The sequence below is a fragment of the Siniperca chuatsi genome, linkage group LG2 (genome assembly GCF_020085105.1).
Source record: "Siniperca chuatsi isolate FFG_IHB_CAS linkage group LG2, ASM2008510v1, whole genome shotgun sequence".
NCBI classification, from domain to species: Eukaryota; Metazoa; Chordata; class Actinopteri; order Centrarchiformes; family Sinipercidae; genus Siniperca; species Siniperca chuatsi.
The window spans coordinates 28,194,298-28,338,476 of record NC_058043.1 but is presented as its reverse complement, the minus strand read 5'-3'; the positions used below and the strand labels follow the sequence as shown (position 1 = coordinate 28,338,476).

Here is a 144,179-nt window from a genome sequence, read left to right as displayed (position 1 = left end):
CAGCCTGTGCACTAACGAAGGGAGAGCTAAGTCTAAATCACAGCTCCTCCCCACCTCTGTAGAAACCTATCAGATAGTTGTACATTCTCATTTAAAACTCTGCGTAATGCTAAAGAGAGGACTCTTTCCTAGGATGTTGGCTACAGACTAACAGCTTGCTGACTGTGGTTTACTGAATAGAAAAGATCCTTGGACAAGATGCTTTTGATCCTCCAATGCTTTAATTAAGAAACAAATTAAGAAATAGCTTCTCTCCAGACTTTTCTTTTGCAAATAAACGAACATGCTGACATAAACCTGAGCATTTCTGAAGCTCAAGCAGCAGAGCTTTCTCCTGCAGTCTTAAATAAAAATGCTAAGGATTGGTAAGTGACGCCACCGTCATACACAGACATGAATGTGTAGCCGACAGAAGCACTTCCGTATGACAGTGACATCACGTACCAATCCTTGGGCTGATGCCTATGACATCTCTGCTGCAGAGACACACGATCTTGAGTTTACACCTATGTTTTACACATTGTGTGATTCCCGAATAAGCTAACACAACCATTGCCGACCAAGATAACCATCACATTTCAGTGCAGTCTGCAAACACCAGCCAGCAACACGTCAACAGCTACTCACTAGCTTGCTACAATTTTTTGCAATTTCTGTTGACAGAAAGTGAATAAAATTAATAAGCGTGGTTGGTTTTGGAACTGTGAGAGCAGAGAGCATAGCTTATTGACAGTTTCATTAATCACTGAGATAGCACTGACTTGGAATGAAGTTGGTTCAATGTAAAAACAAAAAGATTTTATCTAGTAAGCTACTTTTGCCATGTTGCTGTAGCTTAGCTTGCTATATTTCTCTGGGGGGTAGCTTCAGTGCGGATTTGCCAACTTGGTGACTTGTCACTAGATTTAGCGACTTTTCAGACCCTCTTAGCAACTTTATTTCTTAAAAGCGACTAGATTTAGCGACTTATTCAGAACATCAGGGATAAGGCGAGAAAGATATTAAAATATATGATATTCTCATATAAATTTCCATGCATGCTGTGGCTCTTCTGCCAACAGTGTCTCTCTTTCTCTCGCGCAGTCAGTGTGTGACATGTGGGACAGCTTCACTCTTTCTCTCGGGATCTCTGGATTAGGATGTTATAGCTTGTAAATTTTCAAACAGTTTGTTTGTCTTTCTCTCTCACTCTTTCTCTCTGGATTAAGATGTTGCTACAGGTTTTTTACTTTTTTTAACTTCAAATACACAATGTCCCCGTAATTTGTGATTATTTGGCCAAAGATTTCTCTATCTACGTTTTATGTCTTAAATAAAGGTGATCTCTCCCTTACTGCACTAAGCTTTATGAAAATGAGCACGTTATCTGGCGACTTTTAGCGACCTTTGGAGCTAGTGCCAGCTATTTTCATTGGAAAAGAGTTGGCCAATGGCTTCAGTGTAGTGAAGCTTCATTTAATGTAGATTAACTGGTAGCTTAGCTCACTACAATTTCCAAATAGCTTGCCTAACATGTTAAATGTGGTGTGTGTGGTACCCTACTTGGCGTTAACTAACTAGCAAGGCTACATATTGAGAAACGTTATGCCAATTACAGTAATGCGTTGGATTACGGCCCGCAACAAACAGTGTACGTTAATTCTTCCCAATTTACAATGTGTTTTTTTTTTTGTACTGACAGCGTACCAGTACAGTACATACTGGTACATCCATGTAGGTACAAGGAAACGAGCTGTGAGGTTAAGGAGTAAGGAGGTAACAATCAGGGTATAATCATATACTGTTTGTATTTTTTTTAACTATTCTGTTATAACTAGATACAGTATGACAATTACTGAGCAACAAAGCTATTTAAGTTTTGGGGGGTGGGGTGGGGTAATGAGTTCTATGTAGTATTTTAGAAATCTGCTGTGATTTATTTCAATTTCACAATATCAAAATTAAAATATGATACAGTGAGCTATGGGTCATTGCATAACTTTCAAACTCAGTGATGTCACATCTCTTCTAACGGTAAACTAACTTCAAACAATCAACTTGCATCCAAACCAGAGCAGACCTAATGCCAAAACCACAGGCAAGCATCTCTCTAGCATCCCTTAACAACAGCTCCATGGAAGACAGTCACAGGTGCCACTCACTTGTGACCTGTGCACAGCTCTCAAGGATGGCAAGGCTCATATTAGAATGGCTATATGGATAGTTAAAAATACTTAACAGTAAATTATTTTTAAATTCCTTCCTTTTAAAGGTCATACTGTACCTTCATATGTTCCCTTGTACCTACATCAGTATGAACTGTACTAGTACACCGTTATATTGTTAATTTAGGAAGAATTAAGCTGTCTGTCGTGTGCTGTGATAAGTAAAGCGTTACCTCGATACTGGCAACAGAGCTGTAACGATAGTAATCCACATAAAATGAAGGGGGAGGGGGGTCCACTAACAAGGCGTATGGTTTTTATTTACCCACAGGCAATGCAGGAAGAGGGAGACAAGGGAAGCTGCAGGGAATTCACTCTGAGAACTTGCACCCTGGCTTCTGCCGTCAGTTCTGACAGTTATGTGCAAGGTTTTTTAAACAAATGGGTTTTAGATTGGTGGGTGAGCATTTTTCTCCCAATAAAATAAATGTTTAAAGTATGTATTGGTTGTCTTGGTTTCTTTACCTTAATGCTGACTGAAAAAAATTTGTAGTCAAGCGTCTTTATTGTGTAACATACCATATATACTATATGTGCGATAATTAGTGCTGAGTTGTACGAAAAAGTTAACTTACCACTCTATAATCTACCACTATAAAATAATTACGTTTTTCAGAGTTTCTCAGTTGCTGTAGCAGGATCCTCAAATGAAATTCATTATTTTAAAAGCACTGTGTGAAATTTTCACATCTATAGCCAGTGGTGGATAAAATACTCAGATCATTTACTTAAATAAAAGTAGTAATACCACAGTAGAAATACTCAAGTAAAAGGCTTGCATTCAAAATTTTACTTAAGTAGGCTAAAAGTACCAAAGTGTTAGCATCAAAGTATACTTAAAGTACCAAAAGTAAAATTACTCATTATGTAGAATGTATTTTAGAATAATGTATATTGTATTACAGTTATTGATGCATTAATGTGTACATTACTTAATGTTTCAGCTAGTTAAGGTGGAGCTTTTAATTACTTTCTATACTGCTGGGTAGCTTGTAAATTTACCTCCAGGATCAATAAAGTCCTATCTTAAAGTAACTAGCAACAAAAGCTTTAAAATCAATGTAATGGAGTAAAAAAGTGCAATATTTCTCTCTGAAATGCTGTGGAGTAGTAGTATAAAGCAGCAGAAAATGGAAATACTCGTGTAAAGTACCTCAAACTTGTACTAAACTACAGTAGTTGAGTAAATGTACTTAGTGACTTTCCACCACTGTCTATAGCTAATTTTGTCACAACAATGTCTGCATTTCTTGTTTACTGTTTCAGATTTTCAGAATGATAAATAAAAATGATATCATATAATGGGATAATATTTGGTAAAAGTTGAATTTTGAAATTCAATTAGAAGCAAGTTCATCCTCATATTTAGCTATCATGAAGTAATGGGATGAGAATGCGTACAGATGGAGAGGGAGAGGAGGAGAGAGGTGCATAATGGGAAGTCAACCGACAGTCTAGTCCTATAGCAGCATAACTAATGGATGGTTCAAGGTTCACCTGAGCCAGTCCTAACCACAAGCTTTATCAAAGAGGAAAGTCTTAAGCCTACTCTTAAAAGTGGAGATGGTGTCTGCCTCCCAAACCCAAACTGGGACCTGATTCCACAGGAGAGGACCTTGATAAGGACCTTGAGAGCAACAGTCCACTTGGGAAGGAAGTACAGCAGGACAATGGCATTTCTATAGTTGGACTTTCTGTAATTATATAATTGTGTTGTATTTGAACATTTGTTGTTAATGTACAATTCTATAACAGCTTAGTTTTTATTTTAATGTACTATTAATATTACAATACTGACTGTGAATAGTGGAAATACTGCAAAGTTTTGTGACAGCAAGAAAGCAGAGGATGTAGACTTTGTTAAAATTGGTGTTTGTACGCCAATGAATTTTAATGGATACTATCCAGTTGGTGTTCTGGTGCAAATTATTTGCTATACTGCTCAATATAAACTGCTGTGGTGATTGCACTTAATGCTTTGAGAACTGTATGTCATAGTGTACAATTTCTTGAACCCACACATGCAGAACACATTAGAAGTTTTACAAATCAAGTCACTCTTTATTTGAATGTATGCAGTTTCAGTGGGAAAGGGTGTAGTTCTCCTGAGTGAAAGTAGCGATGGTTCCGGAGTGGAGACTGAAGCAGTGGTTACCCATCTGACTCAGGTTGGATGCCGTGTGGATCTGGACAGGCAGACAGGTCCGTGAAGTGAGGAACCGGTGGTGCAGTGTAGTCCTGGACTGGCCGCGATGTGGAGTTGGCGGTGAGGTGTGGAGACTGACGGTCAGCGGAACCAGTAGCATGGAGCAGGTCGGGTCCAAAAGGTCTGGCTCAGTGGTGGAGTTATTGGAAACAGGCAAAGCAGTGTGTTTGGAGAGGCAGGTAGACAGGCTGGCAGGAATCCAGACGGAGACAGAAAACTGCGATCACCGGCACAGGATAATCCTGAGGCAAAGTAGAACAGGATCAAACACAAGGTAACAAAACAACACTAGCAAATGGTACTTAACTTTCAAGTTAGGAGCCTTGACGTTGTAGTCGTACAAGTGTACGGAGACGATCTGGCATTGGTGTTGTGGGAGAGCCTGGTATTTGAGCTGTGGAGACTGATGGTAGATTGAGGACAGGTGTCCTGGTGATCAGCAGCAGGCGGGAAACCACAAAGCCAGACTGGAAGACAGACACACACATGCGCACACACACACACACACACGCACATCCAGAGACGAGTCGGGGACATACAAGACACACCAGAGAAGGGGAGTACAAAAGAGAACACAGGGCTGGGGAGGATAAGGTGGCTGACTGCCACACTGTAACAGTGTTTCAGAAAATGTGTTTAAGCAAATGAGGAAAAGAGTAATCTGGCATTTAGGCCTACTCTTTTTTTATTTGGATGGAATAATGATGTATGCGTATTTCCAAATACAAATTAATTTGACTTGGTTTTGTCTGATATAATTCTAGATTTGCCATTTAGTTTTATACGTGACAACATTTGTGTAAAGGACATGCTTAGGTTTTAACACTTTACCCTGGTGACTGCCTAATAGCTGTTTTATAACGACAATGCAGACCTCAAAAATACATGCTAGAACGAAATACTACAGTTCGCAGGTGTCGTAAATGCAGAAAATACATATGACATTGGTAAGCATCCAAAGTTCCCACTTGTCCTGAACGAAGCATGGTTGACTTTCTGGATGTGGGCGGGGCTGGACGTCCAATCCTGCCTTCCTGCTGGCCACAGCCGGTACTACTTGCCAGGATCCTGGCTTTTTTCTTTTTTCAGATAGTCTGTATTGGAGTTTCAGACCACAGCGAGACCAAGGTGGGTGTTGTAAAGTCAGCTCTGAAAAAACAGTCTGCAATACGAGTGCAAATGTACAGCCGCAAAAGTTTCAAAATAAAGATTCGTCCTTTCGAAACTCAAGTTTCAAGGTTTCTAAACTTTTTACCCTACATATATGCACCAGTTTTCAGATCACCATTTACAAGGTTTCAAACCTGGAAAACTAATACACCGGCAGAACAGTGAGGGGTTTATTTTGTGGTGTGTCACCCCAGCCTGCTAACCTTCAGTCTGCACCTCATCATGCTTCTCAGCTAGTTAGTTTCTGGCATGCTAGCCTCCAGCCTTCACCCTTGCCTGCTAGCCTCCAGCATGCTAGCCACCAGCATGCTAGCCTTCGGTCTGCACTTCAGCCTGCATCTCAACCTGCACTCCAGTCGTTCCAGTCAGCCACCAAGCCTAGTCACCATCCCCACCGAAGCCCTGCCTGAACCATCCTTGGCCATTTCTACCAACGGCCAACATTGTTTCTGGTCCCCAGTCGACCCACAACCAGACCTCCAGATGGCCGTCTCCACTGAACCACAGCCAGACTTCATAGATCATCAGTCGGCTGTCTTCGCCAACACCCAGCCAGACCGTCAGCTGCCTGCCTCCTTCTCTGCACTCTAGTGGTCTGCCTGTCCTGCACCATGCCCTTACTCTCAGCTGTCGATTAAGAAGCAGGTCCTGCACTTCGTCGCTGACCTCCAAAGCGGTCCCGCCTACGTCGCCTCCAGGTCTGGTCATCCTTCTGCCGTCCTCCTGACTGCCTTCTCTGGTTTTGACCCTTGTCTGCCTCACCATGCCGTGAGCCTTTGTACCTCAATTTTTGTGCATCAAATTATTGAATTGCATCAACTCTATCTCAGTCGCCTGCATTTGGGTCCAATTACAATTACAATTTACAAACTTGATTTCTGTGGCAATGGGGCAAAATCATCTGTGACTCGTCAAACCCTCTGAACTCCTCCAGGTCCTCCAGTGGCCAGCACCTCCAGACAGAACCACAACATTTAGGCACATTCCAGAATAGTTTGAAAAATTGAGTACCTGTGTTCAGGGATGCTTGGAGCTGGGTGCGGGACGAGAACAATATGAAGGGATGAAGGTTGGGGTAGTAGTACTGGAAAGAACTTCAATCTACTTTCACCCCTGTTCTACACCTATACTTTTTTTACACATCACTGGAGACATATTTTTTGTGTGTATTTGTGGTAAGCTGCACACAGTTTGTTGTGCCAAAAGTTCAAATGTTCTGAACTTTGAACTTGCCATGGGCTGATGTCTTTAAGAGTACAGTCAATTACTGAAGGCTACTGCTTCCATAAATAATGCCCTGCTCTCAATAATGGAAGTGAAATTAGTAGTCTGAAGGGTTTTTGTGCTATATTGTGCTGTGTCACGATAATGGTTTTGAAAGGAAATCCAAGTAGAAAGATTTATTTTCATTATTGATTTTTACTGTTTTTGATTAGATTTTTTCAAGCTTATGTTATTGTTTAGATTTCGCTCATACAGTGTATACATTACAATTTGTCAGTTATTTACATAGTGTAAATTGCTTTTTGATCGATTTCTTTTTTTAATGGAGTTTCGGGTAACACGGCTGGAAGACATTTGCCACTGATTTAAGTTTTGCCCAATTTTAAGATAATAAATTACCAGTTTTGCAAACATATACAGATACTAGTAATAATAAACTCCCTTCAGAAGACATTTTTCAAGTTGCATAACATGGTCTAGTGGTATCTCCAGAATAATAAATAAATAAATAAAAACACAAGTCCTCCAATTTCCATGCCCTCTAGAACGACACATAGAAGTGTTTTCTAATGTGAAGTTCCTGTCGGCAGGATGACATTTGTCTGTGCCTTCTACAACCATTACAAATCACTGTTGTAAAAATGTATCCATTTATTGATGTGACAACACTATGGTTAAGGTTTGGCTAGGTTAAGGGAAAGATCATGGTTTGAGTTAAAATCAGTAGGAGTTAAAATGAGTACTAGGTACTACTACTAAAGGGGAGGCTCTGGCTCAGGAGGTAGAGCGAGTTGTCTACTGATCACAGGGTTGGCAGTTCAGTCCCCACCTCATGTTCCTGACACTGAACCCCAAATTGCTCCTGATGGTTAGCTAGCGCCCTGCGTGGTAGTTTGCTGCCATCAGTGTGTGAATGGATGAATGAGCAAAAACCTTGAAAAACGCTTTGGATAAAATAGCTGCTGTCATTAACCTGTATTTATGTTTATTTTGTCTGACAATGTTGTCACAATAATGAGAAATACTTAGAACAACATAACCACTGAATAGGCAGGAGTAGTGGCAGAGAGAAGAGGCAGCAACAAGGACAAAGGAGTAAAAAAACATGGTGCCTTACAGGAAAATTGAACAATGAGAGTATTTTGACATTTAACAGTTCCTTTGGAGGCTCAAAATTCTCCTCAGTAATTTTATTTTCCTGAAATTGTGTAACCTGAGAAGAAACCAACAAGAAGACAAGTTGTTTGGCAGCTAATTGAGGAGCTGTAAGGTTGGGCCAGAGCTGTGTTGAGATACTCATTCTGGTTTTAATTAATATCAGTGGACCTCCAAAAGCCTTTGAGTGAGAAGTCATGGAAGACAGGTGCTCATTCAACCATAGAGTTACAGAGGTCTGCACACACCAGATAATTGTATTGATGTTTTGGTAGAATATACTGTATATATTTGTGTGAGTATACTGTGTTGATGTTTGGGTATTAGAACAGGATTTTGTTGTTGTTGGTCTTTTAGCATTCTTACACTGTCCTCTGTCAAACACGTGTTTGCTATCTTTTGATGAATTGCATAATTGAACACTATTATTTCAATTGCTGCTGAGCCCAAACCATTTAGCAGTTGAGCTCCACATTTGGTTTTTGTTGGTTCCATGTGGTTTCTTAACTGACAAATGTGCTGTTTCCAGCATGTTCCATGTTCTACTGTTATTGAGATTAATGTTGTTGTGATTGGTATTACAGTACCTGTAACATTGTTACAGGCTGAGAGAGGACTAAGGTGGATAGGCAATGAAGAAAGCAATGCTACAATTTACTGCTAAGCCTGCGGGAGGTTTTGTAAGACTGGCACTGTTCACTTGTTAACCCCGATTGCTGACCCTGACACCCATGCTGCGTCTTCCAACATGCAAGCCAGGTTTCTACATTTGTACACCACTGGAGAACCCAGTGACAGAAGGAATAATTAGTTAGATTGATCCTTTGTGTCCAGCTTTGTGATATTGTCTTGGCTGACTTTGGCCTAGATCAGTCAGCTTTGCTAAAGGAAAATGTGGTGTAATGACTGTCTGATCAGTTTTTCTTCTTCTCTCCTACAGTTGGACACCCAAATTATACTTTTAATTAGAATTTATTTCAGTGACTGATTAGAAACAAGATCATTTAATTGCCACTATGTTAGAATGCTGCCTGCTGCTTCTCTATAAATGAGAGTGATGTATTGGATTCTTGCAAGTTACTCTTTGAATTCTTGTTTTTCAAACTTTCTTGCTGAAGCTACACATACCAAGCCAAGCAGAGATCGTGGATAAATCGCTATCCTCAGCTCACAGAGAGCACTGAGGCCCGGGGGTGAGTGTGTGCCTTAATAGATGGGTAGTGATATACATAATATTTCAGTTTTGACAGCAAATCTGTTCTTAAGTTGCTGTGACAGCCACTCAAATTCATGCCAGAGAGCTATCAAATGGAATGGATTATTCCCTGTGTTCCCTGTCTACAAACCAAACTGAGTGGGGCATGACACAGTTCCTCTGGCAGTGGTTTATGCGGTGGCATGCTGCCAAGGAACAAAGGCCCCAGCTTGGCAGGGCCATGTGACGGAACAACGGGAACATCTTCATAGCCCCGGCTCAACCTTCAAAATCGTACAGGTAAAGAAAAACAGCTGTGCACAGTCGCAGCCGCAGAGGATCTCAGTCTCACTCCAATGTGAAAACACAGCTGCTTCTATTGCCCAGCACTGGAGTGAATCATATCCAATTAATGTCCTCATGATCCTTCCTTCCTGGCAAATTTGGATAAATGCCGCCATCGGTTCTCTTTCTGAATCGCTTACAGTACATCTCCGAATATTAGTGTATCAACATCTGCAGAAAAGGCCATGTGTGATCACTGAGAGGCTCTCAGCTTCATGCACTATTTATATTTCCCCCTAAGAGGTCTCTGCTCTTCCTTACCATTCATGGAAATAAACATCCAGTTCATACTGTTATGTGTTTCTGTGCTGTAGTCATGATTTGACATGTTCTATCATTGCCTGTACAAGACAGTTTCATTAACATATGACAAGATTGTGGACAAGACTTCGGTTTCAATTCAATTCAATTCAATCTCAAAGTTGATAGCCTGCCAAAGAAAGTTTGCAGACAGAATTTACAGCACACATGAGCAGAAAAAAACCCAATGATAAAAACACGGACCAAATGCGAGTCAAAAAGATTAACCAAAAATACATCACTCATTAATGTGAAATGCCACATACTTAAAAAACAAGTATGGAAAACCACATCCCTGCATGTTAGAATGAAGCATTCTACAAGGGTCTTTTAGTCCTGTATTAACACCTAAATTGGCACCCAGGGACTGTCAGTGTATAAGAGAATACCATTAGGTTTCCTCACCACCACCATGCTCCTTGAAGACTTACTCACACCAGTAAACATAACTGACTATTTTCACCAAGTTTCCCAATTTGTTTGTTAGTGTCTCTAAGTGAAAGCAGCCATAACAGAAGACACTGCTACTTAACAAATGCATATACAAATAATTTCCTCATTGTCCCTTTCCTGCAAGGATGTAGGAATCATAACATTAACCACAAATGTCTATCTAAATATTAAAATATGCAAGCATGTGGAAAGAGCACAACCCAGAGGAGAGGCCGTAGATTAAATGAGCCACTGAGAGGACACCACTGACCCAGATACAGTGAAATCTGTCAGTACAGAACCCTAATATCCTGCCCATGATGATCATATCTAACTTGACATCTTTCTGATTTATTACTTGAAATAACATGTGGCATCTGATTTATTTTATCCTGAACACTTTTTATTTATCCCTCAGAATTTTCTCAGCTCTCCATAAAATGTGCTCTTGTAAATGTCCAACTCTAAAAGCTCTTTTCCAAACTTCAGTGATATTTTCTTCATGCATTCCATCTTTACAATCTCCCTCCTCTAATTCCATTGTCTGCCTGCAGTGAATTAGTTTGTCAAAGGCTGCTTGGAAGTGTATAATGGCTGATGTTTTCCAGACAGTCTAATTTGTTCACATTTTATCTCTGTCTTTATGCCTCCCTAACCTCCCTCTGTAACCTTCCAGCCAATTTCTTTCTACTTCTTGCTCTTTTTGCACTTATTAGGGATGCAGCGTTTGATAGGCATGACTCTGCAGCACTTCATCAGTTCACTGGTTATAACATGGCACTGAAGTTCATGTACAGGTCAGTGAAAGCAGCAATATTACTGAATTAGAGTTGAACATGAGTATATTTTAGATTAGAGGTTGAGATAGAGACAGCACTCAGCTTATTGTCTCTACTGTTCTGGCTGTGCAATACTATTGTTTATTGTTAGAAATGTGAAATCTAATGAATTATTATTATTATTATTATTATTATCGTCTACAAAGGAAAAATGCAGTAACACATTTGCTATTAATTAAGACCAGAATCTAACTTTGATATTGCTTTTACCATATAAAAAATGGTGACGCTAAATGTATAATGTTTTGTGAAAATAGCATGTAAAATTTGCAGTAACAACAAAACAGAGCCAAAAAAAACAAAAAAAAAACAACCCACAGTAAATACACTCTGGCTTGGTAATCTTGGTAAACCTACCTACTAGGTAGGTTTCTGTAAAAAAGGCCATGCCTCTGTGCATGCACCTCCCACCCACCCATTTCCCATGTCTGATCATGCTCTGTGGATTTGAACTCAGTGTGAGACAGGCAGATGACCGCAGAATTAAACTCGGATCACGGTGATGCCGATGAACATTATTTAGTTTGCTGTTTGTTACTATGAAAACCGTGAGTTGAATATTCTTTCATGTTTATGTTATACACTGTTGGTGTTTGGATTCAGCCACAAGTGCATTATTCTATTCAGAGTTAGCTGCCAGCTTGTCATAATCTGAGAGTTGTATTGCTACTTTTGCTATCTAGTGTTTCTGTGCATTCCAGTTACTATTCTGTCTGTTGATTAATGCTTATTTTGTGCTGGCTAGATTATTATGCCGTTATTGGCCTTTAGCTCTGTATGCTGGTTGCTGTTTGTAGAAGCCTATAGCTTGTTTTACATTTGCTGTATATGCCAGAGTTTCCAGTGTTAATCAGCCTGTACTGGCTGTACAACTCATCTGTGATGGACCTTTGCATTTTTACACTTATATTTTCTCATTAGGCTCACATCACAGACCTTCTTTGTGTACCTTCATTTGAGCCAGATAAGCAGCCTAATCTGTATACCTGGATTTTGCATCTCCTTTCTTTCACCCTCACCTAAACATCAATATAGTGTTCTGATCCGACATCCTGAAGTGATTGAAGTGATTATAGATCCATATACCTTCTCCATCCACCGTTTTTAGGAGCATTTTCAATTTGCACATAAAAAACTCAAAATATTGAAAAAAAAAGTATGCTTGGCTAAGGTGGAATAGTTGGTGTATTGATAAAAGCAAATTGCAACAAAGTGTAATGGAAACAGACTTACAATAAATAAATCATGACGTACATTAAGCATGTGACTTAAACATCCACTGACGCTTCTGCTTCACCGAGGAGACTAAAAATAGCGGCAGCCGGCAGACAAAAATATTAAATCTGTGTGGCGCGATGAGGATTCTGACATTCCTCAAATTAATACATGAAACTAACAGAAATGCCATATTTCTATCACATTTTCTACATAGTTTTTCAACGTTTGAGGTTTGACTTGCGCTCTGTTAATTCATCTTGTTGCACCCTCTTCATGGGCAATGGATTAATGGCACCTGACTGGAGAACTGTTTGACAGTTATGGATGGAAACGCACATTAATTAGCATTTTTTGCCGATTTTCTGTAAAGTCGGTTAAAATTTGCGTTACATTTGGATGGAAACCTGGCTATAGTCACACTTACTGTACTCTGTCACTTAGAGAGCAAAAAGGCTGTATCAAGTGTAAGCTAGCTGTAAGATAACTCCGGCTAGCCTATATCTAAAGCTAAAGCAAAGTTTACATACTGATTTTTTCCTAACTGTAATTGAAAAATATAAATTTTGATTAACTGACATCTTGGTACTGTAATGCAGTTTGTTAACAAAATGAGGCAGACGCTAAATCCAATCATGATGGAGAAAAACACCCAGCTAAATGTCTGCTAAAGATAAGAGGAGTAGCAGTAACTGCTGTCTGAGTTCTTGACTCCAGTCAAATTCATGCAATTTGTTTGGTAAAGCTTCCTCTAAATCACATATTTAAATACATTAAACTGTAAATTAATTTATTATCAATATAATTATTGTAGCATACATTATATAGTATGTAGTATAGTAGGTGGACAGACAGACGTTTAGCAAAACAGAGATAAGAAGACAAGAACACATTTTGTTTGTAGATACTCCATTTTCCCCTTGCCTTCTGTTGAAAATGATCCAAAGGCAGAGTGCAGTATCTGCATTTTTTTAGGAATTATGGAGATTCTATGGCAATATATAAATAATAATGAAATGATGGCATTTCAGCCTCTCTATCTCACACAGTTTGCCGGCCAGCCTTAGAACTCTAAATTATTTTTTCTCAACATCACTGGTTTGCAGTTATTGCTGCCTTTGTAGTGCAGTATGGTAAAGCATGATTTATGAAATCATTTGTAAAGCTGCAACATTATATGACTGAGTAATATTTTGCCATAATCACATAAATAAGTAGTTGCTACATGTAGGGAGCATTATATAATAAAAAATAAGACTGTGTAATTAAAACAATTAACATATTAACTGCCCAGGGACATCAAAAACATATGAATTAACAAGCTTCAAAATGGTCAATGACTCAATGCAGCAATTTCAACCTGTACATTTATATGTTCCTGTAACAGGAATTGAGTCTACATAGATTTTGATTCACTTTCTCTATCTATTGTATGTAGATGTTCAGAATTCCTAAAGCTCACTACTGTATTGTACACATTACTAAATACAATTTGCATGACTAGGACATGTTCAGCATCTATTGAGCAATTGTTGGCTAGTAGTGATGGATAAGTAATGACAATTAAGCTGCCTGTATAGTATAGTGTTATTTTACAGTCTGGCATAGCCTGTTTCAAAATGATGAAGATGAGGTTGCATGTCACACAGTTCCTTATGTTGATTTGACTTTCACATTTTTAACAGAGGTCATAATGAGTAGTCAAAAAAAATCATTGGCAATAATCACATGATCAGGGTCTGGTGATAGTCTAGGGACTGTAGTGTCCCAGATATCGCAGTTGTTTCTATCTTTAAAAGGCTGGTAGGTCATATGCCTCTTTTAGGGGGAAAGCTTGAATCTTGTGACACAAAGTGGAGTCATGTAACAAAAAAATTAAAGTTTACAGGGTTTTTGGGGGGCAGTATTTCTTTGCTGGGAGCAGCAAAGAAGTGTCCATTGGTTGCCAGGCAACCGCAAGGCAACAACAAGACCCCAAGAACTCACTGCGCCCAGAGAGAAACCATACCAACATGTAACTCCTCGTAAAACCACAAATTGTTGTTTATTACACTTTGTTTGGTTTTTGTACGGATTAGACAAATGAGATATATTGTGTTAATTAATGAGCTTTGGAGGTGCTGGTATGCAGCTTCCTTTGCTTCCAGTTATTGTGCTAAACTAAACTAATTGTCTGCTGGTTGTTGCTTTATGTTTTAGCGAATGGAAATTTGTGTGGTATCAATCCTCTCATCAACTCTCAGGAAGAAACTGAATAAGTTTATTTCTCAAAATGTCAACCTATTCCTTTAACACGATCATGATGTTGGGTCTACAGTTGAGTCCCAAAGCATTAGAGAATATGGATCTTCTATACCTGCTTGCTTTTTAAATGATAAATTGCATCAGTGGGCAGCAGACTGCTCAGCCCAAAATCGGCTTTCCGTTTATTCACTTCAGGAAATGAAAACAAAACATCTAACAATTATACAGAGAAGCAGAGGTGTCTCACAGGATCACATTCAGAGATGAAAATATTCAGCTGAACTCGAAGAACTAATAAATATGCACTAGTTCAGAACTAACAATGTTTAACAAGGTTTAACAGAAAGTGGCACAATACCTCAAGCACTAACTGCCATTGTTTATGCAAACTGAAATAACACAAAACACATTCTCAAATCTACATACTCACTGACAGTCAATGCAATACAATATGTGGAAATACAATGTGAGCATTCAGGGTATTGCAACACCAAACAGACTAGATTTTCTACTAGAGGCAAAAACCCAATGAGAGGTATTGCCACAGGTGGGGTGTTAATGACACGGATCGTGACAAATCCTGGTGGTTTCAGGCTTATTCTGGGCTAACTAACAATATGACATCTTATTGCAGCCTGAGCTGATAGAGCTGTGCACTTGCAGTCTCTCTGTCTTTACATACAAACACAAACACATTATATGTTGGAGAATAAATGAGTGACCCCTCTCTAAAATGGACCTTCCAAAAGTCAGCAACTAATCAATTTTGGCAGTATTCTATGCATGACAGTGAAGAGCTAAACAACAGGAAGGAATAGAAGAAAGATAGCCTATAGAAAAAGAAGATATTGATTAAAAAGAAAAGAAAAACAAAACACTGCAGCAAGATGCAGACAAGTACTCTTTAATACCAGATTTATTTTTGTATTTACAATGTCCACAAATACAATATCATGTCACAACTGACTAATATCAAGGCTGCTCCATACCTCCTCTACTGAATGGGCAGTGTCTTAAATTCAAGTGCAGATATTTAAGCCATTTTAAATAGTTGACATTTTATTTACCTGAATCACTATAAACAAACTCAGAAACATTTATCAATGATCATAGCGAGTGTATTATATATAACTAAACTAATATCAGCTATGGCCAATATGTTTTGTATGCTGTTAAAGAAAAGGCTGTTAGCTAAGTAGGTCTTTATCACATTATGTATGTATTCTATGTACAATTACTGTATATCTTTATACGTATAAATTGTGATTACATTTACCTAAAGTATTGTATACATTTAGATTTTCTTCCTAAGCATTCTTTGCATTGCATGGGAAACATCATACAGTATGTAGCAATGTTGATTTCTTTTTCTTTGTGTTATTATTTTTTCCCTACTTTTTACACTTGTTCCACCTTTGACAAGTTCACAGTGAGGTGTTACCCACATCTCTTGGTTTTTCTTTGCAGCACAGACCCAAAGTGCACCAATAAAACATAAAGTATTATTCTCGCCAGTGGATGTTGTTATACCTCCAACTTTAGAGAACTGGCAGTAACAACAATGAGAGCAGTATTGTATGCTGCCAAGCCTCAAGCTCAAAAAACTCACCAGTCTCTTAGTCGAAGCTGTATATTTTACTGGAAAGCACTGTACACCTTCAGGTGAATTTCATCTTTCTGATCACTTTCCACTTGTTTTCTTTTCCTCTAACTTCTCTGCTCATACAGTGTCCTTTCAGTAGAACAAGTTCAGTCCTAAGTATGAAAAGAGATAGAACGTGCAATGTAGCATGAGCCTTTAATAATTAGACCATGTGCACTCCCTGCTCAGGGGGGTCAGGGGAGCCAGTCAGCTACAGAGCAGCATGGGATTCAGTGTTGAATTTAAGAGCAGCAAGCTTAAAGCTTCCCAGCCTCATGACCTCTTTTTAAGAGTTTTTTTTAATTTAACTAATTTGCATATGCTTATGCCAACATGTGGCTTCTTAAACAATCCCTCAATTTGGCCATTATCAACCCAACAGTTTGTACAGAAGTTAGAAACACATATGTCTTGGCAATACACAGCAGAGGAACCCGACTGTAAAATTTGCATCAAAAATCCAATTCCTTTTTGTCAGAATCATAACTCAGTCAAACCAGAACACACATCATACACATACTACTAGAATCAGTGATATTCAGTGATCCCTGTTTCTCTAAAGTCCACTAAGTCTGTTATCCTCTTAAGAAATAATTTAAAAAGACGCTCCATGTAACTTCTGATCTTGCCTCATGATCATCAAATGTACACCTTTACTGTACTATCAAGCATCAGCTGTAACCCAGGTGATTATTGTACCTCCATTGTTGCAGTTTTATATAATATTATTTATCATTAGGGTAAAAAATGGGGCTACCCACACCCACACACAGTATTTACCAGTGGTCAAGTACCTACTTGTGTGATGTATTTCCAGTTAATGCCAGCAGTGCCCAAGAGGTTAGTAGGCTGTGGCTTGGAGGTAGAGTGGGTCGTCCACTAAACGTGGGCATTACAGGGCCGTAGTTTGCCCATGTCTGGTGTAAATAGATTTATGTCCCCACAACATTAGTAATATCCGCCCACACACACACACACACACACACACACACACACACACACTGACACTGTTCATAGGCCTGAGAAAACAGGAAGGTTTTGAGCTTAGCTTTAAATGTAGATGAAGTTTTTATAAATCGCAGCTCATCAGGCAGAGCATCCAGAGGGCAGGTCGACACTAACTAAAAGCACCTTTACCAGCTCCTGATCTTATTCTGGGTACAACCAGAAAGCCACTGTCTGAAGACCTGAGAGGTCTGATGGGTGTATAGTCAGTGAGCAGGTCAGAGATATACTGGGGAGCTGTTTTTGTTTTCTTCTACCGATAAGAACTCTGGCGGCTGAATTCTGTATGAGTTGAAGTCTTCCTATCGTTGTTTCTCTCCTCTTTCCTTCTGTCGCTTCTTGCAGGTATTTCTGCCTCCGAAACCGAAGAGTCTGGATCGATGATTGGAAGCCACCTACTGCCCCCATGTTCCTGCTTGACAAACGCAACTACAAATATTATTATTAGTCTTATTATTATTATCATTATTATTCCTATCAATATTATTACTATTGTTATTTTATTAATATTAATATTACCACTGGTTCCGCTCGAGGTTTCTGCCTCTTAAAAGGAAGTTTTTCATTGCCACTGGCGCCAAGTGCTTGCTCTTGGTGGGAAATGTTGGGTCTCTGTAAATACTATTATAAAGAGTATGGTCTAGACCTATAGGAAAAGTGCAGTGAGATAACTTGTTATGAATTGGAGCTATATAAATAAAATTGAATTGATCTGAATGTTTTGATAATCCAGTGAAAATTCCAGTAATTTAACCTGTTCAAAATGAATGCATGAATCTGTGCAAAAGGAATGTTTTGTGATATGAATCTTTTTACTTTTGATATATTTCTCAGGTAGTAGAATGATCTTGTATTATTTGATATGTGATTTTCGAAGTTAAGGTCAGCGTCCAACATGACACCCAGGTTCCTGACCTGCTCACTGGCTTTTAGGGTGCATGATAAAAGGTATGAGGTTATTTTCCTGTTTTTTGGAGCCAGCAAAAATAATTTAATTTTAAAGTTTAGCTGTAAGAAGTTTTTTACCATCCAATACTCTATGTCTGTAATGCATTTTATCAGGCTGCTAATTGGGCTAAGGTCATTGGGAGAATGAGGGATATAGAGATTTGTGTCGTCTGCGTATGAATGATATGTTATGATTCTTAATGATATTACTAAGTGGGATCACGTATATATTAAAAAGTAGTGGGCCAAGGATTGTCCCTTGTGGTACTCCAGAGAGAATTTGGAATTCTTATGATTTAAAATTGTGAATGGACACAAAGAAACTCCTGTATTTGAGGTAGGAGGAGAACCAGTTTAAAATGGAGCCTGATAATCTGATGGTGTCATGGAGCCTGTGAATTAAGATTTCATGTTACATGGTGTCGAAGGCAGGTGTGAGGTCACTGGCTGCTTTAACTAGAGCTGTTTCACTGCTATGATGTTATCTAAGACCTGATTGGTACATATCAAAGATATTGTAATAGCTTAGAAATCAGAGGAATTTACACATTAAAAAATTTGTCCTACATTGTTTAAGAGGTGAAGATGAAATGTTGTGTGAAGTTAAAGTACTATTTCTAATCTGAGAGACTTTGGCCTGAAAGAAAACAACAAATTCATTACATTTGGTTGAGCAAACAAATTCTGAGGGAAGTGATCTTGTGGGATTAATCAGTTTATCAATAATGAAAAACAGAAAGAAGTCCTATTTGGATTATTGGAAATTAACTGTGAAATATAAGACTGTCTGGAACATTTTATTTCATTGCTATAAGAGTAGATTGCATTTTTATACATTTCAAGATCAACCTACAGATTGGTTTTTCGCCACCTGTGCTCAGCTCTCTGACAGATTCTCTTCTGTGATTTATAGGGCCGACATATCCATTTGGTTTTCACAGGTGCAAGTCCAAAATTTGAGATAATGTAGCAGAAAATGCGTTTACCATGTCATCACAGGAAGACAAGGGGTTTAAGGTACACTGGAAATACCCTTGGATAAACATGTTAGCAGTATTTTCATTAATGTGACGCTTCTGAACCAATTTGTTCATTTTGCTCGTTCACAGTTACAGCACACGTTAAAAAAGATACAATAATAATCAGAGATCGCAACAACAAGCACAGCTGTTATGGTGACATCAGAACCTTTGGAAAGCACTAAATCTAATGTATGACCCAATTTGTGAGTAGAACAGGAGACATGTTTGATAACATAGTTGATGCTGTTGTCAATATGTATGTTAAAGTCACATGTGATAACTATGCTGTCATAGTCAGTTCTGATTTTAGATAGCAGCTCCCCTAGTTCTTCTAAAAAACCCTGGCTCATTTTAGGAGGGTGGTATACCATGAGAGTAAGAGTTACAGGAGATGTAGAATTTACTGCAAGATATTCAAAGGATGGAAAGTGACCAAAAGAAAGAGGTTTACATTCATACAGTCATTATATAAAACTGCAACCCCTCCACCTTTTCCAGTAGACCTAGGAAAATGAAGGAAGCTGTAGTTAGGGGGTGAGTAAGTTCCTTACACCCAGTTTGATTGAGCCAAGTTTCTGTTAGTAGGACGCAATCCAATTTGTGAGAGGAAATTTGCGATGGCATCGGCTGCGCATATAGATGCAGCGGCCAAGTAGCTCCTTTAATCTGTTACTTTTTTTCGGCTTTATTGCTGAAACATAATTGAATGATGTCTGATTGGATTTGATTTAAAGGGCTACCCAAAATTGTTCAAATCGACTGGATCAGAAGATTTTGACTATGGCAACAGCTGCGCGTGTAGATGCTGCGGGCTGTAGCTCCTTTAAACTCTGCTAACAAAATTTTTGTTTTTCATCTGTAATTTTTTTTTTCGGCTTTATTGCTGAAACATGTAGCACATATGACACTAATACATCATCATTGTCATCAGAAAAGGAAGCCGGGGTTTGGATTAAAGAGCAGCGGACCTTGAGTCTGATTGACCGGACCAGGCAGGCACCACGGTGGCTGTTGTGAATGCCCAAGTGGATAGGAAAGACAGCCACGATAGGCTTGGACTTAAGGGTAGGACTAAAGGCTGCTCCTGGCTAATGTCCGGTCTGGACAAAATGGGACTGCCAGTAACGGGAACGTTTTATGGCGGTTGGCATCCATAATTGTGCATTACCGCCAACTACTGGATTGTAACAGCTTCACAGTGTAGCCTATTTACAGTGTCCACCCAAAGTGATCCCATGACATTAGTCCATTCTATAACCCAGACCCAGTTGTCTGAGTTGGTGCAACTCCTTCCCTCAATGTATCTAGATCCTCTCCAGATATGTCCACAGCATTCAAGAACCTTCTTGCAGCACCCAGCACCATATTAATCCTTTCTGTCTTCCCCTTTATTTCAGCAGCACAATTAATAACCATGGCAATGAATGCCTGAAATCATCTCCATTCCCTTTCTCCTCCTTTTCCTTTTGCAAAGGACCATTTCATCGTTTCTCTCCATACTCTTAGCAGCTTCAGCATATGACAATCCCTTTTCTGCTCTGATTTTATTAACTTTTACTTCCTTAATTCTTTACACTGTGCTGATCCCGTATGGTGATTTTCCTCACAGTGCAGGCACTTTGCTTGCTCTTTCTCCACTTTGCACTCCTCCACATTACAGTTATCCTTTCCACATCTCCCACATCTTCTGCCTCCTCTACATAGTGCAGCAACATGTCCATATTCTTGACAGGAGAAACATCTGAGAGGAGCTCTCTCACATGGCCTCGCCCTGTAACACACATAATCTAGATACGCTCTTTCCGGCAATTCCCCCTCGAACGTCAAACACACTGAGTTACTCACCCCCTTCTCCCCTTTTCTGAATCTTGTAAGCCTTCTTGCCTCACACACATCTTTAACCTCCCAAAATGACTCGGCCTCTACTGTCAGTGGTACGCCGCTTACTGCTCCCTTCTTCTTCACTTCTGATCCAAGTAGGAAGCAATTCACACTGCTATGATCTCTAAATGCACAAATCTTCAGGGCTATATCTCTCTGATGCTTTGATACACAGTCAATGATAACCATCCCACTTGTTATCCTGACCGATCTTACGTCTCCAAGCTTTCCTCCTACAAACTTTCCGACCTCATGTGCATCCTTGAAAATGCTGTCTGTTTGTGTCACAGCTACCATCCCGACAAGATACTTCTCCTCTTTCTTCATTGTCTGACTGGAATCACTTGCATTACTCTTCTTCCTTTTCTTTTTATTTTCAAATCCTCTCGAGTCCTCGTTTCCAATTCCGCGCTCCGATTCCTCCTCTGACTCCATTGCCGCCACCCTGAAGCTCCTTCCGGTCTCAGTAAACATCCTCCTGCATAACTAACATATAAGAAAACTGCATTAAAGGGCTTTCTTCCGCTGTGTGTTGTTACGACTTTCCCGTGCCGGAAAAATCCCCAGCTTTACAGAGACCTGCTCCATCAACATCCCGGCTCCAGCACTCGAAGGATCAGCTCGGAACACGGCAAGATTCCGGCAAGCTGAAAAGAGGAGGACTCTGTGTTTACATCAATGATGCTTGGTGCTGAAACGCAGGCAATGGTGGATGGACACCATATTATCATCACTATCTCTGTTTGCTGTTTACATTCCACCAGATGCAAATGAAAAAAATGCGCAGATTTTTGCAGATTTTTTTCCCGGGTGTATACATGTAGACTATGTATAGTGGTGTGCAAAAGTGTTTGCCCCCTTCCTGATTTCTTATTTTTTTGCATGTTTGTCAAACTTTAATGTTTCAGATCATCAAACAAATTTAAATATTAGTCAGATAACACAAATAAACACAAAATGCAGTTTTTAAATGAAGGTTGTTATTATTAAGGGAAAACAAAATCCAAACCTACATGGCACTGTGTGAAAAAGTGATTGCCCCCTAAACCTAATAACTGGTTGGGCCACCCTTAGGAGCAACAACTGCAATCAAGCGTTTGCAATAACTTGCAATGAGTCTTTTACAGCGCTGTGGAGGAATTTTGGCCCACTCATCTTTGCAGAATTGTTGTAATTCAGCCACATTGGACGGTTTTCGAGCATGAACTGCCTTTTTAAGGTCATGCCACAGCATCTTAATAGGATTCAGGTCAGGACTTTGACTATGCCACTCCAAACTCTTCATTTTGTTCTTCTTCAGCCATTCAGAGGTGGACTTGCTGGTGTGTTTTGGATCATTGTCCTGCTGCAGAACCCAAGTTCGCTTCTGCTTGAGGTCACGAACAGATGGCCGGACATTCTCCTTTAGGAGTTGTTGGTAGACAGCAGAATTCATGGTTCCATTTATCACAGCAAGTCTTCCAGGTCCTGAAGCAGCAAAACAGCCCCAGACCATCACACTACCTCCACCATATTTTACTGTTGGTATGATGTTCTTTTTGAAATGTGGTGTTACTTTTATGCCAGATGTAATGGGACACACACCTTCCAAAAAGTTCAACTTTTGTCTCGTCAGTCCACAGAGTATTTTCCCAAAAGTCATCAAGATGTTTTCTGGCAAAAATGAGTGGGCCAAAATTCCTCCACAGCGCTGTAAAAGACTCATTGCAATACTTGCTAAGGGTGGCCCAACCAGTTATTAGGTTTAGGGGGCAATCATTATTTCACACAGGGCCATGTAGGTTTGGATTTTGTTTTCCCTTAATAATAACAACCTTCATTTAAAAACTGCATTTTGTGTTTACTTGTGTTATCTCTGACTAATATTTAAATTTGTTTGATGATCTGAAACATTTAAGTGTGACAAAGATACAAAAAAATAAGAAATCAGGAAGGGGGCAAACACTTTTGCACACCACTGTACATATGTATATAAATAATAACTGTATATTGTTTCATGTATTTTATATGTTACCCTATTTTAATATGAATTTAATTGTCTGTTATATTCTATGTGTATAGCATGAAGGGACTACAAACTTTTATTTCATCAACCTTGTGTGTTGTAAAATGATAAATAAATTACCTTGTACCTTGTTTATAATTAAGTATATAAGTTTTTTTAGCTAATGATTAGGGCAGCACAATTAATCGAAATATTATCAAAATCAAAAAGTGCAATATCCAAATCAAAATTTTTGATAAAGGTAAAATGTGTGACAAAACAGCATTATAATACTGTAGTGCTGCAGAGATGCCCAGGCCTACAAATCTTGTTCTCCAGATGTAAGAAAACATTTTTGTTTGGTAAAGACCCCAAAAAATGTCACATCATCATGATTTTAATAGTTTTTCAGTGAAAATTAAAATTGTGATGCAAAAATTATCATTCCCACTAATTGCGAATCATATCGCAATCGTAATATCTGTCAAAATAATCACAATATCATTTTGTTTTTTTATCGCGCAGCCCTTCTAATACTGAATAAGGCCACCTTTTAAAGTAGAAGGAGATGTCACAGTGGTGGGCTGAAATTTAGAGGGCTTTATGTCTATGAGACATCTGACTGGTCTCTTACATTTAATTATATGTGTGGTGTTGTAACTAGTTCTATGATTCACTACTACGCTAATGGGAATTGTTAATGAACTTTTGATATCAATAGGGGTTGAACTCACAGTCTGTCAGGAGATGATGCCTTTGCCAGACTGCAGAGTCAGTTCAATGTTCATGGATAATAGGCGTGATCCCGCAATGTTTGGATGCAGAAGGTCATGCCTGAAAAGTTCACTCCTGTTCAGGAAGGTCACAAAGTTGTCTAAAAGGGGATGTCCATAGTTTACATTAACCTTTAAACCATATGTGAATTTGTATCACATGGCTAAATTTGACATCACCAAAACATGTTTGCCAGTGTCAAGTAGTGTGTCCACAAGATTGATGATATCCCTCTTCAGTGTTTCTGATTCCTGGTGTTTTGAATTGTTTATCCCTGCATGTAAAACCACAGCAGAAGCTGCACGATTGTGTTACAGCAATTTTGCTGAACAGTTCTTAATGTCCTTAACCTTTGCACCAGGATAGTCACCAGCAAGTCAATGTGCCTTTTTTCCATTTTTTTGTTTTTGGTATGAAACAAAAAAACAAACTATCAAAACATACACGGACCAAAATTGGTTAAAAGTAGTTAAGATCTATCTAAAACCAAAGTTTCTTAAAAAAGTAAAATCCTAGTGGATTGTAAAGCATTATCTGGGGTATGTGGTGTCTTCCTTTCATCAGCGCGGGACAACCCTAAGAGCCTTCATTTTAGAAAGTAAAACTAACTCCTACACAAAAGGTGAGCTTAGACACTTAAAATAGGTTTAGGGACAAAACATAGACATACTGTGGCAAAATGGTTTAGGCTGGTTTGTTGATATGTGACCCTCGCATTTGATGTCTTAATTGTACCAAAAAATGATTGTGCTCATCTGTATGTGATGGGTAACTTTAACCATTGGTTATTGTCATCACTCTGCAGAGTATATTGTGCCCTGCTTTAGTTAGCCGTATTGTATCATACTTGTTTGATTTTGATACCAATGTGGAAGTTTTATATGGTCATTAACTGATTATTCTAAATCAGATGCATCAAAGCAAGTAGGCCGACATGCTTGCAGCTATGAATGTTAGTTTGCAATAAGAGTCACAGTCAGTCCGCGAAAGCACCCCCCCACCCCCGTAAATACAGTGAACTCCCCCAAAAGCAATGCTATTGGACATGGACCTTGAACTGTCATTTTTCCAAACACAAACACCCACTCCTACACACCTCTCCACAACCAATAAGAAACCAAATGACCTTAATTAATGGCATTTCACCTCTTCTGTATTTTCCATCAGTCTTTCTGAAAACCCCCTGGAGTTCTCATTTGCCCAGAAACATTAAATATTCATATCTCCATCATTTTAATATTTAAGTCAATCAAATCAATCGCCCCAAATAAAACAGCAATTATCTATGCAGTGATAAGAGATTTATTTAGTGTGATGAGTGACTGTTGGTGAAACATGAGGCTAAATGTCTGCCACTCTCCCTCTTCTTTGCCTATTTTTTATTTTTTTGACGTGCGTCTTTCAAGGCTCCCCTTCACTTGAAAGAGAATCGCTGGCATGGCTCATGAAGAGTTTTGAAAGTGAGATATCCACTTTTAGCAAAAAGTGACAGACCTTTTCACAATGGCTGACAACATAAGAATTACAAACTGTAGTGCCATCCAGTAGATTGTTGTGAGTAAAATGGCTAAAAGTATTTTAGTAAAATATTTTGATTGAGATTTAATGCTAATGAGCCTCACGTTTGATTCCATTATTGTTTGGGCTACTTGGATACAGAAATCAAAGTCAGTCATTTTAATTGTGTGTACTTCTTCTTCTATGAGACGATGTAATATATCTCCATTGGGAGGAAATCTTGGTCAGTTTTATCAAGTGGCCCCGAAAATAACGGCCTAAATCAATTATTCAGTATAATGATGAATTATACATATTGGTTATCAGCATCAGATGTATTTCAGTATCTGTATTGATGGTGAAAAGTCTTGTTCACTTCCTTACAGCTATAAATCAGGGATATACATGACATATCATGTTGGATTAAATAAGGAACCTACAGAATGTGATGTTTTTGCAGGACGTACTGATCATTGAGATTATTTGGCATTTATGTTCACTAAACCTATTACATACATTTTTTAGATACAGTTAAAGCAGCAATATTTTTTTGGCCACTTGGAGCAGCACAACAAGCTGTAAACACAATATTGATATATTATCATATCAGTATTGTTGCTTCTGCTGCTGGAAACAACACTGATAAGACTGGTGAACAGTGACGTGGTACAAAAATCTTAGCCCTTTATATATGTATGTAGCCTCAGGCCCCCTTCCCCTTTTAATACATCCATTGTCATGCCTGTACAAATAACTGAATCAACAGGTAAACACTAGGGCTGGACCCGAACAGTCGACTATTCAAATATTCGTTCATTAGGTATGTATTCGATTTTCAATTTGGGATTCAGATATTTGGACACACACACACACACACACCGGCTGTATCATACAGGGACAGACACATCCAAGCTGTTGACTTTATTTGTCAGCAGCATGTTTTATAAAGTCGCCCAAAAAGCACAACTCGCGTTTTGGATTTTTTCAACCACATTTCTGTTTTCACAACTGCAGGTGAGCTGCGTATGGAGATGTTGAGGAGGCTTGTTGTTAATGACGTAGCGTATTGAAACTAACCACTAACGTGGTACTAAAGACATCTGCACCAACCAGGTGTGTTCACTGTTATACCTGGTCCGTACTTGTAAAATATCCACTGTGTCTGCGTAATACCAGAGAAAGTCTCACTCTCTCTCTGTTTCTCTGCAGAGCATGTGTGATTGTCAGTATACCTGTGTGGGAGGGGTAGAGCGAGGGGAGATTGTCCACTAGATCATGGATGCCGTCGGTCTCTTATAGATAATAAAAAAAAAAAGTCAGATCCCAACCCCCACCGCCGCCGCTATAGCTTCGTATTGCTATGGACAGGCAGGAGACACCGATATGGAGACAGATGGTTCTTTATTAGGTTACAGAAGGTGAGGACAGGTGTTCAGGTATGGAGATGGTGAAGACTCACTGGCGGGAAGACTCGCGGCGGGAAGACTCGCTGGCGGGAAGACTTGCTGGTGTGGAGATCGCTGGAGAGGGAGACGTAGGGACTATGCAGTGTCGCATGGGGAGTCCTTGTACCAAACGAGGTCGGGCAACTGGCTGAGGTGAGTGCTGGGCTTCTTATGCTAGCTGTGATCAGGGGCTTATGGGGAGCAGGAGTGTGATAATGAGCAGGTGTGCTTCATTAGCAGCCGGTGGAGCCTGGCGTATCCGTGACACGTATATTCGCTGTTGATTACTACCAAAGCTTCAAAGCCCAAAAAATGGTATTCGGGACAGCCCTAGTATAGACATATTACTGTATTTCATAATAAAAGACAACAAAATAAGACCTCACTGGAATCATGTTTTACTGGCAGAATTAACTGCTAGCCTTATATTGCGTAGAAAAATTGCACGTGTGTGGTCTGTATATAGATAAAAATATAGAGAGCTGTGTGCCTCTGTGTCTCTTTTGGATCTGGATCTTCATCCTCCAGGAGATTCCACCATCATCTTGTCTCTCTCTCTCCTTCTGTGTGTGTCTATTCCTTTCTCCTGTCTGTGTGAATGGTGTGCTTGAGCTTTGCCTCGCCTGTTTGTGTAGTTTGTCCTTTATCAGGTTCCATGATGGAGAGCAGGTTGAGTGGCTCAGCTCTCTTTGGTGACACCTGAAGTTGTTCAACGTCTTCTTGGATCATGCCAATTTACAGTTCTTTCTTTTGTCAACAGTTGCTTTCCCTCTGATTGCTTTCCTTCTCGCACCTGTCTTTCCTTTCTCTTTTAGAAGCTTGATTTTACTAATTACCTACTGCAGGAGTGGATTAAACCATGTGCACTTTTCAGAGGGGGGAGGCCCTCTGACAGGCTCTAATATTGTTTTCGATACAAGAAATAGTCAGTCAAACTATTTATTTAGCCAATAGAGGTACTCATATTAATAATGTAAATTTTCAAAATTATAGATAAAAATAAACTTTTAAATCCAGGCTTTTTAAGGGCCCTGGGTAGTTAGATCCTCTATTCCCCTCACTACAAACAGTAAAGTTGTGGCCATAAAAACCAAAACAAGGAGCTGAAAGGTGCTAAAACGCAATTCTCTGTGGGTTCGTCACTACAAGCAACTTTCACGTTAAACATATAGTAATTTGATCCACTGTTAATATGAAAATATTGATAAGTGCATCTCTAAGAGGACCCGATAACAGTTTTAAATGGATCAAAAATACATATTTTCTATCTCACCTGTAGTGCTACTTATCTAGCTAGATTGTTTTAGTGTGAGTTGCCAAGTTTTGGAGATATCGGCCGTAGAGATGTCTGCCTTCTTGCAAATATAATAGAATACTAGATGGCACTCGGTATGTGGCGCTCAAAGCGCCAAAAAATTACATTAAAAAAACTTAGCAGCAATGTCTCTTTCCAGAAATCATGACCCTGTTACTCAAGATAATCCATAGACCTTGTTGTGAGCAGTTTCATGTAGGAGATATTTTCTTTCTACCTAACTACACCCAGTGGATAAATAGCACTACAGGTAAGACAAAAAATATGGATTTTTGATTTTGGGGTGAACTGTCCCTTTAAGGTGCATGGCCATCACAATAATCTACTAGCCCAAACAGTTACAAAAATCCCATATTATATGCCCATTTGTTTATAATACAGTGGTGTTCATAAGTGTTTGCCCCCTTCCTGATTTCTTATTTTTTTGCATGTTTGTCACACTTAAATGTTTCAGATCATCAAACAAATTTAAATATTTGTCAAAGATAACGCAAGTGAACACAAAATGCAGTTTTTAAATGAAAGTTGTTTTTATTAAGGGAAAACAAAATCCAAACCTACATGGCCCTGTGTTAAAAAGTGATTGCCCCCTAAACCTAATAACTGGTTGGGCCTCCCTTAGCAGCAACAACTGCAATCAAGCATTTGTGATAACTTGCAATGAGTCTTTTACAGTGCTGTGGAGAAATTTTGGCCCACTCATCCTTGCAGAATTGTTGTAATTCAACCACATTGGAGGGTTTTCGAGCATGAACTGCCTTTTTAAGGTCATGCCACAGCATCTCAATAGGATTCAGGTCAGGACTTTGACTAGGCCACTCCAAAGTCTGTCAGCCTCACTAGAATGCTGTATCAAATTCACAACTGAATCCATATAAGGTTCGGCTATTATGCAACAGATGTTAAATAAACATTCGCAAACAATTGTCACTAGGCCACTCCAAAATCTTCATTTTGTTCTTCTCCAGCCATTCGGAGACCCCACAACAACATCCAAAGAACTGCAGGCCTCACTTGCCTCAGTTAAGGTCAGTGTTCATGACTCCACCATAAGAAAGAGAAAATGGCCTGCATGGCAGAGTTCCAAGACGAAAACCACTGCTGAGCAAAAAGAACATTAAGGCTCGTCTCATTTTTGCCAGAAAACATCTTGATGATCCCCAAGACTTTTGGAAAATACTCTGTGGACTGACGAGACAAAAGTTGAACTTTTTGGAAGGTGTGTGTCCCATTACATCTGGCATAAAAGTAACACCGCATTTCAGAAAGAACATCATACCAACAGTAAAATATGGTGGAGGTAGTGTGATGGTCTGGGGCTGTTTTGCTGCTTCAGGACATGGAATCATGCTGTGATAAATGGAACCATGAATTCTGCTGTCTACCAACAACTCCTAAAGGAGAATGTCCGGCCATCTATTCGTGACCTCAAGCAGAAGCGAACTTGGGTTCTGCAGCAGGACAATGATCCAAAACACACCAGCAAGTCCACCTCTGAATGGCTGAAGAAGAACAAAATGGAGACTTTGGAGTGGCCTAGTCAACGTCCTGACCTGAATCCTATTGAGGTGCTGTGGCATGACCTTAAAAAGGCATGCTCGAAAACTCTCCAATGTGGCTGAATTACAACAATTCTGCAAAGATGAGTGGGCCAAAATTCCTTCACAGCGCTGTAAAAGACTCATTCCAAGTTATCGCAAACACTTGATTGCAGTTGTTGCTGCTAAGGGTGGCCCAACCAGTTATTAGGTTTAGAGGGCAATCATTTTTTCACACAGGGCCATGTAGGTTTGGATTTTGTTTTCCCTTAATAATAACAACCTTCATTTAAAAACTGCATTTTGTGTTTATTTGTGTTATCTTTGACTAATATTTAAATTTGTTTGATGATCTGAAACATTGACAAACATGCAAAAAAATAAGAAATCAGGAAGGGGGTAAACACTTTTGCACACCACTGTAAGTATGTGGTTGAATGCCCTTGCAGAGCCACGCTTAAGACTTCACAAAGAGCTGTGAAGAAAAATCCCCCAAAAAACTGTATGATTTCAGATGGTTGCATCATGAAAATGAAATTTCAATTATGTGCCACCATACATATAGATCAAAAGGCACTAAAACACCTGTCTGTGTGGTCTTCTACCGCAGATCTACTTTGTAGCTAGTAGTAGTAGTGCTTCAGGACGAAACCCTTTCAAAGGCTCTGGCTGAAAAATATACTATGTGGGCTCATTCCAAATCTAATAAAGATGATTATTGATTTCTTGTGGGTCAGTTTCACTAATGCACATCACTTTTTTTGGTAACACTTTACAATACACAAAATTGTGAGTAGTTACTCAGAAACTAATCTACTAATAATGAATAGTTAATAAGTAGTTAGTGAATAACTCTATATAGACTATATAGTAGATAATGATGATTTACTAGAGAACTGATTGAGAGATACTACATTAATGAATCATCAGGTAATGACTAATTAATAAATATCTGTAAATCGACATACAGACCACTTTCTTCATGAGTCATTTATGATTAACTCTGAACCAACCGGTGAACGGCACAAAACCAGTAATGACTCATTCATTACTAAATACTTAAACATTAGTTTCCCTTTCTGTGTCCCTTCAAGTAAAGTATACTGAGTGGTTACTGAGAACTGAATCATTACTTAATTATTACCTGCCCATTAGTTAAACATTTCAGCAATAAGAGCAACAGTGTCCAGGAGTTCTTCATTGTTTTCAGATACGAGAACAGCGACTATTTGGTTCCACAACCATTTATTTATCTGCAGAAATATAAATGTACATATGAATATGATCATGTTATGAAACTGATGATAAAGGCTATTAATTATATTCGCTCCAAAGCCCTGTGCCACCGCCAGTTTCAACAGTTTCTACTTGACATCCAGGCTGAATACGGAGATGTTGTGTATCACAACGACGTAAGATGGCTCAGTCGGGGGTCTGCACTGCAGCGCTTCTACTCTCTTAGGGAGGAAATCAGACAATTCTTGGCGAAAAAGGGACAACTGATGCCAGAACTATCTGATCCTGTTTGGCTGGCTGATTTTGGATTTTTAGTTGACATAACACGACATCTGAACGCGCTGAACACGAACCTTCAGGGGCAAAATGCACTGGTAAGCCAACTGTATTCACACATCAAAGCCTTTGGAACCAAGCTACTACTTTTCCAAAGGCACCTGTCACAAAGGCAGCCCAACACCACACACTTCCCATCGCTGCAGGAAATAATGACCAGTTTTCCACAGAACAACATCAGTGCGCAAATGAGGAGGTATGCAGCAGACATCTCATCTCTGGCTGAGGAGCTTTCGGGATTTTGCAGCTATTGAAAAGGAGATCACGCCTGATGACGCTCCAGACCTCCTGCAGCTGGAGCTCATTGAGCTGTAGTGTGACGTTGAGTGTCGCAGTCGGCATCAACAGCTCCCTCTTGTCAATTTTTACCACCAGCTGGATAAAGGTAGGTTCCAAGAGATTCGAACATTTGCTAAGAAAACGCTGAGCTTGTTTGGCTCAACATACTTGTGCGAGAAAACATTCTCGGTTATTAACAAGAACCACGTGAGGATGAGACTAAGTGACTCTCACCTGCGTGACATCTTGCGCCAGACCTGGCCTATTTACTGCAGTCAAGATCCCAGTATCACCCTTAACTTTAGTGCAGGCAAGTTATTTGTAGGTGAATAAATTCTAAAATCTCAGTGAATTGATTTTTTTTTTGTGATGATCAAAACCACAGTTTTGAATATGTACTGAGTCTTTTCAATCCGTGTATCATTTGTTCTTTTGTTTTTCAATTGACAATCAAATCGGGTCTCGTAAACCTGACAAATTAAATACTAAAATCAATGTTTTGTACTTCTGAATAAGATAACTGTTAGTGTTATTTTCACATATAGTGTTATAGTGTTCACATGTTTTGAATTTAGAAGTTTACAGTGAGCATTTAATAGTGAATAATATGTAATGTTTCAAATGAACCTAGATATGTTTAATCTTCCCAAAAGTTTTTTTTCCAGACAGACTTTTTCTTCATTTTATGTGGTCTTGAAATATAAAAGGCAGAGTGATTTTGGTAAAAACTTTAATTTGTGTTCTGTGTGAAGAAATGAAAAGTATGCCATTTGCAATAAAAATTTCACAAAATAGTTAATTTGTTCAAAGAATGTCAGGCTGAATGGTCGGCCCCCACACATTTTCACCTCACCAAATCTGGCTCTCTTTGCAAAAAGTTTGGACACCCTTGCCCTAGCACTACACCTGTCTTCTCTGGCGCAGCGGCAACAACAAAAGACTCAGCTCCTGCACTGTTGGAAGCCATGGTTGAAGACACGGAAACAGATGACCAGTCGGTTGAAGGCAAATCACATATGGCCCACATGATGCTTGTTAAATGGTATAATGCTAACTGATGTCATACTATTGTTACCCTAGCTAAAAGCTAATGTTAGCTACATGTTAACGTCAACCACTAATGCTAACCGCTGCAGGCTGCAGACACTAGTGTGTTTACTTCTGCAACCACCAGCAGCCCATGTCTCCTGCTGACACTGTATTTTGCACATAAAAAAATAGTTGTGGAACCAAAAGCGTGTATAATGGCTGTTCTTTTATCTGAAGACAATAAAAAGAACTCCCACACACTGTCTTGTTTATTGGTGTAATGTTTAACTAATGGACAGGTAATATTTAAGTAGGGGTGAGCCGGGACGAAAGAATCAGGGGGACGACTGCAACATGGACCTTTTCTCTTGTAACACGGAAGTCAAGAACATGCCATGAAGTCCACAGGAGGTATACCCATGGATGTATTATTAGATAACTAATTATTATATTAACTGGATACCGCACCCCAAGATGGCACCTATTCAGTCCAATGAGAATTGCTCACCTGACACATACGCCAAAAAGTTTCTAGCTTCCAGGTTTACTTCCAGGGTATGTGGCCCACTGAATATGCACAGTAGTAATTCTCCCAGTGGCCCCGCCCACAAGTTTCTACTCGGCTCATAGACTTTACATTGTGATGACGTCGCAGATTTTTAAATCGATTTTCTCGGCTCAAAGAACCTCCATGGATCAAAAATTCACAATAGAAAGAGTCAGAATTTACCTTGTTTTTAGTTTGAGGTGTCCTGTCAAAAGTTTTACAGATGTCTCTTTTATAATGGTGATCTATGGGGAAAATGCTAGTGAAAATGCTACTCTTGGCTATTTGCAGGAAATACTCAAGGTTAGGGTGAGGAAGACCGACAGAGGGCTCACCAGTCCAGATGTGTATGCTAGAGCATGCCAGGCTGTTTTATCTGAGGGACTGTCTAAAAGAGGCATGCATTGTACCAATTTCATACAACTGACACATTTAACACTATAAATTGATTTGAGAGTAACGTTGTCATTTGCTTGGCAACCCAGTATCACCAATCTGCATACAAATAACACGGGTTTACACTTTCAAATTGTGTGCAGATGATAGCCAAAGTCCGATTTTGTGTGAATATGATACGCCAATCCTTCCCATTGACTTCTGTGGAGAGCAGATGTGTCCAGATACCACGCATCACCTTGAATGGTCATGACGTCACCAGCGGCGAGGCAACACGAGCAATCAGTGCACCTGCGCTAGCCCCTGCAGCGCAGGACCTCAGGTAAGACGATTTAAACAAGGCATTTAAAGTGTGATTATTTAGTCAACAACTGAAAACAATACAGAAAAATAGTTTTAAGGTGACATGACATGAGTGTTGACATGAGATAACCATTTTGCAATTGCATTTGCTAGATATTAGCTACATTCTTAACCGATCTTTTGCGGTGCTAGCTTGAAGTGAAGTTACTGCAAAAAGGTGAGCCTGTATCATAGCTAAGCAGTTAGCATTAAAGTTACTAATTAGCATGTTATAATGTGTTTGCTTTGAGGTTTTCAGTGATGTTAGGTTGATGTTATTACAGAAATTGTTGTGACATTCAGTCTGACATGTTTGGTATCTTTGGAAACCTTTAGATCTTGACTAGAAAGTAAAATAAAGTTCTGTGCGTTTGAACAAAGCCTGGCTGAATTTGATCCCACATGAGGAAACATAGGGTAAGTTAGAAGTTTAGTTTGGCTGCTCCTCTAGTAGTACACCTGTCACCTGTGAGTGAAAGCTAGTAGCTTACAATGACATTATATTACTGCAAAAGATGAACACTGCCAAATTATTAGAAATACCTTAGCTTGTTTAGCTATATGGTGATATCAGGGCTGTAGTATTTTTGCAAGTGAGCAATGACGTAGGCTAACATAAACATTCATTGCTGTCCTCAACTTGAACTTGAAAAATAAAACCCAAAGGTGCAGGTCTGTATGTCTGTCACTGTCTGTCTGCATAATATCTCTTTACCTGACTTTTCATCTTCCTTTACAGCTCCAATTCCCAGTTGTGTCCCTGTCAGTTCCAGGACTGTGGTAAGTCAGTTATATTTCATACCATGCACTATGTCTATGTTGAACAATGCTTTATCTAGTAATTGTCAAATATTTTGATTTTAGATATGGTATCAGTTAAGCTTCAGGAGCATTAAGATAAAGATGGTGAGGACTCAGGAGGTGTATTGCTGGCTGTGCAAAGGTAACTTAGTCAAGGCCTTCCCCAGCCCACCTCCAGACAGACAGGCCCTTCGGACCCTTCCACATTTATTACACCTCAACAGGCTGAACATTATGATGTGGCACTGAGCTGTAGTTCATGTTCTGATACTGCATATAGTAAGAAGCAACGAAGAGACTACCAACCTAATTATTCTTGGGGCTCTAAAAGGTTGAGAACCACTGGCCTAGAACATGCTGATTATAGGTGCTTGGAGTGCAGCACCACTGCAGTCTTTTGTGAGGCTTGTCTGAAGAGGACTCGAAAAATTCACTCGACCTTCCTGATAAGTGGAATGTAAGAACAATATCATGTACTCATCCATACAGACATAGCAAGCTCACAGTTATTTTAAATAGATTCATTAGATTCTTCATATTATATTAGCACTATGTAGTATTAACTGTTGGTGTCCTCTTAAGTTTGTTGTTTTAAAAACATTGTTAGGGCAAGCAATTTTTCTTACAGAATGCCTACTGCAAGCCATCTTCTTGGGGGTTATTCTTAGAACCTGAAGGTCATGAGACCTGTGTACATGAAGGACATGAAGGTCATTGTCAACACAGGTTTGTCATTTTACATTGAAAAAATATTTTCTTTACAGGTTAAGGAATCATATTTAAGTAATTCATCAAATTTGTGATGTATTTTCGAAAATTCTTTTCTGTGCCTGTTTGCTGATTCCAATAATAAACATTAGGTTATAGGTGACACACTCAAGTAATTTTGCCTGTTTTGATATGGTAGTCTCTCTAGTAGTCTTTGGTTATGTTTTTATTTGGCGTAAGTAATTAAGTAAGCTCTATCTGTCTGTTATCACTCACTAACCACCTGCCAACCACTTACTAACCACCTGGCAACTACCTGCCAATCATTTTAGAAACCACCTGGTAACATGACAAAGCACTCTATCTTCTTTTGTCCTCCTCCTGACTGAAGATTTATTTCCGATGAGTCTGAAAAGGTGTGGGATTGATACCTTACATATGAAGACTCGGGCAGCTGAGGAAAAGCTCATGCTTTACCAGAAAATGACCACCTCCATCAGCAGCATGCCTTTGTGTTCTCTGCCATCAATGACACAGAGCAGCCTGGTGCAAAGGCTGCGCTCATCCAACATCTTAAACAGCAGGAAAAAAGCTACACCATGCCACTGTGATGTTTCACCAACATGTACCAGACTGTTCCTCAACGCATGGTTACATCACCCCAGACAACCCCTGCCTGTCTCAGGCCCTCCCCATGTCAAGCATACAGACACTGATATACAATGATGATGATGATAAGGATGACAATGATAGCAACTAGGACTGTAAGCACTCATGACGGGGCTGGTTTGCTGCTTCCTGATTTTTAATGATTACTTTAAGCAAGCTTGTATTTTTTGTTATTTATCATTCAAAATCTCTCCTTAATTCAGTGCTAACCACAATTCATCAAACTCAGACAGTTCAGCTTCTGTGTGTGTTTTTATTGTAACTGGTCAGGATCTAATTAATGCTGTGTTGCTGATCAGTTGATTAGTCTAACCACAACAAGGTTCATGTTTGTTTTTCTTGAGCTGTGAACTGTCCTGTCAATCTAAATCAAAAAACTTGGTTTCAACTTGCTCTTTTTGTCCAACAAACACTGTTTTTATAGACGTTGTTGTCCCGGTAACTTTCTTGTAGCACTCAGGGTTTAACCAGCTTTGGTGAATAACCTTACAATTAACACTAACCATATTATTGTATCTGTACACCGTGTTTTTGTAAAAAGGACACATTTGTAAAAGAGGGCTTGCCCTCTATGTTTTCCATGTGTAAATGAAGGTTACTGCTACTCAATTTCAGTTTAGAAAGATGAACAAGAACATACAGGTGGACTGACTCTACAATACAGCTTTCTCATTATAGCCATGTTTTCTGCCATTGTCACAGCACACTTGAGAAATCAATAACAGAGTAAATTACTTAATAAATTAATCATTATACAATGATTTTACAGTCATAACTGGCCAGACATACATAGTTTGTTACAGAGGCCTTTTTGCCATGAAATGCTACCTCATCCAACCCTTCAAACATGCAACTGAGGTCAAGGTTCAAAGGTCAGTATCTCAAAGCAGGAGCCTTGAAGAATCATTATACTGACATATGTTACTCTACAGGTTTAGACCTTTTCAGCGATGTATTTGGTTTAGCTCTAAGCCAGATTTAAAATTTTATGGACATAAGACTTTGAATGCCCAATATTTAAAATGAAGCTTTTTGTTTATTTGTCGTTTCTTCTTTCTTTAGAGATTACAATAGGCTACTGGTGACAATCTAGGGCATTTACAGGCATGGAGGAGGCATGGAGATTTTTTGTATCTTTATGATTCTTGGTTTTGGGATTATATGTCAGCATGACATAGCCCATTCAATCAGAATCTGTTTTAATAGCCAATGCAAGTATACAAAGAATGTCTCTTGGCGTTTTCTTCCAAAAAATGCAACACATAAAAATAAGAATAGACAAAAGTAAGGTAATAATAATAATAATAATGAAATAAACAAAGTAATATTAAAGCTGGCGTGCAGAACTTTTGTCTCCCCCTTCTGGCAGTGAGAGTAATTACACAAACACTGTCAAAGCCTGCTTATGATGTATGCCTACAGGCACGTGTTCAGAAGTAGTTACAAAAATTTCCACAGTTCCAAGACAATCCATTATTTAGGTAGAGTAAATGTAATAGCTACATAGCCTACTCCAAGTATTTTACCAACCTGTCCAAGAGTAGTAACATGACATCTGTGTCTGCCCTCAGGGACTTCTCTCAGCGCTCTCCAACAAGGAAAAGCTAAAGCTACACCAATCGTTATCCGTGTTTGTCCTCGCCGTCAATCGCTTTCTTTTTCTGACTGTATCGTGCAGCTCTCCACGTGGCTCTCGGTTGCTCCCTGCTTCCGCTCTGGCAAACCAAATCAAATCAAAACCAAACCAATCTTTGCTGGTTGGTGAAGTGCATCATTACCAGTGCACCAAAAACTCATAGATTTATTGCGGTGATAGGCTTAGTCACCATTGTGTGAACTCGTTTGGCAAGGGCTTGAATGTAAAGGATGTTCATTTATATGTAAACGTCCCGCACTCTAGCTTTAAAATTAAACTGACGTTTTAAAATCTATTTACAGAATGGAATACTAACAGTTTTGAAATGGGATATAAAACTTGAAATTGAATATTGACTGTACAAAAGGAAATATGGACTGTGCTATGAGCAAAGAAATTAAGAGTATGAACTATATGAAGGTGACAAGAGCAAAAATTAAATGAGAAGTGCATAAATAATTAAATTATGTAAAAGTGGAGATTGAATGCACCCGTCTTCAAGTTGGAGTGTTTTATTGGTTGATGTGGCTCAAGATTAGGCTAATTTTGGAAGACTATGAAATAATTAAATATCCTCAGCCACATGTTCTTGGAAATAGAAAATTAAATGAGCAACTTCACATTTTACAATCACAGGCTATAAAACGCCATTTTTTAACGAAGATAGTGGCGTTTGGATTCAGGTTATGGCTGATCAGCAGAAATTTGAAATGGAATGAAGCCCACTGACGGCAGACAGCGCAAAAGAGGAGTCGAATGCGCCAAGTCCACCCACATCATTACGTGCATTGTTACCTGCCGCCCTACACAATTTGCCTTTTGGATGAAAGCTTAAGTTTAATATGTAGCCCTACAGGTGGTGCATGCATCCTCCAGCTATATCATAGTCTCAACAAATCACATCAATATTATCCCAAAACTAAGCTTTCCTGTTTCTTTACCATGACTTTAGGCTTACTATTATAATTTTAGTCTTCAACTGTATGCCAAAGTTTTCACTACTGTTATGACATAAACCGTCTTTTCAATAATCACTTAGCCAAATACCTACCAGTGACAATCCAAGAAGGAAATTTTAACCATCTGAACAGTGGGACTGTGTGAAAAAGTTATGTTGTTGTTGTTTACATTAAAAAGATTTGTGTCTCAGAAATAAACATAATTCTGCACAGTTTTCACAATTAAACATGTCAATTATAGCTCAGTCATTGCTTAGCAAACCCAGTCAAACTTTAGCAAAATCCCACTAAGACAACAGTAGATGTAGGTTGTAGATGTGACAAAGCTTAATCTCTCTGTAGGCAAAAACAGATTCCCCATGTGGAGATGTCTCAGTCCATCCTAATCAAGTGACACGTCTGATTTCCCAAAAAGAAATTTAACACTGGTCCAGGTGCTTATTACATAAACTTGAATAACTTCCAATTCATGATAAATCAGACAGGCTTCTTAATTAGGGTGAACTGAAATTTCAATTTTCTTACAGTTGACAGTAAAAAACAATTCAAAATATAAACCCTGCAATGCAGTAAATGCTACATGTTTCCTAACACTGATGTTAGGATGATGTTTCAGGGTGTTGTGACACTGGCAGTGAAGGCAACTGTTGCTTTTAAAACCACATGCAGTGTGTAACCATGACCAGCACCATGAAAGCCACTTCTTTGTAGCGTTCTTCTTGTCATCAAAATGGATCCGGCAACACAGCACAAATTGCCTTGATCTACCAAAGGAAAAACAAAAATATTTTGGAGGTGAAGCCAGTTAGGTGAAATCATCAACATAATCAAAGCAATGTCTCAAAGGCAGCTTATTCAGTTAGAAATGTTGCCAAATGAAATTAATTTTTATATACATAAGTGTTATCCTTAATACTAATATTACATATATATTATTGAATTAATCTGGGTTAAGGTCAGCCATTTTGATTTCTGATATTCATTTAATACAATCATTTTCAGACTAAGACTCTGATCTTTGGCACAAGTAATGATTAAGATACAAGGAATCCAAACCGCCAAACGCCCCATATTAAGCCCCTGAGCCCCACAGTTTCAATATTTCACAGGACAGTAGCAAATATAATTTCACTATCTGCCAAGATGTACAGAGCTGAACTTCTCAAATTGATGCAATTGATTTATTATTAGTTATTAATTGTAAAGCCTTAATTCACCACTGAGTTACACAGTCAGGTAGGTTGGCCTGCTCTAGCCACCTTTGGGCTTGTTCACTGGTACATATTTATTTATAAAGCAATTCTTGGCACGCTCCCCTCCTATCTCTGTGTTATATTTCAAAGAAAACTAGAGGACAATTCTCTTTGCGCTCTCAAGATGTTTTTATGTTTTTGGCCCCAAATTTGCGTACAGAGGTTGGAAGAGGGATGTTTATGTATTCTACACCTTCTGCCTGGAATCTGCTCCTGGAAGACTTCAAATTGAACTGGAGGCTGATTCATTGGAATGTCACGGTTTATAATTAACAACTTTCTCAACAGTGTAGTGGATTTTTTTTTCTTTTAAAATGTTTGTTAGTCTATGCTTCAGTTCACATATAGAGTTCTTATTGCAGTATTGTCCTTTGCCGTGTCAGTGAGGTTGATGCTGCATCTGATTGATGTGTAAAGGCAAAAATGGAACACATGAAGGCTCAGGCTCCCATTCTACTTTTGGAGACTATAAGAACCACAAGTAAGCCTGCATTCTGGGAGTGCAGTGTTCTAATGGGTTAATAAGGTATTATGAGATCTTTAAGATACGATCGTGCCTGACTATTAAGAGCTTTGTAGGTGAGAAGAAGTATTTAAAATTCTATTCTGGATTTTAGGGAGTCAGTGCAGAGAAGCTAATATTGGAGAAATATGATCTCTTGTCCTAGTTCTTGTCAGTACACGTGCCACAGCATTCTGGATCAACTGGAGAGTCTTAAGGGACTTATTCGGGCAGCCTGATAATAAGGAATTGCAATAGTCCAGCCTAGAAGTAAATGCATGGACTAGTTTTTTGGTATCATTTTGAGACAGGATGTGCCTGATTTTTGCAATGTTACATAGGTGAAAGAAGGCAGTCCTTTAAGAGTGTAAAGGATAAATTCTGATCAAAGATAACTCCGAGGTTCCTTACGGTGGTGCTGGAGGCAAGGGCAATGTCATCTAGAGTAACTATATCTTTAGATAATGTGTCTTGGAGGTGTTTGGGACCAAGTACAATAACTTCAGTTTTGTCCGAGTTTAACATCAGAAAATTGCAGGTCATCCAGGTGTTTATGTCCTTGAGGCATGCTTGAAGTTGAACTGATTAGTTTCATCTGGCTTTATCAATAGATATAATTGGGTATCGTCCGCATAACAATGACAGTTTATGGAGTGTTTCCTAATAATATTTTGTGAATAGAATCGGTCCAAGCACAGAACCTTGTGGAACTCTGTGACTAACTTTGGCGTGCACTGAGGACTCACCGTTAACATGTACAAACTGAGATCGATCTAATAGATAGGATTTAAACCAGCGTAGTGCGGTTCCTTTAATGCCAATTAAATGATCCAGTCTCTGTAATAGGATGTGATGGTCAATGTTGTCAAATGCAGCACTAAGATCTAACAAGACAAGTGCAGAGACAAGTCCATTGTCTGATGCAATTAAAAGATAATTTGTAATTTTCACTAGTGCTGTCTCTGTGCTATGATGCACTCTAAATCCTAACTGAAAATCCTCAAATAAACTATTATTTAGAAAGTCACACAACTGATTGGCGACTGCTTTCACAAGGATCTTAGAGAGAAAGTGAAGGTTAGATATAGGTCTATAGTTGGCTAAAACCCATGGATCAAGAGTGGGCTTTTTAAGAGGAGGTTTAATCACAGCTATTTTAAAAGACTGTGGGACATAGCCAGTTAATAAAGGCAGATTGATCATATCCAGTAAAGAAGTGCCAACTAAGGCACTAACTTCTTTAAGCAGCCTAGTGGCTAGATACATCGGTACCAGTTGAGGGCACGATGTGATGAATTTTTTCTCTAATAGTTAGAACTGTGACTCTCTGTCAGCCTGACTACAGTGCTGAAAAGAAACCTGGGGTTGTTTTTATTATCCTCTATTAATGATGAGTAGTAAGCTGCTCTGGCATTACGGAGGGCTTTCCTATATGTTTTAAGACTATCTTGCCAGGCTAAACAAAATTGTTCCAGATTGGTGGAATGCCATTTCCTTTCAAGTTTTAGCGATGTTTGCTTTAATTTGTGGGTTTGGGGGTTATACCATGGAGCTAACCTTCTTTGTTTTATTATCTTCTTTTATAGAGGGGAAATAGAATCAAGTGTTGTTCGCAGTGAGCCTGCAGCACTATCAACAAGATGGTCAATTGTGGAGTGGCTGAAATTAGCATAGGAGAAATGCAGATGGAATCGTTCCTTAAATTTAGCTACAGCACTATCAGATAGACATCTAGAGTAGGAGTTTTGGCATGTAGTCCAGTAATAGGACAAGTTATTAAATAATGACAAATAGAATTGGCTGTCGTGTTTTTCAGGTTGGGTGTGAAAGACTAAGAACAAGGCTTTCGAAATGATTTATAATTTAGTTTAGGTTTAGAGTTGATTAATATGCTTGAGTCGAAGATGGCTGCAACTCCACCTCCTTGGCCGAGGAATGTGAGTACTAATATGACTGGGCGGAGTGGATTCATTTAGGCTAACATATTCTTCTTGACCCAGCCAGGTTTCAGTAAGCCAAAGTAAGTCAATGATGCTCTGATATTATCGTTCACTAGTACAGCTTTAGATGACAGAGATCTGATGTTTAAGAATCCACATTTAATTCTTCCTATTTAGCTGTGCTATTTCAGCGGTGGTAATTTTGTTTAGGTTTGTATGTATAACTCCTCTTCAGTTAACTTTTGATTTTATTAATTTAAGTGGTTGGGGGGCAGGAGTTTTGGGTGGGTAACCGCTCTGGAAGCGCAGAGAAGTGTGTAGGACTTCAACTCTGCCCCCTGGTCTCAACTCTGAGTTATCATGGTTTTGGTCCACTAATAAACTAGATATGAGAGCTGCTCCATCCAAAGTGGAATGAATGCTGTCTCTCCTAATCAGAACAGGTCTTCCCCAGAAAGTCCGGCAATTATCTACAAAGCCCACATCGTTTGCTGGACACCACCTGAACAGGCAGCGGCGGAATGAAGACATGCGGCTAAACATGTCATCACTGGTCAGATTTGGCAGGGGCCCAGAGAAAACTACAGAGTCCGACATTGTCTTTGCATATGTACACACAGACAAGGCATACCTGAAGGCACCAAAAGTCTCGGTCAATTAGTTAAGTTCAGACAGTGAAGAGAGCTTGTGGTCGGTCAGTGTGCGTTCACAATTGCTGTCAGTCATCCTTATATGTAATACTATAATGATACCACTAAAGCTTCTTTCCAAACCTGTAACGTCAGCTGCTTCTGAGCTTTTTAATTTTTGAGGTCCCTGATCTGCATGTCCTCAGTGCTGCTGCCTCTTGAAATTATTTCTGCTTCTGGCCTTCCCCTAATGTGGACCACTTGCCCTTAATATTGTTCATTTGTGCATGAGAAGAAAAAAAAATAGATGCACAGAAAACTTTACTGACTAACACTTTAGAGTCTGCACTTGTTTTAAGTACATTCACACACAGACAATCTGTCCAACACACTGGTTATCACTAAATAAATGTAAAAATGTGAAAATTCTGTAAAAACAACATAACATGTAAATGACCTGATTCTTTTCAACAGAGACAGCAGTCTTACACTGATGAATGCAAGTTCAGTGTGTGAACTACTTGCCAAATACTATTCTGAAAATCTGTTTCACCCTTGTGAACCTCTAATGTAAACAGACGAAAAGTCAGGTAAAGAGGTATTATGCAGACAGACAATACAGACCTGCAACTTTGGGTTTTATTTTTCAAGTTCAAGGTTGAGGACAGTGTCAGTGCATCCGTTTATTTGCAAAATAAAAGTCTGGAGAGAAGTTATTCCTTAATTTGGCATTTATTAAAACAGAGGATCAAAACATCTTGTACAAGGATCTTTTCTATTCAGAAAACCACAGTCAGCAAGCTGTTAAGCTGTAGTCAACATCCTAGGAAAAAGTGCTCTTCTTAACATTACGCAGAGTTTTAAATGAGAATGTACAACTATCTGATAGGTTTCTACAGAGGTGGGGAGGAGTTGTGGTTTAGACTTAGCTCTCCCTTCGGTGGTGCACAGGCTGGTCCCAGCCTCTTGGCACACGATTCCACCCTTCGTGTGGAGACAGCGCCCTAGTGGAGGAATCCTACACTCCCTCTGTTTGTAAGTTCCTAAAGTCTCCGCTTCGTTCCCCACAACTGATACTTCTCCTCTCATGGCCATTACAATACATGCTGTCCTCAGTACATGATGTTCTTTCTGATATCCCTGTTTCTTTGTATAAATGTAAGCCTGTTTGCAACAGCTAATCAACTTTTCCCTGCAGTCAGCAGGACAACACTTTGAATTGTTAAGCCTCATGCCCTGCGTATGTATGTGTGTACAATAGTTTCAACATGGTATTTAATATAAAAGGCAAGCAACCTTTGTTTAAATTATTAATTCTCACAAAAGCAATGAATGTTTGTTAGCCTACATCATTGCTCACTTGCAAAAATGCAACAGAGCCACTACAGCCCTGATATCACCATATAGTTAAACAAGCTAAGGTATTTCTAATAATTTGACAGTGTTCGTCTTTTGCAGTAATGTCATTGTAAGCTACTAGCTTACACTCACAGGTGATAGGTGTGCTACTTGAGGAGCAGCCAAACTAAACTTCTAACTTACCCTATGGTTCCTCATGCGGGATCAAATTCAGCCAGGCTTTGTTCAAACGCACAAAACTTTATCATCAACCGAACATCACTGAAAACCTCAACGCAAACACGTAAAAACATGCTAATTAGTAACTTTAATGCTAACCGCTTAGCTACGCTATAGGCTCACCTTTTTGCAGTAACTTCACTTCAAGCTAGCACCGCAAAAGATCGGTAAATAATGTAATATCTAGCAAATGCAAAACGGTTATCTCATGTCAACACTCATATCATGTCACCTTAAAACTATTTTTCTGTATTGTTTTCAGTTGTTGACTAAATAATCACACTTTAAATGCCTCGTTTAAATCGTCTTACCTGAGGTCCTGCGCTGCAGGGGCTAGCGCAGGTGCACTGATTGCTCGTGTTGCCTCGCCGCTGGTGACGTCATGACCATTCAAGGTGATGCGTGGTATCTGGACACATCTGCTCTCCACAGAAGTCAATGGGAAGGATTGGCGTATCATATTCACGCAAAATCGGACTTTGGCTATCATCTGCACGCAGTTTGAAAGTGTAAACCCGTGTTATTTGTACGCAGATTGGTGATACTGGGTTGTGCTTGGAGGATAAACTGAAGTATTAATGAGCGTTTTTTCCCAGAAATATCAAGTAGTTACTTGTTTTAGGGTTGATTTTTCCAACCGTTACTTTCGTCCCGACAGAGAGGTGCGAAAGTAACAAAGCCCACCCTCAATTTCCGTTCTGATTGCGTCCGACTCATTCATCCAAAATTTAAAAAAACGATTGGTATTGCTTGAAGACATGTGTATGTTGTTCACAATACACTATGGTTACTCTAAATATCATCTCTGTGCAAATAGAGAAATACAAAAAAAGTTATACTTTCGTCCCTGCTCTCCCCTAATGATCAGTACTCAGTAACCACTCAATGTGTTGCACTACTTTACTTTAGGGGACACAAAAACAGTAACTAATGAATGAATCGTTAGTTTTGTGCCGTTCACCGGTTGGTTCAGAGGTAATCAGGAACGACTCATGAACAAAGTGGTCAGTAGGCCTATTTCGATTCACAGATATTTATGAAGTAATTGTTACCTGATGATTCATTAATATACTGTCTCCCCGTCAGCATGATTATGTATAGTCCTCCATGCGGAGTAATTCACTAATTACTTATTAATGATTCATTAATTATCAGTTCGTTCCTGATCCGTTCCTCACTCGTTCCTTAGTAAATACTCAATTTTTTGTTTACATATTGTAAAGTGTTACCCTTTTTTACTCTCTCTCTCTTTCTCTTCTTCCAACGATCAGCAGCGGCTGATCAGTAGATGCCGCAATTCACTACATCTACTGCAAAATCCCTGCATCAATTTACCACCAAAACATAATAAAAACGTTTACTGACCAACATCGGACATTAGGCTGTTTGGTTATTGTGACAGGCTAAATGATCAGTTTTAGTTTATTTTCAGAATGTTCTCCTATTCTTCTATTTTCTAAGCCGAATAGCTTTTGATTCACCAACATATTTCTGGAAATGTCCACTTGATCTCTGCTCTTCATAACGATAAATATCCCGAGATCAAATGTGCACTCACTTAAGCAGAGGAATGGCAGGTGCCCCTTACACTGGTGGCGCATTACTGTGCTGCGATGGGTGTTTTCACGCGTCACCAGTGGGCGCTTCTTCCTGCACACAAAGAGAGCAGAGCCCCGGGATGCGCACAATGTGAGTCTCCGCTCAGAGGCACCGCTGTCCTCTCTGCTTCGTGGCAGCGCTTTGTGGAGTGTAATACGAGGAGGTCGAGGATCATCCCGGTGTAGCGCGTATCATCCTCAGCCAGCAAACTCACATTGTGGAATTAACCGAGGTAGAGGATATTGTTAGTCCCGACCTTAAAGATCGAGAGACGCACTTAGACGGAGCAGAATTAAGTGCAGAGCGCAAACACTGCTGGAGCAGAGAACAACCTCTTCTTTGGCTTCCGAGAGGACAAGAGTTGCTGTGAGACCTCACTAGAGCCAGAAAAAAACACAGCAAACGGATACTGGAATTACAATCAAAGCAGTTTAATGAAGAGGAACATTTTGCATCCTAGATCAAGTAAGTATCCGTCAGAAATCATCACTGGCATGTTTGCACGTTAATTTCCTGCCTTTTAATATTAATAGGTAAGGAACTGTGTGCTGCTAAGTTTGTTGCCTTTAATACAACTTAATTTGACTCGGAGCAAAATAAAATCACCTAAAAAGCCATATCCCTGTGGTCAGATATCTTTATCTAATATTCTAAAATCGGAGAAAGGGACACTGAGACAGTGTGCATGCTGATTGTGGTCGCACATGCATGATGCTGATGATTGCGTTTCTAGATGAGCCTCAAATGGTTTGCATGGTCCTACTGGGATTTCTACTGTTGGGGCTCATTTCCCTCATCTAGGACAAAGTCCATATGGCGCTGCTCTGCTCAGTCACACAGAGAAACAGCATCAGGAATGTCCGCCTGGAGAAAAGCTCTCTCTCTAACTTGTTTAAGGCATTTATTTCTGTTCCTGCAGAGGAAAATAATCTGAGCTCATGTGGATTTTCTAAATTGTGATTTTATGTTGCTGAATTGTATCTGTATGTCCTCTAACATCATACTATTCTGATAGCATTTTTCTAAAACAATCTCACAGGATTATGATAGTTCCAGCCTACGGAGGTATTATTAGAGAAATTAATGCAACAGCTCAACTTCACTCTCATTTTTCTTGAAAACCAAATATTTGGTCACCAGTGGTCTGTACATAAGTATTCTTTTTTCCCACCCAGACTGCAAAAAGACAGACCCAACAGTGAGAGAAAAATGCTCAGCCTGCTCCATCTTCAAAGTATCCTACTATTCAGCAGGGATTGTAGTCATTCTCCCCTTTATTCACGTTTATTTATAGATCCTTTGCACATATTTTGAGCAATAGCCAAATGAGAGGTGAAACATGTCTTTGAAGCCATGCAGTCATTATTCTATAATGAAGCAATGTCCAGCATGGCATTGCAGGGTTGAGATGTAGCACCATTTGCTTCGAAAACCCCTTTTGATTAAACCAGAGTGGCAATTACATTGAACAGGCAGTTGCTTTTCCGAAAAGGCTGTGAAATGGATTGAATAGCATAAAAAAAATATATGTAAAAAGCCTGCCTGAGTGTTTCCTGCTCCCCATCCTTGACCTTCTGTCATGTGTTTGTGGCTGTATCTAGGATGAGGGTCTGGGGATATGCCTGGCTGATGATGGGGTTGAGAAATGGATCGCTGCTCCCCTTTCTTTTAAGTGCACTTACTCTCCTGCCCCTGCGTTAGGCAGCAGTTGAGGGATGCAGCCGTGTTTAATGTTGGAGGGAGTCACTGGGGGCGTCCTGCTGTCTTCCAGGGATTCAGTGATTTTTCGCATGAAAATACACAGCTGTATAATGTCTACAGAGCGTCCTGCCCAGATGTTTAGTTCTACTGTGGTAAACAGATATATAATATGTAAAAAATAAAAAAATAAAAAAATCATCAGAAGAGATTATAAGTGAATGTGAAATTCCAGTTTTTATGTTTTGTGTGAAAACCTTCACATTGGGCATGAAGTGCCTGTCACTTGAGTGACATTTCACAAGCAGACATATTTATTCACATGGAACTCCCTCTTTTATTCATTGCTATATGTTGTCCTCCAGCATTCAAATGTGACATTAGCCACAGTTCTAATCATGCTTTCTTATTCATACATGCACAGTGTGACACACACGTGTGAAGTGGCTACTCTTTTTTTTTTTTTTGCCTGCAAGGCTGTGTTTGAAATGAAATGGAAGAAACATCTCAGAAGAATACGCAATCAACCAATTCTTTCATGAATGTTAATGTACAGCTGTTGAGATTGAGTTGGGAGGCAATTACATGAAATGTCTTTTTATTTGAAACCTTAATGCATAATTTGCAATGGGACACATTACTCACTCACCTTAGATAATGCAGAGTTATGGCACAATCAATACCGAACAATTACTCCTACTTGAAATACAGACATTAAGATCTGCCCATATTTGTTAATGACTTCGCTTATTTTTTTTTTTTTTAATCTCCCCTGGCTCATGTGAAATAGACATGTGCAGGTATTCAATCAATCAGAGTAAATTAGGAGGCATCAGTGCAAAGTTGATTGTAAATATTTCATTCATTTGCAAAAGCACAGAGCAGCTGTGTATTCAGATGGAGTCCGTCCCTGGTGGTGGATCCTTGTCTCCCAGGTTCTCTTGCTGAGTGATTTAATGGAGATGGCAGCAGATAGTCATAAAGACATTAACTTAGTGGAAATGAATGCATCATATATTGTGGTGAATTCATACCCATTGTGCCAATGGTGTTCAATTTTGAGAGAGGTTTTTGCATGATCTGATATATCTGGATCACCCGGCTCTGTGTTGCTTCTCTACCGCATGTGATCTGAATACAGACCTTGAGCGTGCACACCCCTATGATAGAAACTCTGTCCTTTCCTCTCTTCCTTATTAGATTTTTTTGTAATTATGCTGCCCTCAGGGGGGAAATGGATGCCTTTAACCACCTTTCCTATCAATTATGTGCCAAACAAAAGCCCCACTAACCAAGAAGTCATCTAATTTACTCTGGAATGCGTTTAGCCAATGACTTCCATTAGGTCTAGCTTCTGTGGAGGTGAAAGTGTGATGCCTCATTACATTTAGCAGAGCAATCTTTTGCTCATCATTTCAGTTGAGAGAGCTGACGAAAGAAAATGCCCTCTCATCTTTAGAAGCCCAGAAGAAGTTTTTGTTTGTTTTCTCTGTGTCCAGAGTTTATTTTGTTCTTTTTCTTTTGGATTTGCTAAAGCTTCAGCTTATATGCAGCTCTTCATGGTTAGACACTGGTGCAGCTTTTTGAAGGTCAAAAGTGATACAATTCTTTCTTCAATTTTAGCAGCTCTGAAATGGCTTTTGGAGCATCATGAGATATTCAAGCTCTCTACTGAGAGTCACAGAAAAGCTGTCCACTGAAAATGAAATTCTTCAAGGCAGGGTGACACACCCTTCTCATACAATGGCTGAAACTGGCCATAATGAACCATTAATTCAGAAACAAATCAACAAAGAAGTAAACGCCAAAAAAATGAAAAGCACTGCAGGTTTTACAGACTGCAGAATGAAGCTGTGTTCAAGAACAAACATCCATCATATCCGCAGAGACACTGTGCCATGAACTGTGTAACACCCAACTTGCAAAGAAAGTCTTTTCGAGGAGATTTTCCTCTCAGGATCTTGAAGCTTTTTGGACTGATGGGTTGGGATGATGAGGTTGGATCCTCCAGAAAGCGCATGGCAGTTAATACTGCACTCAAACTGAAAAACGCAGCACACATTTTTTTTTTTGCTCCAGTAGAATCTCAAACCATGTAATCCAATGTGATGGGTTGTTAGAGTGGCAAAACGCCCCCTAAATTTTGAAAGACACCAGGAAATCCACTCTGAATCTCACTGTGCCTGCAATTACACCAGATGAGGAACAATTACTGGCACCAGGACAGTTGAGCTAAGCCAGCACTGGCCATTAAGTTATGATCAGGCAAATGGGATGATTCCATCCTCTGTAGCTTCTACTGCATGTCTGCTCAGTACCATGATGCTGCGTCATACTCCTCCGTAAAATATGTAGCCATGCTTTTCACGCCAAACTACAGCCACAATCCTACAGTTACAAGTTGGTGAAACAAGTGAGTGGTTAGTATTTAGGTCTGTTTCAAGAATTCCAAAGATAGCCCAGGGTTAATCCACATAACAGGGTTGTGTTGTAAGGATGAGGGGTTGGGTTGAATTCTTAATCCTGAGAGGCGTATCAGTTTCCACTTACTGTGATGTAGGTCAGAGCTTGAGCAAAGCCCCTCCTGTACCGCTGATACTACAATTACAGTCTTAGGGCTCTTCATTCCACCGCCACATCAGAAAAGTTTAATAGCCATTTAGATCATTGATCACTGGTTAGATGGGATATCTGATGCAGCAATTTGTGAATGATCAGCCTTTAAGTGTAGGTCCGTGTGACACTAATGATGGGGGTGGGAGATACCTAAAAGGATAATGATAAAAAGATTGCAATGTCTGTTTTTGGATAGTCCAGGGAATTAAGTATCTGATAACTCAAGGCACGGCATTATATTGATTCACAAGTCTAATATTACTATAAAGCAGTTCTACTCATTTCTTTGCAACATTGCCAGCAATGGCCTAATACATCCAGAGATATCAAAGGGATATATCAGTGTCGGGGAAGTTACTTGAAATGTGTAATTAATTTCTTCTTACTTACTATTCATTGAAAAAGTAATTACATCACTTACTTACTAATTACTCAACAGCAAAAGTAGTTAGTTACTTTCCTTTCCTTTACTCAGCCCAGCTCCTTCAACAACTCTGTGACTTCCAACAGCTCCAAAACCACCACATCCACACATCTTCTGTATTTAGTGCATTCAGAGAAAAAATACTAACTAACATATAATTTGTTTGAATTAATTTGAACGCAACCAAAGTAGCCTAATAGTATACGTTGTAGAATTTATGTTCAATTTATTTACGGTGCGTCTGTTGCCTTACTTGAGTGAGCTCGAGCTTTCTCACTTCTCAGATGTTTTAGTATCATGATTATCGGCTCAGCACGGCCTGCTAGTTTTCTCCATTTAGTCTCACCGAAGAGAACACTAGCCTAGTTTACTGAAAGAGAAAAAGGGCCTGCAATGGGTCTCAATGAGTGCATTTTATGAATGCAAGAATACAAGGCACAGCTTTTTTTGAATTTGAACAGAATTCACAGAACAGTGACATTAGCCTTGGTCACTGCACGTAGCACTTTAAGTTCCGTTCTCACAATGAAGCTGTTGGAGGGTTTACACACCCTCCAGCTCTGAACAAATCCAGGTAATTCCTGAATTTAGGCTTTCTAGAGGCTTGACTCAAAATGTAAATAAACAATTTTGGACTTATGTACCTCAAGGTGTATTCCTCCCCTTTTGGCAGAGGCTGGCTGCCTCCCTACCTCCAGCCCCTGCCCTAAGCTAACGCGTCCCAGACCAGTCTCGAAAATTATATCAACTGTCCAGACCAACCTCCTGCTGAACAGCAAACAAGCACACCCCTAAATTTTAAAGAATAATAACCGAAGAACAGAATAACTGAAATAAGTAACTGCAATGTAATTACTGAATTTCAATATGTAGCCTCTTACACTACATGTTACTGACCAAAGTAATAACAGTGCTGTAATGCATTAGTCACGAAAGCGTTAATGCCCGACACGATATTCTCCTGATGACAATAATGCTAATGATATAGTCAGAGTCATTGTCTCAGACTTAACAAAGCTCCTCCAGAGCCACAGAGGACATACAACTGTTTTCACAGGCTGAGTAGTACTTCCAGCGACTGGTGAACTGATCTTGATGTGTAAAATTGTTAGAGTTTCCCTTTAAAGGGATAAATACCTTGGTAGTAAAGGTATAGGTTGAATATAGTATATCGTTATGTCAGTCAACGCTAATAGTGGACAATAAAATGTACCATTTTTATTGTTTTAGTATGTGGCCTTCTTGTATTTTCTGTTGATCTAAGGGAATGATGCATGTATATAAAAATGAAAACAGTCAGTTTGCTTACATTCAGTCGGCCACCAAACCCTTTGTTAAAGTATGAAGTGGCATTTTGTGGAGTGCTGGTACACAGTCTGCCAGCTCCTATTAATAGTCAAATAGGGAGAGAGAAGTATCTTTTGAGGTCAATCATTTCCCTCATCACTTCTCTTTAAAGCTGCAGAATTGAGCTTGTTAGGCGGGATGAGAAACATGCACGGTAGAAGAAAACATACCCATTTAGCAGCTGTTTCTTCTTCTGTGCCACCTGAAAATCACACTGCCGGGTTGCTGGGTATCCTGTTTTCCCCGCATCGCTTCTCACTTCCTCAAGATTCACTTTCTCTTCACTTACAGTAACTCCCAAATAATAAGAACCAATTATGTTGCAGTGCTATAATCATGTTTTTTTGCTGATGAATGCTTGTCGTATTTGGATCAAAATGTCATATTTTAATCATATCCATAATTACTTTCCCTTCAGATTAAAATTCTTGTATTCAAGGGAGAGCATTCCATTCACAAGCAATTGGATGAGAGTCTTATTAGCCCTCGGCAACTAAAGATGATGTTACCATGGAAACAAATTGTTCTGCTATCAATCACTGGATGCCTTGCAGGTAAGATATTATATTTGAGTCTCACTGCACTTGTTATGGTTTATGTCACAACAACATCTCACCTAATAAAGTTGTGTTTTCTATTGCCTATTCATTACAGAAGAATGTTAATGTTGTTTTTTTTTTGTGTGTTATTCTTCAATCTCACAGACTAAATGCATGTATGTCTGTAAGGTTAGAGGTTATAAATAGCATTTCATTCTTCATAAGCAGTGTTTATATAAAATACAGAGTTTCATCCATTAGTGAGGAAAAGACAGAATCAGAACGGTTATAAATTACCTCAGAAAAGCTCTTCTTCATGACCAAAAAGGTTATACTGATTAAGTTGCAGTCATTACATGTACAGCGTTCCAGCATGATGTCCTTCACCGCTCCCTACTGCACATTTACAGTACACTGTCAGGGACAACCGGGTGTCCGATCCCATTCCTGTTTATGGCCTGTCCAGATCATTATCAGAATCCATGCAATGAATCCAATCCAATCTACTTGCCAGCGTGCCTCATTCTGCCCTTGTGTGGCCGCCTGGGATTTGAGCAGGAGAAGCAGACACTCTACCAGAATGTCAACCCTTGTTCAAATGACATTGTAAATCCCAATGAATGTTATTCAAATTGGCTCATGGGTAATTCACACCCAGTACTCAAGGGAGCAAGATCCAAGCAGTCTCACCTTCCAGGTGTTCCAAATGTTTTTAACAGGCTGTGGTTGCTACCTATAGGTGCTTATTCAGTGTTGTGATCATACCCTTTGAAACCCTCGAGAATCACTTCACCTGATAACAATCATTATGACATCTGAAGTGACATGTTGTCTGGCTCTATCACTGGGACTTTCAAAATCCTCTGACACCTTCGATCAGGTCCATTTAATTGCCGGCCCGCGGGCCACATCCGGCCCAGAAGCAACCTCCAAGTTTCTCAGCATACATAAATCTGATATATGACAAAATAAGTAAACTACATATATAGTGTGTGGAAGTAGCTTACGAGTGAGCCATCTCGCTTCCTTCGCATCTCAGAGTTCCACATGCGCAGTACCAATCGGGCAGGATGTTTACGGATGTAAGGACACCGCCAATCATATCTTTCACAAATCAGCCTTTTCTTATGTGAGTTCCAACCACGCTTAGTAGCTTTTCAAAACATCAAGCTATTGACAGTCACAAGTAGGGAAGTGCTCTACTGAAAATATGTCTCTGTCAACCCTGAAACGTAAATTTGACAATGAAAACCGTCAGTTTAACCCTGCCTGGACTGGCACGTATTTGTTTATTTTACCGCCATATCCAAATGCCTGCTATTTTTTATTACATTCTTTTGCATTTATTTAAAATTTGTCATTACCAAAAACAGAAAAAAAAAGGTTTTAAATAGGCTGCTGAAAATGTCTGGCCCATCTACATTTCCTGCTTTTAAAATCTGGCCCAATTGAATTTGTAATTGAATAGTCCTGCCTTAGATGCTAGCCTGCATGGCATTTTATTCAAATTCACATTATGGAACCAAACTGTGAGGTGAATGAATCTGATGTGATTTTGCTGCTGTTTGGTTTGAAACTAATTCCATTTTCTCCATATTTCTGAACAACCACCAAGAGGTGCTGTGATTCATTGTCATATCTTGTTTCTCACACATTGAAATATATGTTGATTCCTTGACATATTATTACCAGTTAAAACCATGTGTAGAACTGCTGGCCACATGCTGCAATCTGTTAGCAGTAGGATATTAATTAGGCCTACTCTGGCCGTCTGTTGACTGCTTTCATTTAGTACCAGATTGTGTTCCACATCCTTTCCTTTTAAGCTGCTGGCAGATGAGTGCATCCTTATGGCTTCAATTAACTGGTGCATGCGAAGTATGACATAGATGTTCTGAAAATAGATCACTCTGCTTTATTTATCAACCCTGTCACTTTCAGGGAATCATTAATTACTGAGGAAATATGTGAAAACTGGCTTTCTACATCAGCAGTCAACTATTAAACTTTAGCGCTCAGCTACAGTCCTCAAATATCATTATCTATCATTATGTTATTGTTACTTGCTAGTAATTAACACTGAACATCTCAGTTTAGTTCTATCACTGTGTATGTGAGCTCTGCAACTCCATTAAACTCTCTCAAACCCCTTAACCAGCTAAATATTTACATAGTAATCAAAGCATTATATGACATATTTTAACCCAGGAAATTAATTATATCTTGGACAGCAGCAACAATATGATGATTTATCACGATGAAAAAGTGACAGAATGAGGCCTGGCACTATGTATAACAGGCCCTGCATGCAAAATTAGAGTAAATACACATAAGTGCCATGGTCAGTGTTTTTTCTTCACTATTCCAAGTGTCAGGTCCATCTAAAAAAATGCAGTAGCATACAGTGAAACTGATACCAAATATGTCAGCATTAGGACTTAATGCCAAACAAGGGTAAGTGGGATTTACTCTTCTTAATGCATGATAAGCAAAGGGTGTACACAACACATCTTGGGGATTGTCTTAATGTATTTCTTTGTAACACTGTTTGGAGAATAGGACACAGTATATGAAGTATATTAGTGATATACACTGAGTGTCAGAAAGTTGCTACATTTCAGCAAGATTAACTATTTTTCCTCACAGTGTCTGTGTGTTTGCTGTATTCTTCCAGTATTTTCTCTTAAGGTCAAAGAGACAATTTTTCTGGCTTGTACTACTATAGACTTTCTCCCCTTTCCCCAGCCTGTACAGAGGATGTCATATTTCAAGGGCCAAGATGGAGGACGGAGCCAAGTGACCTCATTTTACCGATCAACTCCCCAGACCAGCAGGCTACCATCACGTGCGAGGCAGAAGGGAGCCCTCCTCTGCAGTACAGGTAAATTACCACATCAAAGTTACATTCCCCACAAGCCTCGACTCAACTGTCTACCCGCTTTGGCTCCACATCCACATCACATGGTGAAAATCTATTGCTGCTTAATTGCTTGTAAATCTTCATTGCTGCTTCCATGGAAATCAGAGAGGGTACCAATGGCGTTGATTGCTATTGATTTGTTAAAGAACAACGTTTTCTGGACATAAATGTTCGAGAGAGATTATGCACCATCCAACAAAAAGATGGGCTTCAAAGAGCAACTGCTTAATTGAGCATCCATTTCTAATTGAAGAAAGCGTATCTATTTTCAGCCTGAGCTATGATGTAGAGTTAAAGTCAGTGAGCCGTCACTGTGGTTGATGAATATGCCAACACCTTACATATGAGTGAGGTTAACTTTATTAATGACAAGATTTAAGCCACTGTACGGCTAAAGCTAATGATTTATAATATGGTGCACGGCTTAAGAAATCATTAGGGCAGAAAAGGAGATTCCAGCGACTCATTTGCACCACAGATCCTTTGATATCTCCCCGGCTATTCCCTGGTGGTGCAGGGAGCCTGCCTGAAAATGGCAGCTGGCAGCTGGTTTTTTTGTGGTAGATTGTGTTTCGGAGCTTGGTCAGCACCATGTAGATGCACTGCAAGCAGGGGAGAAAGGCAATAACCTTGTGAGTGACATTCTGTTAAATGCTTACATTTCCTATAATGTGTCTGCGCTGAAAACATGGTCCAGGCACAGCAGCTGGGGGTATCATTATACTTGTTGTGCAACCTGATCTATTCCAGGATAAAGCCGAAACCATCACTTGCATTATTTCACCCATAACTTAAAGCATTCTGACGTTCACTTGTGTTGTTGAAGAGGTTTTCTCTTTCAGGTTCTTTGGGGTGTTAATGCTATAGTGGGAAATGGTGTTGTTGTCAGTATGATCTGCAACTTTTTCTACAGCTGAGCAAGCACAGGCCGGGCGTAATGTTACAAAAGCAGTTATGCACAGATTATCTCTATCACTATTATAACATTTTATCCACATATAAAAGCTGCACTAATCAAAATTTTATACAAACAATGGATCAGATGTGACAAACCCACAGAGATTTATGACCAACTCTGCAGTTTCCTTAGCTTTATGGAGTGTTTTAGTGTCTTCCAGCTCATTGTTTTGGTTTTATGGCCGCAACTTCACGGTTTTGGTTTAGTCTCACTGCTTTCATCAACCCTGAGTCTGGCAGCAGAAGGCAGCTGTTTTTTGCAAAAAAATCTAAATTACTTTAGGCTACTTGCCCTGCATCAAACAGCAGACAAACAATATTAGCAACTAGCTTCCATCCTGGAAGAGGGATCCTTTCTCTGTCGCTCATCATGGGGTTTCTTCCATTTTTTCCCCCTTATTCCAATCAAGGGTCTAAGGATAGAGGGTGTCTTATGCTGTTCAGATCATAAAGCCCCTTGAGGCAAATTGTGATCTGTGATATTGGGCTATATAAATAAAACTGACCTGACTTGACTAGTGGAGCATTTAGCAGCTAAAGTGCCAGATATATTTGTCAGGAGTAGGTGAAAAACAAACAAACAAAGCTAAAAGGCTGGATAATATTAGATTTAAATGTATCAGGTCACAGAAATACAATTTCGAAGGAATGCTAATGTTGTTCCATGTCTGCTGGATGTGTAAATCAGCAATAGTTTGCTAACACATTTGGCATATCATCTTCATAAGGCAATAATTGATCAAATGTGTGACTTTTAGCTTTTTGTGGAGTTCTGACCCCAAGTGGTCATAAGCAAACAAACAAACAAAAAACTGATGCAGCTTTAAGTTAAGTTGATTTAAATACAATAAAAAATATATACCACCCACATCTTAAGGAGAACTGGTGATAAAGCTATTTTTATTATCCTTTTTATTCCTCGGACTGTATATAAAGCTATTGTTTAACTTCACTCTGGTTCTCTAGTGAGCCTTGTGTAGCTTCTGTCTTATTTCGTCCATTTTTAGTATTTTCTCAGAGCTTTAGTACCTAGAGTTCACTAATTCTCCACCATTTTGGAGCACTCTTGTTTGTAGCACAAAAGAACACACATACAGTGTCCCACTCTAGTGAGATATACAGTACTGTTTAGAGTCAGTGCCCTCAATTATGAATAAAAAATATGGATGACATTTCTGGTAATGCTTTTAAAGACACTAGATTTTTACCCTTAATTTTACTTTGAGGAAGGAGTCATTTTTTAATCTTTATTTGGGGTGCATCAGTATTTCTGACACTGATCGTCCTTGACTTGTTTCCCTTCGGGCAAGGAGAGGACTTTTGTGTCCTGATGATAAAATAGAAAGCATAAATTCTTGGCAATTTATTTCAGTAACACTGAAATTAGAACCTCAAAATGTCCTGAGCAGACTGAAAAAAAATGCCTTCAGGAATTGGTCATGCTGTGACTTTCACCAGAGTCTGCAAACTATGTATGGGCCTAGACCCTGCAAATGAACAGTATTTGTATAATTAGATATGCCAAACGAGAGGGTATTACATTCAGAGCTCCACACTTAATTTCCTCAGTTACTGCAGCTATTAAGAAAAATTCATCCATTTGGTTTAATATCCATAGAAAAAAATTGGGTCACCAACATTGAATTTGTCAGAGAAGATGATGTTAACCCTTGTCAGGGACCCACTGTAGCATTAAATATGTCAGCTCTCTTGCAATCGGGTGTTTCAGTTTTAGTACATATCCTCTAGTGATAAAATGTAGGTAAGGTATTGAAATTATTAGTAAGATATTACCTGAATCCAGTGGACAGTGGCCAACAGCTGCAATGAACTAAAGCAATGTATGTGGTAATATCAGGTACAATTTAGTATGGTATAGTAGCTGTTTATTTGTGTCATAAACATAAAACTGCCTAGCCCACATGGACTTAATTTTTTTAATAAAACTATATATTGGTAATGTAAGTTACCATACATCAACAGACCTTCTTTCTTTATATATAAAGAATAAATGCTGAGCGCCATTGAATATTATACTACTACCTGTTTTGAAAAATAAAAGTCAAAAACAAAACCAAAAAAACAATATATAAAATAAAGATTTTACCTCAGTAGTCCAGGAATGCCCATGCTAAAAAAATTTTATTAATTACGGTTCTTAATGAAGATGTAAATATTTTAAAATGGCTCACAAATATATAGTTTCATTTGTAAATAAAAAAAACGCTCATTAATTTCCTAAAACAGCTAGGCACTGTAGTTTTTAGCAAACATTAGGCAAACAGGAGTAAATAGTGCATTTCTTGGGGAGTATTTTCAGCTGCGGATTAATATAGATTTGGTGCTCTGTGAGTATTTACAGCAGCAGGACAGTGTATGTGTGATTTAGTCAAAATAAACTACAGTGCTCATACTCAAACTAATGAAGGAACATGTCACCTAGTTTAACGGTGTGGCTTACTGATGTGTTTTTAATGAACAACAATCTAGCACAGGAATTTAACTATATCTGGATTTGGCTACACAAAACATACTTGTTAGTAGGATCAATTAATTTTTGGTTTTGGTCAAGTGATTAACAATAAAAAAATATATAGTATCATCAGCCTTATCCTTTAATTGGGGTAAATCATTACCACTAACTGTGTCAGAGTTGGACTGTCAATCAAAGAACAAGTGCTTTACAGACTCATCATTTTGCCCTGATGGTCAGCAATCATGGAAAAATCCATCATAGAAATAGACACGGTAGTATGTAATGCAGACTTGCATTTTTGAAAATGCAGGAAAACACCAACTGAAAAACGCAGGACGAGGGAGAGTGGAAAGATCCAAAAAGGGGGAAAAAAGTTCCTCACATAATTGCTCCTGAAATATACTGAGCATTTCAGATTGGTGATTTTTAACAGTGATATGGAGGTAGACACATCATTTAATAGGCTGTTTGACAAGTTTGAAACTCTGTATCGAAACAGATAGCAGATATGATATCCCGAGTTAGTTAGCTTCATACCATCTCATTGTGTTTCCAACACTTGCACACACACTTCCACACGCCAATGCTCCGCTACACCTCGCCCACTCGGTGATACTGTGAATATACGAACGGGAACCCTGACACTTCTTCAGTTGACAAATAGTCCAGTGTAGCGCCAGAGCACACTCCAGGGCTCAGAACTGTGCTTTATGAATACACCTGTCACTGTGTTTACTATGAATCTGCTGTAACACAGGATCAAGGGCACAGCAGTGATTGGAAAAGGGGAATAAAAAAGTACTCTGCCTGGTGTCTGCTATCATGTAATGTGACTTCAGGCAGATGTATGACTGTACCTTTGTTTACGGGTCAGTACAAGGTAACAGGGACATAAATAGAACTGGGAGGGTGTGATTAGAAAATTTTTTCGTTATGAAAAAACTGTTGCAGCATAGTGCCAGATAACAGGGCTGAATCTAGAAATTGTTTCTAGTCAAGTCGATTTTTATCCTTTTAAAGAATGAGCTTATGAGATCATATCAAAAGCAATGGGATAAACTGGAAGAATGCAGACCTGTGGTCTTAAATAAAGGCTATATTTTTGAATTTCTAGAAGGTAGATATATGGACTTTAAATTATTTACTGTGTTGGTGCTTGATCAATATACATTTATTTACTTATTTCACTTTTAATTTGAATAAAAACCTCATATGTCCAGACTACAAATTGTAAGTGTGTAAACTGTAAATGGTATTACAGTATGTCTGCTGATAAGGGTGTATAACTGTACTGTATATCTGTTAATATTTAATTAATTCCATAGGATTTTTCAAGCTGATACATACACAAACCCACACATACACAGACAAAAACACTCACACAGGGTTGTTTTAGGAATATTAATCGCGTTACATTTGCCATACATTTGAAAGCCAAATGAACATCAATTTATTAAAAAGCAGTAGCAATAACCTACTAAACATAATTGTAGAGAGTACCCTGGTCAGCAGTTGAATTTCTATTATCAGCTCTAAGCTCTGCTTGTGTGTGTATGTGCAAACAGTATGTGGTCTGTGTGGTCACGGCCGTCTCTGTGGGTGTCTGGCCTGAAGGAAAGCCAGGTGAGCCAGTGCTGCAGTACAATCCCCAGTCTATTTGATGAGGAGACCTCATGCAAAATTGATGTGAACTTCAAGGTCACGGGGAGTTCATTCAGAGCATGCTCAGATCAGCCCGCGCCTGCAGCACACGGCAGTAAATAGGACTGTTCTCCTGGACTCTGTTGGATTTAACTGCAAGCTCCTCTCGGCCTGATGTGGTGTTAGATTCAATATGATTCAGTTTGGGCTGTACTACCTCTGCTCTGCCTTGGTCACCTTTCTGTTTTTACTGATGCAGTTATGTGTTTGAGAGCGAATTATAATGGAGGAGGAAGGGTACAATTTTTGGTGGTTTGTAAACATTTCAGTGTCTTCAGAAGAGAAGCACTCATACCCTGTGTCTGAAATTGTTCACCTTTCATTATAAGTTTTTTCTTTTAGTTTTGTAGTGTAGTTTGAATGTCTAGTGAGAATTATTATACTCTATATAGTAGGCTCAAATAATCCCAAAAGGTGGTGTACAATCAAAAGTCACTAACCAACAAAATAAGATGCATCTTGTAAATTGTTTAGAAATGGCTTTATTAATGATTAATAAATAATTTACCATTTACTATTGTTCTGAGATCAGTTGTACAAACATTTACAACTGCAAACTTAGATTATTTAAGAACCCTTTATGAATGATTAACTAATATTTATAACTGCATACTTGATGGTTTATTACCCTTTATTAATTACTTATTAACATTTATAATTACAGATAACCTACTGACTTTTGCTGTCAGCTTACTTGAAAGTGAGAAACTCTTCATATTTTATTACTGACGTATAAACATTTCCAACTGCTTATGTGAGGTTTATTACCCTTCATTAATGACTTATTAACATTTATAATTAAAGATGACTTACCATTTTTTGCTGCTGGCTATTAAAAAGTTATTAAAGATTATTAACCTTTTATTAATAACTTAGTAACATTTGTAATTGCTTACTTGATGGTTTATTACCCTTCATTAATGACTTACTAACATTTATAACTGCAGACTCGATAGCTCATTAAAAAGTGAGAAACTCTTTACCCTTTAAAATAAAGTCAGATTTAGACTGCTACAAGATGACAGAAATGGCCTGAGTAGTGTCCAAAATAATTTTTTGTGACACACAATATAGTGTTCTACATAGAATGCCCTATATAGTTAGTGAATAGAGAATTAGTAAATGATTTTGGATACAGCTACAATCATGATTGATCAGTGACATTTTGTAACTATACTGATTATCAGGTGGTGGATGTCAGACACAAAGTAGCAACAGATGAGACTAAGGCTCATAATCATCCTATTTTCTCAAATTAAATCATGGTGCTGTGTGTTTTATCACTGGTGGGAGAACATTTCCACCTGGTGGAAGAGGAAGTGGCAAAATTGAACATATGCACAAAGTCCCCCAAACAGTAGTGAAAGAGCACTCCATTAAGAGAAGGTTGCATTTCTCACTTGTGTTTTGTCCCTTTGGAATAAAGAGATTACAGCCCAGCTGGGTTTATAAAGATGCAGTGTACAGTGTGTTGTGCTGATGTTTCTTCATGTGATCTGAGTGTAACGGTTCACATTTTTTTCACTTGCCTTTCACTGTCACCATGTTAGAAATTGCAAGTACTTTAAATAATTCAGAAGTATGAGGCTATCTACTTTACCCCTTATAACAAAATGACAGCAGCCCATTTGCTCTTTTTGATCTTTCTTTATCTTTAAATCACATCCACCTTTTCTGTGTTCACACGGCAAAGAGGAGCTCTCTGATTCCCTCAGGTTCCCCATGGCTCATAATATCAGAGCCTGTCTCAGGTGTTTCTGCCGGAAGGGTAGCTAGGTGGCTTACTGATTGTGTCTGTGGTGCATAGACAACATCACACCTGGCCAGCTGTCTGCTCCAGGGGTGTGTGATCTGTCCAGGCTGCCCAACTTCCTACCTCTCCCATTAAGTTCAATCATGCTGTGTGGATGCAAGTCTAACTAGCTTCCCATCCTTTTCCATTTAACCTCCTCCCCTCTTCCACATACAATAATCATCCCTTTGACAAAAACAAAGGAGCAAAAGGACAGTGGAGAATCAAATGGAGAAATACAAGGACATAAAATGTAATAGTAGAGTGTGTGTTTTATTTAAAATGCCCAAATTATGTATCAGCGTGTGTTTTCATATATATTCTTAGAAACATAAGCTTTGTCATGACAAGTATACAGCATGTAAAAGTAACACCATTGCTGGCACAGTGACAAAATCAGTCAGATTAAGTGACTGGCACAGACTGTTGGATGAATAATGCAAGCTACAAGATGAAAGACAGTTTTGTCTTTTGTAGTCTGTCAGGCAGGAGACTGGGGAGAGCCATGACTGGCTTTAAGACTGCATGAAGCATCATTCTAACTGCCTGTTAGTTTGCCTGGGAGGGAAAAAAATATATTAATTTTTTTTTCTCCTTATCATTGAAATTGTCATTTCACAGTACACACGGTATTCCAATAATTCTTTGTTTCTCAAATTCTATAAGGAACGGGAAAAGTAATTTATCATTTTGTGTTAATGTTCTGAGATAAAGTCCTGTTACTCTCCATCCTCTTATACAGTAGGTATCACTCAGTTTCAATATATGTTGCTATCAGACTGACAGACTGTAGATTTCAGTGAATAACATGTGAAGTGTTTTTATTGTTCAGCATGAACATTATTCAACGTTTTGTCTCTGTTGGTAGCTGTGATTAATAGCTGTCACTTCCTGAACTGTGCTTGCATGACAGAGTATCTGGTGACCTTTCCTTGAAGGAAATGGTCTGTAGACAATGCAATATGAAGGTGTCAGAAAGCAATAAGTCAGAGACACAAAAGCACAAACATAAACTAATTAGAGAGCACTCAGAGGACACATAACTCTGCCAAGGCTGCGCAGTCCTTAGACTTGTAATTTTAATAACACAAAATGTTAAGGCATTTTTAATCTGCATCTGGATACAAATCAGCGTCAAAATGTCCATAGAGATATACAATCATGGGATGCTTTTGCCATATTTTTTCATTTTTTTATTCAAGTAAGTGCAGTAATTCATGAATAAATAGTAACAAGAGAGTCTACAGCCATGCTAGCAGCTCTGTGAGGCTGTTCTTTGGCACAGTGGTGCTTTGACCTAAAGTCAGCATGCTAACATGCTCACACTGACAATGCTAACATGCTAATGTTTAGCATGTATAATGTTTACCATGTTAGTTTTATGTGTTAGCAGTGGTGGAACGCAAGGACATTTACTCAAGTGCTGTACTTAAGTACAGTTCCGAGTTACTTTTGTATTTTAATTGTATGCTACTTTATACTTTTGCTTCACTACGTTTCAGAGGGAAATTATTCAGTTTTTACTCCCCACATTTATTTGGCAGCTATAGTTACTAGTTACTTTGCAGATGGAGATTTTATAAATCTATAATGAGCATATAAAATACAATGCATTGTTATTGTAATTAAACCACCCAACAGTATATAAAATGAGTAAAATTAGCTCTACCACAGCCAGCTAAATCATTAAAATGCATCTTAAATGTTACTGCATCAACAAGAATACTCCAATAGTATAATATATGATAATGTAACACTGACAGAGGCCATTTTGACTGCATAGGGAGTACTATTGCTTTTATACTTGAAGTACATATTTACAATAATACTTTTATTATTTAATATTATTAAAGGACCAGTGTGTAGGATTTAGTGGCATCTAGTGGTGAAGTTGCAGATTGCAACCAACTAAATACCGCACGCCTTACGAGCGTGTAGGAAAAACTACGGTGGCCACGAGAAACGCAAAAGGCCCAATCTAGAGCCAGTGTTTGGTTTGTCCTTTCTGGGCTACTGTAGAAACATGGTGGTAGAAGGGGACCCCTCCCTCTGTAGGTAAAACCGGCTCATTGTAAGGTAACGAAAACATGGTGATTATACACATTGAAACATACCTATGAATATTATATTGCATTTCTGCCGGTAGATCCTCCTAAATGTTATACAATGGACCTTTAATGCTACCCTTGTAAATACTTATTATTAATAACTTTTACTTTTGTAAGATTTTGAATGCAGGACTTTTACTTCAGAGTATTTATTAAAATTGTGATATTACTACTTTTACTTGAGTAAAAGATCCTATTACTTCTTCCACTGCTGTGTTTTGCTAATTAGCACAAAATATGGTTAAGGCTGATGGGGATCATCATTAGTTCTGCAGATATTTCATAAACCAAAGTATTGGACAAAGGGAAATTTTAATCTGAAAAGTCAGGGGATCACAAGTTATTACAATTTATCCTGAGGGGGACATGCATGTGTATACAAAATTTCATGGCAATCCATCTAAAAAATGTTGAGACATTTCACTCAAAACCACAAATATGAACCTCATGGCGGTAGAAGAAAAGTCAGGGGATCACCAAAGTCTGTAGGATTCATCCTCTGGGGACCATGAATGTCCAGAATGTACAGAATTGTATGTCAGTTCATCCAATAGTTGTAGATTGACCAACAGACCAACTTTGCCACATCTCTAGCGTGGTTAAAAACAGAAAAAACCTTCAAAATGCTCTATCTCACTATGCTAAGAAACATAATTTTGTGTATTTTTACCTGCACAAAAACACTTGTTCCTTGGCCCATGGCCTAAATTTTGATCAAATGTCAATGAAATCTGTTAACGTTTTTCAGATATTTTGCTGGCAGTCTTACAAACTGGAACAAAAACAACCTCCCTAGTGGAAGTAATTAAAACTTAGATGAAATATAATCTACTTCACCATACAAGTAGAAGAAAATCAATACTCATCCCAGCAGATTTGCAATTTTGGAATTTTGCCTAAAATAATAGCAAAACAAAATACTTAAATGAAGGCAAACTGTTGAAAACTGGGAGCTATTGCTGTCCTCGATGTCAAGAAATATTTTCTTTCTTCCAAACTTGCTGTAAGGTATATTCACAACATTCAGATTTCTCTGTTAATAAAACAAAACCCTACCCTTATTACTCACCTTTTATCTTCTCAGCAGGATGTGGGTAGACTGATCAAATCGATCTCTGTGATAAACACTGTGAGCGTGCATCCTCAGGGGGATCAGCTACTGATTGTGTTTGCGTTTTTCCAGATGGTCACTAAACGGAACACTCATTGATCTGGGGAATGACTACCGGCGTCACATGTCTGGGGGCAGCCTGATCATTAGCAACCTGGACAAGGACCAAGACACTGGGGTATACCAGTGCACAGCCTTCAACACGTGGGGGTCGATCCTCAGCCGCAGAACTAGCCTGCAATTTGCATGTAAGTGATCCTACAATTGCTAACACGTTTCTGGAATGGCTCTGACAGAGTTATGACATTCTGGCATTGTATCTACTGTATATCAGTCTGACATGTGTGTTATATGGTTGTGGCCCGGGCCTTCTTTTTTTCATTTACTTTTCCGATTTCTCATTTAGATTGCCTGGGAATAGATTTTTGAGAGGGGAAATGGTAATCCAATGAAATGTCAGATGCAACAAACACTGTGGGTGAGGCAGCTTCTGACTGCCTCTGAACTCCATTGATTCTCATTAGTGGTTCCAACTCTGACAGCATCTCTTCTCAGTCCGAATTGACTCATATTTTGCCAAGTGATATGCCAGCCCCTGTGATCCAGACTTTAAAGGAGACGAACACAAATAATGTTTAAGAAGTGTTTGCATCTTTGTAATCACCAGCCACTTCTTTTTTGTATAATATATACAGCAGATTGCGAGTGGATCAGACAGTGACAGGCTGTCTGCTGCTCTATCAGCCTTCTGCTTAAAAGACAAAAGGTGGGTTGGAAAGTGATGCTGTGGAGTGGGGTCCTACCTTCCAGACAGGCACTGTAAAGGTACCTCTCCTCTCTTGATCAAGCCTGCTGACTATTGATCATGTCCCAAGGATAGAGAGCCTTTCACTTCCTCTCAGGAGATGGACTGCTATTATCCCTGTAGCCCAGTAATGAATCTCACTTGTGGGGACCGCGTGAAGAGCAGAGCTGCTTGACATTTATTGTCTTGCCTAATGCACAGTGAGGGAGGTTTAGCAGATCAGCATGGCTGATACTCTGTTTTTCCATGTAATGAGGCCACTGCCCTAAGATGGAAATGTCATGCCTTCTTTGCTGCTTTGCTTGCCTTCACAATTGAGCTGCAACCACTATGAGCTAACATGTCCTCCCACAGCTTACATTTGCAATAAAAACAACTGAAATCATGCGTAGAATTATACACAAAATTGCAATCTACAGCATCAACATATACACTGTATTACTGATGAGTTCATCCTTTTCATACTGCCTTAAAGAGAAATTCTGGTTTCTTACAATATAGGTTTATTTTTCATAGTTTTGGCCATCATCAACGGTTATGATAACATTATACTCATCAAGTTAATTGCTGAGATCTGGGAATGTGGCAACATTGGCCTACTGCACATGCACATTAATGTTTCTCTCCTGGCCCCATCCTCTCAGTCCTGCTTTACATTGGGATAACACACACACATAAAAATAGCTTTTCTCTCTGGGAAAGTTTTACCAATATAATACTTTCATGGTTAAAAAAAGCTCATAACATTAAGAGTAAAATTGACCTTGTTTGCCATTGGAGGTGTCCTGTCATCATCTTGTTTTATAACGGCGGTTTATGTGGTTGTGTTTTGTGTAGTACCACAATTGGCCACTGGGGCAAATTAGCAGCAAAACTATGTTGCCGCGCCATATCCAGCTCTCTCAATACATCCATGCATCTGTCTGTAAGACCGAGTTCTTGGTTCAACTTTGATATGCCGCACTTACAATAGTTTTGCGTGTCCACAGTTTGTCGGTGTATTGAGGAATCATAAACAAGATGTTGGGTGCGCTGGCATGAAGTATTACCTCCAAATAAATGGGTTGAAAGCTGCACTAATCCGTTTTTATATTAACAATGGGTCAAATGACTATGTGTATTGTGAAGGGTGTCCCTCATACTGACAAACCCACAGAACATTACGCATCACCTGACTCTGTAGTTCACCTCAGTTCTATATAGCCATTTAGCGTCTTTCACCTCACTATTTGATTTGGTTTTATGGCCCTCTACTGTCCTGTTTGGTTCATTCTTAGCGCTTTCATCAATGTCACCATCTCACCTTCCTACCATATCAAACGCCATATCAACTTTTGCAAGGTGATAATATGCCAGTGTTGTGTTTACAGCTTGTGCCCAAGCGGTCAAAAAATGAATGAATACTGCTTTAAATTCACTACACTGTTGGCTTGTTTACAGTCTGTCTGATCGTCTGACTGCTCACATTTCTTGCCCTTGTTGAATTTTGTTGTAATGATGACTTCCTGTTTCCAATTCTTCGCAATTGCTTAGGTGAGTACAATGTTATCATAGCTGACAGAAGCAATGGCCAAAGCTGCAAAAAAAAGTTGTAATAAATCAGATTTTTTGTTTAAAATAGCAACCAAGCATTGAGACAACTGTATTGTGTTGCCTCTGGAGCAGGTAAAAGTAGCTTTACTCACAAACACTGTTGGACACAATATATAACAAGAAATGTCTATATGGCGGCCCCATTGCCCAGACCAATCATCTTCGAGCTGTAATGGTGGCTCTCTGTAATCTCTATGCCAGCCATTCTTGTATGGCAGAGACTGATTTTGCTTACAAAGGAATCACTGCAGCTACAGTGAGTTTGGCCTCTAGCTCTCAGAGTTACAGTGTGTGGTCAGTTCACTTCAGTGAAACCCATTATTCTTATGCTCAGAGGCCAGAGAAGAGAGAAGTGTATCCCCTCCAGCACTGAGCCCAGCTACATCTCTACCCTCTTCTGTGCCATTTTGCGCAATCTTGGTGGAGTCATTCTTTCCTCGTCCACTAAGTAATTATCAGTAGCTCTCTGATTCACCTCCCGCTGTTTCCAAAAGCATTTTTGTTATAATTATCAACTGCTGTTATGCAGCGCTTTTTCAATCAAACCAGGTATATGAATCTTGCTCCAGCACAGCTCCTCAGAATCGTAAATGTCTTTAGGAGATGGACTGTATTTACTAAGGCAGTCTGGTGAAATCAGAAGGACATCGCCTCTGTCTGTATTTCAAGTCAGCCATCTCCTCCTGTGGCCTCCTCGGTGTCCTGCCGTGACTTGGCTCTGTTTGATTCCACTGCGGTCATCAGAGCACTGCTCATTAATCTTACCAACACTCTGTCCCACTTCTCTCCATAATCTTCCTTCTCCTAATTTCCCTTATCGGTCACACTGACTTTCTTTTGTTTGTGTTTGGAAGGCTTACTCTAGGCTGTTAGCCAGAGGGTGCAGACAGAGTATAGAGCGGACTGCGGCAGCTTCCCTCCATCAGTCATGAAGCCAGGGGTGGTTTATCATCCCAGGTTTAGGTTTTGTCTGCCAGCAACTGTGCATTCATTTGCAGGGGATAGATTGTGCTGAGAGTATTGATGGGGAAGCTAATGCTTTTAAGTGCAAGATTACACCACATTTAATAATGATGTTACTTATTGCTGCTGGCACAGCAAACTGTCATTTGTCATGCACGCTCCCCTGTGTTTGTTCAGTCCAAGCACTCATTTTATCCCATTTCAGCCTAATCTCTTCCTTGTGCTAAAGTGTAGTGTTGCAGGGTAAACGTCACCAAGTCAGGTCCATCTATTTCATCAGCACACCAGATGCCTTTGAAAGTGTCAGAGGCTGTCAGGAGGTGTCCCAGGGCAATTAATGATGCCCTATTAAAGTCCCAGTGCTCAAAATTTAACATCAAAAACATGCCTCAGTGAATCAGTGAAGGGAGTTTGGGAAAACTTATGTCCCCTATTTTCAGAACTATCCTTTTCAAAGAAACCCTTGAGAATATAGACTATATAAAATACACTTTTTGGCTGTCTCATATTCAGTTCTATGCTGTTAATGATTTAACTTTTTTTCAGCTGCTGTCTAATTCTATTTTGATCTTATTTTACTCATCAGATCTTGATAACTTCAAAACTCAAACGGCGAGGAGTGCTGTCAACGTCCGTGAAGGTCAAGGAGTGGTTCTGCTATGTGGTCCACCTGCACATTCTGGAGGTAAGTTTACGATATCTGGGTATGCCGCTTTTATGCCTGCTGTCTCTTATTTAAACATGACTCATAGGAATTAGCTCTCTTTTCACATGGCAACCTTTGATAAAGGATTACTCCTTTACTCCTAACTTAATCTGTTTTTACACCCATTTAAGTGCAGACATGGTCTTAATAATCACTCTTTTATGTATTTCATACTGAATACTTTAAACAAATCCCTACTTGGGTGTTTCTTTCTATTTTTCAAATTAATGCAATATGTTGTTCAAATATGTCTTAAAAGAATAGTTCAATATTTTGGGAAATATGCTTATTCGCTTTCTTGCTGAGGGCTTGATGAGAAGTTCGATACCACTCTCTGTCCGTTAAATATGAAGCTACAGCTAGCAGCCTGTTAGCTTAACTTAGCACAGAGACTGGAAACAGGGGAAACAGCTAGCCTGGCTCAACCCAAAGGTGACAATATCTGCATACCAGACCCTAATTAACATGGGATATTTCATTTGTTTAACCCGTACATTAAAACCGAAGTATAAAAACAAGTGTGGTTTTATGAGAGATGATGTGCTACTGACTTTTTGGCCCCCGTAAGTAGGGGGTAAACTAAAGAGATATAACGTGTTAATTTGTGAGCTTTAGAGGTGCTAATAGGTGGATTTGGAAACCTTCAGATAGAGCCAGGCTAGCTGTTTCCAGTCTTTATGCTAAACTAACTAGCTGCTGGCTGTAGCCTTATGTACCTCCACACATTCAAAAAAGATGCTTTAATTGTTCAACTGAGAAGCTAAAAATGTATTCTTTAAATGAGAGGCCACAAATGGGAGATAAAGATGCAGACCCACCTCTCTGAGTATCTGTAGAAAACTGAGGACATGGACAATGGCTGCTGCCTAGCTTGTCTCCCTCTAGATATAGTAGCTTGCACATTGGAACAACCAATTTCCTTCACAAGAGAACAGTTTGAAGCGCAGTGCATTGTACAGCTGGTCTATGGGATAATGGGTCAGAGTACTCTGTGTGAAATACAGTTTGACAGCTTTCCTCTCTGACATAGGCTTATACGTGGTTGGCTGCTGTAACCGTAGCGTTATTGTGTTTTCTCACATTTTCAGAAGTGAATGAAAGTAAAGCGGTGCAAGTCTGCTGTCCCTTTCTTCCTTTCTCACCCTGTTGCCCCCTCTCTGGCTCTCCCTCCTCTCTCTTCCACCGCCCCCCACCCCCTTTTTTTCTCTCTTTAATTTTGAATCTAACACCTTTAAGTCATCCCTTCTGGTTTTCATTTCACTTAAGTGACACTGAATTCTGCAAAAACTTTTCCCTCCACTACCTCATTCATTTTCACATCACTCAGATATGATGAATTAAATACAATATTGTCACAAGCAATTGTGTCACTTTTGTACTCCATTGTAGGCATTTGTTTACTCAAAGGCCTTTTTAAAGTCACTTTTTCTGTTGCGTAAAAGCCCATGTGTTGTATTACCACTCCTCACTTGACTTACAGTTTTTGGCAAAATTCTATCACTGCTCATTACAGCCACATAGTTCAGATGGAGGTTATGACCTGAACTATGTGGCTCATGCTTGCCTAATCAGAAGGAGTATTGTATCTACATCGCTGCACCCTGCTCGGATGCTCGATCCCATCAAAAGTCGGGAGGCTTGCTCCCTTGGGGGGCATCGGATATGATTGACAGTCATTGCGTACACCTTTTAAGTCAGAGCCCCTCACCTACGAAGTGGTAGATTATACAGAGCATCTCCTCGTTCTTGCAAATATGTGCTTCTCAAAATGACACAGTAATTCATCATGGCAGGTCTTTCCTTTCTTATGGTAGACCTGCTGCTTGTGAAGGGGCAACATATTTCTACTTTCATACGACAATCCATCCATCCCTCTCTCAAATTCGTTTCTTGCCTCCCATGAACCAACCAAGTCACTCAGGGAAGAGGAATAGAGGCCATGTGTCAGAGGAGGGCCACTGACGCGCTGTAATCCATTTTGTTTCGCTCCCTTTCCTCAGGTCTCCCATTTCTTCTGCACTGATAGCTATTACATTTGCCATGTCTTCCCAAGGAAACTGAGATAAGGGAAGGAAAATTACGTGATATTTCCTGATTTTACTTGATTTTCATTGACGGCCCTTTTGCTAGTTTTATTTGCTTTGATTTTTACTGACTGTCCTTTTGCTGATTTTATTTGTTATTATTATATGCTAACACTTTTAGGCCACAGAGGGGTATGTTTCTTTCGGTTCAGCCGTCCCAGCCATAGAGGTTGTGGTATCTAATACTACATGTGTGGAATCAGTCGTGCTCTGAATGAGCGATGACAGTGGACCAACGCTGCACTAAGATTAATTGTTTTCCTTTCCAATCCAGAGCTGACATTTGCGTGGATCTTCAATGAATACCCGTACTTCGTCCAACAAGACAGTCGTCGATTCATCTCTCAAGAGACCGGTAGTCTGTACATCGCAAAAGTGGAGCCCTCAGATGTTGGCAACTACACCTGTGTGGTTAACAACACTGTCACCAGGGAGAAGGTGCTCAGCTCACCTACACCACTGGTCCTCAGAAGTGACGGTAAATGCCTTAAACTACAGGAAACTTTTAGTTTATCCCAGCATCCACTAAAATTCAGTCAAAAGGTAGATTCGAACAGTAATCTATGCTGAGTTTTGTTAGACTGGTATTGGAAGCAATCCATGTTTGTTACATCTTTATTTTAACATATTCCCATCTGTGGTTGTGAGGGGCCATTGCCCAGTAAACTACACATCAATTTGGTGTTTCATCTAGGTTAAAACTGGGTTTTTTCAGACCTCTGGGTTACGTATTATTATAATATAATTACGATTTTTATGACCAATATTGCTATGGCGATTGAAATTGTGATTATTTTCTATAAATTAAACTACAGGCCTGTATTTGTGGTCTATTAAACACCCAAGCATAATCACAAACTTAACTTGTTTCTACTTGAATAGTACAAGATAAGATAATGCAATTGCTTGGTGTTCAAACTAGTCAGAAAAGTTGTCTTCTAAGTAAACTTATCTAATGTTCTATAGAAATGTTTTAGACCCCATTTCTTGAATATTACATTAGGGGTTTACTTGATATTATATATAATATTCAAATATGATTATGAAATTCTAAAAGTGGCATTACATTCATTGATAACAGATAAATACAGTCATAGTAATGATGAAAAACTGTTGGTAAGTCACACGTGACAATGTTTTGATATCAGACTGATGACACCTTATGCCACTGTTCTGCAATTAAGCTGCTTGAGCTAACGTTAATGTTAGCTTCACACGCTGACGGGATAAGCTGCTTTACAGCTCTGAATATTAGACGTCTGAATTCAGAACTTTTAAAGTATAAGCTTAAAACGATCATATGATATGGTTTCGAATTGGACTGGGACATTCTGACAACTCTGTTCACCAGCTGTCTGACATTTACACTTTACAAGCTAACTGCTAGCTACCTGTCTGAGATTGACATGAAGCAATCACCTAGATTGTTTATGTAGAAAAAGATGTGCGTGTCTTTTATGAACAGTAAAAAGACACAATCCAGTCTTTATTATTTTAAGAATGATACAGAGTGGTGTTTCTTCTTCCACAAAACCATCTTTTGGCAGAGCGTAAATGCATAGGCACTAGCATGCAGAGAGCATATTAACCGTGGGCCACAATGGAAAAAAGCCTTTGGGTTTTATTGTGTTTTCATCCTCTGTGATTTTTAATGTATGTAGTGACTGCAGTGCAGTGTTATATGTGTTTTTTAATCATCAAATAAAATAATTCATTCATTCATTCATTCATTCATTTACTTAACCTGACAACCTGGCTTAACCATTCACTTGCGACAACTTGTTGAGACATTGTTACATTGTTAAATGTAAGTTATAAATAAAATAGCTGCTCTTGCGATTTGAAAATGTCTCTCTTTTAAATAGAGATTTTGATATAAAAACACTTAATTGCTTAGCCTTATTATCAGGATTTCATTTAATATATTTCAACAAGATGGTAGCACCTGCTTTACATGTACACTCATTTATATTCTGTTGTTTGGTACTGCTTTCTATAAGGCACCCTTTATACTGTTATATAAAGGGTGCCTTATATTTTTATCTGGACCACAATCTGTTTATTAATGACTGACTAACAAAACTAAAAGTGAGACATCATGACCATTTAACCTTGGATTGGATTTAATCAGAGATGTTTCTATGCAGGAAAATGTCCCAGTCTATCACCAACTAAAAACTGAGATGATCAGGGTATGAAGTGTGTGCTTAAGAAGATGCAATTCTATATTCTGCATGTTTTCCACACTGTGTGTACGATGCTAGCACTTATCACAGCTCTTCAAAGTCTTTAGTGACCTTTAATCTGAAAACATGCACAGGACACCAAATCAGCTCTTGCTGCCAGGCTGTGGGGTTGCAGCGAGCATACTACTATCTCTGCAAAGAAGTCTTTGACCCATTCTACTCATGTGAATATAAATAGTCATAAATTAAGTCACATTTCCACAGGTGATACATTTCTACTAAGCAAATCTTTTTCCTGATGTGTTCTCTGAATCGTTTATAAGCCACCTCTGATTTTTTTCTCCTCTTTACTAGCCCTTCAGTAGTCACTGTACTGCTCTGTACACATAACAACTTTTGTGTTAGCTGTCCCACTATATTACTGCTCTCTCTTTGACCCAATACGTGTGTAATGTGTGCTGTTAATCATTGATGTAAAAAGCTTGTCATCTATTGTCTCCCTTATGCAGGAGTAATGGGTGAATATGAACCCAAAATAGAAGTTCATTTCCCTGATTCAGTTCCAGCTGCGAAGGAATCGGTGGTGAAACTGGAATGCTTCGCTCTGGGAAAGTAAGTCAGCCTTATTGTGTGTGTGTGTGTGTGTGTGTGTGTGTGTGTGTGACATAAGATGCAGGCTCGTCCATGCATGAATTTGTGCTACTCAAGATGATTTAAGGACGCACAAGTGTAACATTACTCATTCTCAGATTCATCAATCCATAGGAGAGCAGGGGCCGCAGCATGAAAAGACAAGAGAGCAGAAATCAAAGTTCTTTTAAGAGCTTCTGAAATCTTAGCAATCACAGTTTGATTTGTAGGGAACAGTCATTCACAAGGCTCTTGCTTCAATTACTTTTCTTCTGTGCTTAATCACACTTTGATCACTGTGACTGACAGGTGCCATCATGGGAACTTTTTGTTCGTCTTTTGCAGCCCTGTCCCAGAAATAAGCTGGAGGAGAACCAGCGGCATCCCTTTCCCTAGCAAAGTCAAAATGAAGAATTCAAACGCCGTCCTTGAAATCTCCAATTTCCAGCAGGAAGACGCGGGGATGTACGAATGTATGGCAGAGAATCGGCGAGGCAAAAATGCAGCACGGGGTCGTATTTCATTCCATGGTTAGTGAATCATTTTAAATTGAATGACAGTGAGACGCAGGAATGAATGTCTCTGTAACAGATATCCACAGTTGTATAGGAAACATGTATGTGACCAGCAGCTTTAATCTCATTTGTGTGAAAGAAAACCTTTTGTCTATAATGTGTGGGGCATAATGTTGCCATGAAATTACAGCACATGCTATGCATCCAGACTCGAAAAGTAGAGTGAATATTATTTTAGACACTCCAAATTAATTTCCAGTCAATATTCAAATCTGATGACCAACCTGTATTCCTCGTTATGCTGATAATCCACTTGTTGAGTGAACTTTAACAGATGTCTGATTTCTGATACCACTCTTTACTAATACACCGCTTTTAAAAACACATGTTTGAAAAAGTAATCCTCTCATTTATTCCAAGCTAAACCTCATTGGCTCCAGATAATGACGGACACAGCTCTGTCCATCGAGGAAAACCTCTTCTGGGAGTGTAAGGCCAATGGAAAGCCTAAACCATCCTACAACTGGCTGAAGAATGGGGAGCAAGTGATGGCTGAGGTATGGAGATCTGTTAGATTTCTCACTGTAATACAGATTGGATTGAAAAGGAAAAACCTAAATGAATGTGTGGATAAACAATGAATGCAGATTTTTCCATACAATCCAACTGAACATTTTATTTAGTTTTTTCCATGACATTGTCACTCAAAGCTAAAGCTCAACTTGTGTCTATGTTTGTAGCTACAAAATTTTTAACAAACCTAGAATATCTTTTTCACAGCTTTAGTGTAAATAAAATGTGTAATGAAGTAAAGCAGCAAGTTAGATCTGCTAATTAGTTACACTGAATCAAAAATATACAGAAACAGTTTAAAAGATTAATTGTGAACAAACCTGTTCTGGATGAATGCATGTTCTTTATCAGAACTGGCTTTTGATGGCTATAATCAACCTCTCATCCATTTTCTACTTAAAATTCATGGGGTACTCCAGCGATTTATTACTGTGCTTTCATAGTCAAGTCAGTTTTATTTACATAACCCTATATCACAAATTTGCCTCAAGGGGCTTCACAATCTGTACAGCACCTGTAAAGATGAGTTTTAAGTCTGGATTTAAAGGCCCAAATGGAGTCAAACTGTCTGAAATCAGCAGGGGCATAGGAAGGAGCCAGCTGACTTCTTTTTAACTCTGGGGACAGGCAGGAGCCCTGTATTCTGAGAGGGAAGAGCACATAATGGAATATAAGGAGATCAGACAGGTATGAAGGGGCTTGCCCATTTACAATTTTGTAAGTCATCAGAAGAACCTGAAAGCCTGATCTGACATGGATAGGGAGCCAATAAAGGAAAGCTAAAATTGGTGTAATATGGTCAAATTTTCTCGTTTTAGTTACGATTCTAGCTGCAGTATTTTGAATCATTTGAAGACTTTCTGTGCTATAGCATGCGGTAGGCCTGACAACAAGACGTTACAATAATCAAGTCTGGATGAAACAAAGGTGTGAATTAGGATCTCTGCATCAGCCAAGGACAGAAAATAGTTTTTTTCTTCTAATTTTAGCTATGTTGCGTAGGTGAAAAAACGTGGTCTTGTTGACGTCTTTAATGTGCTGATCAAAAGAGAGGGTACCATCCACCAAGATTCTTGGCTGTCAAGAAATCACACAGTTATTGAGAGTTACTGTTACTTGATCAAACTGGTGTCTATGTCGAGCAGGTCCAATGATCAGCATCTCAGTGTTAAGGCAGAATAAGTAGGATTTTCTTAAAAAACAATGTATAGACTCATACAAAAATAATCCCTCTCAATCATCACTTATTACCCACTAGAAGTGTGTGGTGGTGTCTGTATCTGCAGAGGCCAAGCCCTCTGCCTGTATTTTGTTAGTTTTTTATTAGTTTGCTGTGTTCGGGATGTTTCTGGGCGTCGACCTTTGGCCAGTGGTGTGTAGCCCCCAGCCAATAACAGCGCGCAGGCTGTGAGGTCAGGACTTTATAAAAACGTCGCTGTCTCCGTCTCTCCTCTGCTCTGGCTGTGTGCAGGGCTGCGTGTCTGTTTGACCGAGGGCGGGGCTGAGCTACACTCACACCCAGTGCAGAGAGGCCACAGAGCAGACAGGATGAAGCCTGGTTTCGGCTGCATTCAGTGTGGCTCCTTCCTCGCTGGGTTGTGTGGAGGTGTGGGCGATTTTATTTGTGAAACGATCAGACAACAACGTTTTATTTCCCTGATTCACTGCGTTGTTCTCACCAACGCCGCCGCTGCCTCTCTTTGTTCATTCTCTAGCTCGTGCTCTCTCTCTAGCTCGCTCGTTGAGATGGGGAGGAGGGGCCAACTTTGAACTGTGTGTTTGCAGACAGCAACCGAAACATCCTACTTGTTCTGCCTTTAAAGTTCATAATGTTGCAGACAGATTTTAAAAAAGATCACAGGTATCCTGTGGGCCATTTACACCTGATATAGCCACATGCTATCTGTATCTGTATTTGTTATCTAGGTAATGATATCTGATCCACGGGACTTTGCATTTACACCTGGTTTTAATAAATGTTCGAATCACTATGCAGGTAGTATTAGTATAATGTGATCTTAATATGCATTCATTTTTAAATCACTTTTTGCGAAACAAACCTTGCTAGCTACTGCTACAACTTGTAGCTTTTGCCGGGATTGCTTCAGCTAGCAGGAAGAGGCGGAGTTAGTTGACCTTTCAAGTTGAAAAGTCACCTGGGTGGATTTCTTTCTTAAGAATGTGGTCACACTGTATGGATTGAATCAACACCCAGCTGAGATCCGATCACAATGTAAGCCAGATCACATCTGGAGGTGATCTGCAAAGAGGTGCAAGAGGAGTTGAAATTGTTTCACCTTGAGTGAAAAGTTTGCGGGCTTTATGAAAAAGCTTCATAAATGTACAGGGACAAGAGCCAAGCCCAATATGACACCCTCTGGGTTTTCTAAAACTTGAACAAACTCCGTTCAGATCCACAGAAGACACTATGCAACTGTTTTCACCCCTCATGACTGCTAAACATACCAATATTTGTAAAATTGGTGGAGTGCCCCTTTAAAACAACAAAAGAAGCAAACATTAGCAAAAATGTTGTCTGTAAATTATCTGTAGAAAAAGCTACAAATACAAGTTTGATTTGGTTCACTCTGAAGGCTAGCAGTGTTTATGTGGTAGGTGTCTTTGTACCTCATTAATATGTTCTAATTTACTAAGCTCCAGCTTTCTATATGCATCTTTAATTAAGATAGCATTGTAAGAAGCCACTCCCCCTGCAATATTAAGCATGTCTGACTAACTCATTGGGTTAAAAATCACTCTATGATCACTCATCTGAGCTGTCATCATTGTTTTTCCAATTGAACAACCACAGAAAATAAATGACTTTTTAATATGCTGCCAGTGCTATTGTCAACATTGCTTCTTTTCTGTGTATCTAAGATGCAGTTTTCGCCACTGCTTCCTAATCTCTTCCCCCATTACAAGCTGAACATACATAAAATGCCACAAGGCTCTTTAGGTTTTTTTTCTCTTTCTCCTCTCCTGCCGTCCTCCCCCCTTATGGTGCGCCAGTAATTGCTGCTGTGCTTTTGGACATAATAGGCTGGCTTTGCAATGGATATGCATAACTGTTTCTCTTTCCTCCGCAGGGCCGGGTACAAATCGAAAATGGGGCCCTTTCTATAGCTGAGTTAAACCTGTCAGATTCCGGGATGTACCAGTGTGTGGCTGAAAACAAACATGGCATTATTTATTCCAGTGCCCAACTAATGGTGTTAGGTAAGATTGCATCCCTCCCTCTGCTTTTATCCTGCTTATCTGTGTGTGCATTTGATCATGTCCGAAGATAAAAACCAGCAGCCTGATATAGCTCTCCTCAGCAATCAGTCTGCAGATTCATTTGATGTCACTATGGGCTCTACCAGCAAAAAAATGAATCTGATGGAGTGTCTCATTTTACTTTCAGTCGTTTCATCATATTGATTTGGATACTACAAACGCATTGCTTTGTGCCATTGTACATGCTTTCTCATGTAGATTAGGTATTGATTTATTTGCAAAGCTTTGATGACTTCCATCTGACTGGCTCGATGAGAAATTCAATTATGTCTTGATACATGTGATGACACTTGGGGGTCCAAATGATGGCAGAGAAAATGTGATGATGAGTGTGGACAACAGCTGAAACCTATGCAGGTTGGAAGCTTGAGGGTGGATTTTGTGTGTGTAGTTGAAGGGTGGTGTGGCAGGTAGGTCCATAGCCTTGAGCCCAATAGGCATTTCTGCTGAGTTTGTGCTGATATTTCAAGCTGCTGTCACTGAAAGCTGAAGGAGAGTCGATCTCAATACAGTACGGCTGATCTGCAAAGGTTCAGGTTGCCTTTATTTTTTAATCTCACTCTCCTCCACCCCAACCCCCAACCCTCCCCACCCCCCACCCCCACCTCCCCAGCTTCACCTCCCAGTTTCTCCAAAAGTCCATTAAGGGCCTTGCTAAAAGCTCGCTCAGGCAGCGAAGTCACTCTTGAATGCAAGCCTCAAGCCTCGCCCCCAGCAATTAGCCTGTGGAAGAAAGGGAATGAGATCCTGCAGCGAACTGAAAGGTAGGATAAAAGTCCAAGTGCATATTCCTAGTCGCTTTTATTCACATTCACTGCAAGCTGACTTGTTTGAATAGTGTATTAGGCATTTATGCAGGTGTATAGAAGGAAAGACTAATGAGGAGAATGAGAGCAGGGCACCCACCAGGAAAATTGCACATGGCTAATATACTGCGTGCACCCTCATGTGCAAATAGCTTGGTGTGAGGGATGAAGATGCTAGCTGGTCGTATCAACACTGCATGCTTGAAATATTCAAGAAGATGAAAGATTAACAAATGGAGAAACAAACTCTGTCTGCTTTTAGATAGAGGAAGGAATTAAAAAATAAAACTGACGTTGTTGCACCTGTAATTATCCAAGGTAAAAGTGCTGTGCTTTATCATGACATACGAATAAAGTTTGATTCACTGGCGCTGCAAACACAAAAGCCTTGCTGCAGATTTGAGTGCAGAGACATCTCAATTGACTAGAAACTCCACACACAGATGTGATGCACACAATGAGCAAACTTCAAGCACCACTTTAAGCAGCATAAAGTGGCGCTTAATTGAGTTTGTTGTCCTTCTGTGTCTGATTTCTTACTCAATACACCAGGAGATGAATTTGAGCACTGAAAAGATTTCACATAATACTAAAGAACCAATTAAAAGATGGAGAAATCCAAAAGCAAATCAGAGGCAAGAAATGACACATTTGAGTAATCCATCCGCAGACTTTTCATCATCCCGATTGGAGGGAGAAGAAAAGCTTAGACGGCGACTAAACCCTGCTGCAAGTTGGCACCAGACATCAAGAATTCTTAGCGCGCACACACACACACACACCCACAACAGGCAGGATAGACTGAATAAGAACAACTCAAACACAGGCATCGCACTGCACTGAAGAAATGCTTAACTTTGTGTTGTTTGAATCACTCCCATGCTGCTTATTCAAAAGGTCTGAAAAAGAACAATACGAGCAAAGCATCTTGTCAAAACAGCACTGAGGCTCCTTAGTTGGCTCCAGATGGAGAACTGCATCTATACCTGCAGTTTATTGGTAAAATTCCCAAGCTGACTGACATTTAGCACACTGTTTGTAGAGCCCACACAGTCTTTCAAGGTGCACAACATTGGATGTATGCAGACACAGGATGAGAAATGTTTTGTCATATATGGAGCAGTGTTTAGAAAATGAATTGTGTAGGCCTACACATTTCGTCACTAAATACCACATCAGTTAAGGTTAGTTTCACCCAAATTATGAAAAACATTCACAATTATCTCTTGTGGTCTCAAGCCATGCAGATTTAAGTTCATTTACCCAGGTTTTGGGATGTCTATCTTTGAAATATCTGCCTCCACCCTGCTGTCCCCGTGATAATCTACAGAACTCATCACTCTTTTTTAGATAGATTAGATATATAGCTCCAATAACAACTTTACAGTCAGGTATGTGATTTATCCTGACACTGTTTCTAGAAAGACACATTGCTGTAAATTTTTTTGTATTTAGTTTTTTCAATCTTTGAGCACCACAAACAAAATTCTATTCACCTTCATTGCATTGGGGATGGAGGCAGAGCTCTTAGAAGCAGATATCTTATTCCAAAACCTGGGCAATTAAAAAAAATCTCCTTGGCTAGATACTACATGAGGTAAGTGTGAAAAGATTATTATTATTCCTCTAGACTCTACAACTTTTGAAAGATACATTCTTCACACATTCTTCCTCTTACAAATGAAAAGTTTGATTCATTAGCAATAAAACGTACCCTTGCTCAATTCAATTTACACAGGAGTTTTGCTGCTACAGCCTTATACTCTGGTATGACGAGTAGCTTATGGTGGCTAATGTTAGCAAGGTTTAGGAAGATGTTGCTGTATACCTGACATTACTGAGCCAATTAATTGACATGATGATGAGGTTTTAGCATTATCACATAATTGTCACTAGTGGCTGCAGTATTGCTGCTTAACAAAAACTACATAGTCTTGCTTTTTTATATGCCAGATCTGTTTTCAAAAGATGGCTATTTCAAAGCAAAACATTACATTGTCATTGTATTTATTGATATTATAAATAGTTACAATACAATATATGGTATTTGTTATAATTCAGTTCAACTTGATTTAACTGATATGTTTTAATCTTAAGTCTTTAATCTTTAATCACTTATGTATGTTTATTTCTTTTACTTTTTTTGATGAATTGTCTTGAACACTTTTTGCTGGTTATTATAAACATTTCAGTGCACTATTTTGTGGGCAATACTTGTGCTTATATAGCACTGTATTATATCATATCTTTTATAGAGATATAATGGGCTTTTATTAAATATCCAGCCAATCAGTGACTCCCAGCGTGATAGTGAGTTTCCTCACTGACCTTAGCAACATAAAGCCTCTTAAGCACATTTTATTTATTCATTGAGTTATTCAGTGTTGCTGAATACTTCATTTAGTAATGTGTGCCATAATTTAGCCCACCACTCAGTCAGGGTGGTAGGTCACCCTTCCTGTTGCTAACCCACGTAATTTCATTTTTGTGGGCTTCAGAGGAGAGTTTTACAGTACCATATGCTTCAGAGGCTTTTCCATTTTGACAAGAATACAATTCGGTAGAACCACCACACAGTTGACTTACTACATGGAAATAAATATATGGTCTCATGTGAAGATATTGAATACCAGCACAAAATTATGACTACAGACAGATGCAATACAAAGCTCAGCAATTGAGTCTAACTGTATCTCCACTTTAGTCAATACAGTAAAAAAGCTGTTCCGCTTCCCTCAGGATTACTTTGCTTCCCAATGGGACATTAAAGATTGCCAATGTAACCAGAAGAGATGCAGCCAGCTACACGTGTGTCGCTAAGAATCAGTTTGGGACAGCAAGCACAACTGGGAGGCTTCTTATCACTGGTGAGTCCTGCTCTTCTCCATAAACAATTCACCCTTAATTGACATTCACTACACTCTGCCCTCCTTTGTTAATATTATGCCTGTTAAGCTTTCCATTCAAGCATTTGATGGCTACATACATGATATCATGCTAATTCAGGGCACTAATAATGCAAAAAAGACTGAGGCTAAAGTTTACAGGTCTTGGTAAAATGTTAGCATCTCAGCAGTTAACATGTTGTTTACATGGAAATAAAGGAGCAGCATTGTTTTTGTAGTGCAAGGTAGAGCCTGTCAGCCCTAGTATTAAAGTACAGTATCATGAGAAAAAAATTAATATTACATATGTAACAACATATATAACGCAGTTCAGATGTTTACTTTAGAAATGCATAATGGGTTGCTTTCACAAACACAAAGATTAGAAATATGCTTTATTGTTAATATTATAAAACAATATGCTTTATTTTGGACTTGAAGATATAGATAAATAGATGAGTTTTACAAAGTCATCTCAGACAGAGCCACTCGTTACTCTGAACTTTGATACAGCAGTTAGCAGAATCCAGGGCCGGTGTTACACCAGCTTTCACGTAGTCAATGTGTCAGTCATGAACAGGCCTTTTTCTCTCTTGACCTTGAAAGTAACGTTAGGTTACTACTGTAGGTTACACGCTAGTTAGGCAGCCATGCTAATGTTTGCGGCTTAAATTAGTGCAGATAAACCCAAACATACTGTTTAATCCATTCTTTACACTTTTGCTCTTGTATTTTTGGTTTTGAAAAGGCAATACAAAAGAATATAATACACCACCCTCTGAACTCTTTAGATGCCAAATATTGCTCTTTCTTCAGCCCAATGTACACAGTTTCGGGATGTAAAGTAATCCAAAGCGTTATCAGGCTCGCTGTGCCTAGTTATGGTTGAAAAGTTATGATTGGACAATTGCTTATCGAGGGAGGGGTTTAGAAAATGGTCAATTTCCTATCAGTTCTTCCAAAATATAGGTCAACCATTTCTTGTCAATTTATTGCTTGAGAATACCATAATTTCTATTCATTTCTATTCAAGTTATATTGCATTTGTAACGTTAACAATCATGGTTATTTTCAAATTATTATGGCTGGTATACATTATGCTAAATAGCAGTTAAGTAAGCAACAAAACATTATCCTTGATTTAGTTAAAGTTATTATTTATGAATGCAGTGACTAAACACATGCATGTAGTCCTCCAGTTTAATCTGTTGTGTGTGTAGCCACCTGACTTATTTTTCTCATTAGCTTTTATTCTTCTCATACATTGACAGCTGAACCATTTAATGTCATAAAATTTAATTACTCTGACCTTTCCACAACATACTCTGAGGCCTCCAATCCACTACAGTCACCAGTGGGAATGTGCTCCCATCTCTCTAATCCTGTTTCAAACATTTTCTTCCAAATTGATTCTGGAACATAAAGTGCGAACCTGAGATGTCATTAAATGTTGCTAATGGACAGGCTTGGAATTTAAGTGCTTATTAAAATCAGGAAAAGCACACATCCATGGGTAACTTAATGATGGTGACTTGATTTAGCCATGAATTGAAGTGAGATGGCAGTTGTGGGGGTCACAGTGGTGTTAAAGTTTCCCGTGGCAGAGATATTAACATGCTACGCTGTCGTCTGTTGTCTGGCCAGAGCCCACCAGAATCACCATGAGGCCTACTAACATGGAGATTATTGTTGGCGAGAGCATCGTGTTACCCTGCCAGATTGCCTGCGATCCAGCTCTGGATGTCTCTTTCTCGTGGGCATTCAACGGCCAGCTCATCGACTTCCAACGAGACAGCGATCATTTCGAAAGAGTGGGTGGGGTGAGTCATCTCAAGCATTAAACTCAGCTACTTTCTGGCTATTCTAGGATTAATTGGGACATACTGTGTGATGTGCAAGGGTATGCTCCACTGCCCTGCTGAGGGCTTTTTAGACACCAATAATACCAAGCAGAAAAATGTATGCCAAGACTCGTCCATTTGAAAGTTTCCCAGTTGTCAGTGGTGGATGGAATATCAAAAAGATAGAGATATCTGTTAAGAATCAGTTACATTCTTTCATTCATATGCCGTTAAAGCCTCAATGAACGGCACTATGAGGTCAGTAATCGGGATCCTTACCTTTCGAATTGGCTGTGTGAGCTGCCATGTGTTATACTTCTAAAGATATATTGGTGAAATGCCATTTCAGTCATATAGAGGTTCTTCATTAATAAAGCCTTTACACTTTTCATCCCTTCAACTTCTAATTCCCTTACCTCAAGGGAGAACATTTTCTTATCATCTCCCTCTGCCATAATTCAATTTGCATACCTATTTATGAATCTTGAGCCCCAAAATAATTAAGTAATGAGCTGGCTGGCATTCACCAAGGGCAGGCCTGGCACAAGTAAATGTTCATTTGAAATCCTTATGCTCTGAAATAATAATATGTGACAACTCTTTGTTGAATATTTGTTCCGTTTGATGAAGGACAAAGTTAATTGTTCAGAGATTGTCAGTAGTAAATTACTTTACAAACTTTTTTGCTTTTTATAGTACCATTTATCATCCAAGGTCAGCAGTCTGATCACTGCCATTCACGTGTTAAAGGTTGACATCATATCTGAATGCCCTCACAGTGTTGTGGACATGCCAAATTCATATTCTCATGAATACAAATAGCAATTACTAATGACATTGAACTGTGCATAGGCATATAATGAGATATAGTTTTCACAGAATAGGTTTCCCCTGTCCAGAGAGATTACCAGCCCCCGGCTCAACAGCTTCTGATGAATTAATTAACATAATTAAAGCAAATCTGCCTGATCACCTCCTTCCTGCCAAGGCAGGACGCATTGCTCTAGATTGCAAGCTTTCAGGTCGGCCAGGTGGCGACTGACATTGGAGAGCGAATTAGACATCGCACTGTCAGGTAAAAGGAGAGGAGATGGAAGGAAGGGGAAAAGAGAAAAGAGAGCAGGAGAGGTAGTCTCTTTAGCCCGTGGCTGCACAGAAGTGCCATTTGGGTCGGCTCTGCTTTGTCAGGTGCTTCAGAGAGCTGAAGATGCACAGGGGTTCTTGCCCAGTTGCTGCAGAGTGGAGCTATGATCAGTGGTCGCTGGATGTGATGAAATCTGCGATGACTGCAGCAAGTCTTACCTGTTAGGTGACTCGTTTCTAAAGCAACACACTACTTTTCACAGGCTGGCATGCTTTGTGACAGGCCACTTCAAGAGGTGACTTTCAGAAGGTGGTTTCCCATGCACAATCAAAATGATAACAGAATAATAGCGTCTGGATAAAAGTGTTAATACAACATTGTAAATTGCTTACTTCATTTACATGTTGACAACAATATTATGATATACAATTGTAGAAATAAAGAAAATGTCATGAAAAGGTCTGGTTTCTTGTAGTTAATTAGTGCAACATTGTTTCAATATATCAAAATCAAGCAGACAGCTGCACATTCCTTGTCAGAGACTCCTGAAAACCAGATCGGTTAGGCTACAACATGATTGACATGACTTTGATTTTTCTCCAATGAGGGGGTGAAGGGAGCAGGATAGCTCCAAGTGGGGATTTGTGGGAAGGTGAATTACACTACAGCAATGATATTATTTGTGAGGCTGTGAGCAGACAGTGTCAAACAGACCAATGTAGCGGGGGAGACAGTCTTTTTGACTCGGGCATCCTGCGGGCATCCTGTAACGGTCTGCGATCTGACGATTCTTCTCGGTCGACCGGAGAAGTGCTGCTCGGGTCTCTCTCCAGATTTTCTGGCAACGGCAGAGGTGGTGCTGCACAGACGGGACTGCGAGCTTACTCTCCTGGGATGGGAACAGAGGTAGCTGGTATCCTAGTGAAGACTCAAATGGGGAGAGACCAGAAGCAGCACAGGTAAGAGAATTGTGTGCATGTTCATATCCCAGGGGAGTTGGGAACTCCAAGAGGATGGATTGGAGGTGGCTACGCAGTGGAGCTGCCTTGAGGTCCTGCTTCGCTCTCTCCGTCTGACTGTTAGACTGAGGGTGGAAGCCGGAGGAAAGGCTGATGGTGGCTCCCAGAGCTTGAAAGAAGGATTTCCAAACCTGAGAGATAAATTGGGGCCCCTGGTCCGAGACAATGTCCAAAGACTTGTTGGGTCAGGGTTTGGGTAAGGCACCGCCTTGGAGAACCGATCCACGATGGTAAGGATGGTGGTGTTACCCTGTGACGGGGGTAGTCCGGTAACAAAATCTAGTGCGATGTGGGGACCATGGGCGACTGGGGACCGGGAATGGTTGAAGCAGACCGGCCGATGGCACAAGCAGAAACAAAGGCCTGGGTATCTGCCTCCATGGTTGCCCACCAAAAGTGACGCCGGAGGAGTAATTCAAGTAATTCCAGGGTGACAGGTGAAGTTGGAATTGTGGACCCACTGAAGCACTTGGGAGCAAGTAACATCCGGGACAAACATGCGGTTAGGAGGTCCATCACCTGGGTCTGGCTGGTCTCTCTGGGCCTCCCTCACCACGGCCTCTTTCTCCCACGTTAAGGCGGCCACCACGCAGGTGGGAGGCAGTATAGTGTCTGATCAAGGGTCATTGTCCGGGGAAAGATCTTGGCAGGATAGCGCATCGTGCCTGGCGAGTCTTTTAGCTGATTGGATGTACTTAAGATATTTGTGGTCCATCCAGACTATGAATGGTTGCTCCGCTCCTTCCAGCCAATGTCGCCACTCCTCTAATGCAATCTTTACCCTGTTGCCCACATCGTAGTTCCGTTTGGTAGGGGTGAGTCGTCGGGAGAAGAAGGCAGAAGGATGGAGTCTCTGGTCGGTGTTGGAATACTGGGAGAGTACGGCTCCGACTCCCACGTCTGAAGCATCCACCTCTACCGTGAATTGACGTGCTGGATCGGGTTGGATCAGGATAGGAGCTGAGGTAAACAGGCCCTTAAGTTTAGCTAAGGCGGCATCTGCTTCGGTGTTCCGGGAGAAGCGAACCTTGGAGGAGGTGAGCTTGGTGAGCGGAGCCACCACACGACTGTAATCTCAGATGAATCTCCGGTAAAAGTTTGCAAATCCCAGGAAGCGTTGTAGCTGTTTGCAAGTGGCGGAGACGTGGGCCACTCCAAGACGGCTTTTACCTTGGCTGGATCCATCCTCATCTGTCCACTCTGTAGAATGTACCCCAGGAAGCTCACCGAGTAAGCGTGGAATTCGCACTTTTTGGCCTTGACGAAGTGCCTGTTTACCAGGAATTGCTGTAAGACCTGACTGATGTGTATGACGTGACTGGCTGGGTTTTGGGAGAAGATGAGAATGTCGTCAAGATATACAAACACAAAACGGTTCAAGAAATTGCGGAGGACATAATTGACCAGTGCTTGGAAAACCGCGGTGCATTGGTGAGCCCGAATGGCAAAACTATGTATTCAAAGTGGCCTAGGGGCATGTTGAAGGCAGTCTTCCATTCGTCCCCTTCCCGTATCCGAACCAGGTGAAAGGCATTGCGGAGATCCAGTTTAGTGAAAATGGTGGCTCCATGGAGCGGTTCGAAGGCTGAGTTGATGAGAGGCAGAGGATACTTGTTTTTCACAGTGAGCTTTTTTTGGCCACAAAGAAAAAGCCCGCCCCCACAGGTGAGGAGGAAGCCTGAGGCCTGCCTGCAACGAGTCTTTTATATAGGTCTCCATGGCCTCCTGTTCGGGTTGAGACAAGTTGTAGAGGCGGCTGGACGGTAGAGGAGTTCCGGGAAGGAGATCGATGGGGCATGTGGTGGTAGAGACAGGGCCAAGTCTTTGCTAAAAACCTCTCTCGTCGTGATATCCCTCCAGAATCGAGGTTAGGTCCGGGGGTGCTGGTTTGGGTGGTGGTGTACTGACCTCTGAGGGAGACCGGGCGGACTGGAGACAGGTGGAGAGGCAGTAGGACTCCTGCTCAGGATTCTTCCCGTCTTCCAGTCGATGTGTGGGTTGTGTCGACGCAGCCAGGGTTAGCCCAGAACTAGGGGTGTATGAGGTGACGAGATGAGCTAGAAGTGGATCTCTTCATGGTGGTTGCGCAGGCGGTGGAGTGTTGGCCTGGGCTGGCAGCAGATCCGCGGTGCAGAGTTGGCGGTGAGGTGTGGAACTGGACAAACAGCGGTCCTGAGGCGAGGAACAGGTGGTGCAGTGTAGACTTGAACTGGCTGCGGTGTGGAGTTGGCAGTGAGGTGTGGAGACTGACCGTCAGCAGAACCAGTAGCATGGAGCAGGTCGGGTCCAAAAGGTTTGGCTCAGTGATGTAGTTTCTGGAGACAGGCAAGGCGGTGTGGCTGGAGAGACAGGTAGACAGGCTGGCAGGAATCCAGACGGAGGCAGAAGCTGCGATCACCGGCACAGGATAATCCTGAGGCAAAGTAGAACAGGATCAAAACGAGGTAACAAAACAATGCTAGCAAATAGTACTTAACTTTCTTAAGTTAGGAGTCTTGATGTAGTAGTCGTACAAGTGTACGGAGACGATCTGGCACTGGTGTTGTGGGAGAGCCTGGTATTTAAGCTGTGGAGACTGATGGTAGATTGAGGACAGGTGTGCAGGTGATCAGCAGCAGGCGGAAAACCACAGAGCCAGACCAGAAGATATACACACACATACACACACACACATCCAGAGACGAGTCGGAGACATACAAGACACACCAGGGAAGGAGAGTACAAAAGAGAACACAGGGATGGGAAGGATAGGGTGGCTGGCTACCACATAGAGACGTGTCTTACATCTTTCAGCAAACGAGATTCAGCTCAACAGCAAGCAAAACTTTTGGGTTTAAAAGCAAGACTTTTGGATTGAAAAGCAAAACTTGGATTGAAAAGCAAAGCTTTTGGGTTAGAAAACAAACTTTTGGATTCGCATTAATACATTTTTAATCACAAATAAATTTTACTTGCAATAAAACATTTTAAAATTGCAGTGTCGATAGTTTTACTCTCAAATAAATTTTTTGATTGCAGTGTATAAAATTTCGCTCTCAAACCTATTCTGTTTGATTGCATAATAAAGACACAAAAGAAACCCCATACCCTTTACACTGTGCGATATCAGCGATCTTAAAGGTACAGTGCATGTCACACTATGCAAGATAATAAGTGCAAGTGCAAGTCTAATAATATCTTGTTTGCAAACTGTGTCTGACTGTATAATACCAATTTTTAGACATACCAGATTGTGCGATAAATGTCTATTGAATTGTAACGTTATGATGTCTCATGGTTTGAAAATGCAGCCAAGTACAAACTTTGCCGATAGTGCTAGCAATGTATACTTTGTTTAAGTGACGCCAATGTGGTATCTACATGTATATGTGTCCATGGGGACTTGCAATGTCGTGTTGGCCAATGTATTCTGTGTCATTTAATGCCGCATATTGATCAGTTGGTTTATATATGTGGGTTGTACTCACAATTACATTGTGAGAGGTCCTAAATTTCAGACATTGTGATAATTTTCCAGAATTCCACAAAATGCTCAAAATTAGCAGTAAATGGACGCGTTTCACAGTGCGATTTAGGACCACCATTTTGGATTGACAACCAAAGCTTCTGCCACATATCTCAACTGATGACAATGTGTTGTCTGGAACAGCCAAAAATTGCACAGTGTAGGGGGCTATAACAAGTTATAACTTTGTATCCAAAGCCTTTTATAGCGTATTCCTTTGTGTTGTAAAGCTCCATTGTTGTCCAAAAACTATTAAAAAAGCATCAATGAGCCACTGGATGACGTGTACCTTCATTACGATGAAGATGGGCTGTCCCCACTGTCCTGCTGTTGTAGATACTAGAGTAGACACGAGGGCACCAAATTTGTATTAATCCTCGGCTAAAAATAGTCCCCAACAAATGAACTATTTATTCCTGTTTTAGTAACATTTGCTAAAAACTACATGCCCCAGCTGAGAAAGAACACATTTTTTATTTAACTATAAACACCAGCCTAATCCTTTAAAAATTGTCCTTCATGCTGCTATAAATAATACAACTTTCCTTATACAGATGAGAAAGTTGATTCAAAATTTGTTGATGTTTTGTTGTGTTCCCTCATGGCATCCAGCTTATGTAAAATAATATTTGCTCTTTACACTGGGAGTTATACTCATATCTTACTTGAGCTTATGTAATTACAAATAATTAGGATTGTCTTGCCAATTAACTAGACTATGTTTGTTTTGTGTGTCCTGTGTATAGCTGGTAGCTGTTTGTAGGGGGTTGGGGGGCTGGTTGGTTGGGTAGCGCCTGAAGGGCAGCCAATAGCATTATTTGTGTAGAGTACATCTGCCATGTCTGTTGTTTGTGTTTGAAGAGATGCAAAAATCAGTGGCCTGAAGACGATGCGCAAAGCATTATAAATGTTTTATCCCAACATCCCAGAGCCAAAACCTGAGTCATGAAATATCACTACATCTCTTACTTAGCCTTATTTTTTCAACAATCATATTCCCTTTTAGAGTATATCAGGGGATCTGATGATTCGTAACATCCAGCTGAACCATGGAGGGAAATATGTCTGCGTTATTGACACTGATGTGGAGAGCCTGTCCACCTCTGCCATCTTAGTTGTCAAAGGTAAGAGAACCAACTAATTTTCAAGAGCTTGTTTTGTATGCTAGTGTATGAATACCCTAGTATATTTACTATAATGATGTGGCATTGAAGCAGCTGCAGAAGTATTCAAGGAGAAAGAAGTCTGACTTGTGAGAAAGATGAAAAAGAAAGAGAAATCCCTGAGGCTTCCTGTAAATATACAGTAATATACAGTACAGCAAAGCAAAAATGGAGTCCTACCTCAGTCAGAGTTATGTCACCATCTGTTTACATTACATATGTGTTGCTTAAATTTTAAAATGGCACACACGTTCACACTGGCATGTGTGACTTCAGGCCAAACTGAGGTAGCTTCTTTGATATGTGCTCGGCTTATCTCTGGTAATTTACATTGGTATTCATGCCCTTAACAAACTGTAATAGCTGTCCCAGGTGCTTTGAGAAGGCAATGTTTATCACAGAAAATGACTATAATTGGCTCATTTATACATCAGCAAAATATCATGGAAAGCATTTGAATAATTGAGCAGCAGAGCAAAAAACAGCAACATGGTAAAGCCAGAGCGTGTAACAGTCACACTGTAACACTTGCTTTTCTCTCTCTGTATTAACTCTTCTTTTATCCTTCTCACTAGTGTCTGCTTCCATGTAGCCCCTCTTTCCTTTTCTCATAAATGATCCCATCCAGTGTCTCTTTCAGCTGGTTCCGCTCTTCCCATGTTCAGTAATCACTTCGTAGTCTTGCACAACACACAGTGAATGAAAAGTCCCTACATGCACACACCAAGCACGTAGCCCTTAATGAAAGGGAGCGCGATGGCCTTGATATGTAAGAAGGTGCAGAAATCTGATGAGGGGAGGCTTCATGGAATGGGTGATCACTTCAGGTTCACCCTTCTCATTGTCTGATTGATTTAGGTCCGCCAGGTCCTCCGGACAAGGTAGCAGTGGAGGAGATCACAGACAGCACGGCCCAGCTTTCCTGGACTCCTGGAAGGGATAACGGCAGCCCCATCACCGGCTACATCCTTCAGGCCCGGACGCCTTTTACTGTGGGCTGGCAGGCTGTTGACACAGGTACCATGAAACACTCCTCCTGTCCACTTGTAGTATTTATCTGGGTTCTTATGTGGGTTTTTATTCATTTATCATTAAATTTGAGTCCAGTTGTGCAGCAGCCTAATTTTCTAAAGAACTAATTTCCACTTTACAGTGCCAGAGGTGGTCAGTGGCAATATGCTGACAGCCACAGTGGTGGGTCTGAACGCCTGGGTGGAGTACGAGTTCAGGGTGGTGGCCCGAAATATCGTAGGCCTGGGAGAGCCCAGCCCGGCCTCAGTCAAGACCAGGACAGAGGATGCCAGTATGTGAAACACTTCACTGCGCACACACACTTACACATAGACAACAGTGTTGAAGGATTTGCCGTGATTTTAAAATTATTACATACTGGGAATATATCATACTTTTCCCGGGATTTCTTATTACCGTATTTTAACTACTTTACTGCAGTTAATTACTTAAAATAGGATGTTTAATCAAATGTTTAGTTTACTATCGGTAGTAGAGCAACAATTCCTTTACACTTTCTTTGAGGTGGAAAAAACGTACTGCCAAGTGTCTGATTGTCTGCTGAAAATAAAAATGTCCCGACTCGAGATCCTGAGAACTCGATAAATTTGGAATCTGAGTGTAGTGGCTTACCGGTCTGAAGTTTAGAAAAACACTGAAGGTAAATTAACGTTAGATACTGACCATCCTTGCATTGCATTGTCAGGAGATTTAAATAATTAATCAAGTTACCAGGGCTTCACAGTCTCTCAGCACCTCTCAATTTGTATTTGTCGCATGTATTGATTCTGCTGCTGTGTGATGGCTACAGGTATTTAATAAGTTCAGAGAAAAGCATGTACATACAAACAGTTGTGGACAACAAACAGAAAGTCAGGACTGAAGTTTCTGCAGAACCCTGGATTCAGTGACATGTGATCAACATTATTGGTAAAATTGCATTTTCATTGATATCAGAATCAGAATCAGAAATACTTTATTGATCCCCGAGGGGAAACTCTTTTGCTACAGCAGCTCAATATCACGTCAGTGCACACAGGAATAGAAGTACTAAGCAAAAAAAATATACACTATAATACAGGTCAGAAAATAATTAAGTACCAAGTGGGTATAAGTATAAAATAAAATAAGTGTGAAGTACAAAGTGGGTTTATTGGTTGATGATAATAATATGGTATAAAGTAATGTGCATGAACTGCCAAGTTAAGTGTAGCTTATTTATAATGAGACAGAGGATATTGCACAGCAGTAATAGAGGTATGAATAAATATCAATATCAATAAATAGTAATATCAATAATTTTAAACTGAAAAGGGTATATTGCACAGGAGTATTAACACAGGGTATTGCACAATTATCTCAAGTATTGCATAGATGTAATAATCAATGTCCAGTTTAATGACTTAAGGTCACACAGACTACACTTGAATGATTCCTGTGGCACTCTGTGGTGCTTTTTGGGGGGATGAGTCTTCTGCTGAAGGTACTCCTTTGTTTGACCAGCACATCATGGAGTGGGTGGGAAACACTGTCCAAGATGGCATTTGGCTAGCATCCTCCTCTCTGACACCACTGCCAGAGAGTCTAGCTCCACCTCCACAATGTCACTGGCCTTACAGATCAGTTTGTTGAGTCTGTTAGCGTCCGCTACTCTCAACCTGCTGTCCCAGAATGCAACAGCATACAGGATAGTACTGGCCACCACAGACTCATAAAACATCCTCAGCATTGTCCGGCAGATGTTGAAGGACCTCAGCCTCCTCCGAAAATAGAGGTGGCTCTGGCCCTTCCTGTAAACAACTTGAGTGTTCTTAGCCCAATTCAGTTTATTGTCCATGGTGTGGATGCGGTTTAGCAGGAAGATGATGGCATCCTCAACTCCCAGCTGGGGCTGGTAGGCGAACTGAAAGGGGTCCAGGAGGGGTCCGACCATGGGCCGCAGCTGTTCCAGCAGTAGTCTCTCCAGGGTCTTCATTATGTGGGAGGTCAGTGCCACCGGTCTGTAGTCTTTGGAGCCACTGGGACGCGGCGTCTTCGGCACAGGAACGAGGCAAGATGTCTTCCACAGAACAGGGACCCTTTGAAGACTCAGGCTCAGGTTGAAGACATGTTGAAGGACTCCACATAGCTGGGGGGCACAGGCTTTTAGCACCCCGGGGCTAACTCCATCGAGGCCTGCAGCCTTGTTTGTGTGGAGTTTCATCAGCTGTCCTCTCACCTGGTCAGTAGTCAGGCACACAGCAGAGGTTACAGGCGGGGGAGGGGGGAGTCATTAGTGTGACGAGGGCCTTGAGGGCCAATAGCAGCTGATTTAGAGGGGGGATGAGCAGGAGCCGGTGTGTTGAATCTGTTAAAGAACAGATTAAGTTTGTTGGCCCTGTCCAAGCTGCCTTCAACTCTTCTGCTGCCAGTCGGTCTGAAGCCAGTGATGCTCTTCATGCCACTCCAGACCTCTCTCATGTTGTTCTGCTGGAATTTCCACTCCAGCTTCCTCCTGTACTTCTCCTTGGCCTCCCTGATCTTCACCTTCAGGTCGGCCTGGATTGCCCTCACCTCCTCCCTATTACCATCAGTAAAGGCCCTCCTCTTGGCATTCAGGATGTCTTTGATGTCCTTTGTTACCCACGGTTTGTTATTTGGATAACAATGGACCATCTTAGTTGGGACATTGCAGTCCACACAGAAGTTAATGTAGCCAGTAATGCATCAATGTCCTCTCCATGAGGCTCACAGAGTGCATCCCAGTTTGTCACCTCAAAACATTCCTGCATTGTCCCATAGGCCTCCTCCGACCTCACTGTCCTTGTGGTCGCAGGCTGCCTTTTAACCAGAGGCACATAGCAGGGTTTGAGGTGAACCAGGTTGTGGTCTGACCTACCCGGGGGGGAGGGGGGAAGAGCTGTATGCGTCCTTAACGTTAGCATACAGGTCCAGTGTCCTCTCCTCTCTAGTAGGACAACTAAACTAACATACTGGGTGAAATTAGTCAGTGTTGTTGAAACACTGACATGGTTGAAGTCACCCGAGATTAATATGAGTGCACTCGGGTGTTGAGTCTGGAGTTGTGCTATGGCGGTGTGAATGGCGTTGCACGCCGATGCCGGGTTAGCAGAGGGGGGGATGTAAACAACCACAACAATGGCATGTGAGAATTCACGTGGCAGATAATATGGCTGGAGTCCCACAGCTAACAGTTCAATGTCCGGGCTACAGATACTCTGCTTGATAGTAACGTGACCAGGGTTACACCATCTGTTGTTAACTAGAACAGCAAGCCCACCGCCTTTCCGCTTACTGCTCCCGGTGTGATCCCTGTCGGCCCGAACAGTCTGAAAACCGTCGATGAAAACGTTATGATCCGGGATATCCTGGTGGAGCCATGTCTCTGAGAAGCACATCAAACTACACTCACGGAACTCCATCTGACTCCAGGCTAACGCCGTTAGCTTGTCTATTTTATTTGCCTCACGATCTCACGTTGCCCATGACGAGAGAAGGCAGACACGGGTTAAATCTCTTGTTCTTAATTCTCTTGTCTGGACCCCTCTCTCTTCCCTCGCCGCTTCGTTCCACCTCTGCATCCTCAGTGTGTCCTCCTCCAGATCTCAGTGGGGACATCGGTTGTCCTGGGCGCCATGCCGCTTGGCTTCAGCGCGATCAGCTGTTCCCTGGTGTAAACAATGCGGCCAAACAGCTGATCTGCAGCGGTGCCCTGACTGAGTAGCAGGAGAAGAAGTTCCACAGCGAAAAAAAGTACTAAAACACTTTCTACTCTCATTCTCGTAAAGAGCGTAGTTTAAATTATACTTACACACAAGTTAAGTTTGGAAGAAAAAGGAAAGCTAAAAGTTGCCGACGAGACGGAGCTATGGCAACAGGCAGCATGCATGTTGACGCATGCACACTAACTCCAAGCTGTAAGATATGCAAAATTGTAGAGAAAAGGAAAAGAAGTAAAACTCAACATATGTGAAAGGTTTTGCGATTTTGGTGTGTGTGTGCGCACCTCTGTCAATGAAAGCCATGAAAATTATTGCTTTTTGCTTTCCTTGAAATGTTTGTAGACCAATCTTGGTACAGAGATGTGGAGTAAAGCCGGACATTTAGATGTTGTCCTATGTGTGAAGATTGCTTATATAACTTTTATAGATATATTTTTCATCAAGGAGCTGCATTGTCGCTTCCTCTTATTTGGTGTCACACAGCGTAAGAGAACTTGAGAGTTGGCGGCCCTGGAATATTTCAACATAATATTTAGGAGTTATATTACCGTACTGATGGCATTTCAAGGTCAGAATATAACTATAAAAATAATGCGTTACTGTTAGTGAGTGAAAAAGCGTTCAGTCCGTAATCTTCAATTAATTAATACACAGCCACACACGCATGCAGAAGCACACACACACACGCAAAAAATCCAGGTTCCCACAGGTATTTTTCCCAGGAAACGGGAGCAGAGTTTGGCGAGAATTCCCAGGAAGTAACAGGATCTCAGTTCCCAACTTTTAACCCGAATAGACAACTATACATGGGCATCAGACATAAATGCTGCAACAACCATTTGCTGATATGACACATTAAATGTGATGCTCAACTTACTAAAGGATACTATAAGGAGGTGGAGTTCTCCTCCACCTACACGATCAGCTTTGTCATCACACTGCAGTGTACAAACAGCTGAGTGGGAATAGGAATGGAGTGGGTTGAGTCGAATGTCATTTGCAAAATACTACAGATCTTGCCTTGGTGTTTATGCATGGTGACATTTGGGCAATATGAGTAATTCACTATTCTCTGAAATGTTTGTGTTTGCACAGAGTGAGGGATTTGTGGGGTATAAAATAGAAGACAGTATCTGCAGCAGGTAGCCTTGTCATGAGGCTACAAGTATAGTTTAGGCTTGTCGTTGAGCTTTGTAAACTGTGTTCTAATTGCTCCCCTCTGGGCTTTACTTCTCAGTTCCTGATACAGCTCCCACTGATGTCGGAGGTGGAGGCGGCACAAAGTCTGAATTAGTGATAACATGGGAGGTAAGTCATCTGTCACATTTTACTCTTCTCTCCATGGCCGAGTAATGGTTTTGCTTAATTGTGCAGAATTGAACGGAGCAATTTTATGACCCACATTAGAGCGAGACACCTCTCCTCCAGCTCAGCCTCCGAGTGCCATTTCTCCCTCCAAAGGCAGGGACAGAGAGCACTTCCTCTGAAGAGTTTTGCACTTTAGCCATAATTACATAGCCATGCAAGAGGAAAAGATAAGGCAAAAGGTGATTGTGGAGTGTTCTGGGCGGTAACGACAAAGGAAGAGGCTCTGTCTAATCACAGAAGCCCTTGTCGAGGTACAACGCAGAGATGGGCCTGTCTGTTTCTTTGTCTGTATGCATTTTAATATCACTATAGTTTTGTGTTTTGCTCCCAGCCTGTTCCTGAGGAACTGCAGAACGGAGAGGGCTTCGGCTACATCATCGCCTTCAGGCCTGTGGGCACAGTCACATGGACGCGAGCGGTTATCTCCACACCCGGTGTGGCACGTTACGTCTTCCGCAACGACACAATTCCACCTTTTGCGCCTTTTGATGTGAAAGTGGGGGCTTACAACAACCGAGGGGAGGGGCCCTTCAGCTCTATTGCCACCGTGTACTCAGCAGAGGAAGGTACAGACTTCACAGCCCGGCAGCAGAGAGTGATGCTTAAATAAGCTATAATCTCTCTCCTTACAACTATGACCTTGAATAGTAATGATGAAATGCATTTTTCCCCCAGTGATGTTATTTCCCACCCTCTCAAGCTGGGATTGTCAACTTGATATTAGTTATTGTGCTGGTAGATTACAGGAAATCCTAGCAGACACTTACCACACGGCGCTGTCAGGGAGGTATTTTGTTAATTGAATTTGCTGGGCAGATAGTCTTCCTTTATGTCAGTCACAGATCCCATTAAAAGAGAGCGGGGGAAATAGCTTTTCAGTGAAACTACAGGTCTATTCTCTGCCTTTCCTCTTATTGCTATTAGTGTGTGTGATGGCGTTGAATGAGTCTCCGGGATTCTCACCAGCGCTCTATTTCTGCAGTCCCCAGTGTGGCTCCTAAGAGGGTTAGGACTAGAGGTGTGTCTGCAGTGCAAATTGAAGTGATCTGGGAAGCTCTCCCTGCCATCCCTGAAAGAGTGCTTGGATATGAGGTACATTATATCTCTCTGCAAAATATTTTCTTTTTTCCTTAAATAACATGTTAATTGAGCTTTTCCCTGTGGCTTGTTTATCATATCATAACCATCCTTTCATTGTTCTTGAAATTAGTTTTTTCTCTTTTTTTTTTAAACTTATAATATTCTACTGTCTTCTCACGTATCTCTGCAAAGATTTTATTTTAAGCGTAATAACATCATGAAATGACCTCAACACTATGGTGCACAAACAGCAAACCCACAAGAGGAAAATAAATCCCCCATCCTCTCAAGAATGCAAAGAGGGCTTTGCTGTTTTTTTCTCCCCCTGTGCTCTTTCAATATCTGTCACCTCTGGCCCTCAGCACAAAGCTCTCCAGTTGCCATAGCAGTGGCCACATTGTCCTTTTAGAACAGAGCTCATTTCTCCAAATGTGGTCCTGAAGTGGATTTAAGATGCTGAATCTCAATAGGCCACCAACAGTATGGATCCAGAGCTGTGGACTGCACATACTGTATACTGAAGATGACCCAAAGCAAAAAGCGTTTGCTTTATCAAATATTACTTCACCTGCACCCTTAATTGGAGGCTAATAGCCTGAAGGAAAGCAAACTCTGCATCTTGTTTAGTAGAGAATCCTGCTTTGTTGTAGAAATTGGTGATTTGTTAGTACCTATAAAGCATTTAGAAATATTTGTAAGATTTATTCATAACCTCTTCACTTTTAATATCCAGTTTCCTTAGACACAAGTAAGAGCTGAGGTTGTTTTGATGAACAAAACAGGCAATAATCATGAATTTATCTTCCTAGGTCAGTTATCATATGACCCACTAATGCCCTATTTATGTGGCGAGGATGGTTGAGAGGATGTGCATCCGTAATTGAGACTCTACTAGTGATAAATGTATTATTCATCATCGCTCCCTCCCTCCCCTTCTAATACAAACAGCATTTCAGATTTCACGATGGAATATGAATTTCAATAATGCAGTGAAATACACCACTAGAATCTGGCTGTTTTTTTTTTGCCCAACAGGTCGTGTACTGGGAAGACGACACCAAGCCTGACACTGTTGGCAAAGTACGCATATCTGGAAACTACACACTGGTTAACATCACGGGGCTGAAAGCGAACACAGTGTACTACCTCTCTGTGGCTGCTTTCAATACGGCTGGCCCCGGGCCACAGTCAGCACCCATCAACACCACCACAAAGAAACCACGTGAGTCCATCCCCGAGGGGCACTGAAATCATTTCTAAATGGCCATCGTTCATGAACCATGTCAGCACCCTGGATGACGTCGAACTGTCCTCAACATGATAGGCGTAGCATTTCTTCAGCTTCATTGGTTGAGCTCATAAAATTAAATCTGACGAGAGCTTTCCATTTACCTTGGAAAAAACACAAAGTGAAAAAGATAAATCAGTGGGTTGAGTGGAAAATAGCAGTGAAAATTTAGGTATTTTAAATGGACGTGATTGCCAGGTGGTGTTAAGTGATTTTAAAGCTAAATTAGACAACTGCTGCGCAAGCTAGATTCCAGCTCACCGACTTTCTGCAGTATAAGTGAAAAGTAACCATAGCATGCTCATGTTTCATGACCCTAGGCCATATCTCATTTTAATTACCTAGATTGGCTGCAAGTTACCTTACAGTACTTGACACTACAATTTTATTTTGGAAAATAGTGAGAATTCTATGGTGGCTGTAAAAGTACTACAATGTAAAAAAAACACAAGCAAATGAAGAAAACGTCTTCACCAATTTCAAAACACGTGCAGCATTTAAAAAAAAAAGTTGCAAATTGAGAAAACACAATGAAATGCAGAAACAAACAGCAAAAACAGAAAGCACAACTGAATACAGAATCTCGCAACAAAACCAGAAAACACAACCAAATACAGAAATGCTCAACAAACACAATGAAAATTAGTTTCGAAAACAGGATTTTCCAGGCAACATTAAAAAGTGACGAACACGCTCAGACTGAACTTTTGGGGGGGCATTTTATGCCTTTATTAGATAGCAATAGGGAAGAGATAACGGGAAACAAGGGAGAGAGAGATGTAACAAAGGTACCACTTTGCTTGTTTCTAAATGCTGCACATAGTCAAATTGTTGAAAATGTTTTCTTCATTTGCTTTTATTTTATCCACTGTAGAATTCTTAATTTGTGAGGGTGCTTCTGCTGCAGCCTCAATTTTTCTATCTATTATTCAGTCTGACAAGATGAGTTTTTTTATATCAAAATTGTTCTATAAACATGCATTGCTTTAGAAAAAAAATCACAGGAAATAGTTGCATATCCTGTAGTACATCTATACCTCTGGTTCTTTTTCTAGCTCCAGATCGGGCTCCACTCAACATACAATGGACCATGATTGGCTCCACACTCACTCTGCACTGGGATCCTGTAGTAGCTATGGAGACAGAGTCAAAGGTCATTGGATATTTGGTACGTCCCAATTCACTGCAGAGCTCTGATTTATCTCCAGAATCCAGGATGACGGTTTTTGCATTAGCTCATTGTTCTGCATCACCCTTTCCTGCCTCAGGTGCTGCTGAAGAGACATCGCTACAATGACATCAACACTATCTTGACCAACAAAACCACTGTGGAGATCAGCTTCTCCACCAATGACAACTATCTCATTCAGATCAAGGCCATGAGTGAGGGCGGTGAAGGTGTGGGCAGTGAACCCATCCACATCCATAAATTAAGTGAGTTTACTGTTGTCTTTCCTTCTTCATATCATTTCCTTTTTGACCACGGATGAATCTTTAATGAGGATTCAATAATTTAGAGACAACATTTAATTTGGCTTCATTGCATCCCTTTCCAACCATGTGTAATAGACTTATTTCGAGTGCGAGAAAAGCAACCTTTTTAGAAATGTGTGCGCGGTGTCATCCATCTCTGCCATTGGGTTATTATTCCTTGTTGACTGGCTGCACAGCGCTGCAGCATATAAAGCAGTTCTGTGGTCCCATCCCGATGCTGTGCAAAATTGTGAGGCTGCTCAGTTTGCCGCTCTCCTCTTTAGTGTAATACGAACTTATATCTTCTCAGGATACTTAAATAGCCTCTTCTGTTGAAAGCCAGTAATAATGTAGATATGGAAAAAATCATACTTTGCTTTTGATTTATGATGACTTGTCAGAAATTTAGAGGATAGCACAGCAGAGTGCAGGTTTTCTTCTTTTGATTAGAGGGGTATTTCTGGTTCTTCACAAGCTGCTCTGCTGGTTTTTGTTGCAGGCATGGGAGCACGGGGTTCAGGAGCAATCCGCCTCAGCCCATTGTACCTCTCTGCAGTCCTCATCAGTGCACTGCTCTGCTCCGTCTGGTGATGTCTAATCAGAACCTACGGAGCGCCCTCCCTCCCCCTCCATCCCTTCAGTCAGCCTGTCCTATGTAAACCCTCCACTGGACTGGCACAAGGCCCGGGCTTCAGTGACAGGGCTGGGAAGACTAGAAAGGACTGGACTGCGCCGAACTCTTAAAGGGACCACGCCACTTTCTTTTAAAGGACCATCAGATAGAGACGTGATGATTTGTGTGCATGATATGTTTCGGCATTTTTTCCAGTGTCATAAGTGCCACCGTGCTCTAGGTTTCATTTTAGAAGTTATGATGTCTACATGACTTATCTTCTTAGTATCTTTGGAGATACTACTGCCTTAAAACCCATTTTACACATACAATCCATACCAAAGTAGGTGACAGAGCTTGCTTTATGGTTTCTTTCACCCTATATAAAACATATTTGCAAAAAAAGAATTTCACAAGAATTTATCTTCAAGGTCAACTTCTCAGCAGGTGATTAGCCCATATTTATTGGTTGTATCAATATTTTATTGTCTCAAAAAGGATCTTAGAACATCAATAGATCTTAGAACATCAACTAATATCCACACTTATCACATTTTTTGCAGCTTTTGCCAAAAGCAACATCCATTGCAGGCTTTTACCAGGCTTTTGTAAATGAAAGATGCACAGCAAATTGATCAACTGTGCCTCAAACCCACTTATCTCTGCGTAATTAAATAATATTAGGTCTGTCTGAGAGCCACAGGCTCCTGAGCTTAAGGCCCTCCCCGCAATACTGTGATAGATCCTGGCATTTTGCTCTCTATCTCATGCTCCTCTAAATAATAAATGCCTATCACACTCTGCATTCTCAGTCTAGCGAAAAAGCTGGGATTGCAGAGAATAGAGACGTGTGGTGTTACTAAGTCAAGCAGATCCCTTGTGTACTGTTCCTTCTCTACATTTAGACGACCCGTGTTCTAGATACGTATATCATATCACAGAACATGTACCATCTACACCCCAGATGACCAACTGGCCCAGTGCACAATGGACTACAGGATAACAGTGCCTTCACTAGAGCTCATTCATATTTTTTTTCCTTTCTTTCCTTTTCAATAGCTTAGGAGAAGGATTCATTTTGCAGAAGAGGCATTGTTTGCTTTTCTTTCCGAAGAAATTAGTTAGAAAGGACAGGAAACTCAGAATGTAGAGGGAGCCCATTATTGGAAATGGTATGTTGATTAAATTTTCATTGAGACTAGTACACCAGAGCACCTAAAACAAAAAGGGTTTGAGGCTTTTGGAAAACCGCAATAGATTGAGATATATGGCGGAGATTTTGGTCCCAGTATTTATGGTCTGTGGTATAATAAATGTATGACTCCATCCGTGGCATAATTTATGGGCTATTAAGGCATCAGAATAATTGATTTCCATACCACAGTGAAAGAGCCCTGACTGGAAATGGAGCGAAAGGCATGGCTGTCATTTTACCCCCACCCTATCACCGTCTGTTGGACACACACCAGACTGAAAGTAACAAAAGAACATTGCTACTGTGCTGAGGGAGCTACTTTTCACGCCCTTTTATCATGTGGATGAGTCTGTCAAAAGCCACCCAAGTAAGAGCCGGTGTGTGATTACTCGGGTCCTGACAGTGTTCGTGTGGATGTGGAAGGATACAGTCAACTGAACTGCTACACATTACTGTGCCTTTGCCGAACATGGGGCTGTGTAGATCATTAGCTCGGAGGCGGTCGTCGTCTGTATTTTTGCACTCTCTATACACCCACCCCCCCAAAGTCGAATGAAAGCACAAGGAATTGATGCAAGGTGACTGGATGTCCTCACTTAGCCGTCTGAACAGGTGTGCAGACCCCAGAGGCCTCGTAAAAAGTCCAAACGGCCGACATAATCAGGCTGTCCTATCTGCTCCTTGACTGGTTTTATAAAGCTCTGTGCTCGTTGATTAGACTGCTGCAGACCAGTCAATGGGATATTGATTTTCCTGCCCCATTATTACAGCTGTCACAATCAGCCGCTTGATTGACTGATGCTGCTTTCTTATTGCACTCGTTCTGTTGTGTTACAGTCAATGTTTCAGATGTCCTCCACTACTTTACTCCCTATCAGACAACTTCAAATGCATTCTTTTTCTGTTGTGTTTTGTTTGCTTTTACTAGAAATCTCACTGTATTTTCTCAATTTTTCACATATTTTACAAGTATTTTGTGGTGTAGTGGTAGATTGTGACTTTGAATTGGAGCAGTGACCTGAAATAAATTGGCTGGTTGATTCTTTTGAGTTACATGTCGAACACAACCACTGTTGGGCTGTCGTGCTCCATCAGTAGTACTACTGTATTTTTCTTTCCAACAGCATAAAAGCCCAGTCACACCAGCATTTAAAATGGTAAAATTTCATGGCAAAATCAGTTCATTTAAATAAAATTGCTGAGATTAGTGGATTCACTTGTGGGGCAAATTAAATCACTAATATTTTTTGCTTGGATTTTGGTGAACTTTTTTGTGCAAACCGTCTTGACATCGCTTATGTTTGAGGGAACCAGAGAATCTAAAATGGAGGAAGGTAACGTAGCTTATTTGCTGTGTTGCACCATCCATTTCAATTTACCCTTCCTCTGTTGGGGTTTAACCTGCTCCACAAAAGAGGCATGGTTTTTAGACAAGTTATGAGACCGGTTTTGATGGATGAAACTGCGTGAACTTAATGTCTTGTTATTTACCAAGCTAATAGGCTTGCTAACTGACAGTGAGCAAGCTAGCTAGGAGAGTTTTTAAAAAATTATGTACAATCCTGTGAACAAAAAGACTGACTAGCACTAGCATGTTCTCAGCTGTCTAGCGTGTTTAGGCGTTAGCTCGACAGCTACAGTAGTTCACAAACTAGCCCTGCGAGTATTTACTATGTCACCAAGCCTCTAGCAACGCCTATTTCACAAAGAAGTGCGGATGAATATGGCTGTGCCACTTTCTGGTGTGACCGGGCCTCAAAGCAGCTTGTGTGTGCAAATACGTGATCTAAGTGGTGTTAAAATTTCTGTTAATATCCAAATAAGGTAATCTCATAGGTTATTAATTTACAGTGCTTAAATGTGTGGCAGTTTCTCTGAGCTTTATTATTTACATTGTTGTAATTCAGGCTAATGTTTCTTACCTCTGCAGTGCTCATGCTCACATACAGTAAGAATAGAAAACTATTGTTTCTGGCCTTGTGCTTTAATAAATATTACAATTTACCATCTAAAGGAATTTAAGGGAGTGATCAGAGCCACACGGAACAACATATCTATTTATATCTACAAGGTCTGTTTGGTTAGATTGGTTTCTGTGGTTGTTGCTAGAAAGGAGTGTACCTGGTGCAGTGTAAATAGCTTGCATATATTTTTTAAACATGGCCATCAAAGACAACCTTATTGCTTTTATATAGTGTGTTCTCCGACCTTAATACTGGTGTATTAATCAATGATCTCCATGAGATACTGACATGTAGAATGGTATTTTCATATTGAAAAGTAACTGTTTTGTCTTGTATACTAAAATTGTGCATGTTAATCATTGTTTGTGAATTTGTGTTGGATTTTTTTCTAAAACTAGAACTTAATAAAAATGTTTATTCCAGCCAGTGGGCTGTTTGCCTGCTTCTGCCTAACTCCTAGACACACAAACAGCTTTCATCCATTTAAAAAAATAAAACCCACCCAAGATCCAAATCCCCAGGGGATAAAGCCCCAAGTTCAGTTAAGTGTCAATTGAATTTTGATTACTTGATTAATTGCAAATTTGTAGAAATTTGAGAATTTGCACCTTTAAAAGTACAATAATCAACTAATACAGATCTGTCATCTTAAACTCTTGGCTTTTACTTGGGCCCTGTGTCAAAATCTAGTTTTAGAGTTTTATTATTTTTCTTTATTGTTCTCATAGTGCATATTCCTAAATTGTGTTTTATCAAAATTACCACAAACTGACACACAGAAAACCTGGGGCCAGAGTGTATTATTCCAGCTAGGAGCCCAGCAAGCAATTTTGCATTTAAAAGTCTAATAGCGGTCTGTCCATGGCTAAATTTGGGCTGTCGTGAAAATTTAGTAGACGCATAACCATAGCCTTGTCGTATGTGATGTAGTATGTGGACCCAAATGCAGATGACCAGGAAGCGGTATGAGTATGAAGTAGCCAGATGGCTACGGTGTTTATTGAGGTGCAGTGGCTTATAGACAGGTACAGGCAGACAGACAGACAGGCCATAAACATTTAACAGGCAGATACAGGTCCAGAGAAAATGGGTTACCGGCTGTAGTAGTGGAAACAAGGAATTGAGTCCAGTGAGACTAAACAAATCCAATAGGGAGCAGGCAAAGTTCAAAGTCCAGAATAGAGGCATGGTCCAAGGGAGACAAAGAATCCAAACAGAACTCACGGTAAGAATGCCGAGGAACTGGCACAGGAACACGATACAACAAAAAGTGCAGGAACAACAATGATCCAACAGTGAACAGCAGAAAAGACCTGGGCTAAATACTCTAAGGGAGGTGAGACAACGAGACACAGGTGCAAATAATCAAGGAAGAGCCAACAATCAAAACTCGAGGGAAAGCAAACAAAGACAGGAAGTAAAACCACAAGACAGACAAGGAGAGGAACACACTACAAAATAAAATAGAAAATGACAAAACCTCAAACTATAACAAGCCTAGCCTGGACGGTGTTGGGATTTACAATGGTTAAAGGGACATCAAATTGTGTAGGTGCAATCAATTAACTATGGCAGAATTATCAGAATTATCAAAGACAATCATAAATAATAACTTTAATAAATAGAGTCCTCAGGGGGACCATCCTTAAACAAAGGAAAAGGATAGCTAATGAATTGATTTAGTCTCATAAAATACACTCAACTAGCCATTTGGAACTCAGATTAATAATTACATAAATAACTATAACCAAAATTACTATTAATAGCTAGTAGGTTGAAGGAAGTTCAGCATAGAGGAGGTTGGCAAATTATTCACTCTTGAGCATCATTAAAGAAACCAGCATAATTACACACAAGCATTTATTAAAAAATAATAAAAGCAAAAATACACAAACAAAAGTCTAACTCTAAATGCGCTAAACTACGGAACAAAAGGGGGTGTGTGTGTCTGTGTCTGTGTGTGATCCAAAATGGCTGCTTGGGTCCAAAATGGCATCAAACTAAAGAAAGGAAATTTAAAATGGCAGCAAGACCATATATGTTAAAGAGTGTGGCTCTGTTCAAGGGCCAAATTGAAGTGTACGTGTGAACTGTGTAGGATAAATGGTGCCAGGTTAGAAAAGAGGATAGTTAATTGCATGCAAGACCCTGTGTCTGTGTGAACATCACTAACATCAACTTAGCATGTGGCTACCAAACAGTGAAAACACATCACAACATTACAACTCAATTAACCAAATCAATACAGATACATTCACAAAAGTAACACAGTCCTGTGCTTAGCCGTGTACTCTGCTATGCTATGTCCAGTTATATGTCCAGTGGTTACGTTATCAGTCCATAAAGGAAGAAGTTGCTTTGCGGTCCTCCTTGTTATCTAGCGGTTCCATTGGATTAGCCAGGTAGGGAAGAATGTTGGTTCCAATTGAAGAAAGTCCTTGCTGTGCAGTCCATCTGCAGATGGAGGAACCGGTCACTGTGTTTGTTGCTCTTCTTACAGTTACTGTAACTTTGTGTAGCAGCCATAGGCGCTAACTATAATTGCAGAAATCGTACGCAGACCCTTGAGTCGCTGCTGTAAGAGAGAGCGTTCAGTTCTGCTGTGCGTCTGCTCCAAGCAAGAGAGGGCAGCTGCTGCTGAGCAGTGCTGTACATGAAGCCAGGAGGAAAAGAGAAAAAGAACAATGGCCGCTGACCCTTTTAATGACCTGGTGACATTACGGGTCACAGGAAGCTGGGTCCATGGGGGGAGTTCACATCTACGTGTGAGTACCTGGAGGACCTGGAGGATTGTGGGAAACTGAATTCAATGGCTCTCCTTTGTTTACAGAACAAAAGAGCATGCGGTCTACTATTAAAAGTTCAGTCCCACAAATGAATTAATTTATATGGTGGAGTGCCAGTGGTCCCAACAATGGCTATTGAATGACTATGTCGGACACCAAAATAATGACACATTTAACTGGTTCTGGTAACAAATGCTATCTACCAACTGGGCTACAGAGGGAATTGTCTTATGCACATCTATTTGCTGTCTATCCTCAGACTAGTCTAAAACACGGCTAAATTTGGGCTGTCAGTGAAAGTTTAGTAGACGTCTAAGTATAGCCTAGCCATCAATTAGACGGCTATTGGCCAACTACATATAGATAACAAATGGCTAAAGGATTACTCAAATATAACGTGTTCTGGTAATAAATGTCAGTCCATCAAAACAAATTAAGAATTTATTACAAAAATTACAAACAGGAACATTTTAAACAACTTAACATATAAAAACATGATAAATAAATGAAAAAGATGAAAAAAACCAAGAGGAGTTAAGTTCATAGGATGCAGGAAAGTTCTCCAGACAAATGTTCGTCCCTCTTCATTTCGCCCATGACCAAGCTCAATCCAAGTATGTCAGCACTGTGAACACGAGAAATTTGAATCAATAAATGTAAATAAGAATATTAGCCTACATCATCATACTATTTTTTCGGCAACTGTTCATCCGCTGAGGACCCAAGGAAGTGCAGTGTCGTGTATGAAGTGTTTTGGATGAGTTGGTTCTCAAGAAAGTGGCAAACGTGCTAGGCACGGCGCTAACCGCTAACGTTAATGTTAACGCTAACAGGCACGTTTTGAATGGGCACTGCACAAGTTTTAAGAAATACAGAAACAGATGCAACTTGAATACACAGCGTCTGCTGCTGTGACATGTGCATGAATAGTGTGCCAGCACATGTGCTTTATAGTTTTTGTAAATATTTTATTTCTTAAAGACAAATGGTGATATTGAATTGTCATCCAGCCATAATCTGAAAAAGTCCAAGTCAGTGCCAAGATTGGGCCAGTGAAGCTGGAGACCAGACCAGGTCTAAAGGGCATCAAGACTGAGACCAACTCAAGACTTTGCTCTAAAAGTGTACTTATCAAATGTAACAATAAAAGAGGAAACAGAGATATAGATATATTTGCAGGATCCCATTATGCATAGAAATTGACTAATTAATGCATATAAGCTTGGGCACAACAACGCACAGGATTTTCTACAGGTGAAAACCCTTACAGTGTTTATGGTTCTCGGTAGAAATAACACCTAACATCAATAATATGACCCATTTTTAAGCACTACATACTACATTTTAAAGTACTAAAAGACCTATTGATCTAAAGACCCTGCTTTTGAATAATTCAAAACAGTTAATTGACCACAGATATCAATTGAAATCCGAAGTGTAAATGAGATGTATCAAATTTTAACATAAATGGTGACATCATAGCAATGCTAGATTGAACTAAAGGTGCCTCCTTCCATAATCTGAGGCAAGAACGGGAGAAAGCTTCTGCTTGTGGGATTCACACATCAATGGCAAGCATGCCTTTTTAGTCAGTGAGCTCTAAACAGAATTACTTTATGCCAAAGCAGTTTGTAGAGCAAAGGAGTGTTTCAGAATATAATCACCCGATTCATCAAAGCACAGCTTTGCACTGCCTTCTCCGCTGTGCATTTTACCCATCATTAGCCCCACACAGGCACAGTATCTATGAAGAATAGATGTTTCTTTATTTCTGACCAGAGGTTGTCTCTAAGTAATGTAGCCATGTGATTTCAACTCGTGCTTATGTGTCAGAAAAGGTTGCTTATTTGCTTTCACCCCTTATTGACCTCCTTGTTCGGTTTTTACAGTATCTGTGAAGAGATACAACCTATTATGCATGCAAATGATCACCATGTTCTGTTGTAATGAGAAATATATGAAGCACCACTGTCATGTTCTTGAGGTTTATTCTAGTTTTGAAAAGTGATATTTCCTTCAGTGTGGGGAAATATTTTTTAAATATAGTGACAAGCACAACAGGAGGAATGTTAAGTCATAGGTTTCACAAAATACTCACATAAAAATGATTTCAAAATTAAAGTTCACTTAACGTTTTTCTTATAAAATGTTGCAGCAATAATTGCGAGATGAGATGTTCATGAATAACTCAATGTCACTTCATACTTTCTTATTTACGCCTAATACAGTATGTGTATCAAGGTTTTATAATTCAAGTCTTCTGATCTTTTCACATAGAGCACTGATGGGCTATTCAAACTGATTACAAAATTCAATATAAAATGTGCATTTAGATGACAAAAAGAGGACTAATTTCATTTGTATGTTATCTCAACAGTTTATTTTCCCCAAAAATGCTTCAATTTTCATTTAAATAAATGAAAACGACCTTCCTCCCATGCACTCGTTACTTTATTTAAAAGGATTAGAAAGACTGAATACTGAATAAGTGGAAAAATATCAAAGCAGTCATTATTGACATTAAGTCCATCAGCCTTTCTCTTACTTGCTAGAAAAAACAAATTAAGTAGCAAGTAGCAAATTAAGTTACATTAATTCAGAAATTTTATTGCTATAAGACAGCCGTGGCTGTCTCCCTCTCAGTGTGGCCTGTTCGCCTGCAGACACCCACCTGAACTCTCTCCTCCTGGCTTCTCCGTGTAATCTGCTCGGAGCAGAAGCACGCAGCAGAATCGAAGTCTTTGAACTTACTGCAGTGACACAAGGGCCTGCTAGATCTCTGCAAAGGTTAGCGCAAACGGCTGCCACACACAAAGCCTGCCAGCTAACTTCACATACTAACAGGAGCACAAAGCAAGGGTAATGCCAAGCTGTTAATTCTGTAAGGACAACCACAGGCAGAGCAATCAGCTTCCGCCGATCTCTACAAGCGGACACTGCACAGAAGAAGATGCTTCCACAGCGGAACCACAATTCTTCTCAGCTTGGCTCATCTACAACAGACTGACCGCCAGCTAACAGCAGCACCAAAACCACCTCTTTCCCTCCCATGAACGGGTAACATAACAACTGGGCATAGTATAGAGTAACATATAATATACTGTAGCTAAGCACAGCACTCTTCAACTTTTGTACAAGACATATGGTGGCAGAACATACATGCATTCCTTTTGGCTCGCACCGAGACCTGTCCGTGCGTGCGCGCGCACACACACACACACACACACTCTTTGTTCTGTAGTATTTAGAGTTGGACTTCACAGTGGACCCAAATGCAGATGACCAGGAAGTGGTGTGAGGTGAAGTAGCCAGATGGCTACAGTGTTTATTGGGGTTGATGGTTTACAGGCAGGTACAGGCAGACAGACCGGTAGGCAGACAGTGCAACAAACAGGCAAAAGGCAGATAGGTTAGCGGCTGGTAGTGATGGAAGCAGGGAATGAGTCCAAGGTGACAAAACAGTTCAAATAGGGACCAGGCAAGTAAGTTGCTAAAGTCTCTGCTTCGTTCCCTAAAACTGATACTTTTCCTCTCATGGTCATTACAATACATGCTGTCCTCAGTACATGATGTTCTTTCTGATATCCCTGTTTCTTTGTATAAATGTAAGCCTGTTTGCAACAGCTAATCAACTTTTCCCTGCAGTCAGCAAGTCTGCAGGACAACACTTTGAATTGTTAAGCCTCATGCCCTGTGTGTGTGTATATGTGTACAAACGTTTCAACATGGTATTAATATAATAGGCAAGCAACCTTCATTTAAATTTTTAATTCTCACACCAGTCAGAGGCTTACAATCTAGTGTAAGTCAAAAAATAATTTCACCAATACGCCGCCTGAACCAGTTGCCAGTCACTTTTTAATTCAGCGAATCACTTCACAGTATTATAAGGGGGGCAGACAAACACTCATGCTCTCTCCATACTGTTTTGTACGGACAACTATTCACCTACCTAGCGCTAGCTAATGCAGTCTGCTTGCAATGGGGTTTGATCATGCATAGTAGGGTTCTGTTGTATGAAGTAGGCTATGTAAACTTTCACTTATTTCACCTTAGCAGTCCACCAAAATCTGTTTCTGAATAAATTTGAGATGAGAAATAAGCAATTCAGTTACTAAAACGTCACTCATATTAGATCTACAAAGCCTAATTTTAAAGTTTGTTCCGACTTTCATAAGGCAAGGGCACTACTGCACTTTCGGTTTCCACTGCTTTTTTAGCCTGTTAGCTTACTACTAGCCTATCATTTCCCATAGAGGCTAGCGAGTTAGCTAACATTAGCTTACAGTTTACTCCATATAGCCTGTGGTAGCTCATTAGCCGCCAGAGTCTGGCTTTCCAACAAAACTTGCGTCGTGTGATTTCTAAAATGAGCAGTGGTGAAAGTTACTATATTTTGTTATGATCAAAAGTTCTCTACTTCCACTTTAGATTAGATTAGATTCAACTTTATTGTCATTACACATGTACAAGTACAAGGCAACGAAATGCAGTTTAGGTCTAACCAGAAGTGCAATAAGCAAGTGCAGGATATGAAGTATGTGCATAAATGCAGGATAGAGCAATATTATGAAAATATTTTACAAGTGGTACTATAGACATTATATACAGATGGCATTACTATAAACAGAAGTATATTGATGGATATTTAAAATGTTGATTACAAACGTTGCTGTCTGTTGATACTTTGATCCTTTGACTAAAGCTGAAAACCTGAAAACATTGAGAAACGAGGTAAATTTGTTTCTTTGTGTCGAACACCCTTCTCTTAGGAGAAAGATGATTAGCTGAATTAAACAGTGATTGACAACTGGTTCAGGTGGCATATTGGTGAAATTAGTTTTTGATTGACAGATGGTTGTAAGCCTCTGATTGGCCAAAGTAAAAAAATGACCCCCTCCCATTCAAAGTCTCCGGTCTCCAAGATACCCTACTCGCTGAAGCAGCTTTGTTTTGGATCACACTACCTTGCTCATCAAGACCCACCCTACTCTGCCTCTGATTGGCTAGTAGTCCTTACCTAGGTACTGTGCATGTGCAACTCCCAACAAAGATTGGGTAGAAGTGAAATACCTCACTCGGTAGCTAAAACAAGAACGTTCAAGACACAGAGGTGTTGCAGCAATGTGCAGTATGAGAAAAAAATATGGTGCTTTTTGAAAATTAAACCATGTAAACCTCTTATGGTACAACCCCAAAATAAAATTATGAACCTGAAAATTAGCATAATATGACCACTTTAAGTCCAAAGGCCATTCAAATTAAAAATTCTTATGAAAACTTGAGGAAGACTTAAGGTACAAGCTCTGCCACAGTGAGTAGGCTATTCATATATTTCTTTTCAACAGCACTGCTCCTTACCTTTGTCCCTGGGCATTAGATGCTCCATCAGTGTTCACTAATTAGGAAGGAGCCTTTTTTACAGACGACAAGGGAGGTGATACAAGAGGGAGGTTTGGAAATTAATCACTGAGGTTTATTAATGAGCGGGTATCTGCCCTGTGTGGCCAGAGAACAATATGAGAAGGAGCGTTCAGAGGCAAGCTCCATCCATCACTCTGGAAACTGTGTGGAGACACCAACTGAGCAAAGCTTTTAGAGGCAATCTTCAATGTGGGCACAAGTGAAGAAAAGAAAATCATCATCTCAAATAGCATATAATTATTTAGACCCAATATGGATCTCAAATACAAATGTTTGCTAAATGTTGCTGTTTAAAAACTGTTTTTACCCTGAGGATTCCTGATTTCTTATTTTTTTAACACAGCATGTTTGTCACACTTAAATGTTTCAGATCATCAAACAGTCAAAGTGTACACCAAATTTAAATATTAGTCAAAGATAATACAGTGGTGTGAAAAGTGTTTTCCCCCTTCCTGATTTCTTATTTTTTGCATGTTTGTCAGTAAACAAAAAATGCAGTTTTTAAATGAAGGTTGTTATTATTAAGGAAAAACAAAATCCAAACCTACATGGCCCTGTGTGAAATAGTGAACTGTGGTTTATCACACCTGAGTTCAATTTCTCTAGCCACACCCAGGCCTGATTACTGCCACACCTGTTCTCAATCAAGAAATCACTTAAGTAGGACCTGCTTGACAAAATGAAGTAGACCAAAAGATCTTTAAAAGCTAGACATCATGCTGATATCCAAAGAAATTCAGGAACAAATGAGTAATTGAGATCTATCAGTCTGGAAAAGGTTATAAAGCCATTTCCAAAGCTTTTGGGACTCCAGCGAACCACAGTGAGAGCCATTATCCACAAATGGCGAAAACATGGAACAGTGGTGAACATGGTGAAAATTCCTCCACAGCGCTGTAAAAGACTCATTGCAAGTTATCGCAAATGCTTCATTGCAGTTGTTGCTGCTAAAGGTGCCCCAACCAGTTATTAGGTTTAAGGGACAATCACTTTTTCACACAGGGCCATGTAGGTTTGGATTTTGTTTTCCCTTAATAACAACAACACCCCCAGTCGTTCACTCGTCTTCCAGTCAAAACAGGCCAACGCAGACATTCACTATGACCCCAAGACCATCCAAGAGGTGCATCTTTAATGGACTAGCAAACTGCGGCCGTGCAGGCAACCCACTCAAAGACTCCACCTATCCAAACAGTAGGCCAGCCCCAGGCACACCCTTCTCCTACATCTATTCCCAGCAAAGTGCCTCCTCCCACACCAGGCCAGCTCTCAAACCCAAGGAAGGATAAAACACCCAGCTGTACCAACTGTTTACACCAGGGCTCAGAGAACTGTAACCACTGTTTTGTGTGTGGAGATCCAATCTGGCTGTTGGCTGTATAAAAACAACCAGGCAGCAGGGAAAAAGGAGTCGGTCTCTGCTGGGGGACAATCAGAGGCCATTCCACAGTTCCCACCCAGTAACCCCAACATTTAAGCAGCAACACTCAAAACGAAAAAAGCACTGTGAAACAACTTGTGACCCCTGTTCTCAAGAGGCACTAATAACCCCTGAAAATAACATCCACACAGCACCACTGATTGGTAGAAAGAGTCTGCTTGAATGTTTCATCAGTGGTTATGCAGCAACAGTGCTATTTGACTCTGGCTCACAAGTAAGCATCATTGACAGCTCCTGGAGAGAGACATTTATCTCCAGTCACCCAGTACGACCACTCCAAGAGCTTCTTGACCCAGGGGAAAGCCTTGATCTGTATGCTGCAAATGGACAGCCAATCCCATATGAAGAATGGGTGGAGCTGATGGTGAACCTCACAGGAAATGACAATCCCAACCTTGCAATACAGGTCCCCTTGCTGGTCAGCCAGCTTCCCCTCCTTCAGCCACTACTATTGGCTAATGTTCACCATGAGATGATTAATGGGCAAGAGTCCTCTGCTACTGCCAAGGTTATTAGCCTCCTCCGAAAAGCACTTGCCATGGAAGAAGAACAAGCAAAAGCTATAATTAACTTCATCCAGGTCCGAAAGACACCAAATACAGCATGGCCACAATCAGAGTGGGTAAAAAGGATGTGAGCATTCCAGTGCGAAAGACATGTACGGTGCGGAGTACCACCTAGCTTTGACATGTCTGTTCCTGTTGTCTTATATGAACCTTCAGAAGAGGATACAACCTTTGAACAACTGAGCATCGGGGAGGGCCTCTTATAGATCAGCAAGAGCAGGTGGTCACTTGTCAATGTGCCCATTTCCAATCACATTTAGCATGAAATCATTTCCCCTAAGAGACTGTTGGTCTCGATCCAGCACATAGCCAAAGTCATTGAGATGGGAAAAACAGAGACATAGCAGGTTGAGGCACCACACGCTACAACAGTTAGGGCTGAAGTCAACAATGTTATCACTCCTCAGACTCCCCCGACTGAGCCTTGGTGACCACCTGTTAACCTCTGTCATCTTAATCCAGAGCAACAACAGATAGTTGAGGAAATACTTTATTAGGAGTCTGCAGCGTTCGCCCAGTGATATTGCGTGTATCCCCTCTCTCCAGATGTCAATCAGGCACGAAGATGACATCCCTGTTTAGAAGGCTTATGCTTCCATTCCAAAGCCTCTGTACAAGGAAGTAGAAGAGTACATCCAGGAGTTGTTAGTGAAAGGATGGATCGTAAAGTCCCAGTCACCATATGCCGTACCTATTGTTTGTGTGAGGAAAAAAGATGGGTCATTGCGCCCTTGTACTGACTGCTCAACAAAAAGACAAATATCCCCTCCCCTGTATTCAGGACTTGATTAACTTGCTTGGAGGCTATAGCTGGTTTTCTATCTTAGACCATGGCAAAGCCTATCACCAAGGCTTCATTGCCGAGGGCTCCAGGCACCCGACTGCCTTCACAATCCCTTGGGTGTGAATGGGTCAGAATACCCTTCAAGTTGTTCAAACACGCCAGCAGCCTTCCAAAGAAGTATGGAGGAAATGCTTGACACACTGAGGGATGAGTGTTGCATCCCTTACCTAGACAATGTCCTGTGCTTCTCAAGGTCCTTTGAAGACTATGTTGAGGTGCTGCGCCATGTACTCCAAGCCCTGCAGCACCATGGGGTGAAGTTGAGACCAGAATAGTGTGAATTATTTCGCAAGAAGGTTAGGTATGTTGGTTGCTGGGTGTCTGAAGAAGGGGTGAGAGTGGATCCAAAAGATGTAGAGGCAGTGCAGGCATTGAAAGAGAAAACTCCTCAGACAGTCAGGGATGTGTTTCCTGAGCCATTACAGAGCATACATGCAAGATTTGTCACGCATAGCAAGACCGCTATATGAGCTGCTTCAGGTAAAGTGCAGTTCACCACAGCCTAAGCCTACAAGGGGAAAAACAAAGGGGCCCCAACTGCCTTCACGCACCGCAGTAGAGGGGAAAAGCGAGCACCAACAGATCCTCGAGCACCTCATAAACATCCCAACCAACCCGCCAGTGCTGGGGTACCCAGACTTCTGAAACGGAATATTGATGCAGACACTCTTTCTCATTGTCCCCTTGACATCAACACCTACATGAGCCAGTGCTCAGAGAGATTGTCAGAGGTGGCATTGTGCGCCACCTGAGAAGGTAGCAGAACAGCCCATCAGGGGGAAGTAGCATGGGTGACAGCCCTTACCATTGTGTCTCAACAACAGACTCACACAGAGCCTTTCCCAGTAATTGACCACAATGAACTGTCATTGGGAAAATCTTGGAGTTAAAGGAGAATAACACTGAACTGACCGAGGACAGATGCAAGACATTGGACAAGTCTACAAGAAGCAAGGAGCAAGCTGTGTGTGGAGAAAACCCTTTGTCGCCAACAGTTAGTTTTGCCTGTCACCTATAGACAGACACACCCACCTGCACGACAATATGGGGACATGTTGGTGTTGAAAGAGTTTTGAGCCTTGCAAGAGAACGATTTTAATGGCCTTATATAAAAAGGGATATTGATGTGTACAACACCAGGAAATGTCGCTGTATAAAGCATCAACCTCAAGGTGGAACTTGTGGCATAGGAGCCGTTGCGCCCCAGGTTGTTTCAGGGGGAAACTTCCACCCACACCTCAGATGCAATCTGGATTACAAATTGAAAACTCTGTGTCTTCATTACTACTGCACTTTATCTGTATTTCACAGGTTAATAGTTGGTTACAATTACCAATGTCAACTTTGTACAGCCTAGCTTTATTTTGGTGAGGGTGTGTGTACGTCGGCAGGCTCAGACACCATTGGGTGGACATTTGCCGCACCGCAGGTATTTAGGGTTTCTTTTACCTGAGTATAGTCTTGCAGGCAAGTCGCTAGGTTTTGGTTTGTTCACTATTTACTTTTACTTTGAGTTGTATTTGGGCGCTGACATATGTAAAAGCTTACAGGAATATTGGTATATTGTTAAGTGCCAGTTAGATGCTACAGAGCTGCATTTGTTTATGGAGAATGTTAAATTAAATTAAATTGTAATGTATGCTGTTTAAAGGTAAAATATTAATGTGATATTTAGTTATAGCATAATGGTTACAGGGAAAATGTTTTTGTATTTCTCTATGAGTGACAGTTATGTTCAAATTAAGTGTGTAAGTCCAGAATTAATGCACGTTAGACGTTGTTTGCTTTAAGTACAGTTGAGTATTGCTGTAACTTACACTATATCATTATAGTAGCTCTGACTCATTTATATACAGGTGATAATGTGTACTGGAATGTTGCTTGAAGTAGAAAACTGTAAGAAGTACACTAGAAATGTGAAAATGCTACAACTGTGAATACATCTATGAATCTACAATCTATGAAATATTATAGAACTATTGGATTCATGGATGTTTTATGTTACAGTTATGGACTGAAACAGAGACTGACACTCACAAATGTTAGATATTGAGTATTTTATTGTGAATTAAAGAAAGAGATCCAATCTGGATGACAAACAGAAAACTCTTGTGTCTTCATTGCTGCTAGACTTTATCTGTATTTCACAGATTTCTCTTTGTTACTGTGGTACCAACTCTGGGGCCTGTAACACATGCACTTGCCGCATTTGCCTTTATGGAGCTGCTCTGTGGTCAACAATTGAGGACTGTGACTGTGCTGGGCAGCTTCCAGTTGTAAATGTGACTGAGTTAGTGGGAAGCATGTCATCTACCATAGATAAGGGATAACAAATTAGAAAAACAAGGTTAGCATATGCCTCTGAATGCTAACAGCGTTTAATTTTCAAAGGGGACCTAAAGGGATTAAAGGGATTAGAAACCTCTAATAACTACACCCAAAAAACAATTTTTGAGTAATAAACATCTATTTATTACTTGTCTCAAATAAAATAAAACAATATTTGTCATTTTTACATTTAAGCACATATGTGCAATAGGCACATTTTATTTTGGCAATAGGGCAAGGACATACAACTTTAAATTGTTGTATGTTGTATTTATTTTAAATACGTTTTTTTTCTTTTCAAATTAAGTCCCACCTTAATGTGCTATGATTGGCTAGTACTTATTACACACATGCATACATGACTGGATGCTAGCCTTGAGCATGGCATGTCCTTTTTTCGACACTGTCAGTGTACAAACTACTACTGACGTTGAAGATAATGTACAATAATATGTCGTAGTATATGATTACTGAACCTAAAATGCAGAACACAACAGAGCAGAGCTGGGTATAATAGCAACAGATTTATTTAGATGTTGAACTTGATATCTGTGCTGAAGTCCGACGTAGTTCACCGTTGCGTTTCACTGTCGCTTCCGGGTACTCGACCGGCCCGGGTCGAGGAAGGAGAGGCGACGTGCTAAAGGGAGACTGAATACAACAGTTTCTGGTCTGGCAGGCGTGGTGGATCTGGGCTGAGCTGTCCAGGCTGTGGATCCGATTGGCGGCAGGCTCCGGGGATGAGGTCGGCAGGGCAGGTGTGGCAGCTAGCTCGTGTAGGGTGGCGCTGGGTGCAGAGACCAATTTGGTAGAGGTCCAAGGACAGACTGTGGCTGAGATCACCGGCGGAGAGTAACTGAGATTGACAAAGACAGAGTCAAATTACTGACAGTCAAGACAGCGAAAACGAACTGATTACTTAACTGGATTCGAGGTAGGAGCCGTTACGTGGTTGTCGTACATGAGTACGGAGACGATCTGGCGCTGGTAGTGTGGGAGAGCCTGGTAGATATACAGTGGAGACTGATGCGTGATTGATCATAGGTGTGCCGGTGATCTCAGCAGGCAGGGGATCAGGAAGCCAGACCAGAACGTACACACACACACCATACACAGGAACGAACAGGGGACAGCCAGGAAACACAAGGAGGGGAAAACATATTAAAGCACACAGGGATCGGAGGGGACCTAGAGGCTGACTATAACATAATAATACAAATATAAACATGGAAAATAGTGACATGGGGCACCAAATATGATGAATTTACTGTTTATCAGAGTGTTGTTAAATAATGGGAAACGTTAATTCTGAAGGAATGAGTTAACAGTTTTCCCGGTAAACACACCAACCTCCGAATCCAGCTCCAGGCCGGTACCTGCCAAGGGCAGCGCTGGCCGGTCTGCCAGGCCTGGAGCTCACTGGAGCTCTGTCAAGTGACCGGCCTCATAGAAAAGAAGCTTTTATTTCCCTGTTGTCAGGTGGTTTAAATGTCACAACACAAATGTCCATTATAAAATGAATGGGAACCTGTGGTTATCTGCTGCCTTATTCTCCTGTGGGGTGTTTTGACAGCAAGTCAAAGTCTCTCCCCCACCAAAACAGCAGAGAGAAGCGCCACAAACAGGCGCGACAGCAAGCAAGTGCCTGCGGGGTTCGCTAACTAGCCAACTGGCCAGTCACCCTCACATACCCTGCAGTGAGTTGTAGTAGGGAGAGACTAAACTGACTGAGTGAGGGACTCAGTCACAGCACCTCACGTTTCTGTTCCCACTTGCATCTACTGGAAGTAATGTTATAGTTCATGTGAAATGCCGAAGCAAAAGTTTGTCTTGTGATATTTAAACCATCCTTCAATAAGGAAATAAAAGCCTCTTTTCTATGAGACTGGTCACTTCATATCAGCCAGCTCACAAGCATGGCAGACCCGGCAGGTACCGGTCTGGGTCTGTGTATTTACCAGCCGAACTGTCAACATAGAATTAACGTTTCCCATTACTCAACATCACTCTGATTAACAGTAAAGTAATAGTAAATTCATTAGATTCGGTGCCCTATGTTGCTATTCTCCAAGCTAGAGTAGCGGTCATATAATGGCGATCACGCTCACAGATAGCATCCAATCACAAGTACGCGTCGATGTAATGAGTATGTGCCAATCACAGCCCAATGGGGCGGGACTTGCCGAAGGGGGAAAACAGTCCTTTCCCCCAACATGAAAATGCTGGGAAAGCGCAGTTTTTAACTCACATGCTAATGTCAACAAGGTGTTATGTCTTAGAGTCCTTGCTGTCACTTGACAACATTGAAAAATTAAACAGATTCGGATCAGATTTTTGTCTATATCTCATAAAAGACTGGACGAATGATCCAACTAAATTGCCCAAAGTGTCATTGAATACCCTGTTAAAAGAGACACTATTACAGTACATTTACTATAGATATCATTAATTAAACCATAATATCAGTAATGCTACCCTACAGCCATTGACGTTACGATGTAGCGTTAATAGACTAGCATGTTGTAGTGAATTCCATGCACAGTTTCAAGACAGTAGCAGTCCTTACATTAGCTGTTGTAAAACGTGTTACGAGAAAAGTAACTCATTTTGCAAAGTTTAGGCTAAACTTGCTTCGGCCATTTCTGGCCCAAGGGGAACCATCAGGGCCTTTTATATTCTAAAAAATAAAAAGTCATCATTTCTAATTTTATTTTTATGACTGGCATTATCCATAAATCTTAAATGTAAAGCAGTTTCTATTTTCAACTTTAATTTTACATAATAACCGCATATTCTTAGCTCAGTGACATTGTTTGACAGTACAAAATAACTTGTTACCTGAGGATTCTGCCAACCAAATTGGTACATGTCAGAATTTAAATGGTTTATTAAAAACAAACCTGAGTAATACATGCAATAATAATCACTATCTTTCTTCATATGTGTTCTGATGGGATTACTGGTGTTTCATTTGAAAATTTAGATTTTAAGAGAATGTGCAGAACACCATCCTTCAGGTTTTAATGAGTTTTGGTGGTAAAAATGTGGCAATGGCAGTAACACTTGAGTTCATGTCATGGTGCGTAGCAGTCCCACCGTAGATACATCCAACTTAGGAATTGATCTGTTGTTCAACATTGGATTTCACCCATTGACAGCACCACCACTCGTGATAGGGATTGGGGATTGCAATTATTTCCCATGAACGAGGAATTCCCAGTAAGCGCGGGTCATAAGCTCGCGCTGATTAAGTCCCTGCCCTTTGTACACACCGCCCGTCACCCGCCAGCCGTCGCCCGTCTAGAAGGATGTCATATATTATCAGGCTGTATCTAACTATATATACCCCAATAATCCTGGTAAAGTAGTATCAGTTGATTTTGTTGGCCACTTGGGGGCAGCGGAACAAGCTATAAACACAAAATTGACACAATGACTCTATGAAGACGAAATGGCTAACATGTTAGCAAACAGTTGACTATTTAGACAGCCAGCAGACACGGACCAACATTAACAGTGATTTGGTCTCATATTTCTGGCCACCTGGTAAATATAAATCCAATATTCACTCTACGTTCAGCTTTGCTTTTGTCTCCACCAACTACTGAGTAAAACATCATGCTCTTTAGCTGCTAAATGCTCCACTGTGTTCACCAGCTAGTTGCTAACTCTATCTGTCTGCCGTTTGGTGTTGGACAGATGCTAAAATGCTCTGTAGAGTTGAGAGGAGCTGTGGTGTTGGGTGATAATTCTCAATAGGAGTGACCCCTCTCACAATACATATAGTCCTATTGACCTATTGTTAAAACAAAATATTTATTAGTGTAGCTTTAATATTCTTTCATTCATGTGAGATATAGGAAGGTTTTCCTTGGCTAGCTATTGAATAGCAAACTATTGCCATGCCATAATTGATAGTCGAAGTAATCACGTGTACATTATTTCATTAAGTGTGATCGTTTGCAGTGAAGATGGCTTTGCTAGATGTGTGTTACTGAAAAGGAAAGGAATTCAGACCCTGTCTTCAACTTAACGCTTAAATTTGTCCTGTCAGCAATTTTCATTGGCATGAGAAACTTGTAGAAGAAAGCCGAAGCAGCAAAGTTTACCAATCACAGTGGTCTCCACATATAGTATATCGATAGCCCTGATGCATGGATTAGAACAGCTGCTTGTTTAGGCTATAATGCTAATCCATAACCCCTTAATGCAGAAGTATAGATAAGGCTTAAATGATCCTAATGCCTAGTATATTTATATTTATTATAATTAAATATAATATAATATAATTAAATATAATTATAATTATATTATTATTATATTTATTTATATAAGTTATCTACACATCAAAAGGGATTTACTAGTCAACACAGCACATGCACATTTTTTTATACAGCACATACCGTATAGCCCTGTGAGTTGCATGTTTCATAGCAAGCCATGTACACAGTCTGCTACTGTATAACTGTTCTAAATGACAGCTTTAAGAGACGTGTACGGAGAATTTAAACAGGCATTTAATTGAGCAGCTAGCATAAAACCCTAGCCTGGCAGATGACATATGTTAATATGTCAGTTCTTTTTTTGCACTGTAATTTGTTCTTTTGCACACAAGCCTGGAGCAAATTAAATATGTATTTGAATTATTTGAATTTTACATTTGTGTCAGCAGCATGCTAAAGTAATGGATGGTGTGGTAATTAACATTCCTAAACTGCTGTTATTTTTAATCCACCCATGTCTACACAAGTGCAGTTTCATTTATATATTCTTGAACGATCATCTGTGTCCAATGATAAATATCTTCCAGGGAAATTAACATGTCTCAGCAAAGTATTGTTGTTTTTAGGTACTGGATCTCTTTCTGTAATTTCTCAGGTTGTATGTTTGGGGTCTTCAGTCTTGCTTGTAGCTTGTAGTCCTGTGAAACATAATTTTTTCAGTCTGTTCCTGGTGTTCATGTTGCCCTGAGGTTTCCTGTAGACTGAGGTGCCAATCATGGAGCCTAGTGGTAAAAATAAGGTCTGACACTGGGCACCAGAAATCTCTGAGCTGAATGTAGCATCCCCACTTCTTAATTACAGCTTAATTAAGCCACTCAAACACAGATATGGATTCTGTATGCTGATGGTGTTTAAATTCTCTGCTAAATATACTCGGAGGAATGTTTTTGTTTTAAGAGGGACATGGAGGCTTTGTTGCTTGTATGCATAATTGTTGTGAGATCCGGCTACACTCGGTTGGATGAACTCACAAGCCTCTCTAGGCTTTGGCAAAAGTACAGTGCAGTGTGATGTTGCAAAACATTACTCTAATTTAATCCGCAACAACGCTTCAGAGTGTAATTTTGATTTTTGAAATACAATTTGCTCAAGAAAAACGCAGAGAAGAAATTATTATGTGTCACAAACATGTGCTACATTCTGAATAAGCCATGAACTGAACAGATATGTCTTACTTTTCTTTTTCACAGTGAGAATTAATGCACAGGCACATACTAAACTGCTGTGGAAGGCGACATACCAATTATTGGTGCCAATATCATGTGTTGGGGAGGCAGGGCAAGTCGATCATTGCTAATATAGTTCATAGCACAGTATCCCTCCTGTGGTTTTGACATGGGGCTTCCTTGATCAAACGGCAGCGTTTCATGGCAGGACCTGGATTTAGTGAGGCCTGTCGGGGCAGGAGAATGTGAATTACAGCTCAATGTTCCTCGACAGTGCTGAGCTGGTGGCTTCATCTGTTCTGACAGGCTCTTGAATGTGTGTGATGATGAGAGACAGCTCTGGGTTGGCGCTCGGCACTGGCTCTTCAGCTGACAATGTGAATTATGGAGACCCGAAGGAGCAAGAGCATGCATAAGCAGACCCCCACTCCTATTAATCCTTCCCTCAAAGGTTCCACCACAGAGACCCCAGATGTACCTCAGTGCGGCTGGCATGCACTTCAAACACTGGCTGAAACATGATGGAGGTAATGGACCGAAGTGCTCCATTGACTTCTGTTTCAGCATCTTAAATTTCTCTCACATCTATACATTATTCTTCAATGGGTTCTCTTTTCTTTGGGATTGAAATACTTATAGTTAATAGGTGCTAAAATAATAAATGATGAGATTCGAAATATAATATTCTAAATTATTATTTTATCTACATATTAAGAATTTGAATGGTTCTTTATGCTTTTGAAGCTTTATCGTGTACATTTTTAAAATTACCCCTTTATGGAGCCCCAAAGTGTTCAATATTGATAAAATAATTGTATGAATGAATTGTGAAAAAATACATGAATTAACCAATAAATTGTGAAATAATTAAAAAAAATCTAAACGCTGCTGAAGTAACTAAAGTAACCAGCTAGCTAGCTGCTACCTTTAACACTGTCTCTTCACAGCTCACAACCCAGCCTATAGTTAGCTGGCTGGGTAGGTAGCATGTACAGCCTTGTTAAACTAAATAAAAGGAGATGTTTCGATGTCTAAGTAATGTGGTTATTTACAGTAGCAGCCTCCAGGAGCTAACTGGCTAAATGTGTTAGCATTTGTTGAGCTTGCTAGCTTAAGAGAGGCTAGGGGCATGTAATTGGCTGAAAACTGAAGGGGTGGTGACTGGTGACAACTTCATATATTTTATCATAAAATAAGAAAATATATTAGGAAGAATGTCATTATGAAATAAAATAGAATAGACTTTTAAAAAAGGGGATTTTTAAATAACATGTCTATAATTAAATAAAAATTATGAAAGGCATTTTACAGTTCATGTGATTATTTTTTTCATGATTATTTATTTAGTAATGAACACTTTAGGGTTCCATACTTTTTACATTTTATCAGTTTGAAAAAACATTTTACCACCTACAGATCACTGATGCTCAGTATCTCCATAAAAGCTCACAATTTAAAAATAATAATTTACAAGGTCAATGACTGAGTAACTGTTTTGTCAGCTAACATCAGAAATCAATGCTATCTACTGTAGCTGATTTATTCAATAACATTCATCCATTTATTAAAGAATCCATTTATTAAAGAATCCATTGATATAACAATCTTGCAATTCCGACCATTCGTTGAACCCTAACTTAAGACCTCTGTTGTAGGAGATATGAAAATTGAGCCATTCCAGAGAAAAGACAAATCCTGTTGCGTGTTCCTCGCTAATCCTCCCTTTAGACGGTAAACGCATTGCAGAGCTTAGAAACACACCACCCAGGCTGAACCGTGATGTACAATCTCCAGGAGACAATAGAATTGGTGAATGTATTTTCTCATCTCATGTCTCTGCCAAGTTCACATGCCCACACACACACACTCCAGTGCCAACTGCATCCCTACCCCCGCTAACACAACCCATCCGCCACCGCAATAAAAAACCCTAATATGACAGATATGCCTGAAGGTACTGGTAAGAATATATAGAAAACAAGCAAACTTTAGATGAAGCATCTTGCACTTAATGACGGTTTTCTCCTCAAAATGAGGTGGTAAGCAATCGTCAATTCTTAGATCCAATGACATGGAGTTTGTGCTTATCTAAAATGAATCCATTGTAAATACTGAAATGACTCTTAAGTCAAAGATAATATGAAAGCTAATCGATATTACATTACAATACTGGGAAGCCATTGGCATCTTGCAACAGTAAATCTGACCAGCATGTAGAGTTTGAGAAGAGTGTGTTGCAACAGAGACTATCCTGTTGCACATATGCTGTCAGCTAATCTCATTACTTAGAGAGAGAAGTCTCCACTGTTGGCATGTTGTCTAAGGTTAACACAACACACACACACACACACACACACAGATGTGTTGTTGTTGAATATATCCATTTCACTTTCAGTACATTTGTATGTGTCGATAGATATCTTTGCTCGACTCTAATGAAGGTTGCGATTGATTTTACATTCCAGGCATACTGTGTTTTCCTAGATGTCAGATTGGGATGTTCCAGCATCAAAATGTATATTGTTGCACTAATGAATGCATTTGTGTGAACAATTCCTAGATGACTGGAATATATATGAAGTGTATCACATCATGAAATGTATTGCATTAATGTTTTCTTTTTTACTGGCTACATATGAGTTTTGAGGTTGGAATTTAACAGTTGAAGGTGCAGCTAATGCCTTGTTTTTTCCTCCAATTCAAAGATTCAAAGTGGCTTTACACATATTATAAATGTATGCATCTCTACTCAGTTGAAAAAGCAGTAGGCATTTCTTTCATTGTTTTGTTGTATATCATTTAGAGGCCATCTTTCCTGACTCTTAGGAAATAATAAGGTAAGAAAAAGTACGATTTCTGCAGGAGAATTGTCTAGTCATGTCATCCGGTTTTAACCTCTGCTGAATTGAATAAGATTCTGCACCAGGAAAGACACATTATTGAATTGACAGCTCCATACTAGTGCAAGTCAACCCACCTTCCTTTATACAGCACTACATGCATTTGATTTCACACAATTAGATTATTTTAATATCAGTCACATTTCTTCCACTCAGTGTTTTCACACATCAGCATCATCTTTCATTATCTGCTACTACTTTGAAGGTCCTCCACTGCACTCATAAATACTGAGCATTATTCAATTGCTGTCAATCTGTCTGCTGCCTCATGAATTTACTGCCATCACATAGGGTATTGGGATTGAAGGGGAGAGCTCCTGAATCTCAGATTGATTTCTATGTAAGGGATGAGGAGTGTGGTGTACTGTATGTGAAGCACTCTCCAGCTCTAGCCCCTGATGCACTGACACAGGATTCACTTGCCCAGGGCTGTACCTGATCTGTGCTGTAGTGGTCACATAGATGCCACTGGCCTCAAACATGTAACTGTGATGAATTATTTACACTGTAGCAGTGCTGGGGGAGATACAAAAGACATGCAGTCACAACACATCTGAGCTAGTGAGCTACTCTGGTTTGACAGTGGAATAGGGTAACACATCACTAAAGCCTCCCCTATTTAGCATTTATAAGCAGTTATAATGCTTATAAATGCTGTTATAGGCACATATGCAATATAAGGACATTTTGATTGTTGCCATTGTTGACAAAGTAATGCATTTGTCAGCAAATTTCGTACATGTAGGCAAAAGGTACTTTTTTTTCTTCTGCAATTTTGTAGGGGGCGCTATGGAGTGTTATGGAGCATGTACTATAAAATAAGACGGTGTAGTCCCTCATTCGTCCAGGAGTGTTCTATCGTAGAAAAGGTTTCAGTTGTAGTCATCTGGACACTGTTTTCAGAATCAAGACGTTTCGGCTCCCATCCGGAAGTCATTCTCAATTGTGAAAAAATTGGACGGGAACTGGAAATTTAAGCTAATCTGAGTTACATAAGCCCTGCCCTCAGGAGGGAATCTGCCTGAGTATCTGTTAATAGCTAGTTTCACCTGAAACTGACCTAATAGTTTCAAGATGGCCCAGTGATCAGTAATCAGGCCTATTGTTCTCTGGCTGCATCTACTTCATCACTGTTAAGTGCCTGATTAGCATGTGATAGGCGTGACCAAGGTGATAATAGACTTTGGGCAGATTAAATCTCAGACCACCATTTCTGTTCAAAGAGGGGTTCTCTTTCTTCACAAAAATGGCTTCCTTGACGCCCCGTTCAAACCAACTCTTCTCTCTACTAAGAATCTTCACCTCGCTGTCTTCAAATGTGTGGTTTGTAGCTTTTAAATGCAAATGCACGGCGCTCTGTAATCCTGAGTTAGCGTGTCGTCTGTGCTGATAAAGTCTTTTGTGAAGTGGCTGTTTGGTTTCGCCTATGTACCGTTCTTTGCAGTTTTCCTCACTGCACTGAATGGAGTAGACAACATTGCTCTGTTTCTGTGTGGGTAACTTGTCCTTAGGGTGAACGAGTTTCTGTCTTAAAGTGTTGCCTGGTTTAAAGAAGACAGGAACATCGTGCTGTCTAAAGATCCTTTGTAGTTTTTCAGACAGTCCAGATACATAAGGAATGGAGACACCGTTCCTTCTTGGTTCAGTTACACTTTTGTCCTGTTTTTTTGGCTCTTCTCCAACTTACGAGCATGTACTATAACGCACAACATATTTTATACAGTTTTTAACGCTCCTGCAGTTTGACTATTTCCTACCACATGTCCAGACAGCCAAGAAGGCTTGACACCGGTGACTTACGGTTTTTGAGCCGACTTCCTTGAACCGCTGTCTTCATCCCATTCAGGCATAGACTCACTAGCTCCCCCTTGTGCCCAGGTGATCTCAGTGCCCATAATTCCAATTATTAGTCAGAGACCACAGTATAGAACAAGATTACGTAGACAAAATATTCTCAGAAATCCAAAGAATATTACTGCTGTACCTCACCAAATACAACTACAGACAGTCCCATCCATAACTAACATGGCCTTACTTAATGTAGGATCACTCACCACCAAGTCCTTTACGATCAATGATTTGATCTCTGATAAGCAATTAGACTTCCTATTTCTAGTAGAGACGTGGCTCAGCTCTGATGGTGCTGCTCTGTCCTTGTTGAAACCTGTCCACCCAACTACAGTCTCTTTCACTCAATTAGACAGAATTAAAGACGGGGTGGGATTGTCACTATTTTCTCAAACAAGTTCAGTTGCACTAGGGTAAGTTTTGGTGATTTCTCTACATTTGAATACATTGCATTTACTCTAAAGGCTGAGCCAGTGGAACTCTTAATTACAGTATCCTGCCCTCCTAAACTATGAACAGGTTTTCTTTCAGAGTTTTTGGAACTAATGTCACTCACTATCACTATAATAGAATAATTGTAAATGGTGATATTAATATCCATGTAAATAACCAATCTGATCCTAAAGCCACAAAATTCATCAATATCTGAGACAGCCCAGAACTTAACCAGCATGTTACAGACCCCACCAATAACAGCGGTATGACTCTAGATCTAGTTATTTCCAGAGGAATTACTGTCACTGTACTAGTGGTGTCTGATATCAATGTTTCTAATCGTTATTGTGCATCCATTAATGTTTGAGTACCATAAGAAATCATTCTGAAATCATAATTAAAAGAAGACATTTACATACCACTGCAGAACTATGATTTGCTGAGCTCACTAATTCCTTAGATCCAAATATTTTAATTTATCTTGTAGATGAAATGCTAGATGTCTTCAACAGTCAATTGGCTGACATGCTCGATAAAGTAGCTCCTATGAAAACTAAAAAAAGGTCTCACGTTAACACGAGGCCTTGGACAAAGATGTTTGTGCATTAAAGCGGTCTTGTAGGAAAGTTAAAAGAATATGGAGAAAAACTAAGTTAGAGGTAAACTGTAATATTCTGAAAGAAAACATTGCTACGTATAATAAAACAGTTTGTACTGAGAGACAGATCCACTTTTCGAAGATTTTAACTAGAATAGTGGAAACTTTTATAACTTTTATTCTCAATCATTGATAGGCTGCTACATCAGGTTACCTCTGGCTGAGATATGAGGAGTTTGCTACCTTTTTTAAAGACAGGGTTGCCTCAGTTAGGCATTAGTAGTACAGCTATTAAGCTTGGTGATGCACCCCATTGCAGTCTTCCAACTTAAATGTTTTACTGGTATTTCGCATACCGACTTGCGGGGAGATTGTAACTCCAACCTCCAACCTACCATTTATAAGCAGAGTTCTTGAGAAAGCGTTTTTTAATCAAGTTAATACCTTTCTCAATGAAAACAGTATTTTAGAGAAGTTCCAATCTGGTTTTTGATCCAACCACAGTACAGAAACTGCCCTAGTCAAGATAGTAAATGATCTCAGACGTGCTACTGATTTGAATCCATCCATCCAAGTGTCCATCCTCATCCTTTTAGATCGAAGGTCAGCATTTGACACCATCGATCATCCTATTTTATCAATCGTCTTGAAAGACAGGTCAGTCCCTCTCGCAGTGCTGTAAACTGGTTTCGAACCTATATAACTGGCAGAAAATTCTACATTAATCTGGATGATCATGTATCTGTGAAACATGACTTGGTTTGGTATTGCACAAGGAAGCTGTCTTGGTCCCCTGCTATTTTCCTTATATATGCTTCCATTAGATTACCTCATCAACAAGTTCAACAAAAATTTCCATAGCTACGCAGATGACACCCAGTTATACATTTCTGTGAATCCAAATAACCCAAATGGCCTTTTGTCTCTGACAAAACAATGGATGAGTGACAATCTTTTAAAACTTAATCAAGATAAAACAGAGATACTGCTGTTAGGTCCTAAATTTAAGAGAGAGACACAGACTTGAGAACCTGGCTCATCAGACAAAATCAGAAGTTAAAAGTCTTGGTGTCATTTTGGACTCTGATTTAAGCTTTGAAGCTCATATTTGCAACATGACCAGCTTCACATCTACAGCTTTCTTACACCTGAGAAATGTTGCCAAAGTAAGGCCATTCTTAAGAAAGCAAGATGCTGAGAAGTTGATTCATGCCTTCATTACTAGCAGGTTGGATTATTATAATGCACTCTTCACTGGCCTACCAAAAAATCTGACTGCGAAACTTCAGCTAGTTCAGGATTCTGCCGCCAGACTTTTAACAAAGACTAGGAAAAGAGTGCACGTTACTCCTGTTTTAGCTACCCTGCACTGGCTCCCTGTTTCTTTTAGAATTGATTTTAAGGTCCTTTTACTCACATACAAAGCTCTTAATGAAATAGCAGCTTTTTACATTTCAGACGTTTTAAATCTGTATAAACCAACAAAAACTCTTAGGTCCTCTGATGCTGGTATTTTAACTGTCTAAAGTCACCCACAAAACGAGCGGGGTCACTGCTTTTAGCTACTACGCTCCAAGACTGTGGAACACCCTGCCCCGTTACATTAGATAAGCAAGCTCTGTTGACATTTTTTTAAAAACAACTGAAGACCTATTTATTCAGGAAGGTGTTTAGTTAATGTAGTGCGTTTGTACCTCTTCCCACTGTCATTTTTACTACTTTTATCTCTCTGCCTTTTTATTGGATCTATTAAGTTTTGTTTTTAATGCCATACTGTAAAGTATTTGTATTTCATTTTTTTATCTATCATGTTTTGTTATTAATGCCATCCTGTAAAGCACTTTAAGCTGCATTTTATGCATGAAAGGTGCAATACAAAGTTATTATTATTATTATCATCATTGTTATTTTGTATAGATATGATTTGGTACAATTTACCAATTTAAAATTTGTTAAAGTACCCCTCCACTCAAAAATGTGTTTTCCTTATGTTTAAATCCCCTAAAATGTCAGACCTTGACTTTACTGACTATCTGTGCAAAGTTTGTCACTAGAGAGGTGTTTTCACATTCCTCTACTGAAGATGTACACTTCCCTAAAATCTGAGACTCAAACATACTCCAGGCAAGCTAGACTTCATAGACATCATAAATCTGAAAGCCAATCACGATACCACCAGCAAAGAAACCTGAAATCTCCAGCGCAGAGCAGACTTGTCAGTACAGAGAGCCAGTGTTGCCAACTTGGTGACTTTGTCGTTAGATTAAGCGACTTTTCAGACCCTCTTAGCGACTTTATTTCTAAAAAGCGACTAGGGACAAATTTTGAGACTTATTCAGACCATCAGCATGACTCTTCTGCCAACAGCTTCTGTCTTTCCCTCTTCTTTTGCGCTATGCGCAGGCAGTCAGTGTGTGGCGTGTGGGGCAGGCAGCTTCTCTCTCATTCATTTTCTCTGGATCTCTGGATTAAGATATTACTACAGGTTGTAAATATTTAAATAGTTCATTTGATCTCCCATCTCTCTCCTTTTGTTAATTTGTTTTTTAATTCAAATATACGATATCCCTGTAGTGAGTTTGTGATTATTTGGCCAATATTTCTCTACCTATGTTTTATATGGCTTAAACTATTAAGCCGATTCTATTCACCTTATATATGCTTCCTCTAGGCAATATTATTAGGAAACACTCCATAAACTTTCATTGCTATGCAGATGATACCCAATTATATCTATGGATCAAGCCAGATGAAACTAACCAGTTAACTAAACTTCAAGCATGCCTTAAAGACATAAAGACCTGGATGACCTGCAACTTTCTGATGTTAAACTCGGACAAAACTGAAGTTATTGTACTTGGTCCCAAACACCTCCGAGACACATTATCTAAAGATATAGTTACTCTAGATGGCATTGCCCTGGCCTCCAGAAGCACCGTAAGGAACCTCGGAGTTATCTTTGATCAGGATTTATCCTTTAACTCCCACATGAAACAAACTTCAAGGACTGCCTTTTTTCACCTACCTAGATTGCAAAAATCAGGCACATCCTGTCTCAAAATGATGCCGAAAAATTAGTGCATACATTTGTTACTTCTAGGCTGGACTACTGAAATTCCTTATTATCTGGCTGCCCGAATAAGTCCCTTAAGACTCTCAAGTTGATCCAGAATGCTGTGGCACGTGTACTGACAAGAACTAGGAAAAGAGATCATATTTCCCCAATATTAGCTTCTCTGCAATGGCTCCCTGTAAAATCCAGAATAGAATTTAAAATCCTTCTCCTCACCTACAAAGCTCTTAATGGTCTGGCACCATCGTATCTTAAAGATCTCATAATACCATATTATACAACTAGAACACTGCCCCCCCAAAATCTAACACGTTAACGGCGGATGGCTGCCCACCATTGAGTCTGGTTCTGTCCAAGGTTTCTGCCTCTTGAAGGAAGTTTTTCCTTGCCACTGTCACCAAATGCTTGCTCATGGTAGGATTTGTTGGGTCTCTGTAATTAATATTATAAAGAGAACAAGATGTGCAATGTGCAATGACAATATCAACATGCAAATGAGCGTATGATGTCATCTGACTTAGTGACTTTTGGAGCTACTGCTAGCTACTTTCATTGGAAAAGAGTTGGCAACACAGCAGAAAGTGAGAGTTTGCACTCAGTTTGCTTAGTGAAAATTTTGACAGCAAACATCAGAATCAGAAATGCTTTATTGATCCCCGAGGGGAAACTCTTTTGTTACAGCAGCTCACTATCACGTCAGTGCACACAGGAATAGAAGTACTAAGCAAAAAATGTAATACACTATAATACAGGTCAGATAAATTAAGTACCAAATGGGTATAAGTATAAAATTAAAATAAGTGTGAAATACAAAGTGGGTTTACCGGTTGATGATAATAATACGGTATAATAATACAATGTAATAATACAAGTAGTAAGTAATAGTGCATGAACTGTCAAGTTAAGTATAGCCTATTAAGATTATAATGAGACGGTGGATAAATGTGTGTGTGAATAAATATCAATAAAGAGGGAATTTTAAAGTGAAAAGAGTATATTGCACAGCAGTATTAACAGAATATTGCGCAGTTATGTCAAGTACTGCAGTGATGTTAATAATCAATGTCCAGTTTAATGACTTAGGGTCATATAGACTAACACTTAGAGGGAGGAGTTAAAGAGTGGGTGGGAGACACTGTCCAAGATGGCATGTAGTTTGGCCAGCATCCTGTCTGACACCACCACCAGAGAGTCCAGCTCCACCCCCACAATGTCACTGCCCTTACAGATCAGTTTGTTGAGTCTGTTAGCATCCGCTACCCTCAGCCTGCTGCCCCAGCATGCAACAGCATACAGGGTAGCACTGGCCACCACAGACTCATAAAACATCTTCAGCATTGTCCGGCAAATGTTGAAGGACCTCAGGCTCCTCAGAAAATAGAGGTGGCTCTGGCCCTTCCTGTAAAGAGCTTGAGTGTTCTTAGCCCAGTCCAGTTTATTGTCCCTGTGTACTTCCAGGTACTTGTAATCCTCTACAATGTCCACACTGACACCCTGGATGGAAACCGGGGTCACTGGTGCCTTGGCCCTTCGTATGTCTACAACCAGCTCCTTAGATTTTGTCACATTGAGCTGCAGATGGTTCTGCTCATACCATGAGACAAAGTTCCCCACCAAAGCCCTATACTCAGTCTCATCACCACCGCTGAAACAACCCACCACAGCAGAGTCATCAGAAAACTTCTGAAGGTGGCAGGACTGTGTGGTGGCTGATGTCCATGGTGTAGATGGTGAAGAGGAAGGGAGAGAGGACAGTCCCCTGAGGGGCCCCAGTGTTGCTGTCCAACACACAGTGCTGCAGACACACATGCTGTGGTCTGCCAGTCAGGTAGTCAACAATCCAGGACACAACACGAGGGGGGCATCCACCTGCATCGCTGCCAGCTTCTCACCCAGCAGGGCTGGCCGGATGGTGCTGAAAGCACTGGAGAAGTCAAAAAACATGATCCTCACCATGCTTGCCAGCTTGTCCAGGTGGGTGTGGATGCGGTTCAGCAGGAAGATGATGACATCCTCAACTCCCAGCCGGGGCTGGTAGGCTGGCCGGGGCTAACTCCATCGGGGCCTGCAGCCTTGTTTGAGTAGAGTTGTCCTTTCACCTGGTCAGTAGTCAGGCACACAGCAGAGGTTACAGGCAGGGGAGGGGGGAGTCATTAGTGTGAAGAGGGCCGTTAGCCTGAGAGCCAGTTGAGGGGGGAGTAGGACTCTCCCAGGAAGATGGAGGAGCGGGGAGCAGTGGACTGAGAGGAGCTTAAGGGCCGACAGCACCTGAGTTAGAGGAAGGATGAGCATGAGCCAGTGTCTCAAATCTGTTAAAGAACTGCTTAAGTTCGTTGGCCCTGTCCAAGCTGCCTTCAACTCCTCTGCTGCCAGTCAGTCTGAAGCCAGTGATGCTCTTCATGCCACTCCAGACCTCTCTCATGTTGTTCTGCTGGAGTTTCCGCTCCAGCTTCCTCTTGTACTTCTCCGTGGCCTCCCTGATCTTCACCTTCAGGTCAGCCTGGATTGCCCTCACCTCCTCCCTATTACCATCAGTAAAGGCCCTCCTCTTGGCATTCAGTGTGTCTTTGATGTCCTTTGTTATCCAGAGTTTGTTATTTGGATAACAATGGACCATCTTAGTTGGGACATTGCAGTCCACACAGAAGTTAATGTAGCCAGTGATGCACACAGTGAGCCCGTCAATGTCTTCTCCATGAGGCTCACAGAGTACATCCCAGTTTGTCACTTTAACATTCCTGCAGTGTCTCATAGGCCTCCTCTGACCATCTCCTCGCTGCCTTTTAACCAGAGGCACATAGCAGGGTTTGAGGTGAACCAGGTTGTGGTCTGACCTACCCAGTGGGAGGAGGGGGGAAGTCAGGGGGACGTCCTTAACGTTAGCATACAGCAGGTCCAGTGTCCTCTCCTCTCTAGTATGACAACTCACATACTAGGTGAAATTAGTCAGTGTTGTTGAAACACTGACATGGTTGAAGTCACCCAAGATTAATATGAGTGTACTCGGGTGTTGAGTCTGGAATTGTGCTATGGCCGTGTGAATGGCGTTGCATGCCAATGCAGGGTTAGCAGAGGGGGGGATGTAAACAGCCACAACAATGGCATGTGAAAATTCACGTGGTAAATAATGTGGCCGGAGTCCCACAGCTAACAATTCAATGTCCGGGCTACAGATACTCTGCTTGATAGTAACGTGACCAGAGTTACACCATCTGTTGTTGACCAGAACAGCAAACCCGCTGCCTTTCTGTTTACCGCTCCCGGTGTGATCCCTGTCGGCCTGAACAGTGTGAAAGCCGTTGATGGAAACGTTATGATCCGGGATATCCTGGTGGAGCCATGTCTCTGAGAAGCACATTAAACTACACTCACAGAACTCCGTCTGACTCCGGGCTAATGTCGTTAGCACGTCCATTTTATTTGCCAGCGATCTCACGTTGCCCATGACGAGAGAAGGCAGACACGGGTTAAATCTCTTGTTCTTAAGTCTCTTTTGTCTGGACCCCTCTCTCTTCCCTCGCCGCTTCATTCCACCTCTGCATCCTCGGTGTGTCCTCCTCCAGATCTCATAGGGGACATTGGTTGTCCTGGGCGCCATGCCGCTTGGCTTCAGCACGATCAGCTGTTCCCTGGTGTAAACAATGCGGCCAAACAGTTGATATGCAGCGGTGCCCTGACTGAGTAGCAGGAAAAGAAGTTCCACGGTGAAAAAAAGTACCAAAACACTACTCTCATTTTCGTAAAGAGCGTAGTTTAAATTATACTTACACACAAGTTACTCAAGTTTGGAAGAAAAAGGAAAGCTAAAAGTTGGAAAAAGTGAGACGACGAGACGGAGCTACGGCAACAGGCAGCATGCATGGGTGGGGCATTCATAGATCCAGAATTACTCATTGAGGGAGAAAGACTTGAGGTGCTTCCAGCCCCTTTTCAGAGTTTGTTTTACTTTTTATGTGAAAAAACCATGTTAAACTTAATCAAACATTAATCATAGCACAGTATTGAGTATTTTTACATACTTTAAAATGTGTCTGGAGGGGAACTTTAAGTATTGTACTGTATATAAAAAAGATTGTGGCAGGTTTGTTCAGAAAGAAAAAAACTCTTGTTGACCCCATGAGAAGAAACGTTTTACTCAGATCAGTTTCTGCCCTTCTGAGTAGTTTGTAGTTTTGTAAGTGCACTTTCACCTAGAAGGCAAAGATGATCAAACAGCATCGCTAATATTCACAAAGATGATGCAAAGCTTGCAGTGAGTGTCTCATGCAATTTTTCTCCTGTAAGTGTGGCAATCAAACAGATTTTACCTGCATGCAGGGGTTGTGATGGAACCACTGTGTTTTCACAAAGACTTAAACTACTTTAATAGTTTTTGTTGCAAAAGTCTGGTTACTTTCTACCTGTGAGAAAATCACTCTAGATAGACATCTTGATTTATAATGTACAATGTTAAGTGCTGGCAAAGCCAGCAGTGCTAATACTGCCTTTCTATTCTTAACTCAACAGGAAATCTGAATATCTTGGGGTGACAACTTTTTAAGAACTTGTAGTGTATAATATTCATGCTGAATGAGAAACTTAACCTTTTCTTTGAACTGCTGGTTGATAAACCCCACAGAGAGCATACATAAAACTGTATGTTACTTACTTTCTTGCATGTGGTCTCTTTTTTTAACTATACAAAACTGTAATATTATGTGTGTTTTTGGTGGAAAAGTACAGTTCTTTTGTTCTTCTGTGGGTCAATATGGGGAACAAAATTGTGGCTCAGATTGGGTTTTTAATGTCTGCTGGTCAACTGCCTCTTTCACAAAAAAGTTTCCAAGGTCAAATAAAATAGCAGCTGCAGACACAAAAGATTGTTCTGTACAGTGTTGTACTGTGATTTTGGTCTGACTTTAAAAGTCTTAGCTGCATTCATGTATAATGAAAATTTTGAACTTGCAGACATTTGAGATTATAAACTATGTGAGAAGAAATATGTGTACAATATACCTATATAATATGGCTTTTCCCCAAAATATCTAAAGCATTTTCTTTGCAGATCATTTCACCTCTAATTTCTCCTGTGCTTAGGACTTGGGCAAACAGGACCAGCTCTCAGACTTTTCCACCAGACTAAAGCAGCGTGTTTGTTTTGCTGTGGCCTCTCCCTCCTTGGCAAACACTGCTGCTGTCACATAGGGCTCCTGAACCTCCCTGAGCTCTGAATACAGACATGGCCTGTCTATCAGAATGGCTCAGTCAGCACAATTCCTGCAGTGCAAAGACACTTCGTCCCGAGGCACCACCCCCCACCCTTCCTCACCCCAAGTATTCTCTAATAGCACTCCACTTGATGTGTGAGAAGCACAGCTTGTGGTAGACCACAAAAGCATTGAATCATTGTTTGCTGATAAAACACTCAACACAGTGAATGCATACGGGGAGTCCATCTCCAGAGTGCCAGCAATGACTGCAGATGAGACGGAGTAGTCTATGCTGGTTGATTTCATTACAGGCAGATATAATAGCATTGTGTTTACTGGAGAGAGTGGCAACTTTACTGGATACTATTTCCCAGGTTTTATTTCATATTTCTTAAGCCAGCACAGGCAGGGGTCATCAGCAAATGGGATTGGGGAGGATTTTGGTTCATGACTATAAAAGGATAATCGCATGACTTCTGCAAAAGTTCTCTGTGAAGGGATCACATTTAGTCGTTGAACTAGCTTCCCAAATGAAATGCAGAAATCCAGTATGAGGTTCTATGTGTTTCAGTTTTCTCCATCTCTTGAATCACCATTGTCTAACACATTCAAGCTTAAAATAATACAGTAAATATAAACACTGACCGTATTTTATTTTACCACATCATTATTGGACAAAAAATTCCTCCTCAGTAAAAAGAAATTGGTTACAATGCCATGTGAAGCTCCCAGACTCTGATGGTAATGAGAAGAATGGTTTCAACAATTACCTATCAACAAGAGATGTGCACTCAGGTAAACATAGCATGCAATACACGCAGTGCTTGTTCTGCTGACTGAAAACCTATAGGCAAAACAGGCTGAAGTGAAGACTGACAAATTAAGCTCCGAATTATGCATTAGCAAAGGCATGGCTGGTGACTGGTGTGCTGTAAAGCAGCACAAGTGCTTTGGGAAGTGAGGTTGGAAGGTTGTCTCCTGCTGTAATGGAGCCTGACAACCCAGTAAAAGAGCAGAGAGAAAGGGAAAGCAAATCTTGTTTCCCTTTTTAAATGCCACATGCCACTGCATTAGTTAAGTTTTCCAATCCTCCAAATTTTAGCAATTATATCTACACACAACAACCACCTTATTCAATCTCCATCTACACCTAAATTTGCAAGATGTGTGATATCGTAATTAATATATTGTGGCCAAACTGATTGTCTTAATGAATGTGAATGAGTTTGCAAGGTAATAGGTGAAACTGTCCGGAATCTAGATATATTTTTTTCTAATAAGCATCCATATTATTTTCACAAACACTGTGTTGTGTATAATTATATTTTTAATTGTTGGTTGTTTTGTTGCATCATTTCTTACAAATCATACTTTAACAAGACTAAAGTAGGGCTGGCTAGTGACTGAATATTATTGTTTACTGACTTTCAATGGAATCTTATTGGGGGATATGATTATACCATTATTTTTACTGAAATCTGCTGTCCAAATTAATTACTATGATCAAAATGAGTTGTTGATTTTTGTTCTACATGAGTGAATATTATATTATATATATCTTTGTCACCTAAAGCTGTACTAGTGAATGATTGAATATCAGTCATATTGATTTTGTCTTACTGAAACTTGGCTGGGTCATGAAGAATATGTTAAATGAATCCTAAATGAATCCAGTCATTAATACTCACATTCCTCGAGGCATCGGCTGAGGAGGTGGAGTTGCAGCCATCTTCGACTCAAGTCTATTAATTAACCCTAAACCTAAACTAAATTATAACTCATTCGAAAGCCTTGTTCTTAGTCTTTCCCACCCAACCTGGAAAATATGAAAGCCAGTTTTATTTGTTATAGTGTACGGCGCTCCTGGTCCTTATTATGAATTTTTATCTGAATTCTCAGAGTTTTATCAAGTTTAGTCCTTAAAACAGATAAAGTAATTATTGTAGGTGATTTTAATATTCATGTGGATGTCAATAATGATAGTATATAATAATGATCATTATTAGATTCTATTGGCTTCTGTCAGTGTTCATGAGCCCACTCAATGTTTCAACCACACCCTCGACCTTGTTCTAGCATATGGCATTGAAATTGAACATTTATTAATCTTTCCACAGAATCCTTATTTAATTATTAAATTATTTCATTACTTTTGAACTCCTATTACTGGACTACAAGCCATTAGGCAAAAACTCCTACACTAGATGTCTATCTAATAGTACTGTAGCTAAATTTAACGAAGCGATTCAATCTGCATTTAATTCAATGCCATGTCTCAATATAACAGAGGACTCCTATGCTAATTTAAGTCTCTCCCAAATTGGTCATCTTGATGTATTATAGTGTATTATATTCTGATTTGCTTAGAACTTCAGTTCCTGTGTGCACTGACATGATAGTGAGCAGCTGTAACAAAAGAGTTTCCTCTGGGGGATCAATAAAGTATTTCTGATTCTGATTCTGATAGTGCTGCAGGCTCACTGCAAATGACACTAGACTCTTATCGCCCCTTTAAAAAAGAAGATAATAAAACAAAGGTTAGCTCCATGGTATAACCCCCAAACATGCAAATTAAAGCAAACATTGCAAAAACATGAAAGGAAATGGCATTCAACCAATCTGGAAGAATCTCTTTAGTCTGGCAAGATAGTCTTAAAACATATAGGAAAGCCTTCTGCAATGCCAGGGCAGCCTACTACTCATCATTAATAGAGGAAAATAAGAACAATCCCAGGTTTCTTTTCAGCACTGTCAGCCCAGGCTGATTGAAACAGCTGTAAAACCTGATATATATTTAAACTGCTTCACCAACTAACTTCAACGATTTCTTCATCCATCAACCTTAGACCCCATCTCAACTAGGCTGCTTAAATAAGTTTTACCCTTAGCTAGCACTTCTTTACTAGATATGGTCAATATGTCTTTATTAACAGGCTGCCTTAGTTTATATTGCATTTTGGGTAATTTTGATTAAGCATGAATATTTTACAGTATATTATAAACTTTCATTGTTATGCGGATGATACCCAATTATATCTGTCGATCAAGCCAGATGAAACTAACCAGTTAGCTAAACTTCAAGCATGCCTTAAGGACATAAAAACCTGGATGACCTGCAATTTTCTGATGTTGAACTCTGACAAAACTGAAGTTATTGTACTTGGCCCTGAACACCTCCGAGACACGTTATCTAAAGATATAGTTGCTCTAGATGGCATTGTCCTGGTCTCCAGCACCACCATAAGGAACCTCTGAGTTATCTTTGATCAGGATTTATCCTTTAACTCACACATGAAACAAACTTCAAGGACTGCCTTCTTTTACCTACATGACATTGCAAAAATCAGGCACATCCTGCCTCAAAATGATGCCGAATGAATCCTTCCTTCTCCTCACTTACAAAGCTCTTAATGGTCAGGTACCATCGTATCTTAAAAAGTTTGTAGTACCTTATTACCCGACTAGAACACTGCGCTCCCAGACTGCAGGGTTACTTGTGGTTCCTAGAGTTTCCAAAAGTAGAATGTGAGCCATAGCCTTCAGTTATCAAGCTCTCCTGTGGAATCAGATCCCAGTTTGGGTTCGGGAGGCAGACACCATCTCCACATTTAAGAGTAGGCATAAGACTTTTTGATAAAGCTTATAGTTAGGGCTGGCTTGGGTGAGTCCTGAACCATCCCTTAGTTATGCTGCTATAGGCCGAGACTGCCGAGAGACTTCCCATGATGCACCTCTTTCCTCTCTCCTCCTCTCCCTCTCCATCTGTATGCATTTTTATCCCATTAACACAATGTTAATAAAACATTCTTAAAAAAAACAAATGTATTGCTCGAGGTTTCTGCCTCCTAAAAGGAAGTTTTTCCTTGCCACTGTTGCTAAGTGCTTGTTCTTGGTGGGAATTGTTGGGTCTCTGTAAATAATATTATAAAGAGTACAGTCTAGACTTTCTCTATAGGAAAAGTGCAATGATAACTTATGTTATGAACTGGTGCTGTATAAATAAAATTGAATTGAATTACTGCTATCATGATAATGGGGTAACATTAGCATTTTTTTGTAATAATACTGAGATATGGCTAGCTGTAATGTTAGCATTAATCACACAGTACAGCTGTGACTTCCTGAAAGTCATTAGTTTAGACTAAAGAAAGACTATTAATAGTTAGTCTGGACTCAAAAGGCTAAAAATACTCTTGTATGTGCAATGAAAGCACTGATTTTATTATCACCCCCCTCATCTGTTTTCTGTGTAACTTGGTATTTATTTTTAGGTTTTGTTGTTGATGTTTTATCACTGATGTGAATGGGTATGTGTTGTGTCTGTGTTACAAAGGCAGTCTTGTTTTAAAAATTGGAAAATTAAATATATAGTGCCTCAAAACTACCATTAATACATCCATCCTTAACACACACAACCTCCATATACATACATATACAATGCTATCACTATTCTGTATCTGTGCTTTAGAAATCTTGACCATTATTTCCTACTACTGACTAATCTCTATATTGCCATTCCTCTCTAGGTGATGAATGACTTTCATTTAGTAACTAAGGTGGAAAATCCAGGTTTAGTTCTTCTAGATCTTACAGTGGGTTTTGACACAGATGATCTTTCACTCCTACTCTCTGGGTTGGCATCTCCGCCACTGCTTTAGGCTGCTTTCTCTGCTGCACATAACTTTATCTGCTGTCACTGGAGAGTTCAGGTCATCGCAGTGGTAACCTCCATGGGTCCATTGTGGGTTCAGTTCAGTCATGTGCTATGAAAGAACAGTGTGTTTTAACATGTCTTGCTCTCCACTATAATATATAACTTATGCTTATTACAAGTTAATATGTGTGTTTAATGTAATCCATCTATTTGTAGTGTCACACCTTGACTACACTACCTCACTAATCATCTGTGTGTATATACCCTATCAAGATTACAGACTTCAACAGGAGCTATGAATATGACTCCCATTTCCACTGCATTTTGACTGGACTTAAAGTTGTTGTCAGTCTGTCTCCCTGTCCCTCCTCTCCAGCCACATTTCTGTTTCCCCAGGCCCCTTTATTGCCTTTTACCTTCCCTTCACCAGGTGCCCTCAGACTTTCCCCATCACCTGCCCCACCCATCTTCAGACCTGTTCCCATATCCCTCATCTGCTCTGCAATTTCCTGGCCCACCAGCTTCCTCACCGGCATCTCATTCCCTAATCAGCCACTCTCTATACTGGCCCAGATTCTGTTCCCTTGTAAATTCGTCCTATGCCCACCTTACACTCGAAGACTTTGAAAAGACTTTTAGTCTGACACCCTCTCATGACAAGAGAGTGTCATAAGTCACAGAGTTTTTAGTAACAGACTATAAGATTTTGCAAAGACTGGGGATCCTGCAGGCTCACTATTTGCAAGACTACAACTAGAGATTATTTACCACTGAGCCAGATTATCCTTATATGTCATACATACAAGCACAACATTTTTTCTGCTTTTGACCTATTAATCAGGGAAAATACCCGCGCTGACATGCATACATGTAACCATGGTTACCAGATGAATATATATACAGTATATAGGCTAATATATAATGCATAAATATACATTACTTACACAGACAAGTTATTAGATTACTTCCTGAACAGATTTTATGATCAGCAGATTAATTTATAGGTAGTTTAACTTTTGAACTAATGCTAACATATCGGCTATCATAAAATCCTGTGGTTGGTTTGTTTCACATCACAAATGAATCGCACCAGTCCGCATGGAAATGTCTCGGCCCAGTTGTTTGGTCCGCACCAGAGTTTGATTGACAGCTTTCACACCAGCCCAAACAAAATGCACTAACCGCAATTTTAGGGGGTAAGTAGCTGCTGCTGTCACAGCATCCCTGGTGCTGAAAGACGTAACGTTACATCCTTCAGCACTGCAGCCTGTTTTAAATACATGTGAGAGGTTGGAGGGCTAACTTAAGTTAGCACTGCTATTCAGAGTTTTCCGATAGATTGTAAGGTTAAACATGGACTGACTTGTTGTGAACGCCTCAACGGAGAGGGAGACACAATGCAAAGACCACGTATCATTTTTTAAATTTAAAAAAAAAGTTATATAGTAAAATAGTAATTGTAGTATCAATATTAATAAATTAGTAATAATAGGAATGACAGCTATGGGAAGAACAATGTCAGCATCAGTAACAGAGCCAATAAGAACAACTGTAGTAGCAGTTGTCGAGCAGGATCCCTCCTACT

General features: G+C 40.1%; 1 protein-coding gene and 1 long non-coding RNA gene across 2 annotated transcripts; one reads left to right on the top strand and one right to left on the bottom strand.

Annotated features, from left to right (window-relative positions):
* Positions 1 to 46,006: 46,006 nt before the first annotated feature.
* On the top strand, positions 46,007 to 105,481 carry cntn3b (contactin 3b). Its single transcript, XM_044172493.1, has 23 exons — positions 46,007 to 46,484; positions 52,523 to 52,658; positions 55,389 to 55,524; positions 65,781 to 65,956; positions 69,656 to 69,754; positions 72,134 to 72,337; positions 74,555 to 74,657; positions 75,021 to 75,205; positions 75,611 to 75,747; positions 78,853 to 78,982; positions 79,656 to 79,806; positions 82,588 to 82,715; positions 84,378 to 84,553; positions 91,189 to 91,306; positions 92,204 to 92,362; positions 92,499 to 92,648; positions 97,316 to 97,386; positions 97,778 to 98,012; positions 98,429 to 98,538; positions 99,562 to 99,748; positions 100,870 to 100,982; positions 101,083 to 101,248; positions 101,787 to 105,481. Exons 2-23 carry the CDS (start codon positions 52,604 to 52,606, stop codon positions 101,876 to 101,878), a joined length of 3,081 nt encoding a protein of 1,026 aa, XP_044028428.1. The 5' UTR covers positions 46,007 to 46,484; positions 52,523 to 52,603; the 3' UTR covers positions 101,879 to 105,481.
* LOC122864818 lies at positions 47,230 to 51,143 on the bottom strand. The gene is made up of 4 exons (XR_006375307.1): positions 51,011 to 51,143; positions 50,755 to 50,871; positions 50,268 to 50,483; positions 47,230 to 50,105 (listed from the first exon to the last, which is right to left on the bottom strand). It is a non-coding gene; the product is annotated as an uncharacterized LOC122864818 (long non-coding RNA).
* Positions 105,482 to 144,179: the final 38,698 nt, after the last annotated feature.

Coding starts and splice junctions, on each gene's coding strand:
- cntn3b (XM_044172493.1), top strand. CDS start 52,604: ATGATGTTACCATGGAAACAAATTGTTCTGCTATCAATCACTGGATGC. Junction 75,748..78,852: donor GGGAGCAAGTGATGGCTGAG/GTATGGAGATCT, acceptor TTTCCTCCGCAG/GGCCGGGTACAAATCGAAAA. Junction 84,554..91,188: donor ATTTCGAAAGAGTGGGTGGG/GTGAGTCATCTC, acceptor ATTCCCTTTTAG/AGTATATCAGGGGATCTGAT.